Here is a 107,013-nt window from a genome sequence, read left to right as displayed (position 1 = left end):
TTTTTAAGGGCTAATTATATTTTTGCGAAAGTCTTTTATGTTTGTTTTAAAATTTGTTATGATTCTGAATAACTAAGAAAGTGTTTAGCTGTTCTTATTTTCACTCCAAAAATAGATATATTTCTTCGTCGCGCATTTGACGATTACTATATGAATGCTTTGGATGGAGAGTTGTCTCATTGGCACTCACCTCACATCTCCCTATATCTATAAATGCTTAAAACGAATGGCTTGAATTATTTTCCGTGATCTTTTCTTTGGCAGGCGACAAAAACTATAAGAAAATGGCTCTTTCTATATTCAAAAAGATATGACATAGGTTGATGCATATAAAAACATCAATACAAAAGGGTCACTACATTCTATCCACAAAAGATATATCGAATTATTTGCTAATTTATATTTTCGTTCATTCTTAGAAAAGATAAATGACCGTTATAGAATATATGTGTCAAAGATCGCCACAGTTGTTCTTCAAATATTAGAACCACAATTTTGAGACCTCGATTCTGATATCATTCTGATGAGTCTTTTTTATTTTTTTACCTAATTTGTACAAACATTGGACAACTTGACAGTTGTCACAATTGGAGCAGTATTTTTAGCACCAAAGTTTTGTGTTGGGGTTCTTGTTGGATAGCCTTTAATTTTCCCAGGCAGTCTCTTTCATTTCCTACATAATGTCATATACATCCTTTAAACAAAATATTCTGCATAATTTCTGTCAAACCGTGAATAGTTTATAGCACTCGCCCCGTATTCCGTTTGCTGAATAATCAATTTAAAACTGTATTGTTTCCTCAACGATATTTTAATGTTTAGCATCATATGTAATTGATGAAAATTAATAAACCATTCCTTAATACTCAAAAGTTTTATATCTCCACCAACGCCAGTGGTATCTGTTCATTAATTTTTGCAGCTAAAGATAAATTTGACACTAAAAAGTAAAATCACAAAAATACTGAAAACGCGTATGATACTAATCTCTTCTATTATTTATAGTAATTATATTGTCCTCATCATATTTTGTTGGTGGGGTTCGTGTTGCTAAGTCTTTAGTTTTCTATGTTTTGTTTTCTGTACTATTAACTGTCTGTTTGTCTTTTTATTTTAAGTCATGGTGTTGTCAGTTTATTTTCTATCTATGAATTTGACTCTCCTTCTGGTATCTTTTGTCCCTCTTTTAAATCAGCATCTTGTGTCAAAGTCTGTTATAATAGATGCTAGCCTACGCATGATATTATAGAAGCCGTTCATTGCTTCCAAAATTTAATGTTTAATTTTCTATTTAAGTTTTAATTATGTGAAATAAACTGAACTTTTGGTTTACCTGGAAACTTCTTGATGGTACTAACATTTTTTGATTTTAAGAAACTTACTTTATAAGTTTTTTCTCATTCGTATCTTTGTTGGTGCGATCTGCTACATTATCTGGGTGCCACATGTCGAGCAGGATCTGCTTACCCTTCCGGAGCACATGAGATCACCCCTTGTTTTTGACAGGGTTCTTGTTGTTTATTCTTTATGTATTCTTCTTTGTTGTGTCGTGTGTACTATTGTTTGTCTGTTTGTCCTTTTCATTTTTAGCCATGGCGTTGTCAGTTTATTTTCGATTTATGAGTTTGACTGTCCCTCTGGTATCTTTCGTCCCTCTTTTCTAGAATGCTACAATGCATGTTCTACTGACTAGATGGTTGTGAGTATAACTTTCAATATGGAATTCTATCTGCCAGTTTTTCTCCGTGTCTAGAGAAATTGTAATGGAATTGTTTAAAATATTTCGAATTTGCTGATGATCTCATCTTCCTTCATAAAATGTGATTATAGTAAATGATGTTGGGTTTCGAGACACTAAGGATACTAGCGAGGAAATCTCTGTCGTTAAGAATTAGTTTATTTCATAATTAGTAATGTTTCACTTTAGTGCTTTATCAAGGGCTGAACAGAATATCAGTAACAGTACATCAAACTTCTTTTCAGTCATGTTAGACTTTCAAGGGAGTTTTTAGAAATCAGCAGACAATTAAGGCGATAGTAGTTTACCGATGTTCAAACCACATGAATTCCCAAAACAGTGAGACCAGTTGCGTCCACAAGTCAAGCATCTCCTGTTGTGCATGCATCTCCTGCGATGCTTATAATATTAACGGTACTATTTGTTCTGCACCGAATGCGCATTTCGACCATAAAAGTATATATAGTGATGCTCATGGCTAAAACATTAGAAAATTCAAAACTAGCTATTTAATACATATGAAGAGCTTATAAACCAAACAAAGACAAAAACGCGTAAAAAAAAAGTTTAAATAAGTTAAAAAAAAACACATAAAAACCGGACATGGAATCAAAGACTATATGCATGATGGCGATATATTCCTTTATTTTAAAAGTAATATAAAACTATTTTTTCTATTTTTTTCATGCCAGTACTTAATTACAAATGTACTCGCTACTGCGCTGGTAATACCCTCTCGGACCAACAGAACACCAGCAGAGGTATCGACCCAGTAGTAGTAATTACATTAACGATACCAATGTTCCTGCACCAGATGCGCAATTCGAAAACAAACGACTCATCAATGATGCTCTAGTCCAAACTATTTGAAAATACAAGACTTAATAAAACATATGAAGAGCTTATAACCCAAAGGGGGGCAAAAAGTATATTCAAAACATGCAATGAATCAGAGCTTCTTTCCATGATTAAGATATATAAAAATGAATTAGAAAATCATAACAGCTTATTATCCGTATTTTCATGTCGGCGGCATCCATTATTGGCTACAAGGTAATGATACCGTTGTGAATTAACAGTCCCCAAGTAGAGGTATCTACCAAGTGAAAGTAATATCATAACAGTACCAAGTTTTCTACACCAGATTCGCATTTCGACAATGAATTACACTTGAGTTATTATCTAGACCAAATATTTTAAGATCCAAAACTTATTGAAAATGTAATGAGCTATTGATAGCCAAACCAGACAATGAAACAGAACTTTGCATGAAGGAGATAGATTCCTTGATTTACAACATTTTGTAAGCACAAATTTTAATAACACAATATCTGTATTTTCATGTCAGTACTGTCTACTAGGCTTCACACTCAGTAAAAATTGAACAATAAGCAAAAGAATGTAACCGGTACAATTACAGATCATACGACTGTTCTGATATTCCAAGATAAAAGACCACAAAAACATGTCGTACAGAGATTTGAGAAACCGATACATCGCATTGATAAACCAATTCGTTTTGTCAAGCCAGTCGTTTAATGTCCAAATATTTCGTTTATATGTAGAATGGCGTTAGTTTTGATGCACTTCAGTGTTCCTGTTGTTCCTTTGTTTCCACTTATCTTTTATGTTTTCCCTCTGTTTGACTTTGTATCCCAGATTTTTCCCCCTCTGTACAATATTCATTCTGTAAAGCGCTATCATAATATGTTAATAGGCGAAATGAGGGGGCATAATGTATTCGCCTACAAATTAAAAGATTACTAGTAGCTATTTTCAAGTTATTTTGTTACTTATTTTGGTAGACATGACATGAAAGAATTTTGAAATGTGTGTGTGATTTTTAATGTGTTAATACAAAACATTTAACAAAGATAAAAGTTGGATGCTGTTTGGTGTTGATTTATTTGATTTAAGAATTTTTTCTGTCGATTAAAGATGGACTAAAAACAACTTAATGGTATGAAGAGCTGTTCCCATGAATAAAAAATAGTGTTGTGTTTCTTGTTTTTATAGAATTAAGAAATCCTTTTCAAAGTTAATTTATAATTTATCAAAATAAAACCTTGATATGATATATATGCATGTGATACATGATTTTGAATGTGATAAAAGATAAATTATAGGTCAAGGTTTTGATTGGTTGATGAAGTAATTGATCTCCCTTCACCTAATAAGATAACGAGTGTTCAAGTAAATGTTCTTACAAACAAATTTAGAAAACTAAATCATATGTTCAACAAAACTGCAATAAAACCAGATTTCTCAGTAACTGTGTAACTGAATTAATCGAGGGGAATGAGCGTGACTACTTAAATATTCGAAAGATAATGTAGAATAATAAAAACTCGAAGAGAAATTGATATCGGTATTTTCTAATGTTGGGATGGTGGATTAAACCTGGTTTAAAGCTAGCCAAACCTCTCACTTGAATAACAGTCGCATTACATTCCATTATATTGACAACAATCATGAACCACGTGAGATCAAAACAAACAGGTATACTAGGTAAAAACGTAAAAACATATAAATCTGAATAAGAGTCAATGGTAGTATAGTATCAATATTAAAATCCCATCATCATCGATGTTTTTAGCATATTTTGACAAAATTGAATCATACCGGCTACTAAAAGCGATATATTATTTCACTATTTCACTTTCGTTAATGATTAAACCAAAAAATTCATATTTTAGACTTTTTATATATCTCGTAGCTAGTGCCCCTTTAAATGTATATAGAAGGTGCACATCAAAACCAATACTTAGGGAATCATATGAACTCTAAAACATATCTTGCTTCATGAATGAACTATTCATATCCTGTACATAGTAACTAAATAAAATCGCTTTGATATAATATTAAAAAATAGAATTCTCTGAGACCTTAAATATAAATAAATTTTGATAATCCTTTGCGACACAAATATGGTACCCCCTACTGATTCCTTGTAAAAATAAAATGTATACTTCACTAAGGTGCTAAAGAAGATTATAAAAACTTGGCATTAACTTAACATCCCTTCTTTAATATCAAATAATGTTTTGTAACTAAATAGTTAAGGCTTGATTAATATGTTGACACAGTTATGTGGGCTTTATATGTTGAATCAGTTCGCGAATGACAATAGCATTTTATGAATTTGTCTCCGAATCTATCGAATAATATGTTAGGAATTGTAACTTCTCTACAACTGTTTTACAGGAATAACCATAATGAGGAACAAAACGTGTACCATTAGACGAATATAAACGTCTATCCATACTAGTGTTTCACACTTGGTGATTGATGATGTTCGTTAAGCTTACTCTGTGCATCTATGTACAGTTTATTATGGACAGGTTTTTTTTCATATAATGGTTCACTTCTATGTCGTTTGATCTCGGATAGAGATTTGTCTTATAGACAATCACACCATTTTTTTTTTAATTCTAAAATGTTGCTTGTTTATTTTTCTCTGTTTTTCATTTGGTCCTTGTGTTGTCTGTCTTTCATTTTCATTTCTGTTTCATATCACTAGTATCATTTATAACTTTGAAAATTTTATTCAATTCTAAATTTTATAACAAAATATCTCTACAATCAGTTAAATTAAATCTGAAAAGAATCGTCCGTGCATTGTAAATGGAACCAATGACGGCAAATATCCTCTGTTTATCGGAGCCATTGTGTTAGCATCTAGCATCAACAAATAACTCTGTTTTTTCTCTCCGTCAAGAACTGGAGTCAGAAGAACGCCATCGTCCTCCCTGGTGGAATTGGGATTAGGTATGAACCACATATCTGCAGGATAGTGGTTATCTAAAGCAAATGCACTGTCTTGGTTTGTTCCGCAAACATCTTTTTTCACTAAAGCTGTACTTGAAAATAATGTGGTGTCTCTTTTGGTAGCGACGCCGTAAATATAGCAATATCTACGATGTCTGTACTTTTCATTTATGCACGGGAAATCAAAATTATTTATGAATGGAAAGATTGAATTAGGAGAAAAGGTAGTGACTGTTGCATTCGTTGCATTCAAGTTGATTGAATAACGTTTAATTACTGGTGGTGTATATTGTGCGTTTTGTCTTTTATTAGGCGATCTCAACGTATCAAGTTCATATATTTTTGAATAAGTAGGATCTTGAAACATAGTTACGTCCATAATAATTCTATTGTTGTCTTCGTAAGCATTTACATGATGTGATGGAAAGCCATTTTCTGTTTGGATAGTATGTATATTGCCAGTTTTAATTTCAACAACATAAATAGTGGCTTTTTCAGACGGAAACCATTCCAGACCTTCATACGCATTGGCATATTTCAGCATTTTACCTATGTTTGTATAATACGCAGCTGCGAATAGTATAACATAACGCTGCGTGACAGAAAATGAATGCATATAAGGCGCTTTGTCAACTTCCCACTGAGCTACCAATTCTCGCTCAAAGGCCGACTTCATTCTAATAACCGATAGACGACTTTTGACCTTAGGAATGAGACTAACACTCGTTAGAAATGTAAAGTGATAACTAGAATTATACTCTGGGACGGGATGAGCTGAGGACATTGTATCAATAAATCCAATATATGTTCCACGTGGGTTTGGCGGATCAATTTCACCAATGGTATTTATAGAAGTGGGTTCGAACTGGTATACCTTCCATGCATCTGTTAATGCAATGTATTCGTATGACTTCTTTTCTTCATTGAATAATCTATACACATTAACATTTGTGTTATCAAATCCATTCAAAACAGAGATCTCACGCCTATTCAATGGAAATGGTGGTGAAACACTTTCAAATGTCAAAAAATTGGCAATATCTTTTATTTCATTGGAAGTATTGTATGTTTCAGACCGTAAAAAGTCCTGAGAAAAAGACGCTGATCCATTTCCATAGAATTTCCAGTTATAAATTTTCCCAAAACCATCATATGCGTGTGTGAAATTTCTCTGACCCATCCCAAACATAGCTGGACCTATTCGTACCTGGAGTAAATGGTAAAAAATATATATATTGGTTCATCAACGTCGATATTTTTTTTATAATTCTACATGATTTTTAATTAGCATAGTATTTTAGAAAGATTTATTTTATACTCTTTCGTATAAACATCATAGTTGTAATTTTTCAAATGAGTTTAAATTGATCCATCCAGCAACCAAAAGATGTAAATCAATAATATAAATTAAGGTATAGGGAATCTTCATTTCCTACAGCTGTTCATAAAATATCCGAATGTGTAATACGCAATATAGGTACCAACTGAGTGGAACAAAATGTATGGTAAAACACATTTTAATATTAAGAGTAATTTTCCTAAGCTTGTTGCGAGTCACTGTGGATATTATTTTGGTATATGTCCTACATTATCCTGAATTTGTTGGACAAGATAATAATAGACATTTTCATCCTATTAAAGAAAAGCAATATGTTATTAACACATATAAATGAAAACATGAAGCTTTGGTGCTATCTTTGGATTCTTTTGAACGACATAGCATTATACTGCATATTATTATTCAAATATTCAATAAACTTGCGTATGATTAGCTAAAAACAGTAGTTCATGATCCATTAGTTGATTGTAACCTGAATGTGAACTTTGATACATACAAATACAGAACACACGTGAAAGGAACGTGAATTAAGAAGCTTATTTGATTCTAGAAATAAATTATCTTACCAGAGAGCCACGCAGCCATTTTTGCAACGGATACTGGAAATGTATTGGTTTATTCAGAAACACGTCCTTGCTATCAGTAAACAGAAGACTATAAGCATCCTGTTCCACACTATACACAAATTGTATACTTAGTATTACCAAAACAGCAAGAACAACTTTGAATGTCATCTTCACAAAGTTAACAAGTGTTATCTAAATAAAGAAATTGTATTTACTTAATATGTGTATGTATTAGATATATAACTATAGTGTGATAAACTGTAGATTGCATACTGTTTACTTGATTTGTCATGTGTCGTACTTTGCTTTGAGATAAAAAAAAAAATAAAAAAATCCTTCAGTGTAAAAATAATAACAGATGTGATGCAAACGCCATTGAAACAAGATTATCAAAGTTAGACATATGTAGTCATACGCACCAACTTTCAACAACAGCTTGTACCATATGAAAAGGTTATAAATATTGAAAGTTCGACATGGTATTTCGAATCAACACATATCTTTAAGATTTTGGTTGTCATGGTAGTGGGTATAAAAACAACGGCTATCAGCTTCTACAATAAAACTGCAGCTTTGGCTTTTAAAACAGTGTTTTTGTACGGTTACTACTGGACAGCTTCACCCTTAACACAATTTTCTGAAACTAAAGCAAATTAAAAAAGATATTGCACCTATAATATTCAAATAAATGCACTGTGTCGCTAGGATACATATATTATGATATTCTTGAAAGCTTTAACACGTCCTAATTACATCGAAAAATACACCGGAAACATTTGTTTTATTTGCATCACTTGAATGCAAGTCATCTATCTGGCTACAGAATATCATCAAACATTAAAGACACAATACTATTATGTTTTGATATATACAGCACGAATACAACAATGTCAGTGTGAAAGAGGGCGAAAGATACCAGAGGGGCAGTTAAACTCATAGATCGAAAATAAACTGACAACGCCATAGGTAAAAAGGAAAAAGACAAACAAAAACAGACACATAATAGTATACAAGACACAACATAGAAATTTAAAGACTAAGGAAAACAAACCCAACCAAAAACTGGGGATCTCAGGTGCTCCGAAAGTGAAAGCAGATCCTGCTCCAAATGTGGCACCCGTCGTGTTGCAATTGTACAAAATGGAAAAAAAATGTCTTCATAAATTCACTTAAAGAAAAATAACCCCAAAAAATATGTTCGATCAATTTCGAAGATTCGATTTATTCGCTTTCTGTTTTCTATGAGGTCGAATAGATATTACCTTGGTTCGAAGAAGTTAATAAACGTTTAACTTAAATGGATTGAACAATTTCCATATAGTTTATCCTTTTGTAAATTAACAACAACACTAAAAGCAACAGGCGACGGAGGGACTGTACAACATCATGTGTTTTTTTAAATATTTTTATTATAACATGACATAAATGAAAAGTAAAAAAACAATGTAACAACATTTTGAATAATGAAAAAGTAAACAAAATAGTTTGACTGAAACTGGTGCTGAACTCTCTGATCATTTTTCTTTGATGCTTATATTGGTAATTTGTACAAAAATATCAACATCCGTACAAGTAGATAAAATCACGTTCTTAATCTGCATAATAGCTCGTTCGTGAGGAACCTTCCCATGCCTCATACCAATTAGCTGTATTGCTTTTGGTTTGAAATTAACTGTGAAACAATAACATATTTTTTTTCATCATTTTGATGACTTTTTATGTTCTTTCACTAAATGTGCCATTTCTTTTAAACTTTCATAAATGCCTTCTCCTGTTGATGCACATGATCCATGTATAAACCATTTATGGCCTGTCAGTTTGTGTAAATGTAAACCTTCTGCTACTTGTGATGGACTAAGTGCATCTAGAAAAGATTGAAATAAATAAATGCTAATTATGATATACTTATAATCAATAGGTTCTTATCAATATATAAAGGTATTTTATCAAAATCACATTCAAATTAATGTGTGTAGCAGTAAAATAGGAATGACCGGATGGAATAATTTGGTCTTATTACAGAAAAAATATCTGCCTGCAAAGTCATCTCGTGGTCTATTTATATTGGACCTCTGTGTACTGTTCAGTTTTGTTTGTTCTGTCTTGTTGTAAATATTGTACATGATTGTCTTCTCTATACTTATGCATATGGTTTATTGAGAATAAAGATATATATAGTACCAAATCTCAAACACCCTTTCTGAAGATTTAATTGTTAACGCTTTTTAATCACGGTTGGCTAAAACATATTCATACATTCATCGTTAGATAAACTTCTGAGCTTAGCAAAATCCGCTTTTGTGAGACAATATTTTTCAATTAAATCTTACAATTTTTTTTATAAGTATCTGTACTATGTCTTTATTTTTTATTTTATATCCCTATACGATTTTTCCATTGACTCATTAAGAATGTACTAACTAGGGAGATCCTGCTTATTAGCCACAACAACCAATGGGACATGTCTCATCTCATCATTCTGTAATATTCCCATTAATTCTTCTCTAGCTTCTGCCATCCTCTCTCTATCATTACTATCAATTATGAACAACAGACCTGTAATGGAATCAAATTAATAACCAATTATACAAACAAATAAGAAAATGGTCGTTAAATAAATTCGATTTTGTATATTTTATGATGCACAAGAGAAGTGCTTTCGTGGTTGATTGTAAAATTTAGTTATCATTAAATATCCACAAGGCAATATAAGATTCTACTAAATGAGGATGGTTTAGAAAAATCTATGAATAGAAAATTGGATATTCGGTGATTTTTTTTTAACAAATTTTAGAATGTTTTTTTCTGATTATATGTCCATGCAAATGATCACCAACATTGAAAGTAATCGGAATTGTTTATAACACACTCATAATAAATATGCACCAACCTTCAGTGTTTTGGAAGTAATGTCTCCATAATGGTCTGATTCTGTCTTGACCTCCCACATCCCATACAGTAAAACTAACTCCTTTACAGGGATTTACTGTTTCGACATTAAAACCTATCGTTGGTATTGTTGCTACGGTTTCGTTCAGTTTAATTTTGTAAAGAATCGTGGTTTTACCTAGAAATAAAAAATACAATTATATATATATATAATGAAAAAGTTAGAATAGAAGGACCCAAAACTAATACAATTTCATAAATTATCAATAAAATCCATTAGGTAATTCAAGTGCCTATTTAAATAAGCAGTATGTCAGATGGTACCCCTCCCCCCCCCCCCCAAAAAAAAATAAATAAATAAAAAAATAAGTTTGCCTATTGTTCTTTCGCAAGGAGTAAACTCGCTTGACATTCTTTACAGTAAATAAGAGACATTGAAAATTTATTTGATTTAACATTTTATTTAACTTCCATGTTAACATAATTTCGACAATTGAAGAAATGACACAAGCCAGAAGATTATTTTATTGGACTAACCTGCAGCATCTAATCCTAACATTAGCACTCTGGCAGGATTGGAACCAGTAAATTCAGATAAGGCATCTTTTAATTTTGCCATTAATCCTCCCATTTTTATCGTTTTTTGTTTTGTTTTCGGTGTTGAATGTTAAGACACAAATGTAATCTGAAGGCAATGATGTAAACCTCCGTGTTTTTATTAATATTTTTTAAATCGTCAAACTTGGCCATGTCGATTATTGCTATGTGTCATAAACCATGTTGGAGGAATTGACGTCATACTAAATATTTCCTACAGGATTTAAATAAACCGATTATTATTGGTATGTTAGATAGATATGTACCTACATGTTGTCAATTTTTAATCAATATACATGTATATAGATATTTCATTATTGGCTCAGCTCAGTACATGTAATGAGTGTTGTTTAGTTTGATAATTGAATACACACATAAACTGTTTGGAAGAATGATTATTTTTTAGATCGTAAATCAATAATTCAGCATCATTTTATATATTTTTGATATGAGGATATTTTTACGGAAATTAAATTAATTAGAAACCTATTAACTTCCTCAGAATAATTATGCTTAATTTTATGCTATACTCTTGTTTTGTAAAACTGATGATAATTGAAGGAAACATTATTATTTTTGATTTATTAAAACCTTATACAAAACTTGTCCAAAGAGATTTTCCTTAAATTATTTTTGTCAATAAAAATGTAATCAATGGAGAAGAGATAATACCTTGTGAGCAGCAACCCCAAATCAAGGAAATCAATATAAGATCTGCAAAAGCGCCAAACAATTTAAAACTATTGGATTACTAAAGTCATTGCCTTAAAATACACTTCTACAAAAAAACATCATTAAAATGAAACATTTGTCTGACTCCTTATAAGAGCAATGACATTAATTGACAATACTCGCATTTTTTTTATTTAAGATTTACCAATTATCTCGAAAACTGCAAACGATAGATACTAAATAGAAACTGAAGACAGCAAAATTATTGATCTCAACTAGACATAGACAATTTAGATGACTCTTGTATTTAAAGATCATGAATGAGAATGTGTATCCCTTATGTTCGTTGTGGGCAAAATTTTTATAAGGTAGAGAGAGAAACTTTAAACAGAAAAGGGGATCAACAATACAAGATATCCCAAAAAGATATTTGATCATGAGTTATTTGCCCGTCTTTAATGTTGCATCTTCGCTAGCCAAGGGTTACGATTCACTCCCGCTCTCTTCACGGGAGAGAGCGGGAGTGGATCGTAACCCTTGGCTAGCGAAGATGTAATGTTAAAGTGTGGACATTGTTTAAGATGAAAAAGATCCATGAGAATGATACTGACTCTTGAGGTCCTCTGATTTAATTCCTCTTAATTGTATCCATACTATATTTCTTATCCATCAGCTATAAAATAATTATTTATGTACTATTTTTTTATACGGCATATGCAAATATTACATGTTCGTTTAGACTTGTTTCATCCCTTATTTTTTTATTATTAATTTTGAATTAACATTGTATTATAAATCAAATGTATTTGTTCATTGTGTGTAAATTTGTTTTACTACGTTTTTAATTGAATTAAGTCATTGCAATTGACATTGCATAGTGTGTCTTTCTGTGTTGTGATGCATGTAACACTTTAATTTCAGATAAAGTAGAAGGTTTGATATCATTAAAACAATTAATACCGCTGCAAGTGTATGCACCTGCCCTAAGTCAGGAATCTGATGTTCAGTAGTTGTCGTTTGTCTATATATGTGGTTCATATGTGTTTTTCGTTTCTCGTTTTTTATTAAGATTAGACCGTTAGTTTTCTAGTTTGAATGGTTTTACACTTGTATTTTTGGGGTACTTTATAGATTACTGTAAGGTTTTGAGCCAAGGCTCCATTTTGAAGACCGTACCTTGACCTACAATGGTTTAATTTTATAAATTGTGATTTGGATGGAGAGTTGGCATTCACACCACATCTTCCTATATCTATTGTTTGTCTGTTCGCGTTATTTTTTGTGTGCATGTCATAATTTTAACGGCTTTCTTCGACAGTTGTGTTTGATTCTCCCATTTGTATTGCGGGCATCTTTTTGTATATTGCATATCCTAAAATTAATGAACGCCCGTGCTTGTACCTTCACTTTCAACTGACATACCTTATACTACTTTAATTGTTAACAGATCTTGATTAACCTTCCAGTGTACCTTTAATTTAATACTCCTGGTATTTTTGTAGAGATAGTGTTATCCAAACTTTAGACTTATGTGTATTATTTGTGAACGGCTGTCAGTTGTTTCTTCGGTTTCGTTTTGACCATTATGTTTTTTTGGTTGTTTTTATTGGTTTAACTCTTGCTGGTTTAATTTCCGTGTATCTTATCCATCTTTTGAGCAGAGATGAACAGATAATAAATACCCTGTGAATGATCGAGTTCTAATAGGAACATAAATACCTAGAAAATATGTTGTTGCATTTTGATTTTATCAAACTTCGAAATATATTTGTTATACACTTCTCCACAATAATTTGAATAGTTTTAATGAATCATTTAAAAATTCCGCAATTTGACCTTTTCGAGGATATCAATTATATGGAGCAAGGAATTCCAAAGACGTCGAGAAAAAACATTTATCAAACAATTAATAGCTATAATAACTTTATTTCATGAATAGTGAATGGTGCCAAAAAACACAGTTCACTATTTATGAATTTTGAATAGTGAAAAGTGAACGTACTTCAGCCCGGTCTTTATTTGACACATCTACATCCGCATTATTACTTTTAAAATGTTCATTCATTTTATTCGTGTGCAAATACATATTTTGATATACTGCTTCATATGATTTTTATGCATGCTTATTTTTGGACTCTGTCGTAGAGCTCGCTTGAACACTATTATTCACTTGCTATTATTTCCAAGCTTTAAAATTTAATGTTTCTGCTTTTTAGATTGTATGATCAACGACCCATACATAAATGGGATTGTAAACTAATCTAGTCGCATATAATTTGGTATCCATGCCATATGCCTGTTCGGTCGTTCATGTTCTAACATATAAGTGCATGGATGATTCTCACCAGGGCACTAACTTTATGTATAGCAAATGCCATAGATTCTTAATGGGTTTTCCGATATATATAATTGATATAATTATCTCCTCAATACGGATTTGTTATTTGGAATCACAACATATATTTACTGAACATTCAACCGTGATGTAAGTGGTAAGTACAGTGGTATATATACTATTTCTAGTTGTACATAATACATACGTCAAGGCTCCGTGTTGCAGACCGTACCTTGACCTATAATGGTTTACTTTTATAAATTGTGACTTGGACTGAGAGTTGCATCTTTGGTACTCATACAACTATATCTATCAAGACGATGACGACTACGATACGCATTATATCCTTCTGCTGAATTTTTCAGGTAATCATGCAATTTTTTATTTACTGAAATAATTATAATGCAATACAATTTTCTCCATCATGATAAATATGACTACATATTTTATTGTCTAGTTTTGAATATGAGACATCACAAAAAGCAGCAATGATCGTCGTTAAATGATTGATAAAACACATAGAACAATCAGTGGCGGATCCAGGGGGCTAGAAATCCGGGGGTTGAAAACACTTTTTTGGACGATCGTTGCATTTGAATGAAGACATATGGCTGGAAACAAACACCCTTTTTATCCTGGGTTTGGAATCCCCTTTTAAAAATGGCTGCATCCGCCGCTAGTATAAGCAAAATATACTTCTTGTATGAATTAACCAACACACAAGAATAACCTGGTTCTTCAAACGTTGAGATACTCTAATTTCCAATAATAACCAAGACCGACAAAATTTCGAAAAATAATCGGTAAAAGAAATAAAAGGTACCAGATCAAATCTGACTCCGTGTTTTCTTGTATGTATTCGATCAAAAATATACGAAAGAATTAAATCAGCTTTGGTTTGTTCTATTCAGGGGGTGCGCTTTTGAAGACTGAATGATTTCAAACGTTGAATTCTTTTGCAGTTAAATAAATAAATAAAATATTTGGCGGTAATCATAACAGACTGCATATTGTTGCAACATACCGTATGAAATACGCAACATACCGTATGAAATACGTAACACACCGTATGAAATACGTATCATACCGTATGAAATACGTAACATACCGTATAAAATACAAAGTAGATATGAAGCAAGAATTATTAATACTCTATATCTCGTAGAGAATAAAAATAGAATGGGATGGTTTCTTTTACCAAATTTAATTAAAGATATCGAAAGGAAATTAAAGCAAATTATGGCTTCTCCTTTTTTTTTCATGAAAAACTGAATTTAAAAATTGCCCTCTTATCACTGATATAAATTTAAAATTGTACTGAAGTGAAAAAGCTTGTTGCATTTGGACATTTGAGGTGAACAAATGCAAGTGTGTAGTTTCATTTTGTTTTTATTATTAACATGTAAACAGAACAACAGAACGTAGACACTATTTCTTCTCTCTCTATTTGATTTAACTATGACAGAACTACATTGACAATATAGTCCTTCAATGGATTAACATATTGCACAGTCCCATTATACATTTCAACACTCAGATCTTAGATTTTCGATCGACGATTTTACTCCTGTTACCAGATCAATGTTTATCAGGGTTTCCTGGAAAATGTTTTTTCGGGATATCCGCGACTTCCCGTGCTTCAAATTCACGCATCTTATATTAAGATTGAGCTGGTCAGTGCCTTTTGTTATTTTTCACTAAGTCTGCCATTTCTTTCATGCTCTCAAAGATTCCTTCGCCTGTTGGCGCGCAAGCTCCATGAATGTACCATTTTCTGCCAGTCATTTTCGGTAAACCAAGACCATCTGCCACTTCTGATGGACTCATAGATCCTGTAAATTATAAAAGGGTAAATGAAATATGAATTGTTTTTTTTATTTTTGTTTATGACATTTTCTTACATAAAGAAAAGAGAATTTTAAATTCCAAAACAATTTTTTAATTGCATTAAAAGTTACACACATGAGGGTTTCGTCTGTTATTTTCAGTCTTTAGTTTCCAATGTTTTGTTTTGTGTACTGCTGATTGTCTTTATTCGTTTTTCGTTTTTTTGCCATGTCATTTTTTTTTTTTTTTTGAAGTTTGAGTTTGAAAATCCCTTTGGTATATTTCGCCTTTCTCATTTAATATAATTACAAGTATTCAGTATGATCCATTAATAAAAAAAAAATGAATGCACCTATAAAAGTACAAATGTTTTCATTTACAACCTTGCTGAAAAAAGATAACTGACAATGGAAATCCCTAACAATGCTAAAATATGAAGAAGAAAAAACTTACGAGGTAAATCTTGTTTATTGGCCACCACTACAACTGGAACACCTCTCATTTCATCACTGTTGAGAATCCCATCAAGTTCATCTTTAGCTTCCGAAAGTCTCTCTTTATCGCTACTGTCAACTATATAAATAAGTCCTGAAATAATGTGGAGAACATGTTCATTTATATTTTGCAAGTAATTTTAGACAGTGATATACGTTGTACATAAAACCTATAAGACGATGATAAATATCTTTGAAACATTTAAAATTTTAAATAAAATAGAATTCACACTATTGCATGATTGAAATAATCACTCTTAATAGGAATGGAGAGTACATTTCGAAATGGTTATTTATCCTGGGTAGGATGAATTTATGTAAAGTATAAATAATAATTGTACCTTCCGTATTCTGATAATAATGCTGCCACAGACGTCTGATTTTCTCCTGGCCACCAACATCCCACACAGTGAAGCTGACACCCTTCACTGGACTGACGGTCTCAACATTAAAGCCAATGGTAGGAATTGTATGAACACTCTCGTTTAACTTTATCTTATAAAGAATTGTTGTTTTTCCTGAAGAAAAAAAACAAACATTTGTATCAACTATCCGCAAAATTTAGAGGAGTCAATAAAATTTAAAAATGTTTTTATCGTTAGTGTTTTCGTTTAGCCATGCTGCTTCCGCATACCCAATATGTCTTTTTATTCATGTAAAAATAGATATCTGTGATATCTCTTAACAAAATTTTGAAAGAAAAATCCGATTTTTTTAAGACAAAATTCCGAACATATAAATCATAGTGTTATGTTTTTTTAAACAAATGGGATATATATTCTAAAGTTGTTTTCGAATCATCATCAAACTTTGATTTTTGTTTTCCTATTATATGTTTACACAATTATTGCCTAACTTAAGCAATTGAATAAGGAATGAAACCCAATTGAATAAGGAATGAAAAACAAAAAGAAAGGTTTAGTGCTCAAAGGCTAGTTTAACATTGCAAAATTGTCATTTTTTATTTTCTATTATCTTTAAGGTTCTCTCTCCTTCCCACTTCTTAAATTACCATATATGAAATTTTCATAAATCAAACAATATACTTATAATCAGTAAAAAAATAAGTAAGAAATTTACCTGCTGCGTCCAATCCCAACATCAGAATTCTTGCTGGTGTTGACCCAGAAAATTCAGAAAATACATCGTACAGTTTAGATAGCCACAAACCCATTTTGAATATTTTAATTACTCTATTTATTCACTTATATTTCAAGATATGAAAGACACATTGAAACCTTCAGCTTTTTATAATTAATTTTTAAGTAAGATTTCGTCACTGATGCCATTTGATCACAACCAAATCGTACGATCCAGCAATTAACTTCCAACCTGGCAAGTATGACAAATTATAAAAACCATTGACTATATAGGAAAACTACCGAGGAGTATCGGATGTATGTTTACATTAGACCATGACGACTGGCTAATGTAAATAGATATTTGATAAATATCTCCTACTTACAATTATTCATTTTTTGAAATCGATCACGGAAATAATATTATTTTTAATGTTGTATGCTAAAATATTGACTATTAATTTCCACGAGAAAAAATCGAGGGCACTAAAATAATTAATAATACTTGTTTTAATGTATATTTTATAGAGATTTTGCTGATTTTTACATAACAATTACGTATTTGAAGATATCTTTAATAGCCTTTTCTTTTTTCTTTTGTCTTATCTCAGACTTCTTTTTTCCTACTTTTTTTTAGGAGGGAGTCAAACAGACGTATTTCATAAGCTTAAGTGTGATTGGCTGACTGTGACAGTTAATGTTTGATATCTTTTTGTTATTACTCCATGATATTGTTCTGCAATTCAATGTTTGGCGTGACCGTCAGTTTGCACAGAGTTCTGCTTCATGTACAGCCGGTGCAAGACGCCGTATGAACTTGCAGTTGGGTCAGAGTTTTTTCTTCTAGTTTAAAAGGCCTTGCTTGGAATTTCAGATTTAAAGAACAGCAATTCCTATTCCTTTGCTTGTTTATAGTTTTTTCTGTACATGTTCTTACTTGTATTATGTGTTAAAATTAAGAATGGAAATGGGGAATGTGTCAAAGAGACAACAACCCGACCAGATAAAAAAACACAACAGCAGAAGGTCATCAACAGGTCTTCAATGTAGCGAGAAATTCCCGCACCCGGAGGCGTCCTTCAGCTGGCCCCTAAACAAATATATACTAGTTCAGTGATAATGAACGCCATACTAATTTCCAAATTGTACACAAGAAACTAAAATTAAAATAATACAAGACTAACAAAGGTCAGAGGCTCTATATACTGTATAGTGGGTCTCTGCTGAAACATCTCACCAAATAGTTGCAAATTGATTGTCCGTTCAAGCATAGCACCACAAAAAGTGCTTTAGCGGTTTCAGTGACAAATTATAACACATATGACAATTTGATTGTGGTCAATATTATCATTCTGACCAGTGATATAATACATCATGTCTCTTTTCAAGCCATTTAGAAATTATCTTTTTTCTAAACTAAAGTAGGAAAGCCGGAAAAATATCAATGACACTCACAGATTTTTATAATAGAACCAAGAGTTGCAGAATTACTAATATAAGAAAGTCGATCCTACCAAAGCGTCACCCAAGACAACATACAGTTATCTGAGAATGTGCTGAACACCTTGCACCATCACTTAAAATCTTTTCGACACTCTAACAACACTGGAAAATTACCTGTGATAAGTATTTGAATAGTGATAAACCTTTAGCAGAAAACTATCGGCCTCTATATCTATTGGTGCACTAATTTGTTAAAACATGCTGAAATACGTAGAGAAAACAAAATTTTGATCTCCCGAAACCACGGCTTCCGAACAGACTACTAATGTGAAACTCAGCTTTTCGTTACAAATTTATGGATTCTAGTGACAAAGTATTACCTCCCCTGTTGAGACCCAGAAAACTAGATCTTTTAATGTTTTCCCGTTTTAGAAAGGCCGCCATCAGTTATAAACCCATGGGATAGGCTTTAAGCGTTATTGTAAACAGTAAAACAAGAGAAATAAGTTGACTGAATAAAAAAAACACCTTCAGTTTAATGTTTTCGTTGTCCTCCTTAAATAGCACGTACTGAATACAGCAGGCTATGGGGGCTTGGTGTTAAATTGGTTTTAAATGTTGCTAAGCGAATAAATTCCAGGAATACGCCATTTTAGCAGTCAATCGGTGAAACAATTACATCTGTTAATTAATATTTTGTACAAAGCAAATTTGTTATAAACTTTAAGTGAATACACCTTTGTTTTGAACTCTTAATTCATATACTATTATAAAAGTATTCGTACTGATCATGCGAGAACCTCATGAGTAAGCATGGAAGTTTAACACCTCTAGTAGAAAAAAAATTCTTTTCTGGCTATCAACAAAACTTATTTAGTAGATAGTAAAACTATAGAAACGAAAAGGACAGTAAAATTATAAATCATTAGAATTAGTGTTGCATTGTTTAGAATCCGGTTACTCTTTTCTTCAGGGAATAGTACTTTTTTTTTGTCTCTGCACTTTTTTCAATATGGTATTATTTTAAAACAAACAAACTCGAGGCCCACATTGTGACACCAAATGCTATGTAGAAGAACGCTTTTCTTACTTCTCATAAAGTTACCACAATGTTTAGTTCAATCGCCAGTAATTATTTGTAATATAAATTATTGAGTCCAACTCGGTCTGCAAACAGGATACATAATGGACAAACGTTTAGCAATAATTTAGGACTCACAATTTTGTTTAAATAATTGATACCTTTTTTTGTAGAAGGCATGCTTGAAAAGTCCTTTGATCTTTGTCCTTTTCATAATCATTTCAAAAGTTTCGTAATAAGAACAAGGAGCTGAAAATTAAAAAAAAAATCATAAGCCAACTATACTTCATCCACATAAGCCAAATGTGTGTTCGCTTCTTTTACCCACTTCTGAATGAATCAATAGCTTTTTGAATTTTACTCATTTAATTTTTTTTATTGATATGACATTTTGTATTCAATTTTACTGGTGTTTAAATTTATAACTTGGGGTATTCATTTTTGGGTTTGGAAAGTTGAACTAGAACATAATGTCCCGCAAGAAAACTTATACCAGGAAAATTGATAGAGGAAGAAAGTGCTTATTTTCCTAAGTTTATGTGTCATTGTTTGAAAATCTTTTGAAAGGTTTCGTCAAAACAATACATGCGGAGTGCATAGTTCAAAACATGTGCGATTTTGATACTCTTGGCTATCGGAATTAATACGAGAGCATTAAGCTGTACACTAACTTTAATTTACATCACACAATCAATGGTACTAGTGCAAATTGATTTTTTTTCTGCTCTTTGTACGGAGATATTATACATGTGTTTTGACTGATCATTAAACATTACTATAATCTTATTTTTTTTGGTTGTAAAAGATGTAAAAAATGCACCTTCTCTAAACATGCAATGCATTTTCTACCTGTTTTTGTTAATTCTTTTGAATATTGTTTTAGATAGAAAGCTCTTTCATGATTTTTTATAATGTAACTTGAAACAATGAGCTTGTATATCTTTACATTAGTAATTGAAGTGGTCGAGTGGTTTAAGTTTTTACTGTAATAACTAGCCAGTCGACTCCGAACTTATTTTATAAGGATTTTCAGTTTTCTTATCGAAGATCGGTTGTTTTCTCCGGGTCCTCGGGCTTCTTCCACAAATAAAAACTGACCGCCATGAAATAGCCCAAAAGTGGCGTTAAAACATAAAAATCAACATATACCAGTCATTGATCATTATACATTGAAGTTCAAATGTATTGATAAATCTTTCATTTACAAGGTAAAAATCAGGTTAATATGGAATGATGAAATTCACGATGTCCAAAGCGAAACATAGAATTGTGTTCGTTCCTCTTAACTTTTGAATGAGAAAGAAAAAAACTTCCATTGTTGATTTTTATTTATGAAAACATACAAACATAACAATAAATTAAAAAAAATATTACAATATTATCTATCGTTTTATTCATCTTTCTTAGTTCAATCAATTATATTGCACAATCCACTAATTTCAGTTGCTCCTCACTTTGATTTGGGATCGATATTTCCATTTCTGTTGCACACCGATTGATATCGAAGAGTTCAGAAGATAGGGGTTCGAGACATCCTGGAGTCCCTTAATCATCTTTATGTTCACATAACTTGTATTAAGATGTGAAATTTCAATACTTTTTGTTATTTTTCACTAAGTTTGCCATCTCCTTCATGCTCTCAAAGATTCCTTCACCTGTAGTTGCGCATACTCCATGAATGTACCATTTTCTGCCAGTCATTTTTGGTAAACCAAGACCATCTGCCACTTCTGATGGACTCATAGATCCTGCAAAATGTATAAAAATCACAGGTCAAATAATTATTATTTTAAATTTTTGAAAAAAACTATTATTTATCATTTAAGTAAAAATTAGCCAATAATCTTTTGGTTTTGTTTTAAAAAAATAATTAAACAGTCCAAATATACATATACATTTCTTAATGTTGGAATGCTGCAAATTTGCACATACGAAGATGTATAAATCAAATACAATTTTCTACAACGTGGCGTTATACAAAAAAGAAAGATATGAGAAAAACAAAGTAAATAAACAACTCTACCTCGATGTAAGTTAAATTGGTATTATTGTGGATTGACGAAAGGGAAAAACTTATTAACTTACGAGGTAAATCTTGTTTATTGGCCACCACTACAACTGGAACACCTCTCATTTCATCACTGTTGAGAATCCCATCAAGTTCATCTTTAGCTTCCGAAAGTCTCTCTTTATCATTACTATCAACAATATATATGAGACCTGAAATTTGAAGAGTAAATTCAACATTTTGCACTCAGTTATAAACTATGTATTTGTGCTTTTTTACTTTTTTCTACTGTATACGACATAATAATTTAAACAGCTCTTATTTCTACTTCCTATAATGTTTTTCTCGATTATAATACTAGATATAATTTCCCAAGCATCACAGATGATCCAACTTGAGGATTTCACATTGTTTTACCAGTATTAATTATTTTATATCTGTATTTAAAAAAACACGCCGTTCTTATGTATTAAAAAAACAAACAAATTTACCTTCTGTATTCTGATAATAATGCTGCCACAGACGTCTGATTTTCTCCTGGCCACCAACATCCCACACAGTGAAGCTGACACCCTTCACTGGACTGACGGTCTCAACATTAAAGCCAATGGTAGGAATTGTATGAACACTCTCGTTTAATTTTATCTTATAAAGAATTGTTGTCTTTCCTGAAATCAACGAAATAAAAAGAATTTAGAATAAATCATATTGAATCAGCCGTTCACGTTGACCATCTCACAATTTAAATGACTATGCTAAGTATTGTAGTACTACTATTTAGGTCGAAATTGCGCGTATTGAATATACTATTTTAACGTGTCGTTCTATACAAAAACAAATATAAATCAAATTGAGAGAACAATAATAAGTCATATGAAAACAAAATCAAATTACCTGCTGCGTCCAATCCTAACATCAGAATTCTTGCTGGTGTTGATCCAGAAAATTCAGAAAATACATCGTACAATTTAGATAACCACAAACCCATATTGTATTTATTTTTATTTGTTCACTAGTTCACTTCTTCACAGCTTTTCGAAATTGAATAGAACTGTTAAAAAACCATAGCTTTTTATAGTTAATCTTAAAGCACGATTGCGTCACACATGCCATTTGAACACAACCAAGTCGTACAATCCAGCAATTAACTTCCAGCATGGCAAGTTTGACAAATATTTTTAAACCTATGATTGACGCGTAAAAGATCGAGGAGTATCGATAGTTAAATTACATTGCACCATGACGACGACTGAATAAATAAATAGGTATTTTCCTAAATCGACAATATTATCTATATATAGATATAGATATTAACATCAGTTTTCTAAGCAGTACTCAATATACGTTTTTATTTCTTTATTATTGTATAAAATGTGAACTCTGCGAATCAAGAAATAAGGCATATTCTACAGTTAATTTGTAACAGATTCTGAATTAACAAATAAATATAAATTTATGGAAACTATAATAAGTAGAAGAATGGCGATTTCTTTAAAATTTTTGCGGTTTTTTTGCTTTTAATATTATTTTTAATTTTGTTGTTCAAAATTAATACGTCATCAATTTGTTTTACCTTGCAAACTATCAATATGTTCTTCATGCTTCTCGTTTTCTTATCGTGTTGGATTATTTCTGTCTTCAGTCATACATGCATGCTTTTTTATAAGTTGTTAGTGGTTTTAAACAAGTTGTCTGTAACTACGAGTACGTACTCTCAGATCTGTGCTTAGTGTCTTTTTGTTGTTGAGGTTACCATACAATCATTTTGGTATATAACGTTTTATATAGAGAGGGTAGTAAATATAGTTTAATGCTTATATTTGTTTTAATATCAACCCAAAGAAAATCGTAGAAATGGAAAAAAATTGGGAAAATGATCGATTGCTGGTGAACTTATTACTTCAAAGTTAAGCAAAGCATGAAATTCACATGTCCAACTACTATGAAAGTTAATTGTTTATATTAGTTAGTCTACGCATATTTTCTCTAGTTGCAGTAAACACCATCTACGGTTAGATATATAAACATACAACCCATGACTTTGCTATAAAAGGCCCAGATAAAACAACGTAAAACAATTCAAAGAGAAAACTAACGTTTTATGTCGACTTCAACTAGCCTTTGTAAAACAGTACATTAACAGAATAATACATTGTGGCATGAAAAAGGAATAATGTATATGTTAGCTGTTTTTGATAGTCGTTAAGACGATGATATGTATCATGCAGTCTCATTAACATCTTTTTATCATAAATGAGCTATTTTGTCGTCTCACACTGATTCATATAGTGAGCATAAAAAAGTAAAATAAAAAAAATACTGAACTCCGGGAAAATTTAAAACGGAATGTCCTATCTGTGAATATACTGAAAACGATCGACTTTGCTTAATTGAGAGCAATAAATATTCAAAATAGTTATCAAAGGTACCAGGATCATAATTAAGTACGCCAGACGCGCGTTTCGTCTACATAAAGACTCATTAGTGACGCTCATATCAAAATATTTATAATGCCACACTAGTAAAAAGTTGAAGAGCTTTGAGGACCCAAAATTTTAAAAAGTTGTGCCAAATACGGCTAAAGAAATCTATGCCTGGGATAAGAAAATCCCTAGTTTTTCGAAAATTTCTAAGTTTTTTAAACAGGAAATTTATAAAAATTACCACATTATTGATATTCATGTCAACATCGAAGTCAGACGAGCACAAACCATCATACAACTCACAACAAAGACAAACAACACAACATAAAACAATAAAACCAATATCAAACTGCATAAGGGGTAGATAACAAATGAATTGTAGAAGAAATCATTTCATACTTCTACTACGAAAAGCCTCAGGTTTAGTTCAGTCGCCTTTAATTATTGTAATATGCATAATCAAATAAAATTCGGTGACCACAGAGGAAATTTAAAAATCTGCTATAACTAAAGATAAGCATGTTAACTGTTGCATGGTTTTCTGTTATAGTTGTAATACCATCAAATAATTGTACGTCACATCCGGCTGTATACGAAAAAAAATAATGGATAATTCATTCAGCATTAAATTTCAATTACTCATGTATCATAACATTTCAAACCTAAATGAGTGAAAGTTACAACAATTATTTAATTCATTAGCCTAAAAAGTAGAAATTTAGAAGAAATGTACGGAGCCCCGCTAGGGACATGCAAAGAAAAAAATATATATTGTGCGCACAAAATAATATATTGTGCGCACAACTTAAATATATTGTGCGCACAAAATAATATATTGTGCGCACTAAATAATATATTGTGCGCACAAAATAATATATTGTGCGCACAACTTAAATATATTGTGCGCACAACTTAAATATATTGTGCGCACAGAATAATATATTGTGCGCACAATTTAAATATATTGTGCGCACAAAATAAATATATTGTGCGCACAAAATAAATATATTGTGCGCACAAAATAAATATATTGTGCGCACAAAATAAATATATTGTGCGCACAATTAAATATTTTTTAAAGTGACAGAATGGAGAAATGCATAAGGTTTCTTTTGAAATAGGGCTAGAATACATGGAAATATTCATCACTGCATTTGTATCAACTCTTGACAGGAATACTAAAGAAGTTACGTTTATTTCGTCTGACACTTGGTTTACCAACAATTGCGTTGGAAGCCTCCACTTTATATCAGAATTTATTGGAACGGTTTGAAACATACTTGGCAGAAGAGCGAGGAAACTATCGAACTTATGCAGACTTTGATACTATGGTTTTACCTGTTTTCTTGTAACAAATATAAGAAAAGTACTTTTTGCACTGATGCATTATACTTTATGTCTAATAATCTCAAGATTTTGTTTATGTTGATTGACTTTGAGTCTCAAGACTGACATGTAACTCAATTCACGACTTTGATTTTGTTACCCTGTTTGACGATAGAGATGGTCGTTATATTTAAAAGTCTTTACGTCCGTCCATCCGTCCGTCTCTGTTTATTGTAAATGTTTTGGTTATAGTTTATGATGAAGTTTTAGTGTCACCAACTTCAAATTGAAGTATGTGGTTTCTTAAAAGGTATCATTGTAAAAGCGTAGAGTAAGTCAAATCCACTGAAAACTGAAATACACGTGCACGTTGTTTTGTTGTTGTTGTTTTTTTTTTTTTTTTTATTAAAGATGACTATGTTTGATCATGATTAAGTACGGTTCTCACCCAAGATGTACTGATCGTTATTGAAATATGACGGTGTGTTCAGTCTAAGAAATTCACCATGAAGTTGTGATTTAATAAAGATAAAACTGGGTACATATAAAGCAGAAGAATCAATATGAGTGCCAATTACGGGGCGCCGAATGGGACTCTTGTGGTTTTGTACTCAAAATTCAATTTTGTACGGACAAAAGTGACTTTTGTTCAACAAAAATGAGTTCAGTTTAACAAAATTTGTATCATACTACAAATTTGAAATTTTGTCATACAAAATTATCTATCAGCGGACAAAAGTCACTTTTGTCATGACAAAATTCATTTTTGTTACACAGACTTGACTTTTGTTACCTAATTTGAAAATTGAGCGACAAAAGTCAATTTTGTATTTAAATTAGTTCAGTTTGGTTTCTGTGAACTAATTTGCATACAAAATCGACTTTTGTTACACAAAATCGACTTTTGTTACACAAAAATTACTTTTGTTACACAAAAATTACTTTTGTTACACAAAATTGACTTTTGTTACACAAAATTGATTTTTGTGAGACAAAATTGATTTTTGTGAGACAAAATTGACTTTTGTGAGACAAAATTGACAAAATTGACTTTTGTCTCAACAAAATTGACAAAATTGATTTTTGTCTCAACAAAATTGACAAAATTGAATTTTGTCTCAACAAAATTAACAAAATTGAATTTTGTCTCAACAAAATTGATTTTTGTCTCACGAAAGTCAATTTTTGTCTCACGAAAGTCAATTTTGTCATCACAAAAATGAATTTTGTCGTCACAAAATTGACTTTTGTCTCAACAAAATTGATTTTTGTCTCAACAAAATTGACTTTTGTCTCAACAAAATTGACAAAATTGACTTTTGTCTCAACAAAATTAACAAAATTGACTTTTGTCTCAACAAAATTTACAAAATTGACTTTTGTCTCAACAATAATGACAAAATTGAATTTTGTCTCAACAAAAATGACAAAATTGAATTTTGTCTCAACAAAAATGACAAAATTGAGTTTTGTCTCACAAAAGTCAATTTTGTCTCACAAAAGTCAATTTTGTCTCACAAAAGTCAATTTTGTGACGACAAAATTCATTTTTGTGATGACAAAATTGACTTTCGTGAGACAAAAATTGACTTTCGTGAGACAAAAATCAAGTTTGTTTTAGATTTATGAGTTTGACTATCCCTTTGGTATCTTTCGTCCCTCTTTCAATACAAGGGATATTTTGAAACAAATTGAGTTAAAGTGCATTAAACTTTATTATAGCTTTAATTTACATTCCAGCATTAATGGTAATGTACAATGATTGTTCTATCTTTGCATAACGATTTATGTGTGTCCAATTTCAAATTCTGATTCATAAAACATTTATTCTAATCTTATATATTTCTGTTGTAAAATGTGAAAACTAAAGAAATGCAAAAAATTAAAGCCGAGACAAATTAAAGTTAAAAAAATGAAATCATTGCGTTTTTTTTTTTATATTAAGAATGATTCAGAAAGGAAAGCTATTATCTGCAAGATATTTTTATTTATGATTAAATACAAACACAACTAAACAAAAACAGTATATTATATTACATTAAATATCACAATAGTAACACCCGTGTTGTTAATTTTTCTCAGTTCAATCAAACATATTGCACAATCCACTAGTTTCAGTTGCTCCTTAATTTGATTTGGGGTCGATATTTCAGTGACTGTTGCACACTGATCGATGTCGAAGTGCCCAGGACATAGGATGTCGGGAATCCTGAAATCTCTAACATTATTAAATAACATTATTTGTGTTTAGACGGAAAATGTCAATACTTTTTGTTATTTTTCACTAAGTTTGCCATTTCTTTCATGCTTTCAAAGATTCCGTCACCTGTTGTTGCGCATGCTCCATGAATGTACCATTTTCTGCCATTCATTTTCGGTAAACCAAGACCATCTGCTACTTCTGATGGACTCATAGATCCTGTAAAATATCAAAATCACAGGTCAATATATTATTATTTTAATTTTGTTAAACAACTATTATTTATGAAGCAAGTAATAATATCTAAGAAAATAATCTGAACAGAATTTTATTTCTAAATGATTAAAAAGTCAAAATATACATATACCATTACCTAATGTTGGAATGCTGCAATTTATCACATACCAATATACTGCATTCAAATATATATCTCTACGTACGACATTGTCGTTTAAAAATATGAGAAAAAAATTTATCAATTTAAAACAACTCTACCTCGATGTCAATTAAATTGGCATTATTGTGGATTGACTAAAATACAAAACTTCTTAACGTACGAGGCAAATCTTGTTTATTGGCCACCACTACAACTGGAACACCACTCATTTCAGCACTGTTGAGAATGCCATCAAGCTCATCCTTAGCTTCCGAAAGTCTCTCTTTATCATTACTGTCAACAATATATACCAGACCTGAAATTCGTAGAAGATACGTTTCAGATTCAGTATTTTTCACTCAAGTTTAAACAATATGTTTGTGCATTTTTTTTTATTTATTCGTTTTCTGATCACATTTTATAAAAAATATTACATTCACTACTGTTCTTAACATAATACTTAAATTATCTTTTACTGTTATAAGTTTTAACACGCCGTTCTATTGTGAATTTTAACATGGATTGGTGTAAATATAGTCGTTTGCACATACAAAAATACAATAATGTTCTTTGCGTCGAAGCAGAATGAAATTATGTAAAAATTTTAAAAAATGTACCTTCCGTATTCTGATAATAATGCTGCCACAGTCGTCTGATTTTCTCCTGGCCTCCAACATCCCACACGGTGAAGCTGACACCTTTCACTGGACTGACAGTTTCAACATTGAATCCAATGGTAGGGATTGTATGGACATTCTCGTTTAATTTTATCTTGTACAAAATTGTCGTCTTTCCTGAAATCAAAGAAATAAAAAGAAGTTATCTAAGAAAATATTGAAACAGTCGTCATCTCACGATTTAATTGACTACGCTTAGTAGGTTATTGAAAATATGGATTGCAGAACTACTATTTTCTGAGGTCAAAATTGCCTGATTGAAATATGCTAATTTTACATATGGTTCTATACAAAAAATTAATAAAGCAAATTTAAAGAGCAATAATAAGTCATATAAAAACAAAATTAAATTACCTGCTGCGTCCAATCCTAACATCAAAATTCTTGCTGGTGTTGATCCAGAAAATTCAGAAAATACATCGTACAATTTTAGATAACCACAAACCCATTTTGTATATTTAATTTGTTTACTGACTTTAGCTGGTTCACTTCTTCACAGACTTTCGAAATTTAATAACTGTTAGTAAACCTCAGCTTTTTATATTTAATCTTAAAGCGAGATTTCGTCACACATGCCATTAGAACACAAGAAAGTCGTACAATCCAGCAATTAACTTCCAGCATGGCAAGTTTGACAGATATATTTTAAACCTATGATTAAAGCGTAAAAGATCGAGGAGTATCGAATGTTATATTACATTGCACTATGACGACTCGACTGAATAAATAAATAAGTATTTTCCTAAATTGACAATATTATCTCTATATAGATATATGTATTAACATCTGTTTTCTAAGCAGTTAATATTCTGTCTTTATTTCTTTATCATTATATAATATTGAATATTACAAAACGAAAAAATAAGGTACATTCAAGTATATCAAAATAAATATGTAATAGGCTTGCTATATAAATATAATTTATGGAAATTAAGTAAAATAGTGGCGATTTTGTATTTGTTTATTTTGGTATTTATTATTTTTTTTTTGTTGTTGTAAGAAGAATACGTCATTAATTTGTTTGTTGAAATATTTTAAGAATTGCAAACTATATCATTCATGCTTCTCTATTTCGTTTCATTTCTTTGATTATTTCAATAATAGTATAAGGTGTAAATGATGTATTCTTCTGACGGGAATTATTTTAAAAATATGTGAGAACAAGAGGAAAATATCAATGATTTTTTTTTTATTATAACCAAATATAACTATGTGAAAAAAGTGCACTTACAATAAGTCATTTTAGAGTCATTTCAGAGAAATAAAATTTTCAATTTTCACAAGCAATCCGGTTAAAAAAACGGATTAAGAAAAAATCTAGAAATGTTTGACTCCGTCAGAGATGTGCATTCTCAATATCATGACATTTCCAGTAATAAAATTAACGGTACCAATTTTCTTGCACCAGATGCGCATTTCGACAATACATGTCCCTTCAGTGATGCTCGTGGCCAAATATTTGCAATCCAAAGCTTAGATAAAAGATGAAGCGCTATAATCCAAAAAGTCCAAAAAGTATATCCAAATCCGTGAAAGGAATCAGAGTAATCGTTATATGTCAAGGTATAAATATTTCATACACCATACACATCTATTAGTTTTATACTCGACAAGTATGTTATGAGTCCTGACGAGTTGAAAACACTAAAATATGTTGTCGTCATTTCATAAACACAATATCAAAATATGTTTAAATCGACAGTCAAAATTTGCTGTTGTCGTTTTCACGTTCGTATCATATTTGTCCTTTTAATTGCTTCGATCAATAAAGTGATGCTCTCTATTATTCCACTGCCTGTCCTAGCGCACATACCATGTATGAACCATTGTCTGTCCTCTATCAGACATAATTCAAGGCCTGATGCAAGATCTTTAGGAGTTAAAGTATCTATTAAATACAGAAAACATTTTTTTTTAAACATTTTCATATTGGAGTGCATTTTAACTACATTTTATTTGTAGATTCAGCGAGGAAACCCATGGCACATTTTAACCAAAATAAAAATACTGATTGCAAATATTATCATATTTTTACAGAAATCAAATGATTTTGTGCTTATTATCCACAGATGCGAAAGATTATTGAAATTGAAATTAGATAGAAAACATATGTTTTGAGGTAACCCCTCTGCTTTATTTGACGATATAACCATTAAAGTGGCAACTATCTTTCATTATTGTGTTTTTTTAAGAATGTCGACTTACTAGGTAGGTCCTGCTTATTAGCTATAACCCCAAGAGGAATACCTCGTGCTTCCTTGCAGTTCACTATATAATGATGGAGGGCTACTTTAGCTGAATGCAATCTTTTTATATCGCTGCTATCAACAACAAATAAAATACCTGTAAAATTTTCCTTTTTAAAAAATTATTTTATCATAGCATTACAAATAATGATATTGAGAATACACACAATTTTAACAAAAAAATAAACGAATAAAGTTTATATCGACATCTTAAATTATCACTCAAGCTAATTACAACTTCATAACTTTATCAACTCGTACATATCAGCATGAAAATATTGCATTCTTAGATAGGTTAAGGTTTTAACATACTTGCATGTTTGATGCATGGCAATACAACCAATCTTCGTCACTTGAAAGTATTTTGGGGTAATTTCTGGTCAGATTTTAATCAACTTGGTATCAATAGAAGCATAATTTGCACATAATCATTGCACAGAGACTTGCAAAATAGTTGACGAATATGTTTGTCCATGCACATGTAGATTTAAAATAAAAGTGTATAAAAGTAACATCAATCATCAATTGTAGAATAAAGGGTTCATTTTTGTTCTTCAGATTTCTTTGATTTAAACAAATATTTCATGAAAAATTATTTTTATTTTTTTATTTTTTGTCTCTTATTCAATCATAATACCTCATTACATTTTTATATCAGACTTTCGGATCATCGAAATTACTTCTTACTATTTTTTTCATCAACAATACAATATTTCAAACTAACACAACAAGATAAATTCACAGAGCACGAAACCCGATGAATATGAGTGCACACAGAGACTAAAAGCTGAAGAACGATTGTTTTGATAAAAATATTAGTATAGTTTAATATAATTTGCATGTTGAGCAAGAATCAACCATGTATCAAACCATGTGTCAAAGCATCTTTTCATCGGAATTAAACACGTTTATTCTAAAATTAGTTGTTGGCATGATACGGGTTACGCTCTTCTGATATATAACATGCTGCTATGATACTAAACCCCTAACGAGAGGGACTGTTCTTGATTATCATATGATGAAGACATCATCTTTCAACCTGTTTAATTGAAGTTTTGAGCAGCAAGTTCTAGTAGTCCCTTGTTTATTTTTATATTTTGCTTAGTTTCTTTTGTTACACATTCGGACATCGGACTGAGACTTCTTTTAGAATGAGTTCTATTATATGTTTATAACTGTGTTTTTGTTTATTCTACATTGGCTTGAGGTAAAGGGGGTTGGGATCTGAAAAAAAAACGTATTTAATCCCTCTGCAATATTGCGCCTGTCCCAAGTTAAGTAGTCTCTGGTAATTGTTAGTCTTGATTGTTTCATTTGTGAGTTTTGGAGCTCATTTTCATTGAACTACACAATTTTGATTATGGGCCAGCTGAAGCCCGCCTCTTTGACACATTCCTCATTTCCATTCTCAATTCTATTGAAGAAGCTTATATTTAATTTTGTTTTATAACGTTATGTCTGTGTGTATTCGAATGTAGAAAATAGATATATACAGTAGTTATATGTCTTACCTGATGCATCTAAGAAATAACGCTTCCACTCGTGTCTGATTTTGTCCCCACAACCAACATCTAAGATTGTTAGGTATATGCCTCTGAATGTAGTAACTGTCTCTATGTTAAACCCAATAGTAGGTAATGTCTCAGAAGTATTATTTTGAAGCTTATATAATAACGTAGTTTTCCCTATAAATATTAGAAACATCGTTGGTAAGATCAGAGACATAATTTATATAAATACAGTGGCTTAATATCGGAAATGTTTGTTGTAACTTTATTATATTTAATTTAAGCTGGTGCAAACTTGACAACAAGGTTTCTACTTAGAACAGTTATTTTGCGGTGTTGAAGCTATTGCTGTGCGAACAAGAAGTTCTCTTTTTTACTTGGATTTATTTTGTATCTTAGAGACGTCGAATAAGTATCCTTCCAATATATATTGTTCATAATTACCTGTTGAGGTCAGACCTAGCATTACAATCGTCAATGGCATCGGACCACTTGTTAAATTGTGCCAGAATTTGCTCCATTTTGATAAGCATATTCCCATATTGTGAATAGTTAATTGAATTATATCATGATTATTAATCTACATGATTGTATTCTGTCATCAATGCCGGATGTCAACTTCCAGATTTCCCAAATTATGACGTGACCACTTCCTACCATTTGTAGGTTTAGAGAATAGAGAAATCGATCAAATACAACACGTGTTTGTTTTTGTTATAGTTCTTCCATACTTTTCTATTTTGTGTCATACACGGACATATTCCAGCTGTTATTAGTCTGCTTCTCAGATGTTACTTGGAAGAGTTGAGAAAGGGGACAGAGTAATATTAAGTAGATTTGACCTCACTTATTATAATCCATAAAACTTAAACAATGAAACGATACAAAGCCTACCACACCTATTGTTAAAACAGGGTGTAAATTAAACTATTATTAGGATAAAATATTTCTTCCGACATGATATGTCGTTTAGAAGATACAATGTTCTTTAAAAGATGGAATGGTCCTAAGAAAACTAAATGATCACTATTGGACACTGCCCATGTCATATGCATCAACATGGGATGTCGGGTAAGAGTAGATAAGAAATCAACAATGACAACTTAAATGCATCTATTCGTCAATATGAAGGCAACAATGAATAAATAGTAATCTGACTATTGTTTAGGTTATGGGCATCTTTACTTTTTTTCTATTTTTCTTTATCTCTAGTTTTTTTTTTGGGGGGGGGGGGAGTTTGCTATATTTTAGGCATTATTTAAAAAAAAAAGATAGCATATAAATAAAAAATACGGTTATAAATTACACTTACTTTTATTTAGAACAAAATAAAACGTCGTCAACAGACCAAATTAAATACTGCGGTAGAAGGTTAATCAAACACTCAAGACAACACTTTGTTTGTTTGTATATCTGTTTGTTTTAAAGTGATTAAAATAAGAACGCAACGTTGACTGCTTTACCCCTTTTTTGACATTTTTTTTAAACTTTTTTATTTTGGTTCAATTATCGTTGTCAATATAATGGAATATCATACGACTGTCATACAAGTGAGAGATTAAGCTAGCTATAAAACCATTTTTAATCCACCATTTTCTACAAAAGAAAAAGCCTGTACCAAGTTCGGAATATGACCAGACAGTTGTTGTCCATTCGTTTGATGTGTTTGAGCTTTTGATTTTGCCATTTGATGATGGACTTTCCTTTTTGAATTATACTCGGAGTTCAGTATTTCTGTGATTTCACTTTTTACACTACTGTTGTCATGCTCTATTTTGGAAGGTGTTTTCACTGCTAGTACCATGCACTATTGAACTTACTTTTTATATTAACAGTTTAAGGAAAGGTTTACACTGTTAATGTCGTGTTCTATATTGAATTTTCACTTTATCTCAACAGTTACTTGAAGGTTTTACAATGCTATTGTCATGCTCTAATAGCATGCATACTCTTTAGAGATTGTACTATATCTGTTCAGTTACAACCAGTAGCATGCTCTGTTGATCTTACACTTTATATAAAAAAAAATATAGTAACTGAAGGTTTTACACTACTAGTATCATGCTCTATTGAACTGGATCAATGATTTATTAGGATGTTAACTCGTGTTTTGTTCAAACATTTTCTATATACTCTAGTACCTGGTCTATATAATTATTTTATTCAAATTCGCAGTTCTATAAGGTTCGATGATACACATTAAAAAGTAAAACAATCAAAACAGATACATAACGAAACAATAATCGTATAATCTGCAATTACAAAAATGTATTATATCTCTTTAGTATTTGTTTTATAAGGAAGCGGCTAGCCGGTACGTACAAGGTACAAATAAATCATGGCTTGGTTATTTGCAACTACTACCAAGTTAGCTCGTTATCATAATTAAAACTGGGTAACTCGTTATGATGACTAAGTATTTAGTTATAACAACCTAGCCAACTTGTTTCAACGGCATAGATTACTCGTTTCATCAGATATGAGTAGCTCAATATAACTTTTAAGTCGTTAAAACGAGTAAATAAGTCGTAATAACGATTAGGATTAGTCGTTAAAACGAATGAACTAAATCTTAGAATAACCTTTAACCTGACAATAACCGGCTTCTGTAGTTTTAACACATATGTTTCATTATTTGTTTGTATTTGGTATCATTCAACGCATTATGCGCAAGTATAAGCGATACCAGATACCAATCTTTCACTCCGATGATTGTGTTTCATCTTGATTCAATTTAGACAACATCCAATAATGCATTAAACGTTATACGACACTGAAGAATTTTTCGTTATGAACATATGTGCCATTAAATTATAGCTTTCAGGTATTCCGTTACCGCTCAGTGCACTGACACCATATATAAACCATTGTCTGTCTACAAGTTGGCTTTAATCAAGACGTTCAGCAATATCGGACGGACTTAATACATCTGGAAAAAAGTTAAAAAGGTCACATTTCTTCCCAACGTACCAATTTGAAAGTAACAGATTAAACGAATTTATCTTTTAATAAATTCTATGATTTTAGAAATAATTTAGTAAATGCTACAGCTGCTTACCTAACATGACGACTTCAAGTTAAGTCTGATCTTGGCTACTATTAAGGTTCGATCGAAATTTAGGAACGTCTTCAAGAAGTACTACATACATATATTATTCGTGGTTGAACAATACAAAACAAAACCGGTTGAAGTCAACATTGGGGAATATTTGAATCATTAACATAGAAAACAATTACAAAAGGTTTTTGTAAATTTCGAAGTGCATCTAAGGCCTTTGCTATCTGGTTTTATGTTTGAAATTATATAGGTAGATTATTGTTGACGTCGATCGGTAACCTGTAATGGTTCACATTTGTCCTTAATGGATAGTTGTCTTTATTATCGAACAGTCACATTTCCTTATGTTTAAATGCCTGGAAGGTCCTGCTTATTTGCTATAATGCCAATTGGAATATCTCTAGTTTTTTCACAATCTAATATAAAGCTGTTTATTGCTGATTTTGCCTCAGGTAATCTCTCCTTATCATTACTATCGACAACAAATGAAATACCTAAAAAAATCAAATACGGCTTACTTATATCTTTTCAACTGCTGTTTTTTTTAATTCAACAAGTTGGGCGTATTTTTTTTTATTCCCTTTTTTTTGTTGGTAATCTCAATTACTTAGTACGTTCCCATTGATAAAAATCGATGTGTAATATATTAAAAAAAAACCAACAGCAATTTGTTTTTTAATAAAAAAACAGATCATTTTTTAAACTCAATATTGAATCCCACCCTCCTTTCATGTTTAAGAAAATCAATGAATTTGCCACACTTCCCTCATCTTGGAATATGCAATTTTTTTTCTTAAACTGAAGAATATAAATAATTTATCTGCAGGACAATCAAATCCAGAATAAAACGTCGACTTATATATACGAAAAAGAATAACTATCGAAAATAATGTAGAAAATATCCAGCGTCTATGCTTGGATTTGATCATTTAGACCAGCGATTCATATCCCTTCACAAGGATGACTGCATATACACCTTTGTTAATTTATCATATTTAAACATTATGTCCGAGATTAAAAAGGTTATATACTATATTGTTATTGTAATATATAAAGTATATTATAATGACTGTGTGGCGTACTTAACTAAATTTTATAAAGTGTAAATGGTGTTTTTTTTTTATTATCTGATCGGGTGATTTTACCCTGACACGTACACCGCGTTCTCATGGAATAAGTATAAATGAAACTAATTATATGCAGGTCTATAGTACGAACGCAGCCTTAGGTCCATAAACCTTAATCTGTAATTCTTGTTTTTGGTTTCCCGTTTGCTTGAATTATAGTTTTGCTTTTACTATAAATAAAAGTAATGGTGCCATACTGATGAGAACGCAATTCTAAATTATTCTTTTTAAATCTTATTTTCAAATATGCAATCCTTATTAAATGAATTTTGCATAATCTATAATATTTAACAATGTTTTTTTTAATATATTGACCTCATGTCACATGTTGAATATGATCTACAATAATACCAGAGCACCTGTGGTCACCCCAGTGTTTTCGTGGTGATCTTTAATTTTCAACTATTTGTATTGTTAACTGTTGTTTATCTTTTTGTCTTCTTCCATTTTAATTCAATACATTGTCAGTTTGCTTTTTACTTTTAAGTTGAATCCATTTGACGTCTCCCGTCTCTCTTTTTTTATATGTTACTATGTTCAAGTATGTTAAAACTTTTCTCATACATCTGTCACAACTGAAACGTTATTACAATAATGCTTCCATAGAAGCCTGATTCTGTTTCCTCCTCCTACATCCCATATAGAAAATTTAACGTCTGTAGATGCGTTGATAGTCTCAACATTAAATCCAATTGTGGGTAATGTAGTCTTAAGATCCACGTTTTTATACTTGTATAACAATCTAGTTTTTCCTTGAAAATAAAAATGTGTTTAAAGACATAACAAAATAGTTATAAAGTAAAATTTAACAATTTCCGTACAAATGTTGTTAAAATTCTGAACTTATGTATATACAAATATACACGTCCAACTGTTGAGTATGAGTTGAAAAAACATCCATTTATTTCCATTTGCAGCGTTTGTGCTCATTTATTCAGAATACAGTTTAGCACTTAGTTACTAAAAGGAGACGACTAAAACATAACATATAAAGAAATGAAAAAAATGTCATCTTTTAAAATAACATAAAGTTGTCGTTCGATTTCTACCATTACAATTTTATTTAGAATAAATACACCTACCTGCCGCGTCTAAACCAAGCATCATAACCTTTAAAGGTTCTTTACCATGTAACAAATAAAAACTAAAAATATTAAACTTCGACACTAATATCCCCATTGTTGTTCAACAGATGACTTCATGCATGTATCTCTTCCAACGTGTTTTTGTGATGTCGATACTTCCTTCATAGGATAGGTTAACATACGATCAGTTTATTTATAGTTTGTAATAAAAATTAAAAGTTTAAATACTAGGTAATAATAATTAAAATATAGACCAATATAGGCAGTCAACAGACACATCCGCATTGTTTTCTTTTTCTTTCGTTCGTTTATCCTTAATCAAAGAGCAAAACCAGTACTGCATAGTTAGCTGTAAAAGGACACAGAATGACAAATTTAAATAAAACAAAATTACCCAAGTCATTATAAATGTGCATTTATACATATGTATACACATGGAAAAAAGTATTGCAACACCTTGATTTTTTAAAACTTGAAAAATCAACCTCTTTTTTTGGATGAAATATAGCAAAATATTTGTATAATATTATTGAAACATAGTTTATTATAACATTGGCATTTAAACGAACAAAAAAAAAAAAAACAAAAAAAAATTTATAACTACAATTTTGATAACACAAGAGTGCACACGCTGAAATGTCTCGCCTTCTTTACTAATCATTGATATTATGTTGATAGTCCTAAGTATAAAACTTTACCGAAGACTTTTACATAAACTAAACATTAACCAAGATAACTAAACAAAGACCAATGAACCATGAAAATGAGGTCAAGGTCAGATGACCCATGCCAGGCAGACATGTACAGCTAACAATGCTTCCGTACAACAAATATAGTTGATCTTAATTATAGTTTAAGAAAAATAGACCAAAACACAAAAACTTAACACTAAGCAATAAACCATGAAAATGAGGAAGAGGTCAAATAAAACCTGCGCGACTGACATATAGATCATAAAATATTTCCATACACCAAATATAGTTGACCTATGGCATATAGTATTAGATAAAAAGACCAAAACTCAAAAACTTAACTTTGACCACTGAACCATGAAAATGAGGTCAAGGTCAGATGACATCTGCCCGATAGACATGTACACCTTACAATCATTCCATTCAACAAATATAGAAGATCTATTGCATAAAGTATGAGAAAAACAGACCAAAACACAAAAATCTAACTATAACCACTGAACCATGAAAATGAGGTCAAGGTCAGATGACATCTGCCAGTTGGACATGTACATCTTACAGTCCTTCCATACACCAAATATACTAGCCCTATTGCTTAAAGCATCTGAGATATGGACTTGACCACCAAAACTTAACCTTGTTCACTGATCCATGAAATGAGGTCGAGGTAAAGTGAAAACTGTCTGACGGGCATGAGGACCTTGCAAGGTACGCACATACCAAATATAGTTCTCCAATTTGTTATAATAAGAGAGAATTAAACATTACAAAAAATATTAACTTTTTATTCAAGTGGTCACTAAACCATGAAAATGAGGTCAAGGACATTGGACATGTGACTGACGGAAACTTCGTAACATGAGGCATCTATATACAAAGTATGAAGCATCCAGGTCTTCTACCTTCTAAAATATAAAGCTTTTAAGAAGTGAGCTAACGCCGCCGCCGCCGCCGCCGGATCACTATCCCTATGTCGAGCTTTCTGCCACAAAAGTTGCAGGCTCGACAAAAATGAAGTGTTTTTGTACAAAAAAATGCATTTTACAGCTATTACTGTAGTCGAACATTACAATGTCAGACATTTCAAAATTAATCTTCCGATGACTGTTCACATCATGAGTGATCGTTATACGCCAAAGATTTAGTACTTTGTGCGTAGCCTCCATTCAAACGGATAACCGCATCATAACGTCTTCTGATTCCTGCCATAAATCGACTAATTTGTTTCTAAGGTAGCAGCAACCATTTGTGATGAAGAGCATTGCTTATTTCATGATGTGTTTGAACTGTGGTGTCCTTTCGCGCACTTTTTGCCCAATAGTGTCCCATATATGCTCGATATGGTTCAAATCCGGGCTACGATAGGGCCAAAAAAGATGAACCGAATTCTATAGGAACAACGGATCTTCCTCCACGATGCTAATTTTCAACTTTGGCGAGCTCTGCACTACATTGGATACGGAAAACTGTGTGTCTGTTCGTAAGCAAAGGTATCCGAAATGGTCTTATCGCGCGATAACCAGTAGCGATTAGTCGATCTCAAACAGTTCTTGTTAAAAGGCTCCTGTCACCACTCTCTTTTTAGGATTGTATTGTATGCAATGGGTTTCCTTCTGACCAACCTTCATTATGCCTAATGCATAATGCAGTTATGAGTTGTCGAGGACCCATTACAAGGTGTCAATCACACAACTTCAAAAACTTGGTTATTTAAAGTGGTGAAAACAATGAGGATTAAAACACCTGTTTTGCTGTTTACGGGTACAGTAGCTGCATGTGAAAATAAGAACTTATCGAGTCGATATTTAATGATTAAACTCAGGTGATACTTAAATAATTTTTAACTTATTCTATTTTACCAAATTATATCACAAAAAAATAAAAAGTGTTTTTAAAATTTGAATTTCAATTTGGTGTTGCAATACTTTTTTCCAGGTGTATATTTTTAATCTAACTATAACCGATAACTTTTGTACCGATAATACTATATCAAAAGTTCTAACTACGATGTTTTATTTGCATTCTTAAATGCTCACTTTATTTATCTGATCATCGAGTTTAGAAGATCGTTTTTAAACTTTTTAAGCATTTATGGACAACATCACCGTAAAAAATGGGAGGTAATATCCCGTTTGTAATAGAAGTTTACAGGCACATTCATTTAAAGCAAATAAATTTGTATCTTTGATAAAGTTTAATAAAAGAAAACCTTAGACGTATTAGGCACAGCTTTTTTGGAACTTTTGGTCCTCAATGCTCTTCAAATTTGTACTTGATTTGGCTTTCGAACTATTCTTATCTGAGGGTATCTGATTAGTCTTGTGTAGACAAAACGCACGTCTGACGTATTAAATCATAAACCTGAAACCTTTTGATAGCTATTATTTGTGTCGTACTCTGTCCTATATGTTCTCCCATTTTCTTGTATTGTAGTTCTGTAAAGTAAGGTTTTCATTTATATGTTCTTTTTAACATTACCATAAAAGCGGGAGGTTTGGCTAGCCACAAAACCAGGTCCAAACTTCCATTGTTTTTTCTGTCCTGTTCCAAGTCAGGAAACTGGACATTGTTATATTATAGTTCTTTTCTGTAAGTGTTAAATTTTGGTGATGTGTTTCTGTTGTGTCATAGTTCTCCTATATTTGATGTGTTTCCCTGAAGTTCAGTTTGTAACCCGGATTTGTTTTTTTTCTCAATCGATTTATAAATTTCGAAAAGCAGTATACTACTGTTGCCTTTATAAATAATTTATGGTAACGAAATCCCCGACCAAATAAATTACTAGGCGTACAGAGATTACATTTATTGACACCTGAACCTTCATTACAATTAACTATTTCGTTTTGTATGATATAAAAATGTAATATCTAAAGTCTTAACGACATGAAATCAGGCATTGTGTGTAAAGAACGGCATTGTCGATGGCAGTACAAATAAAGAAGGCTTTGTAGTGTTGTGAATGTAAGTATGATTGGTGCATCATGTCGTAATTTAACATGCTTGGCTTTAAAATATAAGAAAATTATCGTGTTTTCAAAATCAAGGATAAATAAAACAGTCTTTAATTGTATTGATTAACAACATTTTACAACCTTAAACAGTATTAAATAACAAATAGTATATCATATAAATTAAATATCCTGTTAATAAGACGTTCCTGTCTTACGGTTGTACATAGATCGATATATTGAACGTCAGTGTTCTTATATATCTTTTGTGGTCAAAATTAAATAATATGTATCTGGATACTGATGTAACAAAATTTGTAAACCGTTAATGGCAAGGAATTACTGCAGTATGAACCAAATTGAAGAAAAAAAATCACAAGGTACAAAATCCAAAGCTGACTTAATATGAGTGTGTCCTCTATTCGCATTTAACTATGAAAAAGATAAGAAGTATCTGTTCCAAAGGCGACAACAGTCGCATTTATTAATGTTCAGATTTCTTCAAAAGAAATTATTGATCGAAATCATGTTTAAAACTAAGAAATAGTCTTTTAAACAGCTGGAAAAAAAATATAGGTTTCTGTTGCCTTCCGTTGAGAAAATTCATACATCGTACTATTTATTTCTGTTATAGTTAAAGTCATAAGAAACCTCAAATAAAAAAAAAATATGCATATGTTTTTTTATAACTAAATGGATAGTTTTCATTATACAACTTATGTACATATACTTTTTTACGAGAAAAATTCTTTAATTTGTCCAAATTTAGAAAAAGGTTACTTATTTTTAATTGCTTGCTTCCAGGAAGCAATTCGCCGACATATTTTCCGTATGCACGGTGGGTATGGTTGTCCTGCGAGAGAACGTACTGTGCTGGTGATTCGGTCCTGACGGGTGCTGGTGATCAATGAAAAAATGTAAACAAAGACGAAAATGATGATTTCTGACGTTTTCACTCATAAAAAATGGAAGAAAACAGTTGAGATTTTTCAATTTCGTTTTTTATGGGTTCATATATAAACCATTAAAAAAATGACCCTCTAAACTGTTTCAGTAAGCGTAACACAAAAATGCTCATTTTCAGAAAATCTCGAACTGAAAAAATAAAACAAAAATGCTCATAGAGTCCGCTCTCTATACCGCAATCCACACGACAAAACAATTTTGTGAAAAAACATGCAATTTATTAAAATTTAGCATTTTCTCAATTTACCCATGTCCTGATACTGTGCTGGTGGGTCCTGTCATTGTGCTGGTGGGTCCTGATACGGTGCTGGTGATTTTGTATAAGAAGTTGGTCATATTTGAAACAAATGTTACAAAATCAATAAAATTAGCCAGATTATTGTTGCCAACAGGATCTATGACTCCTATTTTAACTCTTGTGCATCCATTTGGCTGTTTAATATGTGTTTTCAAATGATCTGAACTTGTATTACACAATAGCATAAAAGGGCAACATCTTTCGTCCAATATCAGATAACAATATAATAGTATCTAAAAAAAGTTAAAAATTCCACAATACTATATAATTCATTTTATGTGTCAACTTGTTTGAAAAAAGTCGAAAAGAAGAGACTTTTTTTAATGTCATGATTATATGTCGCTTTCTAGATCTATGCTTAGCATTTATTTCAGATGACATGGACTCCTCACCCTGATGACCCTGCTGCCTTTCATAACTTTATCCGTATACATATATTAATAAATAAACAAAAGGCTGCATGCAACACGTATTTTTGTTACTTAAAATGATTCGTTGTAACTAGAATATTTGTGGTGAATGGAAACTGTGAGGGTCACAATCTTAAATTGCTTATATATGTTGCTGGAACCAGTTTCGTTATCTGATCTGAATTTTCTGAAATGTGCAAGGTAGATAGACATTTTGATTTTTTTTACTCGGTAATGAATTGTGTTGATCCCATGCTAAACATAACAAAAATCTCTGTACAAAGGTCTGTGAATCTTCTACAAAAATAGTGATTTTATTTTCACTAAATTCTCTTTTTAACTAAATACAATAATGAACTATAAATAAAAATGCTTTGCAAGAAGTTTCCCCTTGATATGTGTATAAAATTATATCTCTATTATTCATTGTCTGTGCTGCTTTGATACTATTGCAGTTTGCACATTTCGGAATTGACAGGCCACAGGAGGGGTCATAAACCGTACACAAAAAGATACAATATTGATATAAGTACTTAATTTGCATCTTTGAACCCCCACCCCGGCTTGTTTTATTAGTAGCCTGGGGTGTCTAAAAATGGTCGATTACAGACAGCCGAGTACGCATTTTACTTTCCAGTCGTGTTATTGTTGATTGTTAAAGTCCGGAAAACGGATAGATGGAAACAAAAATGTTTGATATATCTGGCTTTAGATTCAGTTTTTTTTAAATATAAATTAAGGCTACATTTTAACATAATAATTCTATGAATATAAAAAAATGCAGAAAAAAAAAATAAACTTAAAAGCTTAGTGGTATTACCAATATTAAAATAAAAGTGTATTTTAGTTGGGTATTTTTTCAATTTACTCATTTTTAATTATAATCAAGGCACATTTTATTTTTATTCATGAAAAATATTTATATATAGAAAAGAAGGACACATTGTTCACTTCCTCCCCCGTAATTCTTTATCAAATATATTTATTTTGAAATGGAAAAAGCTAAGAAATCTTAATCTTATTAGTGGTCTCTATGTTATCTCGTCTTCATTCTCTGACATATTCTAGCCTGCCCTTTCATAAAATAGTGATTTTTTTAGTGTTCTATAGAACTTTCGGAAAAAAAACCCACCTGATAACCGTTTAGACAAAAAAAAATGTGTTGGAGAAATCTTACATCAAGTGATTCCTAATAGCTATAAGATACATTTTTCTTTTACAATACAACTTTTAAATCTTACGGGAAACTATTCCAAGCTTTCACTGTAACCTCGCTCTAACTTATCCCCATCCCCCCCAAAAAAAAATAACCCAACCAAACCCGCAATACTATTGTCATTCTTAAAGTCAGCACTCAATTGTTCACAAACAAATGTGTTTTAAGCTGCTAAAGACATTATTCAAACGCTCAGAAAGTCCTTTGTTCTATATTTTTGCTCTCCATTTTTATACAAAACCTTTTACATTTTTATTTTATGGGTTATTGTTGAAGGTCGTACGATGACGTATGGTTGTTAACACATACTTCCTTTGGTTTCTTATGGAAATTTGTCCATTGACAATAAACATACCACATCATCTACTTTATATAAGTATTGTATAAATTACAACGTATTTTGGTGATCTTGCAAAATGATCGTAATCAAGAAAATCGTAAGCATATTTTCTTATCTTAAAATGGGGCAAGAAGGGTTCCATTAACAGGCCAATAAATAAGATTACAGTTAGTTAAACAAAAATAATTAAAAAATAGGGGTATTTTTTCTCTCATAATAACAGTAAACTGATTCACACCAATGTCAATTTCAAACTAGCAGACAACAGCTAGTAAGTCAATAACAGTACAGCATCAATGATCTTGAATATATGCCACTTTTAACTAAAATATAAAAGCACAGAACCAGGACATAGGAGCACAGAACCAGGACCGTTTTTCTTATCACCAGCACAGCGTCAGGACAATTCCGTTTGACGAACTTGCACGACTTTTGCAATATAATATTGTTGTAATATACTTTGCATGGTACTTATGACACTTCAGAGAAAAATTAAGCAACAAAACAGTCGTTTTATTGCCGTTCTGATACAATGTAAACAAACCCACCAGCACAGAATCAGGACCCACCAGCACCCGTCAGGACCAAATCACCAGAACAGTACGTTCTCTCGCAGGACAACCATACCCACCGTGGTATGCATATTGACCTGAGCGTAACCCTTCTCGTAAAATCCGGTGATCGCAATACGCATGGATCTGTCATTAAAATAAACAATTATCTGATTGTACATGTTAAACACGTGCTCAATGCCCATGGTTTTTGTTATGTGTTTACTATAAGGTGACAATCGGCAAACTTCGGCTTTAAAACGCGGTATTTAATGAGCAGCCATATTTGTTAAATCATAACAGACAGAGAGAGAAAAAGATTGCGATTATCCATATCTATTTGGGTAAAAAATGGCAAAATCGTGCACAGAACTATAAGTTTATGATATATACATGAATTGGTTCAAGAATTGGATAAACATTATTTTTCACAACTCACTGGTTTCAAAAAAAGTAAAAACACAAAAATACTAAACTCCGAGTATGACTTTAAGGAAACACTTCATTTTTATAGAACAAAAACATATTACATTCCATTTACTCTACAGATGAGTAAACTTGGTATATAATAATAATAGGTTCAAACAACATCGACGAGCTACGTTCTTCTATTTGATTGTTACGTTATGTTCAATAGAAAATATAAGTAGCTGTATTTTGTCTTTTCGTATATCAACATCGTTATGTCACAAGTTGCTTTCAATGAAGAATTTTAAATTTGTCCTCAGTATCCTATGATCTTTGGCCTTGTTAAATCATACTGTATATAGCAATTTATCGCACATACTATATTATCTTGACGATTTTTTCTTTTTTATTGTATCTGACATCAATTTCATGCTTTCAAGTAATCCATCTCCTGTTTTTGCACTAACGCCATTTACGAACCATTTTCTGTTTGTGAGCTGATGTAAACCCAGTTCACATGATATGTTAGATTTATTAAGGGCATCTGGAAAAGAAAGGAGTTCTTAGTTTGCTTTGATACAAACGAATCATTATACTTCAAAAATTATTTTTTGTGTAAAACAATTTTATGCGTAACTCGTGTCTTCAAAAGATTCGAAAGAGGTTTACTGAAGGTTAAGAAATAGCTTATATAAGGTAGATACTATGACAATCTTCCTATATTAATCAACAACAATTGCTTCCTTATTTAAATTGGGAGACGTCAATTTGTTATTGTCATATCTTACTTCGTTCGACGAAGTCATCTATATCTTGTATTTTAATACTTTTACTCTTCGTCTTCCCACTACAATAAGTTTCAGTTCATTGTTTTGTAAAGTCCATTAATCAGAAAACCACTTACAATGTTTTATACAAATAGCGTCAATAAGGAAGGTTTTTTTTATCATATAAGATATAATAAGTTCGGTGGACCAGTAAATTTATCCCTTTTTTTTTCTTCTTTTTAAAAAAAATATTTTGAAGATTCGTCTATTTGGCTTAAGGTTCATCATAAGGAATTGAAAAATATGGCCGTGTTTACACCTTAAAATTTACTATGAGTACAAACAAAGCGGTACAACTAGGAATGTTTTAATGCATGGCAGGAACTAGATATACAACAGTTATATGAAGTATACGTTTCAAAAAATTAGTAACTTACCTGGATTTTGATGTCCAGTTTTTTCCAGTCTGCAGAGGATGACAAAATAAACAAACACCCGAGTTTCATTTGATACGGTCCACTCAGTTTCACAGTTTAAATCACATATTGTCTGCAGATGTCTATTGTCCATCTATTGTCCATTTAAATGAACACTACTCACAACATGCATTATATGAGGGAGATTCTCAAACCTCTTTCCCAACTTAGTTTATTTTGGCACCTTCTGCAGGAACGAAAAAAACTGGAAAGCAAAATCCAGTAAAACAAAAATGCATTTAAAATCTATATATCTAGTTCCTGCCATACCTTAAAACTTTTGCAGGTGCATAGTTTTGTCTGTACTCAGAGTAAAATTTGTGGTGTAAATACGGCCATATTAGCCAAAAGGTTATGCTGAACCTTAACGGACTTCTTTAAATCTGTTAAAACTGCATTAAAATGATTGAATTGCTTCTTCTTTTAAGATGATTAAATTACATTTATAGCTACATTTTACGACAAGTAAGTGCATCGTTAGAGGTATTTAAGTAAGCGTAACTAAATTAAAACATATTAGGATGGATTTGGCTTTTTCTTTTGGTCCTTTTTTTGTCATACAGCTCTTCAACTGTTTCAGTTATTATACACACTTGTCTTTCAAATATTTGCCTTTGTGTGTGCCTGGAGGAAGTAAATTCAGAAAAGCGCTTTGGACGTATGGAATTATAGAGTGTTGTTTCTATTTGTATGTATTGCACTTGGTCGATACCAACTCTGGTGAACTATCAGTTACCGAGTTATCATCAGCTCAATCGTCAGTACTTTGGTACTGGCAAAATTTATCACAAACCTTTCTAAGATTATCCGTTTATAAATTTATCAATTATAGAGAACTAAAGTTTCAACTCCCTCAGGCAAAGTTGACCGTATTTGGTTATTTCCTTTATGTCCATGTGTTCATATAGCTCCAATTCAATTTGTCTCTGTTTTTATACATCTATGTTGTTAACAATATTAGTCTTTGAGCATTCCGGATGTAGGTTAATCCAGAAAAGAACTCCGGACGCCAGAAATTTATGATGTTTTTTGTTGGTTTTTTTTTCTAAACCAATTCAGTTTAAACATACAAAATGATGAAACATGTGCAGTTTTTCCATACATGGGTTGGGGGTAGGGGTGGGGTGGGGTGGCGGGTTATTGGCAAAATATGTCCTTTGGCTACCATGTCCATTTTAAACTCACTAATGAAAACATCAAATGCTTTACTCAATAAAACTGACATACTTTGAACATCCTGTTTATTAGCTAGGATTCCTATTGGAATATTTGCCGCTGTTTCACAGTTCACTATGTACAGGTGTAGGGCTTCTTTCGCCTCCTGTAGTCTCCCTTTATCACTGCTGTCAACGACAAATAAAATACCTGTAACAAACTAAATAGATTCAATTTTAATGTGTTAAGATGCAAAAAAAAAATAGTTTCGTTTACTTCTGAGCAGGTATTACAAGAGTATCGTTGCAACCTTGAACAGTGGCAAAGCAAGTTATTTCGGAGTCAACAAACATTTGGAACAGTCTTTGAAAGTCGAATTTCACCTGTAAGTCATCGACTTTTAGTGTCGTATGCAGTGTACATTTTATTTGATTGATGATTTAATGAATCGTTCCGAAATAAAGGCAACAGTAGTATACCGCTGTTCAAAAATTGAATTGACTTCTAAAACGAATTTGATAAAATACGTAGTTTTGAAAACAATCCATCATAAGGCACTCACCCGCTGCATCTCTATAATACTGCTTCCATGTTACTTTTACTTTTTCCCCACCACCAATGTCAAGCAAATTAAAATGAACGCCCTTCAGTGGGTGTATTGTGTTAATGTTAAATCCGATAGTTGGCATCGTCACACTGTTTCTATTTTGAATCTTGTACAACAATGTCGTTTTCCCTGTAATTATGATAAGTCTTTTAGTTCAATTATTAATGCATAGTAGTTGTTGAAATATTTGGTTCAGTTCAGACTGATTGAAGTATTGTGACTATGTTTAAAATATTACCTGCATCATCTAAACCAAGCAGAAGAATCGTCAAAGGGTTTGACCCTTTAAAAAAATTCTTTTTTGATGAACAAATTCCCATACTTCATATTATCATCTGAACTATTTATGTAAAACGTATTTTTTTATGTTTGTTAAATATGTTATAATACTTTCAGGATGTAAAATCTTCAATTATGAATGATCTCTTCCTATTGGAGGTATAAAGTTTAATTCATAATGATTTATTGTGTATTTATACAGATACTCAGTTTCCTTATTTGTCCATATATCGCTAAAGGTGCGAACGTTACAAATAATCAGCATCAGCCTTCAGTAAAAATAACTAGTTGTCTGTTGCCTATCGTTTTTTACAAAATTAATCATAAACGCATATGCATTTTATGATAAATTTTGTCTAATTATCTTTACATTTGGTTCGGAGATTCAAAAATCTCTAAACAATACGTTTAACATACAATTATGGCTCTTCGAATACATCAATATCCAATGACAGATTGTCAACCCGCTAATAGTGTTCCCGAATAGGGCGCTTCTAAGAGGTCACTTTGATTGTTTGATTATTATACCTTATATATAATTATGATAAATATTCCAGACTATTCATTGAATAATTTAGTTAATTTTCATGTTATAAGTTATTTCTGAACATTTTGAGCGCTGATGTTAGGAGTTTTTCAGATATTCAGCAGGCTGGATTATCTATACACCCCAATACATCTTTTTTATTTGGAGGGGTAACGGTGGAGTTGTCATGGTGTTTTCGCCGTTATCACTTATATTCCTGGTGAAGGTAAATCCAGGATAGCGCGTCAGATGCATAAAATCTATGAAATGTTGTTTTCATTTTTTACAGCACTTAGTCGATTTTTCTGCTGTGCACTATCAGCCCCTGAATTTATCGTCAGCTGAATATTAGTCAGTTACTTGATGCTGACGTGATTTAGTCTATAACATTTCTATCTTAAATTATTCTTGATAAAATAAACAAATATATAGAAAGAAACTATGGTTTCCACTCCATAAGGGAATGTTACCTTAGATTGATTTGGCTATTATTTGTCGGTCCTATTTGGTCATATAGCTGTTTTGGATCCTTCAGACACTTGTCATTCAAACATTCGGCTTTTAGAGTTCCTGATGAAGGTAAATCACAGAAAAGCGCTTGGGGTCCATGCTTTATAAAGTCTGGGTTTTTTTCTGTTACATTTTTTAAACATTTTCTCGGTGTATAATATTTATTAGTTGATAAATCGAAAACTCATAGACACGGCATATTCTCTGGATTGGTGTTTTTGAGAAGTGTTTATATTCGGCCATTCGTCAGAAAACGTACTACTAATGCAATTTGAATACATTTCCCATAAATCTGCTTGAACGGAAAAACAATACTCATATTTTTTTTTTTTAAATGTATATGTTGTTATCCACAGTAAATCCCTTCATATCTTCTAATATGTAGCCTGTAATTTAGTGGTTGTCGTTTGTTTATGTGTTACATATTTATTTTTCGTTCATTTTTTTACACGAATAAGGCCGTTAGTTTTCTCGTTTGAATTGTTTTACATTGTCTTATCGGGGCTTTTTATAGCTGACTATGCGGTATGGACTGTGCTCATTGTTGAAGGCCGTACGGTGACCTATAGTTGTTAATGTTTGTGTCATTTGGGTATTTTGTGGATAGTTGTCTCATTGGCAATCATACCACATCTTCTTTTTTATATTATTGAAAACAAATACGTAAAGCAATCAAATAGTGTTGTTATACCGACTAAAGTCGTGTAAAAGGTTTCAGTGACGTTCCTTATAATTAATATATTGATTGATCGATTAGTGAGTGTTTTACGCCACATTAAAATAACGTATTTCTGTATTGCAAAATACAAATAGCATCGTTATTTAGTATTTAAACGCCAATTATAATTGTAGAAAATGAATCTTGGACTAAAATATCAACATCCAACATCCTATGGGTTTAGTGTTAAGACATCAGTAACAGTCAGGGGAAAACATAACCTTATACAATTTAAAAAAAACAGGTATTGGAAGATTGTTGAAACGTGAATGTGCGCCTATATAATAATAATAAATATTCGTTTGGATTCAATTTACTGACAATAAAACCAATATCTGTACCAATGAAACAAAATACTCAAAGATTCAAGTAAAGTGTTGATTTAGTGTTCATTTTAATAAGTGTATTTAAAGGATAGATAAGATTACCCGGATCGTATCTACATTTCTGAGCTCTGTGTACAACATCTCCGTAACATAGGATGTGCTATCCCGTTTGTTATCTACAGGTCCATTCATTCGTCCAGTTTGTTTTCAATTTAGGATTTTTGTTGTTTGATTCTTTCAGCGGCATTTGTAGGCATTTAGTTCATCATTGGCTTTAGTGATGTGTTCTGAGTGACTATCATGTTAGTTTTAGTATATTTGATTACTTATATCGTTGTGGATCAATTACGGTCACCTTTAATGTCAAACACACATCCGGTTATTTCCTGATGGCTTCTACCATTGCTATCATGCTGTCATTTAGTCCATTCCCGGTTGGGGCACTTGTACCGTTTATAAACCAACGTCTGTCCCTCACTTCATGCAAATTCAAAACATTTGCAATTTCTGATGGACAAATGGCATCTGTAAAAAGTAAATAATGAAGTTGATGAACTCTTGTTGAATTTGGAACAGAGTAACATTTTTATTGTCTGTCAAAAAATTGAATAACAAAAATAACGAACTCCAAAGAAAATTGAAAACGGAAAACCTTTATTAAATGACAAAATCAAAAGCGGAAACACATCTAACGAATTGAACACGACTGTCATATTTCTGACTTTGTACAGGATTTTTTTAAGAAACTGGTGTATTAAGTATTTCTTTATAGCTAGCTTGATCTCTCACTTGTATGACAATAGGATACCACAAATTAACAACTATGTGCATAGGTTGTTTAAAACATAGAAATAACCCTTAAAAATAACTTTATTGTATAGGGATGGAGAGTACAGCTTTCACAGAATTTGTACTTGACATGAACAATCTTTCGAACCACCTGAGAGAATCCTCAGTTTTTGATGGCGTTGTAGATTCTCAGTTTCTATAGATTGGTTTGCTTTTGGTTTGACCCGCCTGGGAATCGATTTTAAACGTAGTTTTCTCTATAAAAAAGTCTGACACTAGGAAGTCATTCTTTTATTTTTACTCTGAATCGATCATTCTTAGCTTTTACTTTAAAATGTAAAGTGTGTGCTTGATAAGAAGCAATTACAAATTTTAAAGTCTTTGGTTTTCAACAAGCCAGAGATAAGAACCTAGGATATTTCGCACTTGAAGTAGGCATAAGTGTATCTATGTAGAGTTTAATGCTTATAAGATATCACCAGGTATGCACATGTTTCATTAATGTGTGTACAAAAGAAATGTCTTTAATTTGAAACCTTGATTCAAAATCAGTTAAATTTTGGCATGCTAATTTAGTTTCAATATTCTTGAAAATGTATTTTATTCATGTATTATTTTTAATGCATTTCTTTTTATAAAAACGTAGATTAATCATATTTAAAATGCAAATTTAGTTTTTGTAAAAGTAATTTTATTCGTATATATATATATATATATATATACGAGTCTAAATTGAAAACTACGTATATATATATAAAACGTCTGAATAATAGTCAACGATTTTCCCCACGAGGGCGCTGGATCGTTACAAATAACGATACATGTACACAATAAAATTTAGGCGTTTATATATTAAATTACGAGAAAGTTTGGGACGTTAATGGTGAAGTGTGTTTACAAAGTCTCTTAAAAGATAACTAAGTAATAGAATTATATGTACATCGTGTACATTTAAATGGTATTTTACATAGACAAATAACTTTATAGATATAAGATACTAACTAGGAAGGTCCTGTTTATTAGCCATAACAACCAGTGGTACTTCTTTCAATATTTCAAAGTTAGGTATACGATGCAATATCTCTCTCGCTTCATTCAGTCTATCTCCATCATTGCTATCAACAACGTATATAATACCTACAAAATAAACTTCAGATCAGTAAACATCAAAGATTAAAATGACAATCTGAAATAAACCATTCAAGTCAAGGTAAAGCTTCCTATCATTTACAGTTTGATACATGTAATCTTCCTAGTAATAAATAGTATTTGAACTGTTCATATTAAGTGTTAACAATTTAAGTTATCCAGAATTACCAAAAATAAGTGTGACACGACATTCCTTAAAGATTTGAAGTTACCAGAATGAACCATTGAGTAAGAATCCTTTTTTCTTATCTTTGTTTTCCTAAAATAATATCTGTATTGCACTTTTCGTTGCTATTTTGACAAATTACTCAACAGCAGTTGGCCGAGTATCCCTGTGAATTAGTCACTTGATAACCAGGGAATTTATTCAGTGAAATCATATCTCTATGTAGTTGGTTAGTTTTACAATTCAGAGTGTTTACATAGATCTCAGACATACATTTTACAAAAAATATATTGTTTCCTGATACGGAAAGTGTACAGTTTTGCGTAAGAATCCTACACAAACTCAATTGAGCCAGAATACAAATACCTAAAAAGAAAAATCACAAAAATACTGAACTCCGAGGAAAATTCAAAACGGAAAGCCCGTAATTAAATGGAAAAATCAAAACCTCAATCACATCAAACGAATAGATAATAACTGTCATATTCCTGACTTGGTACAGGCATTTTCTTATGTAGAATATTGTAGATTTATGGCTAGCTATACCTCTCACTTGTATGACAGTCGCGTGAAATTCCACTATATCAACAACGATGTGTGAATAAAACATATAGATATAATAGACAAAAATGTCAAAAATAGACATACCTTCTGTGTTTGTAAAGTAATGTACCCACAAAGGAATCATTTTTTCCTGAAAGGAGATGTCCCATACTGTAAAATTGATCCCTTCAACTGGAGTAATAGTTTCAACATTAAATCCAATCGTTGATATTGTCTGGACATTTCTGTTGTATTTCATCTTATATAAGATTGCCGTTTTTCCTACAAGCAAATACAAAAATATTTGTTTACTGTCTCTTCTGATGTATGAAATGTTGATGAAATAGACATTTTTTTTCTGTGAACAAAAAGAATGTCATTGATTTTGATATTAAAATAAGAAGATTTGGTATGGTTCCCAAAAAGGCAACTATCAACTCGTGACCAGATGACGTAAATGTAAGCAACTATAGGTAGCCTTCAACAATTAACAAAATATATAACGTATGCTATAAAAGGTCAAACTGACAAAATTTCAGGAAATGTTCGGCTTGATTGAAAAACCAAGGATCTAACTATACAAATCCTTGAAAAAAACAAAACAATAAAACAAAAACATAAACTTTTAACCTAGAATTACAAATTTTATTCAAGAGTTGTACCTTGAGCGCCCGTATGAATAATATCTTACAACCTACAACTCGGATGCGTAAAATCTGAAGAGTAATAAAAAAAAACTCTAATGGTGGCTTACCTCAATAGATATAAGCAATTCCCCAAATGTTCATGAAAATTTGTCAAGACATATTGTCCTAAGTGTTGACCACAGACGGAAGGACAACGGTATACCAAAATAAAGAAACTAAAAATGATTTAGACCTTCAGATCGATTACAGCATATTTTGAACATTCCAAAGTCCTTTTCAAATGCTTACTTAGGAGTGTTATGGACTTGTACATATAACCCCGTGAAATTCCGGTATTAGTCCGTGAACTTCGGCACGGGTTACATTAAAGTCTGTAGGTCTATAATCGACACAATGTTGCTTTCAACACAAGACCGTATAGTATATATATACAAATTTGATAACACAAGTTTACAGTTCTAAAGATAGGGGAAGACTGCCCCAGCATTAACAGTTTACAAAACAAAAATTAAATCAAAGATGAGGGTATTAAAAAATTATAAAAGGTTCTTATAAAATATAAATATACTTACCCAATATTATGTAATATAATATGATTATTGTCCTCCGGCTAAACTTTATAAAATAGCGAAAATTGCTTTTGTAGTTCAAGTGCTAGATACATGTATTATCTCCCACACTTGTGACAGCCATCGGATTAAGTTGTAAAATAGTAACTCTATAATCTCTGTTTATTTGAAATATTTAAAATCAAAGACACTTTTAAAACAAGAAATGTTCAACTTTAAAAGACTAAAATGAGAAATATTCAATTTAAAATGAGAGTTCATATATATATATATATATTCAATTTAAAACGAGAGTTCATCTAAAGCACTTTGAGAATTATTGTACAAGTTCGTGAAGTCACTTTTCTTCTGGTTATATACACATATACACATAGCTTTCAATATTAAATACTAATGGCTTAAACAAACAGAACCGGTAATGTCCTTACCTCCACCGTCTAAGCCAAGCATTACTATTTTGTATGAAACAGGTTCCCGTAAAGAAGGAAACCAATATGATTTAGACAACATTGATCCCATGGTATATCAATGGTAATGAATCTTTTTGGCATACAAAGCAAACAAAAACGTCTAACATGGTATAACTGACGGATCTATTTTAATTCTAAAAATAGAAATGATACAATAACTATATTTATAAATACATAGTTACAACGTTCATATGTTTAAATTTAAATAGCTTGACAAAATAGAGGAGTATTCTCACAAAGTATCGATTGTAGTGTTTTGCTTGGATAACTGCTAACGTAAAAGGAATTGGAATCAGTTTTTTAAAAGACACTATTGGCAGAATATTCCATCCTTTTTAGTCACGGAAAACACCACCCTGTCCCCTTCGAAAATTTAAAGCACATATTTTGTAAACGATTGAATAATGTAAAGATATATTTGGACTGGAGAAATATCATTTAAGTGACTGTTTTCGAAACTTTTCCTTCCTTTCCTTTACAGTCATTCGGTTGCAAGTTTTCTTGATTTATAATATTAGATGATACATCATAAAACTTTCTTGAGAAGGACAACATTTTAATCTTTGTCACCATTTCTACAAGTTGCAAAGCTGAATATAAGTCTACTTAAATTAAATAATTTATCAAAGTCCGCTGTCGATAGCCGAAGGTGTCATAAGGCTATATGTGTAGTGAAGCGTTATTCAGTGTTATTCTAATACCAGGCGCGGATCCAGAGGGGGGATTCCGGGGTTTGGGACCCCCTTTTTGGGACGATCAATGCAATTGAATTGGGACATGTAATTGGAACCCCCCTTTTTTAAATGGCTGGATCCGCCCCTGAATACGTACGGTTTGAGACTCAAATGATGCATATACAACCTACCAGCATGCTTCATGAATCGTGTTTGTTCATCAGTACCATTCTCGTGATGTTGGCCAAATTGCAACTGTATAAACTCCATGCTTTTTCAAGTGCCTGCGGAAATTTTTGTTATCAAATGGTTTACAATATCTTTTCAGTTGACGTTGTATTTACTTCACCTGTTTTAATCAAATTATATTTTTCCTTTTGTCTTAACATTAGATATAATTTCTTGACACTTTTAATATCTAGCTGTCTGGATAAGAAATAAATATTGACAGTTATTCTTTATATGTGTTTCATTTCATCGTCTTTTATTTCAGTAATGTTCTGAAACGCATGGGTGGAAAGTCCTCGAAAGTTGATGAATTATTCTCACACTTTTCAGAGTTGGACAAAACTCATTTAATAGTGATTGGATTACACAATGCGGGTAAGATTAATTTATAGCAAAAGTATCATAATTAACAAATTATTTCAAGCCAATGGTATCTCCCAACTTCAGAACACATGACACATGTTACTGGAATAGTGTCATCAGATATATTCTCCTATGGTCTTTACTGTCGTGTGGAGACAATATAGTGCCTCCCCGTGCTTTAGGTTTGTGCTCTTATAATATACTACATTATGGAGTCTGTGCCCGAGCGAGAAGACCTGTTGGTGACCTTCTGATGATGTCTGTTCTATGATTGGTTTGTTGTCTCTTTGACACATTCCCCATTTCCATTCTCAATTTTATCCCTATACTACACCCAAATCTAAAAAGGTTGAACTACACAACTGTAGTTATTTATCATTCGATTTACATTAAATATATTTTTTCGACAGGTAAAACAACCATTATGCGAGGTATGGGTTTGCAATCCAGCTTGAAGAATATTTCCCAGCTAGGAATGCCCATACTTACAGCAAAGGTTGGTAAAAATGTCCACATTACAGCATGGGACGTTGGTGGACCTAGAGAGTTACGGTGTATGTGGGAACATTATTTCAGTGTATCTAAAGGTAAATCAATAAATTTTCGAACATTTTGCATAGGATCCTTTTACCTATAATACAAATATAACAAGAGTTAAATTCAGTCTACCGAAGACCTATACAATAAGTTCGATAGCATCAAGATTGAAAGAAAATAAATATTAGTATTTCATTTTAAATAAATAAAAAATCAGTAATTTTCCAGTTATCCGATAATTTTGTTGAGTTGATGAAAAGAAAGAACTTCATTACGCTTATGCATTTGAATATTCCTTTGGTATCTTCGCCTTTTTTCCCCTTTGCTTATTTCATTTGAAATGATTGAATCTGCAACCATGTATTAATTTTGAATCGTATAAATATATTCAGGTATAGTGTTTGTAGTTGATAGTACCAACAAGGAAACATTAGCAGAAGCTTCTATGGAACTAAATATCATTCTGAGTAAAAAGATATTAACAGGTGTTCCTTTAATGGTAATGGCAAACAAGCAAGATCTTCCCGGTAATTTTTACAAATATATAAAAGAAAACCAACAACATTCAAATAAGAGTCAACATCGGTGTTTTGTCATATGCTATAATATACTAGATATTACTTTATAAACAAACAATGATCAGCTGCAACACATGCACACAAAATATTCAAAACAATTAAGTGTAATTTAGAAAGTGAACTGTGGACAAATAAACAACATTGGATATTATATTAGTTTTCTAAATTCGTATTGTACAAAACGTATATGAAATTATGTCTATAGAACAAGAGGGGGTAGTAATCTTATTTACTGCAATACACTCATCTTCCGTATTTATTTAACGAGAATACAAAATTATAAAGAAATCAGAAATAAGATATGAATTTCAATAGGGATAAATATTACAAATAACTTATTTCCCGTATATTTTTATTTCTGACTACACATTATGTTTTGATCACATTTTAAACAGCACTTACGTATACGCTTGTTAAACTTTACAATACAAACTTAGTGCATTTTAAAGTATTTTTTGTTTTTGTTGTTTATTCAAGATACGTGTAACTCTTGTTGTTTTTGTTGTTGTTTTTACTATTAAGATACATAGATAACAGTTTAAATTATTTATTTTAGAAACGATGCCTATTTCTGATATTTCAACAAGTCTGCATCTGTATGACTTGGACAGAATGTGGGACATAATAGGAACCTGTGGTATAACTGGAGATGGCGTTTATGAAGCCATGAAAGGAATTAGTGAAATGATGAAAATACGTCAAAGAGAAACTAGATAATAGGATAGATCATGTGGAAATGAGTCGAGAGAAAACTAGATAACATATAGATGATGCATGTATATTCGAAATCCAGAAAAGGGTAGTTGCTTTTAAGATCGGAAGTTTGTGGACGGCTTAATACGCGATGTGCATTTGGTAGATCAATGAATTGTTGAGAAAAAGAAAATAATAATTCTTTATAAAAGGATGAACATGTGTGACTGTAGACCAGAAACCAGCTTTTATAAACTTTTAAGTCATAGGCAAAAAGAGTTAAGTAACTATATAAGTGTTTATGCTTTTTCGTTTGAAATGCACCTGTATTTTTGTTTTACAATCTGCACTAAAACAGACTCAAGATATCACATTTAAAACTTGCTTTACATATTCAACGAAAATATTATGTTTCACTTTTACATGTAAATAACATGTAAAAATGTCTGAAAATAAAGCTACACAAAATTACTTTACTTAATTCACAATTTCTGTATTGCAATAAACTTTTTTTTCTATTTTTGCGACATTTGTGTTATCACCAATGTAGTAGACGTCACATAACGTATGTATAGGCAAGGTCAAACCGGAAAGTATCAGATATTTATAACTATGTTTAATAAAATTTATTATACGTTAGTTCCTTGAGTGAAGTGTATACACATAGTTATAAATACACGGATATATATATATATGGTCAGTAGCATGTAGTGATTATTTGTTATATACAGTGAATTGATATACGTTTCTTGGATTTTCCTCCAAAGTTCGGTTGAAGAGGGGGACCATGAATATAAGCGTTCAGAAAGTAATTAACAAAAATACCGAACTCCAAGGGATATTTCAAACGGAAAGTCCTTTATTAAATTGCCAAATTCAAAAGCTCAAACACACCAAACGATGTGGAATACAACTGACATATTCCGGACTTGGTACAGACATTTCCTTATGTAAGGAATGGTGGGTTAACCCTGATTTGATAGCTAGCTTAACCTCTCACGTATATACCAGTAGCATAGAATTTCATTATATTGACAACAATTTGTAGGCAGAACAATCAGACATACCACATCTTCTTTTTTATATACAAGGTAAAAATGTCAAAATTCGTGGAGACAGACTTCAATAAAATACAATATAGATATTACAGTTAGAGTAAAAATACGGTAAATTGGTATACATCATAAATTGGCATACATCATGTACAAATAAGTGGTATATATATTAAAAATCAGGTATTTATATCAATAACAGGGGGAGGGACTATGGGTTCTCAACATAAATTCCTGTCCTCATACACCTATGATTGAATCGACACCAGTGTGGACAATTCGATAAATTAAACAACTCTAACAACGACAAAACATTAACACTTATTTTTCAAACGTACTGTTTAGCGACATTTTAACATTGCCATATGTGCGAGAGATTTTGCTAGTCATAACAATAGGTTCAACAAACCATTTATTTTATTACAATTTCTTTTACCATGTCAAGAATATGTCAGTTGTTATCAAATAGTTCGTTCTATGTATGTTTCCGTTTGTTTGTGTAGCAGTTCAGTGTCTTTGTTGTTTGTTTCTTATCCTCTTATAGATAATGTGTTTCCCTTGATTTTTGTTTGTGACCCGGAATTGCTTTCTCTTAATCGACTTATGACTATTGAATAACGGTATACTACTGTTGCCTTTATTTAATAATTTTAACAAGTACTCAGATCAATAATGTCTGTTTTACAAACAACAGAAACTCTAGTAAAAACAATAATCACAAAATATTTAATTTGCCAATATATAAACCATGACTATATTTCAATATCAACAGAAATTCCTCATGTTCAAATACCAATCTTGAACCAAGTCATGAGATTAACTGACAAACTTGTTTAATAGAGATATGTTTTTTATTACTTTCTGGCTAAGTTGTTGCTTATAAGATGAATCTAAGAAAACCATAAATTCATTATCTCCAGTGTCATGCAAACAGGAAAAAAACACATTAATCTTTATTTAAAAATCAATAACAAAACCATATCATCTGTTGTGATGCGCCGAGCTGGTTATTATTGGGTTTTTTTTTAGTTTTTTTTTGCAATAGCTTTTACCCTTTGTTTGTGTATAATACATATTCTGTGCATCGTTATTCTATAATATACATATACAGTCCGGGTTTTTTTTCAGTTAGAACATTCGTTGATTCATTAGTTTTACGCTGACCACTACATAGGGACTGTTCATTTTGTGACAGATCTGGGTTTTTTTCAATTAGAACTACCGTTAAAATCATCTTTGTTATGATTTTCAATACGTCTGCACAGTTCATTTATATTGATCTGTCTTTTCATTAAGAAAGATTCGGTGTAATCACCGTCGTTATGCTGGTCATTACATTCGGACTGTTCATTCATACTCACATGTCTTTTATTCAGCAAGAACATTTGTTAATCTATGGTCTCTGTGTCGACCATTACATGCGGGGATTGTTCATTTACACTGATTTGTGTTTTCTTCTAATACGCACTCATTATTGTAACTTTTTATTAACTCGCTCATTGCTTTCATGCTTTCAAATAAACCAGACCCTGTTTTTGCACAGGCTCCTTGGATTTTCCATTTTCTTTTTTTTATTCTATCTAAATTTAAATAACCTGCAACTGTCGATGGATCCAAGGCATCTGCAATAACATTGGATAACACAAATGAGTAAATAAAATTGTTCTAATACCTTTTTTTGCTTTCAAAGTAAATACTATTAATAACAATGAGCAATTATATCAATGTAATTCATACATAAACGAAGACAAATGAAATCAATGCTATATAATGTGGTCAGCACGCCGATTGTGTGTTTATTTGTCAAGTAATGAATGCGCATTCATCATTTTAAATGTGCTTATGTAAGTAACTGTGTTTTTTTCTGAATGACTTTCGAATTCGATTTTGTATTTATTTTGATTTGATAAGTGGTTCATTGGTATTAGGAAAGTTCAAAACTGGGAAAACAGAGAAATCAGAATGTTGTCGTTGAAATGTATGATTTATTCGAACATATTTTTTTACGATCGGCATGTAAAATTGTATTACATATGTATGTGTTTGGCTTTTGTTTTTACATTTTTATAGTATATTTTACAGTAACAAAATATATATGCCCCGTTCCCTGCGAAAAATAGAATAAATTTGACAGAAATAATCAATAATTTCCATATTCTTACTCCATTTTTTCTTTTGTCGATATAAATAATTTTTTCATCAAATATGAGCATACCAGGCATATCTTGTTTGTTTGCTATAACAACCACTGGCACATTTCTCATATTCGCACTATTCAATATACTATAAAGTTCTTCTCTGGCTTCGCATAATCGGTCTTTGTCATTACTGTCAACAACGTAAATAAGTCCTGTAAAATAAATTAAAATGAAAATAATCTTTTCCCACACTATTTTTTTTTCATTGGCAATTGATTATTGTACTTCAAATAATTATCAGTTAAAAACACAACTCATACATAACCTCTAGCTTCACGTTCTTCATGGAGTGCCTATCTCACTTTCAAGAGTTGTTCGTTATTTTCATATATTTCAGATCGGATATATGTTTGTTTGTTTGTTAGTTTGTTAGTAAAGCCCTGTATATGAGTAAACCTTTTCTTTTTAGTAGATAGCTTGTTCGATTTATTTGTTTTTAAATCTTCCGTTTCATTTTAATGATTTTTTAAGTCTATATCTCAGTTTATTTCCGTCTTATAGTCACCAGAAACATAAATGATTCCATTTTCAAGCCATTTGATTTTTAAACTTCATTTTAACCTATTTTATTCTTTTTTTATTAAATGTAAATTGTTAATGTATATTATTCAGGTTTTGTCTCAAATATAGGTAACCCTCTTTTTTGTCGACATTTTAGTTGAAGCGGTCACAGTTCTTACTATGGATTTGGATATTAATCTTATCTTATGAACTATATATTGAACTACTTATTCGTTTTCTCTCAATTTAAAAATTTTAAGAGTTTTACCGTCTGTATTTTTCAAGTAGTGCTGCCATAACCGTCTGATTTTTTCTTGACCACCAATGTCCCATACTGTTAAGCTGATACCTTTGATTGGCCCCACTGTTTCTACATTAAATCCTACAGTAGGTATTGTTTTAACGGTTTCATTTAGTTTGATCTTGTACAGTATAGTTGTTTTTCCTGAAAATCATGTTAAAGAAAAGTGTAACATTCTATTGAGAACTGACTACTAGTATAGGTCACTGTACGGCCTTCAACAATGAGCAAAGCCCATACCGTATAGTCAGCTATAAAAGGCCCCGATAAGACAATGTAAAACAATTCAAACGAGAAAACTAACTACCTTATTTATGTAAAAAAATGAACGAAAAACAAATATGTAACACATAAACAAACGACAACCACTGAATTTACAGGCTCCTGACTTGGGACAGGCTCATACATCAATAATGTGGCGGCGTTAAACATGTCAGCGGGATCCCATTAGACGTGGCAAGGTACTTATACATCCCGACACAACAAGACACAAGGAACAGATCTGAGATAACTCGCAGTTATCTAACAGCTAGGTCAAAGCCACTAACAACTAATAAAAAAATCATGCATCTAAGACTAAACAATCAATCCGTTCACATCCACCATCCAATGGATTTAGTGTAAAGACGTCATTAACAGCCAGAGAAAAACAAGACCTTGTGCAATGCCAAGTTACAGGTATCGACAGAGTGTAGATCCATGAATATGTATATGTATATAACATACTAGTAATAGTAAGTTAGCCTTTAATCTACTGATAACAAAATCAATATTTATACCAATAAAAACAATATTCAATGATCTTATTACAGTGTTGAATAGGTGACCTTTTAGAATAAGTTTATTTAAAGGAGCGACAAGTTTACATGGATCATTTCTAAATTTCCGGGCACGGTTAACAACATTTCCGTAAAAATGAGGATGTGCTATCCAGTTTGAAATAAGTTTTCTACATGTACAACCAAACTTCGAAACCAAATCTTTATATCTATGGAAAAATTTAGCAAATAAAATTGAGAAAGGAAATGGTGAATATGTCAAAGCGACAACCACCCGACCATAGAGCAAACAACAGCCGAAGGCAACCATTGGGGTTTCAATGTAGCGAGAATTCCCGCACCCGTAGGTGTCCTTCAGCTGGCCCCTAAAAATATGCATAATAGTACAGTGATAATGGACGTCATACTAAACTCCGAATTATTCACAAGAAACTAAAATTTGAAATCATACAAGACTAACAAAGGCCAGAGGCTCCTGACTTGGGACAGGCGCAAAATTGCGGCGGGGTTAAACATGTTTATGAGATCTCAACCCTCCCCCTATACCTCTAGCCAATGTAGAAAAGTAAAAGAATAACAATACGCACATTAAAATTCAGTTCAAGAGAAGTCCGAGTCCGATGTCAAAAGATGTAACAAAAGAAAATAAATAAAATGACAATAATACATAAATAACAACAGACTACTAGCAGTTAACTGACATGCCAGCTCCAGACCTCAATTAAACTGATTGAAAGAGTATGTCTTCATCATATGAATATCAGGTACAATCCCTCCCGTTAGGGGTTTAGTATCATACTATCATAAAATATATGAGAAGAACATAACCCGTGTCATGCAAACAACTGTTTTTTTTTAGAAATAAATGTGTTTAGTTCCGATGCAAAGACCCTATCAGTGAATCAATGTTAAAGCCAAAATATGCAATCTTTAATGACCTGACAACGGTATCGTAACTATATCCCCTTTTAATAAGTCTATTTAAAGGTTGTGTTAGTTTCTGAGGAGAATACTGACATGTTTGTGCTTTATAAAGAATATTTCCATAAAAAATTGGATGTGAAATACCTGAACGTATAAGATGTCTGCATGTTGAGTTATATTTATAAATTATTTCCTTATACCGGTGATAAAATTTAGTAAATGTTTTGACCAGTTTGTGATATCGAAAAACCTGGTGTAATAATTTTTCAGTAATACATAAATTTCTCTCGCTAAAATCTAATACGTTGTTACATACACGAGCGAATCGTACAAGTTGAGATATATAAACACCATAAGATGGTGACAAGGGAACGTCACCATCTAAAAATGGATAATTAACAATAGGAAATGAAAAATCATCTCTTTTATCATAAATTTTTGTATTAAGCTTCCCGTTTATGATATAGATATCAAGATCGAAGAAAGGGCAGTGGTCATTGTTATCATTAGCTTTATTTAAAGTAAGTTCTACAGGATAAATTTCTTAGCTTTCTTCAAAGCTTTTAAGTAATGTGTGATAACGATATCCCTGGTTTAATAATTTACCAGTAATACATAGGTTGCGTTCGTTAAAATCAATGAAAGAGCTGAAAGCTTTGAAGAAAAATGACGCCACTGTCTCTAATATGGGGATAGTTTTTATGCAAGTCTTGATTTTCACATACCGGAATTAGTTTAACAATGCAACATGTATCGTAAGCATATAATTGATATTCGTATATGTGTGTGTGTGTGAAGTGAAGGTGACAACTGGCTGGTTTTTTAAGACAAATGAATAGGTCAAGACTACCTGAATTGTACAAATAAATACCGTAGAAAGGCTTGTATATTTCTCACTGGTACATAGTCTGAATCCGGGTCCGTTCGCTTCCATTCACGTTTGTGCCCACTCATGTTCACCCCCTTTCACTTTCACACCCTACATGTTCGCACCCAATCTTAATTGGTTTTGTGTTTAATAACTCTGTAAGCAAGTGTTTTCTTATAAGTATAATTGTTGTCATTGTCTCAAAATAAAGTGAGACAGCATTTTTTTTTTGTGTTGAATAAATCTTAATCATGTTTTGGATAGCGTTTTGTTAAAAATAATAATAATCCTTTCTAAATAAAGTGGTATTTTGTCAACGTTTTATTTTGTGTTGAATAACTCTTATTCATGTTTTGGTAAGTGTATTGCTATACCTTTGTTTCATTGACTTGTTTCAAAATGAAGTGAGATTCTGACTATGTTTTTTTCTGTGTGTTGAATAAATTTTATCATGTTTTGGTTATATTAGTGGATTGCTATATTTTGGTTTCTATGTTTTATTGTTTCGTTGTTTCAGATCAAAGGGACCAAGCTGTTAAAAACATATCTTTTGTGTTTTTCCTTTAAAATCTTCAATGTTTTACTCATACCAAGCTATAAATACATTCAGTATTTACACCAAAGCAATTTCAAACAACAACCATGATTTTCCAATTATTCAACTTGAATTCGAATTAAAATTGGGCGCGAATGAGTAGAGTGCGAACGGACCTTGGGTGCGAATGTGCGAACGTGTAGGGTGCGAAAATGTATTGGGCGCAGACCTGATACCACATAGTCTGAACCCCCTTCTCCCACAAAATATTAAGTAAATAATCTTTTTGTTAAAGGTCTAATGAAACTCAGATAATTTCAAACATTTGTCAAAGAATTCTAGTCAAACCGGCACCTAGTTAAATTGGCACCTGGACAAATCAGCACCTGGTTAAAATCGACACCTGATATAGTCAATTCGTCACTTTGTTAAATATATATTTTCAACAGTATTTTAAGCAAAAAGAGTAAAAATAAGAAGGGGTTGCCAGATTTTTTTTCAGTATTTAAGCAAAAAGAGTTAAAAACTTTCACATTTTTGGGTGTTCATGTACATTTTGTATATATTTATTTTTCTCAACTAAATGACTTTTTTCACAGTGGTGTATTTTTAATGATATATATATATATGAGTAGTCCAAATAATTATTACGTCTGGCAAGGCTTTTTTAATTTCATTCTGGAACGCCTTCCTACGAACGTCGTCCCAGAAAAAAAAATAGCCTTGCCAGCCGTCATAATTATTTGGACTTATACATGAGATATTGGATATTTTTCTGCATTATTTTAACCAGTTGAGCATTTTACAGGATGGTTGGTTTAATGCTGTTTAAACTTTACTGAAAAAACACCTTAAATTTGCTAATTGTTTGGCATGAAAGTTTGATTTATTGAAAGGGACTCATAGTTTTCCATTTTATTTTAATAATTGTCTAATTGTTCAAACAACAGCTTGGGCTTCGTTGTTTAACCTTTATACACAACAACATATTCACTTTCGTTTCGTTGTTTACCTAAATACACAACAACATATTCACTATGTACTTGGTAACAGTAATTAATTAATTGAATAGAAAATGTTATAACAAATATTATTGGATGCCGACTTGACGTCAAATAGGTGCCGGTTTGACTAGATGCCAATTTAACCAGGTGCCGACTTGACTTGTACGTTTCAATTCCTCTGCGATCGTTTGCGGTATTTTCTTGAGAAAACGTATTTTCCATCATCAAAGAGAAGAAGAAACTGCTTTAAAATGATTCTGAAACGCTTCATGATTGTTAAAATAAGTTTAATTCACTCAAAAAACAATTTTAAAACTTGCGATGTTTAAACAGGAAGTTTCAAAAGCACGTGTAAAAGAAGAACTTAACCGGTGAGAGTGGAAATCCGTACATGACAGATATCACTATAGTACGACTTTGAATGTAAAACAGTTCAATCCTTTTGTAAAACAGTCTTTAATATACCTATCACATTAATGTTTTAGGGTCTTAAGCTTATTCAAACCATATAAGTCGGTATGAAACACCAAAACGGAATGAACAATAACCGATTACGTTTTGTAGTTTACAAATTCTAAACTGGTTCCCGTCAAACTACAACACTTTGTTCGAGTGTAGTGGAATACAAGCAGAAACCAGTTAGTTTTTAAAATAGTAAATATGAAACCGAGTGTAAACTGGTTCCTGGCTGATTACTACACAATGATCATGCATAATGATAACACAAGCAGATTCCAGTTTGTATGGGAAGTAGTAAATACGAAACCAAGCGCGGTAGGCAGAGAAATGTAATGAAGTTCAGGTCGGCAGTAATGGAACAATGACTGCGTCATTTTCCAAAAACGTCACAACAGACACGGGCATAGCGAACAAGTTGTGAAATATAAACACCGTAAGATGGTGCCAAAGGAACATGACCATCTAAAAATGGAAAATTAACAATAGGTTTGTTGTTTATTTTAAATTATAAATAAAAGTCTACCTGATGCATCCAAACCCAGCATCACAATATTCGCTGCCACTGAACGTGATAATCCTGAAACTAGTGTATATAACTTTGATATTTGCTGTCCCATTTTTTCTAGATATATCGTCCACCTCTTCAAATGAAATCATACTATTTTTGTTAATGAGTATCAGTACTTAATATTATATATATATAGATTTGACCACACAGGTTTTCGTCATAACGGTGTAGCCATGCTGATACGTCGAGTCTGAACAAATATAGATAATTGGGGTTGTCTTTTAACTTATACTTTATTTAGATTTAGAAACATAATAGGATTGGTTGTTATATACTTATACTTATTTCCTTCCTAGAATAATATCATTCTACAAGCTTCCAAAGTGATTAGTCATACAAGTAAAACATGACCAATGTCATGATTGGATTTTGTGAATAGTTAATGTGTTTTATGTTAGTTATTATCAAGCACTTCAAAAAAATACAGAGAAGAGGAAAGGATTTGAAGTGTTCAATCGAAATATTCTTAAAATGAATATTTTGTGAAAAAAAATTGTTTGTTTCGATTTAAAATTAGGGAAATATGTCACGGTACTTATCTATCCCAAATTCATGTATTTGGTTTTGATGTTATATTTGTTATTCTCAAAGGATTTTGTCTAATGCTTAGTCCGTTTCTGTGTGTGTTACATTTTAATGTTGTGTCGTTGTTCTCCTCTTATATTTAGTGAGTTTCCCTCAGTTTTAGTTTGTTACCCCAATATTGTTTTTGTCCATGGATTTATGAGTTTGAACAGCGGTATACTACTGTTGCCTTTATATACACTACATTGAGTCTAAAAAAAAATCTTGTTTCTATATGTCATTAAAAAATGATTATGTTTTAGAATAATAAGTACTGTCGACAAATTGTTTTTCTAGTGAGAATAAAAAACACCCCAACACATATAGATATGTTCGGTACTTAATATATTTTTCTTGACAGATTTTTTTTTTGTTTAACAATGAGTAAATATAAACAAGGCAAAGTGACTAATTTCAAGGTATCATCGTGAAGAATCTCATTAACATTTCTGCAAACTTAAAAGTAGGCGTAAAAATAAAATAAAAATAAAGCCAATTTATAATACATGTAATTGTTAATATAATTACTATTTTATTTTATAAAAATTCAAAGGAAGACAATTGAAAACAAGAGAAACATATCTTGTCACATTGTGGGAATGTGAGTTGAAATTCATTGAACCAATTTGGAGTTGCTTTGCGACTTATTTTATATTATCAGTTTTTATGAAAAAAAGGATATGTGGTATGATTGTCAATGAGACAACTATCCACTGCTGCAAAATAAGGCTGGCCTGCTTCTGTGCTTTTGGGGAGTTCTCAGTATAACCTTTTCCCCATGATCCAAGATAAAACAATAATGAGGTTGCACTTCGTATATCGGTAATTAGAAAGTAAAAAATAAAACTACTCTGAAATGTATAACTACCTAGATCTATGTTGCCGTTCCGATCCCGCACTTCTTTGGCCCAATTTTAGGCCTCAAAATGCACTTGCATAGGAGTTCATATAAAATATTCAGATTTTAATAAAACTATCAAAGTTTACTGTAAATTCAAACAAGTTGAAACATTTAACTGTTGACTCTCCATTATAAAAATATTTGTATAGAGCAGATAACTCAAAAATGTTTGTTAAATCACTAGGCAAATGAATTTCCACATTTTCAAATATGTTAGAAAGTAATATATTTAAAAGAAAGGCGAAAGATGACAAAGGAACACTATGCAGTAAAAAATACCTGTACGCTACATAGAAAACTAGACTTAGTAACACGAACCCTACCAAAACCGGAAGAGTAAGCAGATTATGCTTCACATGTTGCACTCGTCGCGTTGTTCAAGCAAGCACAAACCCGTTGCTAAGTCCATTTCAGTAGGTAATATTCGAGGAAGTGATTGTGGCTACGACAATAAGTCCGTCGTCATCTGTAAAACAGATATTCCATAACAGTAACAAACTTGTGATTACGTCTGTAAAATTTAAGAAGGGATGGTTAACTAAGAAGTTTAATACAACTCATTTGTTTGGTCTATTTTTGTTATCAAACGAACCTCATCAAGATATGGTAGACTTATTCTGAAGTTCGATGGGATAGATACGTTCTACATAGTTACTAAACTTTGAATAATATATAAAAGTAAGATGGGGTATGATTGCCAATGAGTCAACTCTTCACAACAGACCAAAATGACACAAAAATTACTGCAACTGTTGTAAGTCACCGAACATTCCAATCCAAGATATAGGGTCATAGTATTTTTTTCGTCGGTAGTTTGAGAAACCGATCTTCGACTTGTGTAAAAAGGACTATCATTGGCATTTATGTGTTGACATGAAGTTAAAGTATCAGTGATATGGTTATTCTTTTTACATACTAAGGATTTTCCACCCCGTATTACCTTTAAAAGCTTAAAAGATAGGTAAAAAGTATTCGGAATTTCGGGTCCTCAATGCTCTCCAACATTTTTTGCAGATTTTAATTTTTGATTCGAGTGTGAATGATGAGCCTTTGCAGACTAAGGTACAAGAATTGACAAAATTTAAGAGAAAGCTGAATGTGAAAACATGCACCTATCAAGTCTTTGAAATGACCTGATTGTCCTGTTGCCAGTTTACATTTCTAAGTGTTGGATAGGGAGCACCACTGGAAATGGACAGATAATATTTACTCTTCCAAGGGATAGATCTAAGGGAGGGGACAAAACATCCCTAATCCTTTTCCCTACCATTCTCAGCTTTGGCTTTCTTGCAAAGAGAAAAGATGGACAAGAATCAGCTGATCTCTTCTTACCTTTGAAGGACGATTAGAGTTGTTTAACTGACATACCTTTTCCCACCAGTAACAATAGGAATTTTGTTCATCTCTTATTTGGAAAGATCTAAAGAGATAGAATCAAAACATAGAACAAATTGTACTTCGACAAATAGGACTGAGAAGACACTTATTTTCTTTGGATAAAACCTAATCATGGATAGATTTAGGTACAAACAAGAATGTGTCCCATGTACACGGATGCCCCATCTGTACTATCATTTTTTATGTTCAATGGACCGTGAAAATGGGGTAAAATCTCTAATTTGGCATTGAAATTAGGGAACATGCTTACTAAGTTTCAAGTTGATTGGACTTTTAACTTCATCAAAAACTACCTTGACCAAAAACTTTAACCTGAACTTTGCACTATCATTTTCTATGTTCAGTGGACCGTGAAAATGGGATAAATTCTCTAATTTGGTATTAAAATTAGAAAGATCATATCATAGGGAACATGTTTACTAAGTTTCCAGTTGATTTGACTTCAACTTCATTAAAAACTACCTTGTCCAAAAACTTTAACATGAAGCGAGACAAATGAACAATCGAACGGACAAATGGACCGGACACAGACCAGAAAACATAATGCCCATAAATGGGGCAAAAACACTAGAGATCTTGCTTCCACTAGGTTTGACCAAGGATTCAGCAATGGTTGACTGGGCAAGCAAGAATTTCCATCCCTGCAAGAACTTTGAATATTCAAATAACATATAAGAAAGAAATAAAGAATACAAATGAATGTTTATTTTCTTAGAACTTCTGATAGTACATGTATTACAGTAATTTCAATAAATACATATCTGCTGTAAAACTGTCTAAACCTTACCCTGCAGGAACTGAAATTCAATCTATAAAATTGAACATTTCTATAAAACATACAGCCAATTTTGCTTTGATCAAAAATGGCCTCATGTTCCCAAGGGTAACAGCCTTGTCAGATTTAACAGACGAATATTTTCTTAAATATATATATGATGTAATGTTAAAAATATGTAATATAACAATATTCAAAAATAAATAATATATCAACATTTACAACTATTATTTGTCAACTTTTTGATGCAACAATAGCAGTCATACTGATACAGCTTGCCTGTTTATTTGATTATGACATAACATGTTGAAAGTCTTATTGATGAAGGTCATACTGTATGCCTATTTTTATACAATATGCACTGTGAGCCTTTTCCTGTCTAATGCTATTTATTTATGTCATAATTGTGTCACATGATGGCACACCAAGATGTAGCTTTTTTAATTTGGTGTCATGTATCAATAAGGTATGACATGTAGTTGCTATGATTAATTTCTGGTTGTGTAACGTCCAGAAGCATAGTGGCTGAGACAAATGCAGTAGAAATATGTAACAGACAAAATATAAATAACTGGCTCGATTTTATGTCTTGAACTTAAAACAGGAAATACAAAACAATGAACCTGTATCAATTCACCATGAAAATAATATCAAGGACAGCTGCCAAGCAGAAATTTGATAATACAATGATTCTATAAAACAAATACAGTTGACCTTAGTAGCTGAAAAACATGAGGAGAACAAATAAATCATTTTCAATTAACCATGAACCAGGGGTTAAATCCATTCAAACCGTCACATACAACTTAATCATAGTAACTAAAAAGAACATGAAAATCAAGTTCACATATAACAAATAATTTTACAGGTTATAATATCAACAGAAAAGATAACTTAAACAGGAAATAATCCAGGAGTTAATGACATGTGTATCAAAAGTTATAGCTTATCAAAATTGATACATTTTGAAATAAATAAGATTAATGACATGGACGCATATTTCATTTACATTGACAGACATCTCATTTTCAGCCCTTGTTATGGGAAATACTCCTGCGAAATATTATATCAGACAGTTCTGTACACAAATTTGTCTGATAATGCTCATTAAAAACTCGACTATTTTATTGATAAATCATTCTTTACTGAATGCAAATCCAGCTAGCTTAGTGTTTGAGTTTGATGATAAAGGCTTTGAAATTTCTTTTTTCTTTTTTGAAGCAGAGTCTGAATCTTCATCTCTTTTTCTCTTCTTATTGTCTGTGTTTTCTGTGTTCTCTGATTTTAACTGTTTTGCTCTCTGTAACCATTCCTTTAAAAAGATGAAAACGAACAATGGTATTGATAGCATTAGAAAATACTGGAAATTACCACAAAAATTATTACAATCAAATCTTCCATATTTTGCAGTGGGATTATTATGTTGTATAGATGAAAACTAATGTGTAAACTAATCACTCAATACAATCCCCTTTTCATTTGAAACCCGACACTAATATCATACACCTTGTTATCACAAAACACAAACAGCGATGGAAGGCATTGAAATAATTGTAAGTGGTTGTGTTTTCTTAAGAATTTGCAAGACCTTCAAGTAAAATGGAAAACTTTATATTATGGTTTGTTGGAGTGAAACAGAAATAAAACTTTTTTTTAATCCACTGATGTTAAAAAAAAAAGTGAAACAAATGAAATTGACATTACACAAAACATATCACCTTGTAATAAATTTTACAAAACTTTGAGCAAAAGCAATAAAATACATCTTGTGCTCAACTTTTTTCAATCAGGCTTTACTGTCTCTACTTTAGCATGAGCTCATGTGTAGGCTCCTCAACTTATAAATCCTGATATTTAACATCAAGGCAGATTATTTTTTTTCTGAAATCATTCAGGGAACAATGCTTCAAGGTACTCTAAAACATATTTCTATATAGGGTGAAAAAGGGGAACATTCAGAATTTAATCAAATTTGCTTTATTTCACAGATTTTAAAGAAATTAACTCAAATGTGAAGTTTTATAAATATTTAATGAAGATTGATAGAATCCTGGGCCTTAGATATGATGACTCAGCATAAATTCACAGTTTACAGTATGCATAGTTTACTTAAAGTCCTGGATACAAAATTAATTCATAATATTTGCAAATTTTTAAGTTAAGTTGTTAAGAAGTGCCTATATTTACTCTCCGCAGTCATTGAAACTCATAGATCCTTCCTGAATATTATTTATGGAGTATTTGTGTACTTTCGATAACCCAGAATTAAGCCGCAACACCTAAATCTGCTTTTTTTTGTCACCACAGCATAATAAATACAAGCTATGTATGCAAAATTATCTCATGAACTTAAAAAAGTGTGTTCTATCCTGAATATGTACTAAATATTCCAAATTGCTAGAAACAGCAGAATGATTTAGGAAATTTGAGGCCCCAGGGGCTAAAAACATAGAAAATTGACTACCCCCTGCTGCACAGCCCTATATTTTGACCTTTGAAAAAAATTGTGGTGCAAATGAACTTTCAATTCTAGGATAAGTTTTTTTTCAAAACTTCATAGTAAAAGTGGTACAGTTTTAGCCTTAAAAGGAGTTCCTATGGGAAATTGCATTGTCAATATTTATAGAAATGCAACCATATGTATTTAACTTGATTTTCTGTTTTAAATTGAAAATCTTACCTGTCTCTGTTCTTTTGATAATTCTCTAAATCTTTCTGCTGCTACTTGTGTTAGGTCTTCTTCAGACAAGTCTGGGAACTCATCTAATAATTCTGCCTTACTATCCTCATACCACAAATCAAATGCTGATGCTGTTCTACAAAAATATAAAAGATGTAAATAATAATCACATGATCATGTGAACATTTCAAATCTTATATGGGGTATAGTCCCCCTCAAACCAAGTGGTTCCTGTTTGTTCTGAAGGACAGCAACCATGTATAATATCTAATCTGCATAAATTTTCCATTTTGTCATTTCAATTATTACCGTTTTACAAAATTTCGCCAAATGCTCTTATAGACCTCCTTATCAATTATCAAGAAATAATATCAAAAGAGCAATACTTCACATAGTATAATGTAATCCTGTCAACCGGTTTAAAATATGATTTCTCATTGAAAAAGTTCAGTTTGAAGAATACCAAGTACATTACAGGAAACTAAAATCTTCTAAAAATCAAATTTTGGTGTCTCTGCTTCAATTTGTTTCACTCATTCAACTTATGAAGTCTGTTCAAGACCCAGATATAAGAAAACATGAATAGTTACATGCAAGTGAATCTAATATATCTTTCGATGATGATGTTAATAGCTTACTTAGTACTTGTGGCTGTTGGAGTTTTAGATATTTCTTCTTTATCAGATTTCTTTGCTGATAACAATTTTTGTTGTGAAGATGAACTCTAAAAAAAAAAAATTTTGTATTCACATAATGTATAACCATGATTACCTTATCACCAATATAATTTTGTTTCCTTTCTTTTCATTAAATCGAAGTTCAAATGCTTAGTTTTAACAAAAATGGAAACAGTGCCTATAACAGCCATTAATTATTACTGATGAAGACACCTATTAATTGATACTTTAATAATATATGTAATTTTTATAAAGATACTGTTATTTATGCTAACAAAGAAAGGTTGAAGGTTATACTACAAGCCAATTTCAACTGTCTTTGATAAATTCCTATTCTGACTTTCATCTTATTAAACATCAGGTGCAAATGAAAACATAACAATGTAACGAACTATGAATAGGAACCAAAAGTCCTCGTTGTAGTGTCCTTTTATAACTGCAATATGTTCAAATTCTAATATATATAATTTCTGTAAAAGCTCCTCAATATCTTAACTTAATCAGAATTATTTATTCCCCACTTCCCTATAACTTTGAAGAGCAAACCTTTTTCAGTACAGGTTTAGAATTTTTGATGATGACTTGTGGAGCAACTGGTTTCTTTTTACTCATAGCATCAAAGACTTGTGTTCCTCGACTGCTTCCTCCATTTGACTTTTGTTGAGAGGATGAAACCTGTAAGAAAAAAAATCAGTATAACACTTTTATTAACGCTAAAGACTTTTAAACATCAGCAATATCTTTTACTATTAAAGAACTTTTTTGTTTAAGTGTATCTTCCCAATATTTATTGTTTACTTTTCAATCTGACAGTTTGAATCCCTGCTTAGGGCTGCTCCAGAATAAAACAGATGGGTTTCAAAGATGGTACCTTTTAATAGACCCTGACCACAATTTATATAAAATTTTCATTCTACTTATTACTCAGTTTTATAGCAGCCCTACTCTAAACATTGTATTGAAAATCTAAATTTGCTGCTTCCAAGCAAGCTGTGTTATAGTAAGAGCAAACAACGGGTAAGCAGAAAATAATAAGGCGTCCTGATTGGGTAATAAGCCTACTGTTCCTCTGTTGGGTACCTCATGTTATTAAAGTGCACAAGAGTACTGAATTTTGCAATGTGAACTTCAGATTAAGCATTGCTTTGTACAACGCAATTGAACACAAATAGGCAATATTTTTAATTTGAGTTTTCTTGGTTTTATTTTATTTCCATTTTTGTGGATCAACAAATAATTGTATTTTTGTAAATAATTGAATTGCTGGCTGTGTCAAATTCTGTATACAATTATTCTGAAAGTTGGAATTTCTTTGAACATTTGAATTTGAGGTTCTTTTAATAACTACAAAAGTGAGTACCTAGGAAAGAGAGAATACACAGTAATTGAGTAAAATTAACTAAACTGTGGTATCAAATTATCACTGGTTTCTATTAATTTCACATGTACTGGTACCTTTGTTTTAATAGTAGATCAATTAAAGTAAATACAAATAACATTCTAAGGATGTTTATTTTTGATCATTACCTTGAATGGATTTGATCTTCCTTGTGACAAAAATGAAGGTCTTGCAGGTTTTTCTTCTCTCTCTTTAATATTCAATTTTGGACCTGTAAATAAAAATTATAATACCTGTGTATCGAGAATTATTTTTTTCCCATTTATCTATTCTAAATCATAAATGACATTTACATCCATTCTATTTGTTTATAGAACTGTTAAACCATTTAAGAAGGATATAGAGATGAAATATTGATTAAGTATGGTGCTTTTCTAATAATCTATTAAAAGGCCAAATAAATTTTGGTAAAAGAAGTGCATAGGTTAAAAAGATAACATTTTAACACTTTTTGTGCCAAAATTTTAGCCTATCTATAGCTGCTGTGTTCTGAATCTTTGACACTGAAATCAATTATGGTCTACACCAGCCAATTGGGGCACTTTCAAACTTAGTTTGGTAAAGTTATTGTATTTTGTTCAGCAACCTTAATATTAATGTAAGTATACCCAGATGTCATTCATCATATCATAAGCTAAGATTAAATTCATTGCAACTCAGTTCAAAAATATATCATGTAAATCTTAATGATAACTAAAACATTTTCTAAACCATATGAAGATTTGTAAGAGTTTGCAATTGGTAATCATAAATTCCTATTCAGTTTTCCTTAATGAACTGCCTTTTTCTTTAGGTAAATCATTTTCTTTGTTGGTCAGGATTCTTTGAGAATGTCTGAATTATATTGTTCAAAAATCAGGCTATTATTTGAACTTGGAATTATTTTTAATTATGGAATTTGCATAATTTCTCGTGTTTAAATTTTTTAATAAATTCCATGTTTATTTGGTATTATAATCTTTTGAGCGGTTAAGAACACTTTCCATACAATGTATTTTGGTTAGATAGTGTTGTGCGCGGCACAGTACATTCTATTAAAAATATACTATATTCTTTGTAATAGAAAGTGTTGTTCGCAGCACAGAACATTTCAGTACAGAATAAACATGGAATTTATTAAAAAATTCAAATAATAGCCTGTTAAATGTAATTATTGTCCTTAAACATACATGATATCTATACTTTCTATTAAGAAAACTGTTGCAGGAGTCATTAACACAAAACTTCTACCTACTTAACTATAAATTTTCTTAAATATAAATTATACCAGATATTGAAGGCTCTTCCTCTTCCTCTTGTGAATTACCATTTGTATGTGACCATTCTGTTTCTACATGGTTATGTCTACAATAATAAACACAATAACAATAATTTGAAGTATTAATTTGTTTCACTAAAATAAAAATATGTGTCCACAGATAAAGATGTCCTTGCTTGAAAATATACAGCAAATTCAGTAATTTTATAATTCATAAAGGGACATAACTGGAGAAAAGTGAATTTGATACTGTCCAAAATAGAACTTTATTTGTTTGGTGGTAACAAGAGTTGTGTACAAGTCTCATAACATCTGGTAAAAGATACTAATGACCTTTCTCTTTGCCTCCCACTTTAAATATTAAAATTTAACTGTCTTGAGTGGAGAAATATTGTAACACACTTGTTGCAGTTGTGGAATATATATATATATATATCACTTTATAAATGCTATATTATTATATACATCAATTTAAATATACCCCCCTTCAAAACAAATGACTCCATTAATTTCAAACTTCATTGTGAATATCTATATTTTATAATTATTATGAAATATTGCTCACTGATTGTACAATTCTGTTCTGAAATCTTCTTGCTCTTCTTCAATTTCTTCTTCTTGTGCTGCTTCTTCTGACTTTCTCATTGCCAACTCACTGATTCTCTCTGCCAATTGTATATGTTTTAGTCGACTAGCATATTTAATAGCTAACTGTAGAGTGTGTTCATCTGGCATCATCTCACAGACTTCCAATGCTCTGAATTCTCTCTCTGATCTGGCTGACAGCTATTATCAAAATTATTTATAATTATTATAATACTGGATGAATAGCAAACAAACTGCTATAACCTTTGTACACAACTATTTATTTGTACTTGATTATGAAATAGTTTTCAGTTCTGATTTTATTGTGATCTTTCTTGTAATTTTTGTAAATTCATTGAGATAAAATAATGAAGGGTTGTGGAGGAAAAATAACTTCTTTCACTCTGCCACATGCTGATGTATCTGTTTCACATCTTTCATTGTTTTGATGCTATTCTCCACAACTCCTTAAATTCATTAGATTAAAGAGTTCTACCTTATCTCATTATTTCTATATTGGACACACTAGAAGTAAGTTTCATTTAAGCCTGCTTGATGGGGATATGTTTCGCATCTCACTATTTATTAGAAAACTGCTGGATAATAAATATTTGTGCCAATACTAATAAAATCAGTTCCATTCACAATACATGTATACCATTCCATTGAGTTACTTACAGCAAACAACTTCATTAGAGCCTCTTGTGAAGGTTTTAATGCTTCATGTTTCAATCCATCATCAAACTCAAATCCCTGTGATGTCCAGTGTTCAAAATGGTTAGCGAATAGATGAGTTCTGAAGAAAGTTTCCTTTAAAAAAATAGATGTATAAGAATCAATCAAATATTCTGGCAAGTAAACAATTTATATATATGTTCCGGACCATATGAGTATTTGGACCATACCCGTATGGTCATGACCATATGCATATACTCATATGGTCCGACCGTACGCGTATGGTCCGACCGTACGCATATGGTCGGACCATATGAGTATAATACTCGTTTGGCTATTAACGGGCCGGACCATATGAGTATTTGGACCATATAGGTATTTTTTTCAAATTACATTATAAACGTATCAATACAAAAACTATCTCAAAAAGCAATGATGGTTACATGACAATGTATTAATTTTATAATTCAAAGACTACGTAAAAATTAAATATCGATGCCCTAGTCAGTTTTCATCGCTAATTTCATTCTTGCTTGATTTCCACACGGTATCATAGCTTTTTTGAATTTTTACTAGTCCTTGTTGTGCACGATCCTTTTCATTTACATCTTTTGTTTGCGGATGAAAAGTTAGCCTTTTTGCAGCTGCGTACAGTATTACCGAGGTCTTGGGCCATTCCGATATATCTACGATGTTTTAAGAAGCTCTAGATCTCAAATATTGTAACACGACTGCAATACACCATATTCACAAGACAACTTAAATAAAATGTGTTACTTTCAATTGACTTCTTGTGTAACAGTTCATTAAGAATTTTTAAATATTTGAAGTCGACATATTGCCATTCACTCGTTATAACAAATCGGTATTAACCATCGGTAATGACCATCGACAATGACCATTGGTATAAAATGTGTTTATTATAGTTTTGGCAAGTTAATAAAATTAACTATTTGAAACTTCTATTCAAGTTTTTTTAGCTAATCTTTTTATTATGATTATACAGATAAATATAAAATTACCTATATGATAGTGTCTTTTTAATGAACATTCATACCATATGAAGAGTTGAGACGTATTTAAACTGAACAGTAACAGAGTGTTAATTACCCCGACGTTGGACCATATGAGTATATACCCATATGGTCATGACCATACGCGTATGGTCCAAATACTCATATGGTCCGGAACATAAATATGTTGAAGCATCTTTTTGATGGTATCTTATTTGTTATCAGTGTTATATGTTATAACAATATTTAAAGGAACAGGCAAAAATAATGCAAAAATGAAGATGCATTTCCTTAAACTATGAGGTAACATGTTGAACCCCACCACATTCTTACTGTGCCTGTCCAAAGTCAGGAGCCTATTATTCAGTGTTTGTAACTGGTTCATGTTTGTCATTTCTTTTTTGGCATATTAAATTTTTCCTACATTGGATTTCTCGTTTGAATTGTTTGACATTTAATATTCATGTCTGGGACTTTTATATAGCTGACTATGCAGTATATTTTTTTCTTATTGTCAAGACCGTTAAATGATCTATATTTGCCTACATTCTTGTCATTTAATCTCTGGTGAATAGATGTTTCATTGGCAATCATATCCCATCAGCCCATTATTATTACTATATTGTATTGTTGTGTGTTACATTTTTACATAAAACACCTGTTGTTATATGCTACTAGTTTACATTTTTTTGTGTTATCAAATTACTAACATGGTTTTGTGTGTTACACCTTAACTCGATCACACTTTGAAACGAACTTTAAAATTATAAGATTAAATTCAGCTAACCTCATATTGACTTTTTTCTGTATGCATTTCACACAATGGTAACTGGAAAGGTAGTACTGAGATTGCAGGACGAGGTAAAGTAGGTGGGTATCTAGATCCTTTACATGGTATACATCTACAATGATTTAGGGCAATTTTATAATAGTTTTTCAAGGATTTTATACCTTTCACCAAATATACACCTCTTTACCCTATATGGAAGTTTCTAATACAATCATCCAATAGCTTGTTTCAAAATGAATAATAACTTCAATAAGTATGTGATGAATGAATGTCTGCAAATAAAACTATGGATCAATAAGTAATTTTTTTTTAAAATTATATGGGATATAATAATTGTCAGTATTTGTTTTTTATAACTTGTGAAAGATTACTCAAGGTCTAATGTCATGACTTCAATTCAATGACATCAGTACTTGTTGTATGTGTTAGAGTCCATTATTAAACTATTTTTAAATTGAAGTCTTATAATAATAATTTCAGCAATGAGACCAACCTGAGCTGTTGTGGGTTTTCATTAACTCCAACAATCCAGTAATGATCTGACTTGCCTTTTGTCTGAAAATACACAATTAAATCAAAATTAATACACTAATAATTTGAGTACAAGCTTAAACATTATCTGCTTTTCATTCATATATTTATTTCCTCTATATAGAGATTACATGAATTATATTATCATGAGCAATAAATTAATACATTAATAACAGAAAATAAAATAGTAACCTTATGAACAATGCGTAGTATCTACATATAAATGAAAATTTTAATATACATTGCAAGCCTTAATGTAAATGAGTATGTTGCAAGCTGTCGATATAACTTGTGCTAACACTATGCTATATAGTTTAATTGACGATTGTATTAGGATGCAGATTTTATTACATGGATGTAGCAAAGTCGCTTAAATGAATCTAAGTCAGAGTCACTGAGCGCAGTTGAAGGGTATTTTCCTAGACAAATTATAAATAACGATTCATCACTACATTCACTGAGTTCAACATAGAGATCCAGAGAAAAGTTTTCTATTATCACGTTTAGCCAAGTACTATACATATTTGATATGCACGTACAGCCAAAGCATGCATGTACAAACACGTCAGTGAATAGACGGTCGAAAATTTCACAAGAGTTGGAATCGTGGTTTGGAGCGGTATAATGGAATATTTGTAGTTGGATGAAAAGTTTCTGTCATACAATGTCATGAAATTGACTTATTCCCTGGTACTGCATGTCAGTAGTTTTTAAACTGAAGCAAAGCTTTTGACAATTTTCCAGTTAAAAATTATTTTTAATTCTTTAAATCATGAAAACTTAAGGTTTTTGGCTATATGGCTTTCAATAGTATTTAAACATAGTAGATTACTATTTCCTTCTGTGAACCATACATGTACAAACTATAATGAACTGTATTTTAGTTTCTCTAATTCTATGGAAATTTATCCCTTTCCGAACCCATTGTATAAAAAAATTTAATCAACGTGTGGTTGCTGGTGATCTCAAAAGATCATTGGATGATTTTAAGGGTCATGACCTTTTTAGCTAACTGGATGAATCAAAATATGATAACAGGTGTTAATGAAATTGACAACTTCGTGCAATGTAAAAGGCACTCGGAGGGGATTTTCGGTAAACAAAAAAAAAGAAAATGTCTTTTTAATCATTAGAGAAACAGATTCTTACATAGTTACTCGTGGATTATCGGATTTATCAAATCTCGATAGTTAAATTATAAATTTTAAAGTCCTCGCCGAGGCGGCTCGGACTTTAAAATTGATAATTTAACTATCTCGATTGGATAAATCCGATAATCCACTGGTATCAATGTAAGAATCTATATTTATCTAAAATAGAATAGAAGCTTCTGATTTACTTACATGTGACTTTGTGTTGGCTACCTGTATCCAGTTGGGTCCAAAATGTCTATTGAACATTCTAACTATACCTGATGAGTCCATAAGGAAAGGAGTTCCCTCTGCAGAAAATCTGAAAATAAATTTAATTCATAAAAGTCACATACAAAGTCTGTATTACAAGTTTCAACCCTGCTAACATCTTATAACTCAATGAAATACAACTAAATGGCCCTTCCTCGTTCATATTTAGTCATTTTTACCATTTTGAGAAATAAACATTACAGAATTATCAATTGATAACATAAGTTAACATATTAATAATATGCACCTATTCAAATACAAATACATACAATGGTGGTTGATCCTAAACTAACATAATCCAACTAAAACAAATTGTTGATACTGCCACTAGAAACCACGTCATATATGAGAATTAAAAATTATATCAGTCCACAATTGCAACTTAAAAAGGTAAGTATGTCTCTAACATGGTGTTAAGAAACTATTTAAAATTTCAATCCAACTTCAAAGCATAATATAGGAGAATGTTATACTAATAATTGCAAGAGTTTTTAACAATTTAAATTCAATAACTTTGTAAAAACAAATTTACATAATGTTAACTGTAAAAGGTCTTTTGCATCTCAAAACACACTGTAGGAGAGATGACACTTAATTATGGTCCATTGAGAGAAAGAATGGACACATTAGGGCTCCTACATCTTTTGATGTGGATCCTCAATGATACACCCCATTCACTAAAAAGTGTTACCAAACCCATATTCATTTAATTTTGGAAGTTATAAGATGCTAACAATTTGCAGTGTTATTTACTGCATCTGTGCAAGACTTGACTTTTGAGAGTCGGCCTTTTTAAAAATAAAATATCCAACCAATAAAGAGTTGACTGGAGAAACATGTGTACAGATTCATAACTAATTATTCTTGACACTTTACAGACTGAGAAGAGGTTCTTTTTTAAGGTGGTGCTTATCCCATTCATGTCAAGAGTGGTTAACACAGGAATAGGCTCTTATTCAATATGATACTAACCCCATCCATGCCAGAGTTGACTTAGGAGACAGAGGAAGAGGTTCACCATTCAGAATGTTACGTCTTTTTCCCTCAATAGTCATTAATATTGTTCCAAGACACTGGTCTCCTGGAATAGCTGCCAAAAAAAAGATGACATTTTCTTAAAGACATTCTTATTCACTATAGCATGGCAAAATTATAAAGGGACATAACTCAATAATGGCAAAAGTGATATATAAACATAAATTCAAATTTGATCTGTGTTTGGTGGTAATTAGCAATGTGTAAAAGATTCACAACACTTGGTGAGGCAAAGTAAAGTTAGATTGTGGAAACTATAAATCCAGCAAATTTTCCATTTATGAAGGGACATAATTCGAGAATGATTTTAAGTACCATCAGCAAATTTCAAAATCAATCTGTTTTCTGCTGTAATATGCATTTTGTATAAGTTTCATTACATTTGTTAAACTGATATAACAGAACTAAAACCCATTTCATCATGTATGAACAAGATTTAATTTTAATACCCCTTCCACCTAGCAGTTGAAGCATGAAAATTAAAAAGCTAAAATGGTGGATGAAATCACAGTATATGTGGGTAAAATATAAACTGAATGTTAAAATCTATCAAAGTAAGTGAAAGTGAAAATGCTTGGTAATGTGTGTGCAAAGATCAAATTGTACTCTAGAATTGAAATTAGATTAAACAAATAACATCAATAAAGTGTGAAGTACAGGTCAGAAAGAACCTTAGTATTTACCATTGTAAAGAGATTTTATAATTAAGGAACATTTTAATATACCTAATCCTTTATGATATACGACCATCAACTGGTTGGTATGAGCAGCCAGACATACAACAGGACCTGGTATACTAAACATTTCTTTCTGAACTCCTGCTATTGTAAACAGTCGGACATTTCTGGAATATGTTGCTACAGCAATCCAATCTTCTCCTATTGTAACTGCCTGTGTTAAATAAAAATCTTACTTGTATTATTTAACTAGAGGTTCTTAAGAGCATGTGTCATTCATCTTGTTCTATGTGCATATTAAACAAAGGAAACAGATGGATTCATGACAAAATTGTGTTTTGGTGATGATGATGTGTTTGTAGATCATACTTTACTTATCATTATTACAATTTTCTCTATCTGTTATAAAGTTGGCCTTTGGGCCATGTGAGCTAAAAATGATTCTGATGTCATACAACAAAGGGCATTGTCAAGACGTCGATAACAGCGGATCAAAACTAATTGTGAATTGGTAGAAAAAAGATATAGTTCCTTACATGTTTCACATTAATTTCTTTCAAAAAAGCCATTTGCAAATGTAATAAAAAGAAGAACTAAAAAAAGAATTCAAATAGAGAAAAATATTCAACTCGTGACCGAACAACACTGATAATTAACTCATGTGCTATGCGCATTCGTGAATTAATGTGTTGTTCGGTCACTCATTGAAAATTTTTCTCTATTTGAATTCTTCGATTAGTTATTCTATAAATATTTACTTTTAATTTACTATTATTTGCACCTGTTTAATTATAATTCACCAACCTGTATATCTTCATTATCTGGCATTTGTATTGACCATTCTTTACAGCTATCCCAGGAACCAAAATGTAAACAGGTTAGTTTGCTGAAAATTAAAGTATATCATTTAAAAAAAAAAAAAAAAATCGTACTTTCAGTATTGTGTATTAATGAAGGTAACCCGATTTAGCACCAAGAATTTTTAAAACATAAAACCTATATACACACTTTGGAGCCTTCCATCTTTATTTTGTTTCTTTTTCTTATATTCTATTTAAAATAAAATAATTTTTTAGAGGGTTTATGAGATTGTACCAAATTTTCCAAGGAAAAAATAAGATTACAAAACATTTGTTTTATGGGAAAACACAAAATTTGAAAGCTACCTCATTGGTTGAAATCTCACCCTTTTACATGTTTTTATGATTCAGGCGCGGATCCAGATGGGGGGATTCTGGGGGTTGGAACCCCCCCTTTTTTTGGACGATCAATGCATTTGAATGGGGACATGTAATTGGAACGAACCCCCCTCCCCCTGTCCTGGAATAGGAACCCCCCTTTTTAAAATGGCTGGATCCGCCCCTGTGATTGATCAACATACCTTGGATTATCTGCATCACTTTCACTTGCTAGGACGACAGCTTCTGATGACATATCAGCAATGGTATAATTACTAGTATTTGTCACATGCATGGCATGATGTATTGCTGTATCATGAAACTCAATGTCAATAGAATTCTCTTCTTCTGTGTTGTACTGTTTTATAACACCAATAAAATTCCAGATCTAAAAGGAAATATATTGTGTAAAAGAAGGATTCTAATATATATCTAATTTTATTTTTCTTGTTATCAAAAGTAAACTCTCAAATTAATGTTTTTTTTGCCTTTGACATATGTTTTTAAACATTAAAGACATCAAGAAATATTTAAGGACCTCTTGAAATAAAGCAACTTTAACCAATTATTCGAGGAGGAAATGAAATATATTAATTTTGACTAAATCCATGCCTCATAGACATCAATACTGAAGAACAACCCTTGTTAATTTCATATACCATGTATCTGCTTGAGAGATGAACAGGTGTTGATCCTGACTGAAATGATCCTTGCATTGGAGTGGGTTTAAAGCCTTCCACATGTACCACAGGTTTAGGTATTGTTAATGGTTCTGATATCGCACTGGAAGCATCATCGTCATCTGAACCTGCCTTTCTTGAATCTTCGTCTGCAATCAAAGGAAAAATATTGCATTATAAGTTTTTAATTCAGGAGTGCTGTATGTGTTTTTAACAAATCAATGAGGAATTTCTCCATATGAAACGTTTGGATTTGTTTTTCAATCTATTTAAATACAACATTTTAAGGTATTTCATCAAATTGAATTACTTTCAATATAAAATCAAGGAAAACACCCGGGTGGAGAGTTGTCCCTATGGCAATTATACCACATCATATTTTTCTTAAATAACCTTAAGAATATAATCAAAGAGCTGAATAGCTCTGAGGGGAAAGACGGCCCTTGTTTCTATTTAATTATGTTTTTGAAAAAGGGGGGGTTATCTTTTGATAGTTTTCATATGAAGAATGAAAAAGATAACAGCTAGAACATGTAGAAAGGTTGACAATATTGAAATCAATAATCAATTGTTGTTTATGTAATTTCATTTCCTTAGTTTAGGATTCAATTTGGACCAATGGAAGAGATCTGCATCTTCTAAATCTAAACATTTGATTAAAGTTGATAGCTAATCATCTAAAACTCAACTGAATTCTGTCATTTCACAACAACTACAATATTTTTTTAAATCTTGATTGTGTACCACTGAACTGCAGGCTAGGGCCATTTTCCACTTTTTGTGACAGTACTCTTGGATTTTTAAGTTTTTTCTTTGGAAAGTGTGGACTGAAAAATCTATTCAGTTTTATTTTCCATTGTTAAAGTTCCCAGTTACAACTCTCATCACAGAGAAACAGGTACTAATAAAAAAAACAATATGAGTGATGTAAACTGTGTGAAGCTTGTTTCCAAATCTTAATTTTGAAATATTTGTAAATAATAAATGTTAAAACTACAAAATGCAAATTTTTATTATTTTTTTTTACCATTACAATGATTATGTAGGTAAACAAAAATTTAGTTTTAATAGAAGACTACTAATTCATTGAAATTTCACATTTGAAGTGTTTAAATACATTAACTTTTATTTTAGTGGTTAATTACTCATCAATTGAGGTGCTCCTGATTTGGAGGAAGATTCTCAGAATTTTTACAGAAAAAAGTGGTCTCACTAATTAGCGACAAGAAGAATTTTAGCGACAAGAAGAATATTTTTTTCTTGTCGATAAATAGTCTTCTTGACACTTCTTGTCTCTAATTAGTGAGACCCGAAAAAAGTCATCAAATCGTTTCTTTCCCCTGTCTCATGTAACCCCACGATCTTTGTTTATTTTGAAAGTTGTTGACCTACAAATTAAAGTATTGCATGTTGATGTTTAAATCATCTACAGTAAACAATTTTATGTTTAGATTTAACAAATACAAATTTGTAATTAGTGCACGATCTCTAAGAATGATTTAAATGACCAGTGAACTGGTGAAGGATATCCCTGCTTCTTCCAAGAATGACGTCACTGTAAAATACAATGTAGGTTGGATATATTTAGAATATCTCGTCATACTAATTTTTTCCGGATTGTAAAATAAACGTAAATAGTGTAAAGGAGAGTTCAAGATACGATAATTTCGTGAGAAACAGAAGGGAAATGTGTAAAAAAGTGTTTAAAGTCAAACTATTCATTTCTGGGTCTCCTTCTCTTCAATCTAGGTAAGATTTGTTGGGGTTTTTTCCACACTATAACATGTATAAAAACAAAATTAATGATGTGAGGGAGTGTCACTCTGGTCAACCCCATAGGGGATTGACGGCTTGAAGCCGTCTTTCCCCAAAAACAATATAAATCTGAACTTGTTAACTCTGATTTCAGGTTATCAAGGGTTATTTATAATATGTTGTCATTGAACCATCAAAATAAAAACAAGGACACTTGGCTAATGATAGACAGAGACCAAACCGGACTGAATACCAAATGTGAATCCCCCAGCTTTTCAACTTGAGATATATAAAGGTTTTGTAATTTTGAATATACATTCATCCCTAAAAGACAAGATATGATATATACCATCTATATCAGAGTGGTTTTAGCTTTAGATATTGGTGTATCTACATACCATCTAAATCAGAATGTGGTTTAGCTTTAGATATTGGTGCATCTACATACCATCTAAATCAGGAAGTGGTCTGGATTTAGACATAGGCGTATCTACATCACTATCATTGTCTTCATCCATTGGCTGGTCATTATCATCTGCTAACTTTTCATTGGTTGCTTGAATGAGAAAGTCATCATCTTCATCTTCAAATATTCCCATGGTTTCTTTTGCTCTTGTTTCTGATTTGGCCTGGTAGTTTGTAAATAAACAATAAATAAAATTGAAGCAACTGGTTTGATAAATGAAAATACCATCTGACATTGTGAACTTAAATAATTGTGCAAGCTAAATAAAATACCTATTATATATGATAATTCAGAAATGTGATAAAAATACATTCTGCTTACATCAATCAGTTTTTGAACTATTTTTTCAAGAATGTATTAGAAACTGTTGTTTTATTCAGTTCTTTTATATATATGAAGGCTTTTTATACAATTTTGAAATTAAATAGCAAGCATACACTTTTTTTAATTTCAAGAGAATCTGCAAACCAGTAATCAAAATTGTTAGAAACTTAAAAATATAAGTTATATGTCAATTTTTAAAGCTTCTTTGCAAATATTCACAACCAGAGGCTCCAATGACCATGTTTCCTTATCTTTCACTTAAGCATAAAATTTCCCAAAGTCATCTGGGGGAGCTTGTATAGTTGACTACACAGTTTATGTTTAGCTCATTGAGGTCAACCTCAGATGAAGTGTCTGACAGACATTTAAACCATGCAAGGGGTCTGGATAGATCAAATACAATTTTACTCATAAGAGAGAAATTAAAATGACTAAATAAAACTATACATTTTTTATGCATTTGCTGAACCATGAAAATGAGATCCTGGAGAATGAACATATTACAGACATAAGGCATCTGTATACAAGGTATGTAGCATCCAGATGTTCTACCCTCTGAAATCCATTTTTTTCTCTACAAATAGTTCACACAGCAGTCTGATTGTAATTCCTTAATCTGGTGCTCATCACAGGCAAGACCAATATTATATTCTTCTACCTGTTCAAAGAAAAATATCTATCAAAAAGTATTTTGACAAGAATAAAAAATATGAGAAAACTTACCTTCCCTGTACTGTCCAGTGTCAAATCTTCTAGCATTCCAAGCTGGCCCTAAAATATAAACCAATATACTACATTATGTTCTCTACATACATACCCTTACAAGAAAGAACTAGTCATATACAAATAGTCTACTATGGTGATTAAAGAAGAGGGGTGTCAAAATAATAAACATATCATTTCACTTTTAAGATAAAACAGAAACAATAAAATGGCAAACATGTTTAGTGTGTAATAAGACATCTTTTGAACAAAGTGAGGCCATGTATAATAATTATGTTGGTTCTTCAGTAAAAACAACTTCAGACAGAAGTTAGCTATCACCTTTTATTGCTGGAAAACAAAAATAAAAATTTGTAAGGGTTCCGCAGAACCCAGTGTCTCGCCTACTTTTGCTGTAAATCGCAGGCTCAAAAAAAAATGAGGAAAAAAATCAATAAAAACATTCCTCTTTATACTATCTTTTGATTGTAAGAAGCTTCTGTGCAAGTTTGGTAAAAATCTAGGATAGTTAATGAATCTAATTAATGTTTTGAAAACTTTAACTGCGGACTGTATGTAATGTTAACTGGAAGAAAATATAAGTCCATTTAAAAGTAAAATACAGAAAAAATGGAGTTATCTTTTTACAAAATTTACTTCTGGATACTATCTTATGATCATAAATAAGCTTCTGTCCAAGTCTGGTACAAACCCAGGATAGTTTAAGAAAGTTATTAAAATTTTAAAAACTTTAACCACAGAGTGAATGTAATGTTTCCACTCAGAAAAACTAAGTCCATTTAAAAGTAAAATACGGAAAAAATGGATTTATTTTTTTACAAAATTTACTTCTGGATACTATCTTATGATCATAAACAAGCTTCTGTCAAAATTTGGTTCAAACCAAGGATAGTTTAAGAAAGTTATTAAAATTCTAAAAACTTTAACCACAGAGTGAATGTAATGTTTCCCCGCAGAAAAACTAAGTCCATTTATTAGTAAAATACGGAAAAAATGGAATTTTATTTTTACAAAATTTACTTCTGGATACTATCTTATGATCATAAACAAGCTTCTGTCCAAGTTTAGTAGAAATCCAGTATAGTTTAAGAAAGTTATCAAAATTTCAAAAACTTTAACCACAGAGTGAATATATGTGGACGCCGCCGCCGCCGACGGAAAGTAGGATCGCTTAGTCTCGCTTTTTCGACTAAAGTCGAAGGCTCGACAAAAACATTGGGTCAATTGTCCATTTTGTTACAATTTACCACCATCAAACAGGTCAAGGGAGGATAACTAACAGAGTTTGACCTATTTTACTGGATTAGGCTATGACCTTTCAAGATAATACCAGGTTATTCATAAACTGTATTTGTATAACATGAATATCTAAATGTCAAAGTACCAACTGGTTTTGGCTGTAAGAATGGGAAATTATGATTAAATATAAAAGAACCTTGTACCCAAATCCTTTGTGAGAGCAGACTATTTGTTTTTCAAATTCTTTTGTAAACTTTTGCAATTTTCATTTTCAGTCTAATGGTTTCATAGTCAAATTGGTTTCTCTACAGCTTGTGATTTGGTCTGCATGCTTGCTCATTATTGAAGTTCATTTGATGGCATCTGGAAATTTATTTATTTTCTATGTTGGATTGCTGTGTCACTGAGATTTACATATCATCACTTTGATTTAATATCATCTACTTAAATTCAGCGAAACCAAATTAATATAAGTAACAATTAAATGTTGTATGAATGGTTTAAAAAAGCTTTTTAAAAAATAACAATATAAAGTAAATCTCCTGCATTTTACCTCCATATCACAGAATGCTATCTCTGGTTTACCATTTGGATTCCAAGCCAAAGCTGTAATAGTGAAGCCATTATCATGTTTGAACCTGAAAAATATAACAATGCATATGGTAAATAACTTACATTTTTTAAATAATCAGATTATAAGTTATATTCTAAAACTCCTATGGATCCTATATTACTCAACTAGAACATATATAATATTGACTAGATGTATGTTGGTCAGTTGTGTCTTTGGATTGCTGTTTCATTAAATTATACCCATCATCTTCTTTCTTGTCTGTCCATTATATAAGATGGTTATCTAGCAGCTGTATTAATAATATGATAAACAAGAATATGTCCAAAGTACATGGATGCCCCTCTCTCACTATCATTTTCCATGTTCAATGGACCGTGAAATTGGGGTCTAATTTGGCTTTAAAATTAGAAACATCATATCATGAGCAACATGTGTACTAAGTTTCAAGTTCATTGGGACAGACGTACGGACAAACGAACAGACAAACAGACCAAAAAACATAATGCACCTCTACTATTGTAGGTGGGGCATAAAAATAAGAATTATCATTACTGTATTAAAAATTGCCAGTAAAAACTTTAAACTCAAACTGACAGCAGCCACCTCTCAAAAACAGTTATTTATACTGTAAATTCAGAAATTATTGCGAGGTTTTTATTATTGCCAAAAATGCAAGAGAGTTGTAAACGCAATAATTTAAACTCGCATTTTAAAATATTTTATATGATTTAAGACGGATTTTCTCAAAATCGTAAAAATTAAAATCGCATGTAAGTCTAAAATGACACTATCCATGCATTAAATTCTGAATTTACAGTATTCTAATACATTCAAGAAAAAAAAGAGCTTTATTGTATTTTATGTTTAATCATATCAAACGTCTTTAAAAATTCAGGCACTCAATCAGTAACAGGTCACCACTTCGGGATATGTATATATGGGCTCCATGTTTATCTGCAATACTTCCATTAATACTTACAGCTTTTTTTTTTTTAAATGTAATTCTGTCTCAATGTACACTATATCCTATACTGCACAACTTATGAGTTGACATTATACAAAGATTTAAGGCGGTGCATAACACTACAGTAAGATAACTCTGTAAAATCAGCTAGACGTTATAACCACGTTACATTGGTAAGAAAATATGAAGCTTCTCAATGATCAAAATAAGTGTTTGTCAAACTGCTATATATCCAATCATTTTTTTTTATGATGTATCCAAATCAAGTTTTTTGAAATTTTGATATTTTTGTCAAAGGGTCAAAGTAAATATTTTGTTAACGAGCCAACTTAATTTCGAGGTGTTTGGTACCACCTTAACTATACTAATCTTTATCTGTTAACATACCTGTCAACACAAGTCTTTGAACTGATGTGGAATACCAGAATATTACCATCATAACAACCGGCTGCTAAGTACTGTCCATCTGGTGACATTGATAAAATGGAATAAATCTATAAGTAAACAGAAAAACACAATTAATTAAAAAGTGACTAGACCCTTTCTTCACCCATTAAAAGAGCACAGTACTTTGAATTATATAAAACAGTTTGAAAAAAACCACCATCTTTGTTTGTCTGATGCTTACCTCCAGAGAATAAGGTTGTGGGTTGTTTAACAAGACCCCCTAGGGAACATATATAATAGAGTTGGGTCAAAGTTAGGTTAACATTGAGAGATAATATATTATTAAAATTTCCCTAGTTTTATAAAAATATGAATAATGATCAAAGTAAATTTAAATTGTGTTTTTCATGTTAAATATGAAGCATCCTTTCAAAATTAATTTCCATAAGTTTTTCTTTTGTGACGACTATTGTAATTAGATAGCTTAATTGTAATTTTCATTTTTTAATGATATAGATAAAGTTCAACAATTTTCTACATCTATTTGTACTATACATCAGACAAATTCATACTATATTTAAGCACATTCTACACTAACATACCCCCGAGAAATTATCATCTGTAATGCTGCCAATTTTATTCCATGTGTTTCTCTCAATTATCTGTATTTCCTTTTCTACTGGTATATATAAAAACTAAAAAATTGAAATAAGACAATATAAAAATAAGGATATGATATTATTGCTAAATAGACAACTATCCATAAGATGTGAACCATTACAGGACTTAGTTGAAACCCATAGGTTTTATTTATTATACCAAATAAGTATCCACAGTTGTATTTGCTTCTTTCTTTGTTCCCAAGTTGGAAAAGATTGTAAAATATCTTAAACTGTTCCATCATGGAAGATGCTTGTTTTCAATACACATAATACAAACTCTTTGCATGATTCAAGTAAAAAATTAGGAGTCAACCCCACTAAGCAAGTTACTTCTTTTGAAAATGTTGCTGTAAAAATTATGAAGCTTCTAACTATACAAGAAAAACAGCATGTCGCAAAGAAAACACTGGTCAGGCGCGTAGCTCCCTATACGCCAACACTCAGTTGCATGCACATCAATTCAGCATGCAAAAAAAAAATTAAGACAAAATAAAAATTTATGCATCAAATGATTAAAGGAAAATCATTCTTTATCACTTTTTTTTATTGATGAAATGTCATTAAATAACGGCATTTGGTTTAAAATAATTTTTTTTATTATAGATGACAAAACCGGACAGTACCATGCATCTATTACAAGGTTTGAATGTGTTATTGTACTTGTATCATCGGAGCACATTTCACACAATACGGTACGTGTATCTGTCGAAATACCTGAAAGGTATTGAATGTGATCTGTTGGGGGGGTAAAACTAGAGGCTCTCAAGAGCCTGTGTCGCTCACCTGTTACTGTATTTACTGATGTCGGTCATCTTGGTTGGTAGGTTGGGTCATTAGACACTTTTTTAATAGATACCCTAGTTATGATTGTGGCCAAGTTTGGTTAAAAATGGCCCATAGTTTTAGAAAAGAAATTTTTGTACAAGTTACAAAAATGACGAAAAGTTGTTCAATATTGACTATAAAGGGCAATAACTCCTTAAGGGGTCCTCTAACAATTTTGATCTTGCTGACTTATTTGTAGATCTTATTTTGCTGAACATTATTGCTGTTTACAGTTTATCTCTATTTATAATAGTATTCAAGATAATAACAAAAAACTGCAAAATTTCCTTAAAAGTACCAATTTTAGGGCAGCAACCCAACAACGAGTTGTCAGATTCATCTGAAAATTTGTGAGGGAATAGATCTTTTTCTGATGGACATTTACATCTTGTAAGATTTACCCTAAATGTCTTAATTTCAAATATATAAATAAAAAACTGCATTTTACCACCATGTTCTAATTTTAGCCATGTCGGCCATTTTGTTTGGTAGGCGGGGTCATCCGACACATTTTTTAAACTAGATACCCCAAGGATGATTGTAACCAAGTTTGGTTTAATTTGGCCCGGTAGTTTCAGAGGAGAAGATTTTTGTACAAGTTACAAAAAATGACGAAAAGTGGTTAAAAATTGACTATAAAGGGCAATAACTCCTTAAGGGGTTGACTGACAATTTCGGTAATGTTGACTTATTTGTAGGTCTTTCTTTGCTGAACATTATTGCTGTTTACAGTTTATCTCTATCTATAATAGTATTCAAGATAATAACCAAAAATTGCAAAATTTCCTTAAAATAACCAATTCAGGGCAGCAACCCAACAACAAGTTGTCATATTCATTTGAAAATTTCAGGGCAGATAGATCTTAACCTGAACAACAATTTTACCCTTTGACAAATTGCTCTAAATGCTTTGGTTTTTGAGTTCTAAGCCAAAAACTGTATTTTACCCCTATGTTCTATTTTTAGCCATGGCGGCCATCTTGGTTAGATGACCAGGTCACCGGACACATTTTTTAAACTAGATACCCCAAGGATGATTGTGGCCAAGTTTGGTTAAATTTGGCCCAGTAGTTTCAGAGGAGAAGATTTTTGTAAAAGTTTACGGACGACGGACGCAGGACGACGGACGCCAAGTGATGAGAAAAGCTCACTTGACCTTTCAGGTCAGGTGAGCTAAAAAGATGTAGAACTATTATGATTGTTACAAGCTGAACCAAGTAATGAATCTGTTTTGAATGAGATGTACCAATCTGCACTAAATTTATCTGAACCTGTTGATATCATTGAAAATATGCAAAGGCTAGGAGGTCGACAAAAATCAAGTTCTGAGGAATCATTCAATAATAATTTATATAATTACCTCTCCTTTCTGTTTTTCCCAACACAAACGACACAAAGTCTTTGATAAACTGTAACAAAAGTATAAGATCATTTACAACATTACCACTGCAAAAGAAGCATACTTCAATATATGCAAGTATTCCAAGTCCAATACTGGACTTGTATGAGTAATTCTTTAAAGTTTAAAAAAAAAATCAAAATATCTTAACATGCTCAAGGTGCACATGAAACCAAGTAAAACCAAAAATCTGTCCCCTAAGGCAAATTAAACACAACTTTCTAATCTAAAAAGAAGATAACATAGCTGAAATTTGATGGGATTCATATTTTATTTGGATTAGCTATAAACTTTCTGAATAATCAAATCAAACAGAAGTAATTGCATAAGAACACTGAATTATGCAGCATTTCTCATGACTTCTATCAAACATCTTGTTCTTTTTGTATATCAAACATTTTAGCACACTGATTGTATTACAGTACTCTTCAAAAATATCGATTCGATAACTTTTTTCTCTGATTTCCGTGTTTCTCGGAATCACACCGAGTACCGCGGATTTCACTCCTAAAATCCTCCAAAGATTCTCTCCCAACACCGCGTGGCTGTTAATTGGTTTATTGCCCATCGGATGTACTTCAAATTAACGACGTGTGACAACATAATTGGATTACCCAGATAATTTACCTTTGAACATTTAATCGATCTTGGCTGCACAGGTGTGCTTTAAAATCACAGTATTATAAATTGAACAAATGTTTTCCATTCTTTGACAGATAAAGATGTGACAATATCATTTAGAATAAGATAATTATTATCTTTTATATTTGTGTCTTATGCCGTTATCTTTAAAATAGAACGTACATACGAAAAAGTAAGAAGAAAATTGTTATTTAGTGTTTCTATTACAGTCCGGTCAGGTCATACATTGTGTTCTTTCAGCAAGGACGATTTTGCCACAATTAGTTTCTTTTATAACTTATTCAATAAGCAATATCAGCGCATTAATTGTTCATTATTAAAAAATCAACTGGCTAATAAAATCATGTTGTTTTTTCGGTAACCCGATTCATTAACTTAATTTATTGAGCAATGTAAAATATGATGTTTCACCACCTCGGTACATTTATACAGACTTGAATAATTCAAATTACGAACAGAAACTGTTAAATGACAACTCTGTAGACAAAGGAAATAATTTCAAGTGATATTGATAGTGCTCGTCATTTTCGCATTTTACGGAACGGTTTTCAAATTGACGAAAGTATTTATATCAATTTTGGAAAGTGAAAAATATTTTCACATTAATTATATAATAAATGTACCATAATTCTACCGGTGTTTGACAAGTTTATGACGCTCAATCATTTTACGTTTACAAAAGATGTTAAAAGTTGTGATGATAAGTAATCCGCTTATCCCTATCCGATTGGTCACTAACCTTTAATTATTAATAAAATTTATCAAACCTCATAATTGCCCATCATAATATTCTATTCCAGTTAAATCAGTCATCATTTTATTTTCAAAATTTCCCAACCGCCTACAATTGGCATTTCTTTATCGTATTATCATGATTATTGTCATTTGAATACAATCAATCACCCCGGACAATTTCCATCATAATTTCAATTAATACATCACCAACTGTAAATCTATATTATTGACCATGGACATATAACTAATGTACTTTCTTTTTTGAAAGATAAAACATTAAAATTCAAATAGTAAAAAAAAATGTGTTCACGTTTATTCGGACAAGAATTATATTTTCCCGATAAATCAATTGTAAAAGGACCTTCTGGAGCCTCAATACGATTGCACAAAAATGTCGTTCTGCAACTTTAGAAACCTTGAATGGACTTTCCCACGGTCGGCCAGAAAGGTCACCTGAGTTTACTAGTACGCGACATTTTTTCCCGCCCTTTAAAAAACTCGTGCTGTGGATAACATTGATGTTAACTATTTTTAGCATTTAACATTGTTAAGTAAGTCAAGTTCAAGTTCAACCCAAACTGTTGATAACTGAGATGTGTATCGTGGAATTGTCTTCGCACGGCAAATAATTGTTTTTAAAATCTTTTGTTGAAAATACACAAATTTACATTCATTGTGCGAAAGTTAATATTAAACAAAGACGAATTAATGCAGCTGGAAGTATTCCTATTGTAACGGAAATGTATTATTATTCTGCTGTACTGCCAACAAATCGTAAAACGAAAATGCCGTAATTGTTAAGCATAACGAATGGTGAATAATATTTTCCTTTTTACTTGAATATACAAAACTTTCAAACACGTAATTTTATTTAACTGCTCAGATTAATTTAGCGAAAGTTTCCGGTTATTTTTACACAAGTATGCTCATTTCGTAAATAAAATATTAATTTACTGGTGAAGACATCGAGGTCAAAATTAAGTAGTTTTCATTTTTTATAAAACTTAAATACAATTGCAAGAATTAACAACAACATTTTGCTTTCAAATCTTTTATTCATTCCAGCAATAAGATAATCGTAAAAAGAAAATGCCGTAGATTTACACAATTATTAAGGGGCAATTATTTTGTCTAATGAATGGTGAATAAATTTTCCTTTTTACTTGCACATATAAAACTTTTAGACTTATAATTTTTAAATAAAGACTTTAACTTTGAAGAAGAATATTTTGTTTTTCACATATTCCGCTATATTTTATAATCGTTTTTTTTTTAAAGCAAGTACATAAAGGTTAAGATATTTTTAGATGGGCTAACAAAAAATACGAAAATATTTTGACTTTAGTTTTTATTACCACAAATGAAATTATATTAGTATAAAAGACATTTAAAATTATACACCTGTTTGACACTTTAACTGGTACAGTAGACCGGAAATATAATTCTTTATTACTTCAACCTTTACCTGTCAGGTAATCCAATTACCCATTCAGTCTTGTGTCGGTATAGATCAAAGTAGGATTAGGGCAATTAATTCCTCGGTGTAGAGAGTGAGCTCGTTATCACAATAAACATTTACCTGATTTTGGGAGAGATTACTCCCAAATTCCTCCCAACATTTTGGGAGGAATATCGGAGTTTTTCGGAGTGGCTCAGACATTTTCCTCGGTGTAGGGTGTGGGAGAGTTGGTACTCTTGAAGGGTACTGTACATGTAATCTGTTCATTTCATACAAAAACAGACAGACTAGAAATCCGACTATAAATTTTCTTACTGGATCATAAAAAAAAACCTTATTTACACAGGACATTATAAATGTATTTACCTGACATCACTGCATTTAGATATAACATTGAAAGATTTCACTACTTTTGGGTCATCAATTTTCCATATTTTGACAGTTCCATCACAACTTGATGATGCCTGAACAATAATATATAGGTTGTACATTTAAAAACACATGTATCAATTATATTAGTATCTAAGAATTTAGGGTCCACTCATTTGAGTTTGAATGCAATAAGAAAATATTAAAACTAAATTTTGTATGACAGAGACAACAATTACAGGAAAAAAAAAACAATGTTTAACAGGCATCCATCATCACCCAATTTAACCCAAATTTTCAACATGAAATAATTTTATACCAATTATCAAAGATTCAGTGTTAAAGTTGACAGTATCAAGAAAATTTAAATTTTCAACGCGTTTCAGTATTTCAACTGCTTTGAAATTGCCTTTAAAACACCAGAATTAGGAGAAAATTTATGAGTAAACAGATAACACAAAGAAACATATTTGCTGAATTAAAGGCAATAATTATAAACAGAACATCTTTACAAATAATAAATTTTGATGAATACAGCAACAAAAAATCTGGATACATCTACATATATGCTTGTAACAGAAAAATTACAAATTGAGACATCAATGCAAAAAATGTATATTGTATCAAAAATTGATTCACTAGATATAAACACTAATTTATTACAGTTAGAAAAATATAATCACTATCATATCAAATGCACTGTAACAATAAATAACTTATTACCCATACAAATATGTTTACATATATTTACTATATAAAACCTTACCAAGAATTCTTCTTTGGGATCAAGAGCTACACTAAGAACAGGTGCCTCATGTCCTGAATATGTCTTACTGTTACTTGTATCTGTATCAACAATCTTTATCACAAAATCACTGAAACATAAGTAAAATATAAACATCATTTTTTATCATATGTACAGTTGCCTACATCTATGTATAAATTTGGACTTTAGGAAGACAGTAGTCTCATTGGAAAACATGATGCCTCTAGAATTTTGATCTTTGTCAGTCTGAATTATTACATATCATTAAGAAAAAACAATTTTGAAATAAAAAGTAATAAAAGACTATGAAAATTATTTTGTACCTTGTAGATGGCCATAAAAAGCAAACTATGAACACTAGAAGACTTATTCATGTTAATTGGCCTTTCTTAAACGAAAATTGAAACAAAACACACTTTAAAACTAAAACTAGATATGCAGTTTATTTTTTATTAATTGTAAACTTTTGTAATTTCTAACTTGGGACATTAATTTGAATTGGAATATTATGTCCAATTATTAGTTACCTTGCTCCTGCAACTAGTTTCTTCCCGGATTTATTTACAACCAGATGATTAGCAGGTGCAGTGAAGCGAGTCAATATTCCATCTGGAGCTCCTTCAGGGAATGTATATGCCTGAACAGTGTTACAGTCAGAGGCAGTTATGATACGATTATTCTGGAAAAAATAACAAAATGCTTGCAAAATTCAAATATATATTATAACATGTTTGCTTCAACTTTTTATCTGGTCTATAAGATGTTAAAAAAAAATTACAAACACAAAGAGATGAACTTGAAATTTTATGCTGATGGGCTTTTAACAAAATAAATCTACATTTTTCTACACAAATGTAAAGACATGGGTGTAATATCTATTTTCAGCCTTTGTCAGAAAGAGGGATCGGATCAATCTATTTGGAGCTAAGAATTAACTTCAAAGGATAGCCATACATAGTTGTTGCTAATGACTTCTGACAATGTGACTGTTTTAATGCTCATAACAGCTTGTACTTTGATTATATATATATATATATATAATTACCTTAAATACAATTGCAAATGCTTTGTCACCAACTTTGTGAGAAACAGCATCATCATCATCAATTCCTTCCCAAACTCTAACATCTCCATCTTGACCACATGTCAGCATGTACCTATAAAATTTCATAAACAAATGTAGCACATCTAACTTCTAAGAACTGTGAGAGACCAAGATATTATACAATGTACCTGTTGTTATCTTTAGAAGGAGACCCTCGACTAAAAAAATAAATAAAAATACATACATGTGACAGAGTTGTCAAGTCACAACTGGAGATTTGGAAATTTTCAGCTGGAGTTTGTGCCTCATAACTGGAGATTTTTTATCGACATTTTTATCGACGTATGCAATGGTTTTTTGGTGTTTAAACTGCATATTTTCCTTTTTTGTTAATGATTCTATAACTCTGTAGCCACTTTTACTTGATAGAAATAGAAGATAAGGGGTTTTTAAATATTTATTTATTATATATAAAGTTCAAGATAAAGTTATCAGCCATCATATATAGTTGGTAAAAAGCATCTCTGCTTAGCAACATTGTCAATTTTGGTACCACTAACTGAACAGTGGTGTTGAATTGAGCTTTCTGGTGGGTTTGCTGTCTACATATGCTTGGTCAAGTCATTAGAGTCACCTTAGTCAGCTTTGCAACAAGTGTTAAGCATACATATCATATTTGAGGTTAAGTAGTATAACTGTTCAATGTTTTAACAACATCACAAAAAAGTCGTTGTTTATACAACTTTAATTAATCCATTGTCAGTATTTCACTTCAAGTTAATCATCCAGGCATGTGTCTTAAACTTGCTAGTTTATCACCAGGTAATTGCCAATACTCTTTTATTGCTGTATATACAGTCTAATCCTTAACACCTTCATAGATAACTCGAGGCTATTTACCTTTTGACATCAAAACAGTTTAAGGAAACTTCCGTTTTTCTCTGACTTTTCCGATCTAAATTTCGAGTTTCTCTGACTTTTTCTCTGTCAGTATAAATTTTGTAAACAAAAATTTCTACTGAAAATTTTTTGAGGTTGACATTTTGAAAAAGCGGAAGATTTCAAATTTTAACGGGAGGGACGGAAGAGGGTCTTAAAAGCGGGAGATTTTGACTCCCGCTGGAAGAATCACCTGTATGAAAATAAACCCAAAGGGTGTAGACATGCAATCTAAAATACATACTAGTAAACTGCCACATACAGTATCTTCTTGGTGAATACATCAATGGTATGAAATTAAATCTTAACACTACAGGGAGATAACTCTCTAAAGTTAGCTAAACGTTTTAATGACGTTGTGTTGTAAAAAGAATATAAAGCTTCTCAATGATCAAAATTGGTGTTTGTCAAACTGCTTAACTACCAGTGTAATGTTTCTGATAAAACGTTTGGTTTGAAATTTTTGAATTTTTTATAGTTTTGTTACAGATCAATGTAAATACAAAATTTTATGAAAATTAAACGAGCCAAATTAATTTTAGTGAAAGTGTTGGGTACCACCTTAAATCTAGAAGAGTAAACCTTTTCAATTTTCGAAAAGCTGAGTGAAAAAACAAACCACCAATAGAAACCAAAATGTATTAAGCCTTTGATTCTGATACAAGGTGGTGGATAATGACCTAGACTACCCATGAGGGTAGAAAGAAAATACAAACAACTCTAATTAATTGTAAATAATACTTAGTGAGGAAAGGGAGATTTCAAGAGCTTGCAAGCTATATATTTTAATCCCAATCCTTTGCATTAACAACATTGTCCAAGTTATATAATAAATCAGTATACCATTTGATGAAGTAACATCAGACAAATAGTTTGAACTCAGGATCAGTGCAAGGTTTTAAGTTTTTTTCAAGTGTTCTGTCTTCTATATCCTCAGGTATATATTGCAAAAACAGTTTATAAATTACTTTCTATGAGACTGGGAACATCTAAATCTTCTTAATGTCCGCATCTGCTTACCTCCAGTACTGTGTATGCACTGCATTTCCTTTTAATCACATAAGTTTCAACTAATAACAGAATTTGTTGCTGTTGGTGCTTTGTGTGTAAAATATTTATCATGTCAATATTTAGAAAGGAAAAGTCTGTGCAACCTAGCATGCAGGAAAGAGAAGCTTAATTGGCCTTAGTAAGCTATGCATACCCATTTCAAGGATTACAAATAAATAGGGAATTAAAAGTGAAATATACACAGAAATTATCACAATTAGTGAATAATTTCACTGAATTCACAAAAATTGCAAAATATCGATAATTTCTGAATATGTTTTACGTTTGATACCCAATCCAATTACATTCATTTATCAAACCATATAGACAACTTTAGAGTAAGATGCATTTCCGTCAAAAACTCTGATTTTAGTGAACATCATTTGTGTGTTTAGGGGCATCATCACTTCCGTTCCAATGTTGAGCTAGTGGTTGAAAAACTATAATTAAAATGCTATATTTCAAGAAGTTTTTCGCCAAATTAAATTCACATAATTGACAATTGGCCCTCTTGTCATTAGGGAATTGTTTTAGGTACTCACCGTACTTACAAAACAAACATTATTTCTAGTTTATACGACACAATGACGATCACCAAGACCCTTGACGAATGTTAAAAGTGCAGGGATACAGGCAATCCCCTCTGTCTGGGAAATGACATCATAAAGGTGTGCATAATTGACAAGTTTTATCTGGTGGCGGATGAACTGGAAAGTAATTTATTGTAGGATCAGGCAGACACTGCCATTAAGAAAAATGAAAAGCTTTTGTGGATTTGTCTAATGCATATGGGGGCAGAGGCTCAACCTTTAAATGGGAAAACTTATTTGATTTAAAAGGGAATCACTGAAGCATGTCTGGAGCAGGCACTCCTTGAGCGGGGATATACATGTAGGACCTATAAAAGGCTACATCTGGACTAAGATTTCATGATTAGGGAATTCTTTTTTCAAATTGTTGGGATTTAAATTTGGGACCTCAGGATTTCATATGTTTAAGCCCAGGATTTTGGGATCAGGACCACTCCTATCCCCCTCCTCCTTAGACCTGTCAGTGACACCCCTGCCCCCTTTTTTACAAATAGATCTTGATCTGTCACTGTCATAGATAATTTGAATAGATGGGTAGCATTCATATACTGCTGTTATTGTATTGTCATGCGAAAAAGCACAAAACATTCATTTTTTCAAACATTAGATACTATCCTACCGTAGTCTAAGATCGTTCATCTTGTCAGTTCGTTAGGTATTTGTGTTTGAACTTAACACACGGGGAAACTCTGCATTGATGTCACTACGGTACTTCTGGCGTAGAAAAACAGTGCATAATACGTTTTTTCTGCACTTTTGAATAAAAAAACATTTCTAAAGGTAAGTTTTCATTGTTGTTCTCAATTATTGCCAAAAAATGCCAATTTTCTAATGCCCGTTTCAATCCCAACTTCCGAATATTTAAAAACATTCTAGAACTTCACAAAATCCTATTTCCGGCCTCCATTTCTTTGTGTACATTCCATTCAGCGTCATCAATCTTGTGGCAGGCAATACAGGTCAAGCAAATCGTATTTTTAGGAATTTAAAAATGACATGCTCCTTACCTCTTTCTCGATTTTCCCGCGAAAAAAGCCGAACCAAAATGAAAGGAAAACTATATGAAAAAACAATGTCCATGCCATAATTTTGAACAGGCATATAGAGTTGGTTAATAAGAAACAATTTACATTTATTTTTCATAGAATTTTCTTTTTATTCATTATAAAAAGATCGATATTCTGACCATCATGACTGTAGGTAAATATTCATACAAAATTCCCTTGATGTTAAAAGGGATGGCAAAAAAGAGTTTTCCTGTTGAGTAAAACCCAGAACTATTGCAAACTATTTTGAAGCAATATCCCAGAAAGAAATAACGAAATTGCCGTAGACTGAAAAATCTCCTAATTGACAGTAGAGCAATTTTATTGGATATAACGAATTGACATCACATGATTTTGACGCCATTGAAATTTTAATGTAAACAAACAAGGTCAGAAGGTTCCGTATGGGACATCATCGTACCATTTAGTTACTGACAAACAATTACGAGTTATCAAGCTTGCCAATGCATGGTTATAACAAATTAAAGCTAAGTCTACAGAAAAAAATAAGAAAAAAATAGCCTTAGAATAACGACTTATCATTACATATCATTACACCTGGATAGATAAACAAATGAAAAAAGGGGGTCGTGCCATTGGGTACATGACAACTCGTACTTTCGGCAAGTCTTACTCAATCAACTTGTACCCTATTTTTAACAACTCATAACCATGTTTTATTTGATATTATTTATCTAGTTTATATGCATAGTTATTGTTACTTTCTTTCGTAGATCATTTTTTAGCAAAATACAAATGAAAAAACAACTTTCATTGTTAATAAAATGACAACTGGCAGCATCGTCTATGTGAAACTGGTAAGTTGATTTATGTTTTATTTGTCTGTTGGTAGAAGTACGAGTTGCCTAAAGTACGAGTTGGCTGAGTACGAGTTGCCGAAAGTACGAGTTGACATGTATCCGTGCCATTTAAGCCCGTCAGAGATCACAAGATGCACTTTATGTAATACACATTTCTTGAGCTTACTTTCCACTTTCCTCAAAGCATACATCAGTATGACCATCGCTGTGGGCATAACGCATAGGTTTTACAGTGGGCATGATTAATTTCCTTTTTGTTTACTTCCCGCAAATTGATTTTCGCGCCAACGTTATTCTAAGTTATGTCATGCTCAGTCCGACCTTCGATAGTTATAAAACCCGTAAAACATATCCGATCAATCATCATTTAATTTCCAATATATTATTGGTTTCCAGTAAAACACAAATAATTGGAAGTAATTTATTCTGTTTTAAAATATTTTGTCATAATTTCAATTTTCTACTCGACAAGAAAACAACACAACAGTATGAAACCCGTAACAGCAAAACCACATAGATTGAAAAAAATTTCGTATAAAGTACAAAGACGAGCTGCACAGTATTTCCTTCTCTTTCCGGTTAGGAGACCCCAGTTGAACTCATACTTGAATGATTTTTTTTTAACTTCGCTGGGTAAAACAGGACTTGAATAAAGTTGATATTGGTATATTGAACCAGTAGACATAAACTGAATAAATCTTGCCAAATCATGCAATCGTCATATGATTATTGAATTAGGATGGAAAAGCCTATACCTAACAATCATTCCATACATCAAATATATTTGATCTACTGGTATTGCTTATAATAACTGACTTATAGGCCTATATTATGTTGAATCGGAATTTTCACGCTGAGTTGAAGACCCATTGGTGGCCTTGACAAGTTGTACTATTTTCTGCTCTTTGGTCAGGTTGTTTCCTATTTTCTTTCTCAATTTTATTGAAAAATCTTATGGCAAATCTGTTTGCTGAAACTCATATAAAGCTTTCTTTTCTAAAGGTAAGTATGCTAGATAGATTTAAGGAGGTGTGATGAGAAAATCGAAGTTGTTAATTTTCTCCTTGACAACATTTATCATGTACATTTCGTTAATGAAGTTTATCGACAGGATGTAGGAATTAGTCTTATATGCACCAATTGTGTCTCTTACAGCAGAAGTGTTCGTGTACTGTTATGTTTTTGTTTGCCAAACTCAGTGAAGACCCATCTAAAGTCAATTTAATTAATAACTTCAACAACACTTACCATTATCTTGACGCCATGATTTTTGTTCGCTTTATTTTTCTAAATTTACTGTCAAAATTTAACCAAAGGAACTTACTGAAAATAAATTAACTATAAACGATAAAAACTGTCCACTCCTAGATTAAGATAATACAGTTTTACACGGGGAAACTCGACACAAGACTATGCGACAGAATGGACAGTTTTCGTTCGCTATTGTTATGTTTCCGTTGTCACCATATTATGGTGTTTATATATATCACAACTCGTTCACTATGTCTGTGACTGTAGTGATGTTTTTTGGGTTTCAATGAACAAAATTGATGTATCACTGGCGAATTAGTAAGCTACTCTAAGGACTTCGTGACCACAAATTACTGATAATCTTTACTAAATTCATCCATAAAAAAACAGATGCTCCACAGGGCGCAGCTTTAAACGAATGCAGAGGTTAAACCCAGAACGGTTGGCGCAAGTATGGGCACAATATTCAAGCTGGATTCAGCTCTAAATTGGATTGTGATTAGAAAGTTGACACGGCATAGGTTTCTGACACAGAATGAATGAATTTTGTTTGCCTTTGAGCAATTCACTATGCTGTTGAATATTAATCCTCTCAAAAAAATGTTTGAAGAAACTTTCTTTTTATTTATGAAATCTAAAATGAGAAAAAATGACCCCCTCCAATTTTGTTTTCACATCCCCCTTTCCCTTATTCCAAAACTGATCTCAATTCAAATTTCTAATGGAGTTTGCAACACTAACTATACTCATTTAAATACATCATATAATATCAAAATGTAAAAAAGGGCTTGTTATCACTGAATGATAAAGATTGTTTTAATTTATCAGTTGGTAGTAAAGTGAATATACATTGTATATTGTATAAAACAATGATTTAAGTTGATTCAACTACTATTCTGGACAAAGAAGGATAACTCCAATTTAAAATTTATTGTTATTGCGCAATATTTTGCAATTAGATATTTCTTGCTATTGCACAATACTGTGCAATGGAAAATACTTACTATTGCACAATACTGTGCATTCGAAAATTTCTTGCTATTGCAATACTGTGCAATTGAAGATTTCTTGCTATTGCTGAATACTGTGCAATTGCAAATTTCTTGCTATTGC

The 107,013-nt window shown here is 31.5% G+C and overlaps 10 protein-coding genes and 1 pseudogene across 13 annotated transcripts; 1 reads left to right on the top strand and 10 right to left on the bottom strand.

The window, feature by feature from the left end:
* Positions 1 to 5,320: 5,320 nt before the first annotated feature.
* LOC134709579 (retinoid isomerohydrolase-like) lies at positions 5,321 to 7,663 on the bottom strand. Its single transcript, XM_063569743.1, has 2 exons — positions 7,412 to 7,663; positions 5,321 to 6,713 (listed from the first exon to the last, which is right to left on the bottom strand). The coding sequence occupies exons 1-2, from the start codon at positions 7,577 to 7,579 to the stop codon at positions 5,325 to 5,327; spliced, it is 1,557 nt and encodes a 518-aa protein (XP_063425813.1). The 5' UTR covers positions 7,580 to 7,663; the 3' UTR covers positions 5,321 to 5,324.
* Positions 7,664 to 8,800: 1,137 nt separating this feature from the next.
* On the bottom strand, positions 8,801 to 11,084 carry LOC134711947 (ADP-ribosylation factor-like). Its single transcript, XM_063572971.1, has 4 exons — positions 10,838 to 11,084; positions 10,302 to 10,478; positions 9,833 to 9,967; positions 8,801 to 9,275 (listed from the first exon to the last, which is right to left on the bottom strand). The coding sequence occupies exons 1-4, from the start codon at positions 10,929 to 10,931 to the stop codon at positions 9,112 to 9,114; spliced, it is 570 nt and encodes a 189-aa protein (XP_063429041.1). The 5' UTR covers positions 10,932 to 11,084; the 3' UTR covers positions 8,801 to 9,111.
* Positions 11,085 to 15,335: 4,251 nt separating this feature from the next.
* LOC134711946 (uncharacterized) lies at positions 15,336 to 17,570 on the bottom strand. The gene is made up of 4 exons (XM_063572970.1): positions 17,306 to 17,570; positions 16,567 to 16,743; positions 16,185 to 16,319; positions 15,336 to 15,736 (listed from the first exon to the last, which is right to left on the bottom strand). The coding sequence occupies exons 1-4, from the start codon at positions 17,397 to 17,399 to the stop codon at positions 15,579 to 15,581; spliced, it is 564 nt and encodes a 187-aa protein (XP_063429040.1). The 5' UTR covers positions 17,400 to 17,570; the 3' UTR covers positions 15,336 to 15,578.
* A 3,638-nt stretch (positions 17,571 to 21,208) lies between these two features.
* Positions 21,209 to 23,000, bottom strand: LOC134711944 (uncharacterized). Its single transcript, XM_063572968.1, has 4 exons — positions 22,731 to 23,000; positions 22,328 to 22,504; positions 21,914 to 22,048; positions 21,209 to 21,576 (listed from the first exon to the last, which is right to left on the bottom strand). The coding sequence occupies exons 1-4, from the start codon at positions 22,822 to 22,824 to the stop codon at positions 21,419 to 21,421; spliced, it is 564 nt and encodes a 187-aa protein (XP_063429038.1). The 5' UTR covers positions 22,825 to 23,000; the 3' UTR covers positions 21,209 to 21,418.
* A 4,599-nt stretch (positions 23,001 to 27,599) lies between these two features.
* Positions 27,600 to 29,616, bottom strand: LOC134711945 (uncharacterized; annotated as a pseudogene).
* Positions 29,617 to 29,896: 280 nt separating this feature from the next.
* On the bottom strand, positions 29,897 to 33,704 carry LOC134711943 (ADP-ribosylation factor 6-like). Its single transcript, XM_063572967.1, has 4 exons — positions 33,037 to 33,704; positions 32,596 to 32,769; positions 31,044 to 31,181; positions 29,897 to 30,726 (listed from the first exon to the last, which is right to left on the bottom strand). Exons 1-4 carry the CDS (start codon positions 33,131 to 33,133, stop codon positions 30,563 to 30,565), a joined length of 573 nt encoding a protein of 190 aa, XP_063429037.1. The 5' UTR covers positions 33,134 to 33,704; the 3' UTR covers positions 29,897 to 30,562.
* A 3,403-nt stretch (positions 33,705 to 37,107) lies between these two features.
* On the bottom strand, positions 37,108 to 38,132 carry LOC134709578 (ADP-ribosylation factor 4-like). Its single transcript, XM_063569742.1, has 2 exons — positions 37,860 to 38,132; positions 37,108 to 37,529 (listed from the first exon to the last, which is right to left on the bottom strand). Exons 1-2 carry the CDS (start codon positions 37,954 to 37,956, stop codon positions 37,336 to 37,338), a joined length of 291 nt encoding a protein of 96 aa, XP_063425812.1. The 5' UTR covers positions 37,957 to 38,132; the 3' UTR covers positions 37,108 to 37,335.
* Positions 38,133 to 45,039: 6,907 nt separating this feature from the next.
* LOC134711941 (uncharacterized) lies at positions 45,040 to 55,501 on the bottom strand. 4 transcript variants are annotated; one of them, XM_063572965.1, is made up of 5 exons: positions 55,347 to 55,501; positions 53,808 to 53,984; positions 52,847 to 52,981; positions 51,411 to 51,580; positions 48,723 to 48,825 (listed from the first exon to the last, which is right to left on the bottom strand). In XM_063572965.1, exons 1-4 carry the CDS (start codon positions 55,435 to 55,437, stop codon positions 51,435 to 51,437), a joined length of 549 nt encoding a protein of 182 aa, XP_063429035.1. In that variant the 5' UTR covers positions 55,438 to 55,501; the 3' UTR covers positions 48,723 to 48,825; positions 51,411 to 51,434. The 4 variants fall into 4 exon arrangements, with proteins under 4 accessions (XP_063429033.1, XP_063429035.1, XP_063429034.1 ...); XM_063572963.1 differs by lacking the exons at positions 51,411 to 51,580; positions 52,847 to 52,981; positions 53,808 to 53,984; positions 55,347 to 55,501 and adding exons at positions 45,040 to 46,235; positions 48,162 to 48,299; positions 48,935 to 49,408 and having other exon boundaries at positions 48,652 to 48,825; XM_063572964.1 differs by lacking the exon at positions 48,723 to 48,825 and having other exon boundaries at positions 51,159 to 51,580.
* A 1,043-nt stretch (positions 55,502 to 56,544) lies between these two features.
* On the top strand, positions 56,545 to 58,935 carry LOC134709576 (ADP-ribosylation factor 1-like). Its single transcript, XM_063569741.1, has 4 exons — positions 56,545 to 56,665; positions 57,064 to 57,240; positions 57,583 to 57,717; positions 58,325 to 58,935. The coding sequence occupies exons 1-4, from the start codon at positions 56,572 to 56,574 to the stop codon at positions 58,483 to 58,485; spliced, it is 567 nt and encodes a 188-aa protein (XP_063425811.1). The 5' UTR covers positions 56,545 to 56,571; the 3' UTR covers positions 58,486 to 58,935.
* A 1,586-nt stretch (positions 58,936 to 60,521) lies between these two features.
* LOC134711940 (uncharacterized) lies at positions 60,522 to 67,828 on the bottom strand. Its single transcript, XM_063572962.1, has 4 exons — positions 67,606 to 67,828; positions 62,481 to 62,657; positions 61,729 to 61,863; positions 60,522 to 61,135 (listed from the first exon to the last, which is right to left on the bottom strand). Exons 1-4 carry the CDS (start codon positions 67,697 to 67,699, stop codon positions 60,945 to 60,947), a joined length of 597 nt encoding a protein of 198 aa, XP_063429032.1. The 5' UTR covers positions 67,700 to 67,828; the 3' UTR covers positions 60,522 to 60,944.
* A 3,368-nt stretch (positions 67,829 to 71,196) lies between these two features.
* On the bottom strand, positions 71,197 to 104,963 carry LOC134711939 (WD repeat and HMG-box DNA-binding protein 1-like). The gene is made up of 27 exons (XM_063572961.1): positions 104,816 to 104,963; positions 100,204 to 100,315; positions 99,686 to 99,837; positions 99,159 to 99,267; positions 98,390 to 98,487; positions 95,149 to 95,197; positions 92,904 to 92,996; positions 92,302 to 92,408; positions 90,930 to 91,014; positions 89,138 to 89,185; positions 88,073 to 88,253; positions 85,849 to 86,018; positions 85,393 to 85,577; positions 84,816 to 84,897; positions 84,060 to 84,225; positions 83,272 to 83,389; positions 82,240 to 82,348; positions 80,859 to 80,920; positions 80,363 to 80,477; positions 78,566 to 78,697; positions 77,868 to 78,088; positions 77,312 to 77,388; positions 76,173 to 76,255; positions 75,192 to 75,320; positions 74,607 to 74,692; positions 73,969 to 74,104; positions 71,197 to 72,600 (listed from the first exon to the last, which is right to left on the bottom strand). The coding sequence occupies exons 1-27, from the start codon at positions 104,887 to 104,889 to the stop codon at positions 72,424 to 72,426; spliced, it is 3,156 nt and encodes a 1,051-aa protein (XP_063429031.1). The 5' UTR covers positions 104,890 to 104,963; the 3' UTR covers positions 71,197 to 72,423.
* Positions 104,964 to 107,013: the final 2,050 nt, after the last annotated feature.

Source organism: Mytilus trossulus, chromosome 3, assembly GCF_036588685.1.
Source record: "Mytilus trossulus isolate FHL-02 chromosome 3, PNRI_Mtr1.1.1.hap1, whole genome shotgun sequence".
Classification (NCBI taxonomy): Eukaryota; Metazoa; Mollusca; class Bivalvia; order Mytilida; family Mytilidae; genus Mytilus; species Mytilus trossulus.
The sequence above is the reverse complement of the archived record's forward strand: the minus strand, read 5'-3'. Positions and strand labels throughout refer to the sequence as shown.

Bases quoted from the DNA above. Each gene is read 5' to 3' on its own strand.
- LOC134709579 (XM_063569743.1), bottom strand. From the start codon at position 7,579: ATGACATTCAAAGTTGTTCTTGCTGTTTTGGTAATACTAAGTATACAA. The intron at 6,714-7,411 runs GTAAGATAATTT...CATTTACTCCAG, and splicing joins AATGGCTGCGTGGCTCTCTG to GTACGAATAGGTCCAGCTAT.
- LOC134711947 (XM_063572971.1), bottom strand. From the start codon at position 10,931: ATGGGAGGATTAATGGCAAAATTAAAAGATGCCTTATCTGAATTTACT. The intron at 10,479-10,837 runs GTTAGTCCAATA...TTTTATTTCTAG, and splicing joins GTTAGGATTAGATGCTGCAG to GTAAAACCACGATTCTTTAC. The intron at 9,968-10,301 runs GTTGGTGCATAT...ATTCCATTACAG, and splicing joins TTACTTCCAAAACACTGAAG to GTCTGTTGTTCATAATTGAT.
- LOC134711946 (XM_063572970.1), bottom strand. From the start codon at position 17,399: ATGGGTTTGTGGCTATCTAAACTGTACGATGTATTTTCTGAATTTTCT. The intron at 16,744-17,305 runs GTAAATTTCTTA...TTTTTTCTTCAG, and splicing joins GTTGGGATTGGACGCAGCAG to GAAAAACAACAATTCTTTAT. The intron at 15,737-16,184 runs GTAAGTTTTTTC...TATAATTTACAG, and splicing joins CAATAAACAAGATTTACCTC to GATCTATGAGTCCATCAGAA.
- LOC134711944 (XM_063572968.1), bottom strand. From the start codon at position 22,824: ATGGGTTTGTGGTTATCTAAATTGTACGATGTATTTTCTGAATTTTCT. The intron at 22,049-22,327 runs GTAAATTTGTTT...TTCAAATTTCAG, and splicing joins TTATTATCAGAATACAGAAG to GTCTCATATATATTGTTGAT. The intron at 21,577-21,913 runs GTAAGTTAATAA...TACATTTTGCAG, and splicing joins CAATAAACAAGATTTACCTC to GATCTATGAGTCCATCAGAA.
- LOC134711943 (XM_063572967.1), bottom strand. From the start codon at position 33,133: ATGGGAATATGCTTATCAAAATGGAGCAAATTCTGGCACAATTTAACA. The intron at 32,770-33,036 runs GTAATTATGAAC...TAATATTTATAG, and splicing joins GCTAGGTCTGACCTCAACAG to GGAAAACTACGTTATTATAT. The intron at 31,182-32,595 runs GTAAGACATATA...AAAATTTTACAG, and splicing joins TTATTTCTTAGATGCATCAG to GTATTTTATTTGTTGTTGAT.
- LOC134709578 (XM_063569742.1), bottom strand. From the start codon at position 37,956: ATGGGGATATTAGTGTCGAAGTTTAATATTTTTAGTTTTTATTTGTTA. The intron at 37,530-37,859 runs GTAGGTGTATTT...TTTATTTTCAAG, and splicing joins GCTTGGTTTAGACGCGGCAG to GAAAAACTAGATTGTTATAC.
- LOC134711941 (XM_063572963.1), bottom strand. From the start codon at position 49,016: ATGGGAATTTGTTCATCAAAAAAGAATTTTTTTAAAGGGTCAAACCCT. The intron at 48,300-48,651 runs GTGAGTGCCTTA...AGTTTGTTACAG, and splicing joins GTATTATAGAGATGCAGCGG to GTATTTTATTTGTCGTTGAC. The intron at 46,236-48,161 runs GTATGTCAGTTT...TTTCTTTTCCAG, and splicing joins TAATAAACAGGATGTTCAAA to ATGCCCTTAATAAATCTAAC.
- LOC134709576 (XM_063569741.1), top strand. From the start codon at position 56,572: ATGGGTGGAAAGTCCTCGAAAGTTGATGAATTATTCTCACACTTTTCA. The intron at 57,241-57,582 runs GTAAATCAATAA...AAATATATTCAG, and splicing joins TTATTTCAGTGTATCTAAAG to GTATAGTGTTTGTAGTTGAT. The intron at 57,718-58,324 runs GTAATTTTTACA...TATTTATTTTAG, and splicing joins AAACAAGCAAGATCTTCCCG to AAACGATGCCTATTTCTGAT.
- LOC134711940 (XM_063572962.1), bottom strand. From the start codon at position 67,699: ATGGGACAGCAAATATCAAAGTTATATACACTAGTTTCAGGATTATCA. The intron at 61,864-62,480 runs GTAAAACTCTTA...TTTATTTTACAG, and splicing joins CTACTTGAAAAATACAGACG to GACTTATTTACGTTGTTGAC. The intron at 61,136-61,728 runs GTATGCTCATAT...ATGTTATTGCAG, and splicing joins AAACAAACAAGATATGCCTG to ATGCCTTGGATCCATCGACA.
- LOC134711939 (XM_063572961.1), bottom strand. From the start codon at position 104,889: ATGCCCACTGTAAAACCTATGCGTTATGCCCACAGCGATGGTCATACT. The intron at 92,997-95,148 runs GTAATTATATAA...TCAATTTTTTAG, and splicing joins GGGAAAAACAGAAAGGAGAG to TTTTTATATATACCAGTAGA. The intron at 76,256-77,311 runs GTATAATTTATA...TTTTATTTACAG, and splicing joins GGAAGAGCCTTCAATATCTG to GTCCAAAATTGAATATTAAA.